This window comes from Spermophilus citellus (assembly GCF_964194105.1).
Source record: "Spermophilus citellus genome assembly, chromosome: 12".
NCBI lineage: Eukaryota > Metazoa > Chordata > Mammalia > Rodentia > Sciuridae > Spermophilus > Spermophilus citellus.
The window spans coordinates 25,697,698-25,841,876 of NC_138198.1; positions in this window are offsets into that span (position 1 = coordinate 25,697,698).

Here is a 144,179-nt window from a genome sequence, read left to right on the forward strand (position 1 = left end):
GAAACAAACCATGGATATAGAACGTGAAACTACTTTACTGTGTCAAGTTTCAAGAAGCTAGCACAAACCGTGTTGGATTTAGAGTTCCAAATACATGTATCAATATAGGAGAAAACAGAGTGAAACCTAAAAATTCAAACTCTTACTGGAAATGAACGCTTCAACATAGAAGAACGAAATTTAGGGAACCAAGTCGCCTTAGTGTACTGATCATTACCTGAAAGTATCATCCAGTTTGGGTGAAAAAATATTTGCTGAGATTTCTGGAGATTCGTAATTTTTGGAAGCGTGGCAACCCCTTTCCATGAAAGTGTTTCTCGCCAGTCAGTGCTTTGTTCTACATCAAGAGGAAACAAACCATAGAGAGAGAACGTGAAACTACTTTACTGTGTCAAGTTTTAAGAAGCTAGCACAAACCGTGTTGGATTTAGAGTTCCAAATACATGTATCAATATAGGAGAAAACAGACTGAAACCTAAAATTTCAAACTGTTACTGGAAATGAACGCTTCAACATAGAAGAACGAAATTTGGGGAACCAAGTCACCTTAGTGTACTGATCATTACCTGAAAGTATCATCCAGTTTGGGTGAAAAAATATTTGCTGAGATTTCTGGAGTTTCGTAATATTTGGAAGCTTGGCAACCCCTTTCCATGAAAGTCTTTCTCACCAGTCACTGCTTAGGGCTACACCAAGAAGAAACAGAACATAGAGAGAGAACGTGAAACTACTTTACTGTGTCAAGTTTCAAGAAGCTAGCACAAACCGTGTTGGATTTAGAGTTCCAAATACATGTATCAATATAGGAGAAAACAGAGTGATACCTAAAAATTCAAACTGTTACTGGAAATGAACGCGTCAACATAGAAGAATGAAATTTGGGGAACCAAGTCGCCTTAGTGTACTGATCATTACCTGAAAGTATCATCCAGTTTGGGTGAAAAAATATTGGCTTAGATTTCTGGAGATTCGTAATTTTTGGAAGCTTGGCAACCCCTTTCCATGAAAGTGTTTCTCGCCAGTCAGTGCTTAGGGCGACATCAATAGGAAACAAACCATAGAGAGAGAACGTGAAACTACTTTACTGTGTCAAGTTTCAGGAAGCTAGCACAAACCGTGTTGGATTTAGAGTTCCAAATACATGTATCAATATAGGAGAAAACAGAGTGATACCTAAAAATTCAAACTGTTACTGGAAATGAACGCTTCAACATAGAAGAACGAAATTTGGGGAACCAAGTCGCCTTAGTGTACTGATCATTACCTGAAAGTATCATCCAGTTTGGGTGAAAAAATATATGCTGAGATTTCTGGAGATTCGTAATTTTTGGAAGCTTGGCAACCCCTTTCCATGAAAGTGTTTCTCGCCAGTCAGTGCTTAGGGCTACATCAAGAGGAAACAAACCATAGAGATAGAACGTGAAACTACTTTACTGTGTCAAGTTTCAAGAAGCTAGCACAAACCGTGTTGGATTTAGAGTTCCAAATACATGTATCAATATAGGAGAAAACAGAGTGAAACCTAAAATTTCAAACTGTTACTGGAAATGAACGCTTCAACATAGAAGAACGAAATTTGGGGAACCAAGTTGCCTTAGTGTACTGATCATTACCTGAAAGTATCATCCAGTTTGGGTGAAAAAATATTGGCTGAGATTTCTGGAGTTTCGTAATATTTGGAAGCTTGGCAACCCCTTTCCATGAAAGTCTTTCTCACCAGTCACTGCTTAGGGCTACACCAAGTAGAAACAGAACATAGAGATAGAACGTGAAACTACTTTACTGTGTCAAGTTTCAAGAAGCTAGCACAAACCGTGTTGGATTTAGAGTTCCAAATACATGTATCAATATAGGAGAAAACAGAGTGATACCTAAAAATTCAAACTGTTACTGGAAATGAACGCTTCAACATAGAAGAATGAAATTTGGGGAACCAAGTCGCCTTAGTGTACTGATCATTACCTGAAAGTATCATCCAGTTTGGGTGAAAAAATATTGGCTGAGATTTCTGGAGATTCGTAATTTTTGGAAGCTTGGCAACCGCTTTCCATGAAAGTGTTTCTCGCCAGTCAGTGCTTAGGGCTACATCAAGAGGAAACAAACCATAGAGAGAGAACGTGAAACTACTTTACTGTGTCAAGTTTTAAGAAGCTAGCACAAACCGTGTTGGATTTAGAGTTCCAAATACATGTATCAATATAGGAGAAAACAGAGTGATACCTAAAAATTCAAACTGTTACTGGAAATGAACGCTTCAACATAGAAGAACGAAATTTGGGGAACCAAGTTGCCTTAGTGTACTGATCATTACCTGAAAGTATCATCCAGTTTGGGTGAAAAAATATTTGCTGAGATTTCTGGAGATTCGTAATTTTTGGAAGCTTGGCAACCCCTGTCCATGAAAGTGTTTCTCGCTAGTCAGTGCTTAGGGCTACATCAAGTGGAAACAAACCATAGAGAGAGAACGTGAAACTACTTTACTGTGTCAAGTTTCAAGAAGCTAGCACAAACCGTGTTGGATTTAGAGTTCCAAATACATGTATCAATATAGGAGAAAACAGAGTGATACCTAAAAATTCAAACTGTTACTGGAAATGAACGCTTCAACATAGAAGAACGAAATTTGGGGAACCAAGTCGCCTTAGTGTACTGATCATTACCTGAAAGTATCATCCAGTTTGGGTGAAAAAATATTTGCTGAGATTTCTGGAGATTCGTAATTTTTGGAAGCTTGGCAACCCCTTTCCATGAAGCGTTTCTCGCCAGTCCGTGCTTAGGGCTACATCAAGAGGAAACAAACCATGGATATAGAACGTGAAACTACTTTACTGTGTCAAGTTTCAAGAAGCTAGCACAAACCGTGTTGGATTTAGAGTTCCAAATACATGTATCAATATAGGAGAAAACAGAGTGAAACCTAAAAATTCAAACTCTTACTGGAAATGAACGCTTCAACATAGAAGAACGAAATTTGGGGAACCAAGTCGCCTTTGTGTACTGATCATTACCTGAAAGTATCATCCAGTTTGGGTGAAAAAATATTTGCTGAGATTTCTGGAGATTCGTAATTTTTGGAAGCTTGGCAACCCCTGTCCATGAAAGTGTTTCTCGCCAGTCAGTGCTTAGTTCTACATCAAGAGGAAACAAACCATAGAGAGAGAACGTGAAACTATTTTACTGTGTCAAGTTTCAAGAAGCTAGCACAAACCGTGTTGGATTTAGAGATCCAAATACATGTATCAATATAGGAGAAAACAGAGTGAAACCTAAAAATTCAAACTGTTACTGGAAATGAACGCTTCAACATAGAAGAACGAAATTTGGGGAACCAAGTCGCCTTAGTGTACTGATCATTACCTGAAAGTATCATCCAGTTTGGGTGAAAAAATATTTGCTGAGATTTCTGGAGATTCGTAATTTTTGGAAGCTTGGCAACCCCTTTCCATGAAAGTGTTTCTCGCCAGTCAGTGCTTAGGGCTACTTCAAGAGGAAACAAACCATAGAGAGAGAACGTGAAACTACTTTACTGTGTCAAGTTTTAAGAAGCTAGCACAAACCGTGTTGGATTTAGAGTTCCAAATACATGTATCAATATAGGAGAAAACAGACTGAAACCCAAAATTTCAAACTGTTACTGGAAATGAACGCTTCAACATAGAAGAATGAAATTTGGGGAACCAAGTCGCCTTAGTGTACTGATCATTACCTGAAAGTATCATCCAGTTTGGGTGAAAAAATATTTGCTGAGATTTCTGGAGATTCGTAATTTTTGGAAGCTTGGCAACCCCTTTCCATGAAGCGTTTCTCGCCAGTCAGTGCTTAGGGCTACATCAAGAGGAAACAAACCATGGATATAGAACGTGAAACTACTTTACTGTGTCAAGTTTCAAGAAGCTAGCACAAACCGTGTTGGATTTAGAGTTCCAAATACATGTATCAATATAGGAGAAAACAGAGTGAAACCTAAAAATTCAAACTCTTACTGGAAATGAACGCTTCAACATCGAAGAACGAAATTTGGGGAACCAATTCGCCTTAGTGTACTGATCATTACCTGAAAGTATCATCCAGTTTGGGTGAAAAAATATTTGCTGAGATTTCTGGAGATTCGTAATTTTTGGAAGCGTGGCAACCCCTTGCCATGAAAGTGTTTCTCGCCAGTCAGTGCTTAGTTCTACATCAAGAGGAAACAAACCATAGAGAGAGAACGTGAAACTATTTTACTGTGTCAAGTTTCAAGAAGCTAGCACAAACCGTGTTGGATTTAGAGATCCAAATACATGTATCAATATAGGAGAAAACAGAGTGAAACCTAAAAATTCAAACTGTTACTGGAAATGAACGCTTCAACATAGAAGAACGAAATTTGGGGAACCAAGTCGCCTTACTGTACTGATCATTACCTGAAAGTATCATCCAGTTTGGGTGAAAAAATATTTGCTGAGATTTCTGGAGATTCGTAATTTTTGGAAGCTTGGCAACCCCTTTCCATGAAAGTGTTTCTCGCCAGTCAGTGCTTAGGGCTACTTCAAGAGGAAACAAACCATAGAGAGAGAACGTGAAACTACTTTACTGTGTCAAGTTTTAAGAAGCTAGCACAAACCGTGTTGGATTTAGAGTTCCAAATACATGTATCAATATAGGAGAAAACAGACTGAAACCTAAAATTTCAAACTGTTACTGGAAATGAACGCTTCAACATAGAAGAACGAAATTTGGGGAACCAAGTCGCCTTAGTGTACTGATCATTACCTGAAAGTATCATCCAGTTTGGGTGAAAAAATATTTGCTGAGATTTCTGGAGTTTCGTAATATTTGGAAGCTTGGCAACTCCTTTCCATGAAAGTCTTTCTCACCAGTCACTGCTTAGGGCTACACCAAGAAGAAACAGAACATAGAGAGAGAACGTGAAACTACTTTACTGTGTCAAGTTTCAAGAAGCTAGCACAAACCGTGTTGGATTTAGAGTTCCAAATACATGTATCAATATAGGAGAAAACAGAGTGATACCTAAAAATTCAAACTGTTACTGGAAATGAACGCTTCAACATAGAAGAATGAAATTTGGGGAACCAAGTCGCCTTAGTGTACTGATCATTACCTGAAAGTATCATCCAGTTTGGGTGAAAAAATATTGGCTTAGATTTCTGGAGATTCGTAATTTTTGGAAGCTTGGCAACCCCTTTCCATGAAAGTGTTTCTCGCCAGTCAGTGCTTAGGGCGACATCAAGAGGAAACAAACCATAGAGAGAGAACGTGAAACTACTTTACTGTGTCAAGTTTCAGGAAGCTAGCACAAACCGTGTTGGATTTAGAGTTCCAAATACATGTATCAATATAGGAGAAAACAGAGTGATACCTAAAAATTCAAACTGTTACTGGAAATGAACGCTTCAACATAGAAGAACGAAATTTAAGGAACCAAGTCGCCTTAGTGTACTGATCATTACCTGAAAGTATCATCCAGTTTGGGTGAAAAAATATTGGCTGAGATTTCTGGAGATTCGTAATTTTTGGAAGCTTGGCAAAACCTGTCCATGAAAGTGTTTCTCGCCAGTCAGTGCTTAGGGCTACATCAAGAGGAAACAAACAATAGAGAGAGAACGTGAAACTACTTTACTGTGTCAAGTTTCAAGAAGCTAGCACAAACCGTGTTGGATTTAGAGTTCCAAATACATGTATCAATATAGGAGAAAACAGAGTGATACCTAAAAATTCAAACTGTTACTGGAAATGAACGCTTCAACATAGAAGAACGAAATTTGGGGAACCAAGTCGCCTTAGTGTACTGATCATTACCTGAAAGTATCATCCAGTTTGGGTGAAAAAATATTTGCTGAGATTTCTGGAGATTCGTAATTTTTGGAAGCTTGGCAACCCCTTTCCATGAAAGCGTTTCTCGCCAGTCAGTGCTTAGGGCTACATCAAGAGGAAACAAACCATGGATATAGAACGTGAAACTACTTTACTGTGACAAGTTTCAAGAAGCTAGCACAAACCGTGTTGGATTTAGAGTTCCAAATACATGTATCAATATAGGAGAAAACAGAGTGAAACCTAAAAATTCAAACTGTTACTGGAAATGAACGCTTCAACATAGAAGAACGAAATTTGGGGAACCAAGTCGCCTTAGTGTACTGATCATTACCTGAAAGTATCATCCAGTTTGGGTGAAAAAATATTTGCTGAGATTTCTGGAGATTCGTAATTTTTGGAAGCTTGGCAACCCCTTGCCATGAAAGTGTTTCTCGCCAGTCAGTGCTTAGGGCTACATCAAGAGGAAACAAACCATAGAGAGAGAACGTGAAACTATTTTACTGTGTCAAGTTTCAAGAAGCTAGCACAAACCGTGTTGGATTTAGAGATCCAAATACATGTATCAATATAGGAGAAAACAGAGTGATACCTAAAAATTCAAACTGTTACTGGAAATGAACGCTTCAACATAGAAGAACGAAATTTGGGGAACCAAGTCGCCTTAGTGTACTGATCATTACCTGAAAGTATCATCCAGTTTGGGTGAAAAAATATTTGCTGAGATTTCTGGAGATTCGTAATTTTTGGAAGCTTGGCAACCCCTTTCCATGAAAGTGTTTCTCGCCAGTCAGTGCTTAGGGCTACATCAAGAGGAAACAAACCATAGAGATAGAACGTGAAACTACTTTACTGTGTCAAGTTTCAAGAAGCTAGCACAAACCGTGTTGGATTTAGAGTTCCAAATACATGTATCAATATAGGAGAAAACAGAGTGAAACCTAAAATTTCAAACTGTTACTGGAAATGAACGCTTCAACATAGAAGAGCGAAATTTGGGGAACCAAGTCGCCTTAGTGTACTGATCATTACCTGAAAGTATCATCCAGTTTGGGTGAAAAAATATTGGCTGAGATTTCTGGAGTTTCGTAATATTTGGAAGCTTGGCAACCCCTTTCCATGAAAGTCTTTCTCACCAGTCACTGCTTAGGGCTACACCAAGAAGAAATATAACATAGAGATAGAACGTGAAACTACTTTACTGTGTCAAGTTTCAAGAAGCTAGCACAAACCGTGTTGGATTTAGAGTTCCAAATACATGTATCAATATAGGAGAAAACAGAGTGATACCTAAAAATTCAAACTGTTACTGGAAATGAACGCTTCAACATAGAAGAACGAAATTTGGGGAACCAAGTCGCCTTAGTGTACTGATCATTACCTGAAAGTATCATCCAGTTTGGGTGAAAAAATATTTGCTGAGATTTCTGGAGATTCGTAATTTTTGGAAGCTTGGCAACCCCTTGCCATGAAAGTGTTTCTCGCCAGTCAGTGCTTAGGGCTACATCAAGAGGAAACAAACCATAGAGAGAGAACGTGAAACTATTTTACTGTGTCAAGTTTCAAGAAGCTAGCACAAACCGTGTTGGATTTAGAGATCCAAATACATGTATCAATATAGGAGAAAACAGAGTGATACCTAAAAATTCAAACTGTTACTGGAAATGAACGCTTCAACATTGAAGAACGAAATTTGGGGAACCAAGTCGCCTTAGTGTACTGATCATTACCTGAAAGTATCATCCAGTTTGGGTGAAAAAATATTTGCTGAGATTTCTGGAGATTCGTAATTTTTGGAAGCTTGGCAACCCCTTTCCATGAAAGTGTTTCTCGCCAGTCAGTGCTTAGGGCTACATCAAGAGGAAACAAACCATAGAGATAGAACGTGAAACTACTTTACTGTGTCAAGTTTCAAGAAGCTAGCACAAACCGTGTTGGATTTAGAGTTCCAAATACATGTATCAATATAGGAGAAAACAGAGTGAAACCTAAAATTTCAAACTGTTACTGGAAATGAACGCTTCAACATAGAAGAACGAAATTTGGGGAACCAAGTCGCCTTAGGGTACTGATCATTACCTGAAAGTATCATCCAGTTTGGGTGAAAAAATATTGGCTGAGATTTCTGTAGTTTCGTAATATTTGGAAGCTTGGCAACCCCTTTCCATGAAAGTCTTTCTCACCAGTCACTGCTTAGGGCTACACCAAGAAGAAATATAACATAGAGATAGAACGTGAAACTACTTTACTGTGTCAAGTTTCAAGAAGCTAGCACAAACCGTGTTGGATTTAGAGTTCCAAATACATGTATCAATATAGGAGAAAACAGAGTGATACCTAAAAATTCAAACTGTTACTGGAAATGAACGCTTCAACATAGAAGAATGAAATTTGGGGAACCAAGTCGCCTTAGTGTACTGATCATTACCTGAAAGTATCATCCAGTTTGGGTGAAAAAATATTGGCTGAGATTTCTGGAGATTCGTAATTTTTTTGAAGCTTGGCAACCCCTTTCCATGAAAGTGTTTCTCGCCAGTCAGTGCTTAGGGCGACATCAAGAGGAAACAAACCATAGAGAGAGAACTTGAAACTACTTTACTGTGTCAAGTTTCAAGAAGCTAGCACAAACCGTGTTGGATTTAGAGTTCCAAATACATGTATCAATATAGGAGAAAACAGAGTGAAACCTAAAAATTCAAACTGTTACTGGAAATGAACGCTTCAACATAGAAGAACGAAATTTGGGGAACCAAGTCGCCTTAGTGTACTGATCATTACCTGAAAGTATCATCCAGTTTGGGTGAAAAAATATTTGCTGAGATTTCTGGAGATTCGTAATTTTTGGAAGCTTGGCAACCCCTTTCCATGAAAGTGTTTCTCGCCAGTCAGTGCTTAGGGCTACTTCAAGAGGAAACAAACCATAGAGAGAGAACGTGAAACTACTTTACTGTGTCAAGTTTTAAGAAGCTAGCACAAACCGTGTTGGATTTAGAGTTCCAAATACATGTATCAATATAGGAGAAAACAGACTGAAACCCAAAATTTCAAACTGTTACTGGAAATGAACGCTTCAACATAGAAGAATGAAATTTGGGGAACCAAGTCGCCTTAGTGTACTGATCATTACCTGAAAGTATCATCCAGTTTGGGTGAAAAAATATTTGCTGAGATTTCTGGAGATTCGTAATTTTTGGAAGCTTGGCAACCCCTTTCCATGAAGCGTTTCTCGCCAGTCAGTGCTTAGGGCTACATCAAGAGGAAACAAACCATGGATATAGAACGTGAAACTACTTTACTGTGTCAAGTTTCAAGAAGCTAGCACAAACCGTGTTGGATTTAGAGTTCCAAATACATGTATCAATATAGGAGAAAACAGAGTGAAACCTAAAAATTCAAACTCTTACTGGAAATGAACGCTTCAACATCGAAGAACGAAATTTGGGGAACCAATTCGCCTTAGTGTACTGATCATTACCTGAAAGTATCATCCAGTTTGGGTGAAAAAATATTTGCTGAGATTTCTGGAGATTCGTAATTTTTGGAAGCGTGGCAACCCCTTGCCATGAAAGTGTTTCTCGCCAGTCAGTGCTTAGTTCTACATCAAGAGGAAACAAACCATAGAGAGAGAACGTGAAACTATTTTACTGTGTCAAGTTTCAAGAAGCTAGCACAAACCGTGTTGGATTTAGAGATCCAAATACATGTATCAATATAGGAGAAAACAGAGTGAAACCTAAAAATTCAAACTGTTACTGGAAATGAACGCTTCAACATAGAAGAACGAAATTTGGGGAACCAAGTCGCCTTACTGTACTGATCATTACCTGAAAGTATCATCCAGTTTGGGTGAAAAAATATTTGCTGAGATTTCTGGAGATTCGTAATTTTTGGAAGCTTGGCAACCCCTTTCCATGAAAGTGTTTCTCGCCAGTCAGTGCTTAGGGCTACTTCAAGAGGAAACAAACCATAGAGAGAGAACGTGAAACTACTTTACTGTGTCAAGTTTTAAGAAGCTAGCACAAACCGTGTTGGATTTAGAGTTCCAAATACATGTATCAATATAGGAGAAAACAGACTGAAACCTAAAATTTCAAACTGTTACTGGAAATGAACGCTTCAACATAGAAGAACGAAATTTGGGGAACCAAGTCGCCTTAGTGTACTGATCATTACCTGAAAGTATCATCCAGTTTGGGTGAAAAAATATTTGCTGAGATTTCTGGAGTTTCGTAATATTTGGAAGCTTGGCAACTCCTTTCCATGAAAGTCTTTCTCACCAGTCACTGCTTAGGGCTACACCAAGAAGAAACAGAACATAGAGAGAGAACGTGAAACTACTTTACTGTGTCAAGTTTCAAGAAGCTAGCACAAACCGTGTTGGATTTAGAGTTCCAAATACATGTATCAATATAGGAGAAAACAGAGTGATACCTAAAAATTCAAACTGTTACTGGAAATGAACGCTTCAACATAGAAGAATGAAATTTGGGGAACCAAGTCGCCTTAGTGTACTGATCATTACCTGAAAGTATCATCCAGTTTGGGTGAAAAAATATTGGCTTAGATTTCTGGAGATTCGTAATTTTTGGAAGCTTGGCAACCCCTTTCCATGAAAGTGTTTCTCGCCAGTCAGTGCTTAGGGCGACATCAAGAGGAAACAAACCATAGAGAGAGAACGTGAAACTACTTTACTGTGTCAAGTTTCAGGAAGCTAGCACAAACCGTGTTGGATTTAGAGTTCCAAATACATGTATCAATATAGGAGAAAACAGAGTGATACCTAAAAATTCAAACTGTTACTGGAAATGAACGCTTCAACATAGAAGAACGAAATTTAAGGAACCAAGTCGCCTTAGTGTACTGATCATTACCTGAAAGTATCATCCAGTTTGGGTGAAAAAATATTGGCTGAGATTTCTGGAGATTCGTAATTTTTGGAAGCTTGGCAAAACCTGTCCATGAAAGTGTTTCTCGCCAGTCAGTGCTTAGGGCTACATCAAGAGGAAACAAACAATAGAGAGAGAACGTGAAACTACTTTACTGTGTCAAGTTTCAAGAAGCTAGCACAAACCGTGTTGGATTTAGAGTTCCAAATACATGTATCAATATAGGAGAAAACAGAGTGATACCTAAAAATTCAAACTGTTACTGGAAATGAACGCTTCAACATAGAAGAACGAAATTTGGGGAACCAAGTCGCCTTAGTGTACTGATCATTACCTGAAAGTATCATCCAGTTTGGGTGAAAAAATATTTGCTGAGATTTCTGGAGATTCGTAATTTTTGGAAGCTTGGCAACCCCTTTCCATGAAAGCGTTTCTCGCCAGTCAGTGCTTAGGGCTACATCAAGAGGAAACAAACCATGGATATAGAACGTGAAACTACTTTACTGTGACAAGTTTCAAGAAGCTAGCACAAACCGTGTTGGATTTAGAGTTCCAAATACATGTATCAATATAGGAGAAAACAGAGTGAAACCTAAAAATTCAAACTGTTACTGGAAATGAACGCTTCAACATAGAAGAACGAAATTTGGGGAACCAAGTCGCCTTAGTGTACTGATCATTACCTGAAAGTATCATCCAGTTTGGGTGAAAAAATATTTGCTGAGATTTCTGGAGATTCGTAATTTTTGGAAGCTTGGCAACCCCTTGCCATGAAAGTGTTTCTCGCCAGTCAGTGCTTAGGGCTACATCAAGAGGAAACAAACCATAGAGAGAGAACGTGAAACTATTTTACTGTGTCAAGTTTCAAGAAGCTAGCACAAACCGTGTTGGATTTAGAGATCCAAATACATGTATCAATATAGGAGAAAACAGAGTGATACCTAAAAATTCAAACTGTTACTGGAAATGAACGCTTCAACATAGAAGAACGAAATTTGGGGAACCAAGTCGCCTTAGTGTACTGATCATTACCTGAAAGTATCATCCAGTTTGGGTGAAAAAATATTTGCTGAGATTTCTGGAGATTCGTAATTTTTGGAAGCTTGGCAACCCCTTTCCATGAAAGTGTTTCTCGCCAGTCAGTGCTTAGGGCTACATCAAGAGGAAACAAACCATAGAGATAGAACGTGAAACTACTTTACTGTGTCAAGTTTCAAGAAGCTAGCACAAACCGTGTTGGATTTAGAGTTCCAAATACATGTATCAATATAGGAGAAAACAGAGTGAAACCTAAAATTTCAAACTGTTACTGGAAATGAACGCTTCAACATAGAAGAGCGAAATTTGGGGAACCAAGTCGCCTTAGTGTACTGATCATTACCTGAAAGTATCATCCAGTTTGGGTGAAAAAATATTGGCTGAGATTTCTGGAGTTTCGTAATATTTGGAAGCTTGGCAACCCCTTTCCATGAAAGTCTTTCTCACCAGTCACTGCTTAGGGCTACACCAAGAAGAAATATAACATAGAGATAGAACGTGAAACTACTTTACTGTGTCAAGTTTCAAGAAGCTAGCACAAACCGTGTTGGATTTAGAGTTCCAAATACATGTATCAATATAGGAGAAAACAGAGTGATACCTAAAAATTCAAACTGTTACTGGAAATGAACGCTTCAACATAGAAGAACGAAATTTGGGGAACCAAGTCGCCTTAGTGTACTGATCATTACCTGAAAGTATCATCCAGTTTGGGTGAAAAAATATTTGCTGAGATTTCTGGAGATTCGTAATTTTTGGAAGCTTGGCAACCCCTTGCCATGAAAGTGTTTCTCGCCAGTCAGTGCTTAGGGCTACATCAAGAGGAAACAAACCATAGAGAGAGAACGTGAAACTATTTTACTGTGTCAAGTTTCAAGAAGCTAGCACAAACCGTGTTGGATTTAGAGATCCAAATACATGTATCAATATAGGAGAAAACAGAGTGATACCTAAAAATTCAAACTGTTACTGGAAATGAACGCTTCAACATTGAAGAACGAAATTTGGGGAACCAAGTCGCCTTAGTGTACTGATCATTACCTGAAAGTATCATCCAGTTTGGGTGAAAAAATATTTGCTGAGATTTCTGGAGATTCGTAATTTTTGGAAGCTTGGCAACCCCTTTCCATGAAAGTGTTTCTCGCCAGTCAGTGCTTAGGGCTACATCAAGAGGAAACAAACCATAGAGATAGAACGTGAAACTACTTTACTGTGTCAAGTTTCAAGAAGCTAGCACAAACCGTGTTGGATTTAGAGTTCCAAATACATGTATCAATATAGGAGAAAACAGAGTGAAACCTAAAATTTCAAACTGTTACTGGAAATGAACGCTTCAACATAGAAGAACGAAATTTGGGGAACCAAGTCGCCTTAGTGTACTGATCATTACCTGAAAGTATCATCCAGTTTGGGTGAAAAAATATTGGCTGAGATTTCTGTAGTTTCGTAATATTTGGAAGCTTGGCAACCCCTTTCCATGAAAGTCTTTCTCACCAGTCACTGCTTAGGGCTACACCAAGAAGAAATATAACATAGAGATAGAACGTGAAACTACTTTACTGTGTCAAGTTTCAAGAAGCTAGCACAAACCGTGTTGGATTTAGAGTTCCAAATACATGTATCAATATAGGAGAAAACAGAGTGATACCTAAAAATTCAAACTGTTACTGGAAATGAACGCTTCAACATAGAAGAATGAAATTTGGGGAACCAAGTCGCCTTAGTGTACTGATCATTACCTGAAAGTATCATCCAGTTTGGGTGAAAAAATATTGGCTGAGATTTCTGGAGATTCGTAATTTTTTTGAAGCTTGGCAACCCCTTTCCATGAAAGTGTTTCTCGCCAGTCAGTGCTTAGGGCGACATCAAGAGGAAACAAACCATAGAGAGAGAACTTGAAACTACTTTACTGTGTCAAGTTTCAAGAAGCTAGCACAAACCGTGTTGGATTTAGAGTTCCAAATACATGTATCAATATAGGAGAAAACAGAGTGAAACCTAAAAATTCAAACTGTTACTGGAAATGAACGCTTCAACATAGAAGAACGAAATTTGGGGAACCAAGTCGCCTTAGTGTACTGATCATTACCTGAAAGTATCATCCAGTTTGGGCAAAAAAATATATGCTGAGATTTCTGGAGATTCGTAATTTTTGGAAGCTTGGCAACCCCTTTCCATGAAAGTGTTTCTCGCCAGTCACTGCTTAGGGCTACATCAAGAGGAAACAAAACATAGAGATAGAACGTGAAACTACTTTACTGTGTCAAGTTTCAAGAAGCTTGCACAAACCGTGTTGGATTTAGAGTTCCAAATACATGTATCAATATAGGAGAAAACAGAGTGAAACCTAAAAATTCAAACTGTTACTGGAAATGAACGCTTCAACATAGAAGAACGAAATTTGGGGAACCAAGTCGCCTTAGTGTACTGATCATTACCTGAAAGTATCATCCAGTTTGGGTGAAAAAATATTTGCTGAGATTTCTGGAGATTCGTAATTTTTGGAAGCTTGGCAACCCCTTGCCATGAAAGTGTTTCTCGCCAGTCAGTGCTTAGGGCTACATCAAGAGGAAACAAACAATAGAGAGAGAACGTGAAACTATTTTACTGTGTCAAGTTTCAAGAAGCTAGCACAAACCGTGTTGGATTTAGAGATCCAAATACATGTATCAATATAGGAGAAAACAGAGTGATACCTAAAAATTCAAACTGTTACTGGAAATGAACGCTTCAACATAGAAGAACGAAATTTGGGGAACCAAGTCGCCTTAGTGTACTGATCATTACCTGAAAGTATCATCCAGTTTGGGTGAAAAAAATATTGGCTGAGATTTCTGGAGTTTCGTAATATTTGGAAGCTTGGCAACCCCTTTCCATGAAAGTCTTTCTCACCAGTCACTGCTTAGGGCTACACCAAGAAGAAACAGAACATAGAGAGAGAACGTGAAACTACTTTACTGTGTCAAGTTTCAAGAAGCTAGCACAAACCGTGTTGGATTTAGAGTTCCAAATACATGTATCAATATAGGAGAAAACAGAGTGATACCTAAAAATTCAAACTGTTACTGGAAATGAACGCTTCAACATAGAAGAACGAAATTTGGGGAACCAAGTCGCCTTAGTGTACTGATCATTACCTGAAAGTATCATCCAGTTTGGGTGAAAAAATATTTGCTGAGATTTCTGGAGATTCGTAATTTTTGGAAGCTTGGCAACCCCTGTCCATGAAAGTGTTTCTCGCCAGTCAGTGCTTAGGGCTACATCAAGAGGAAACAAACCATAGAGAGAGAATGTGAAACTACTTTACTGTGTCAAGTTTCAAGAAGCTAGCACCAACCGTGTTGGATTTAGAGATCCAAATACATGTATCAATATAGGAGAAAACAGAGTGATACCTAAAAATTCAAACTGTTACTGGAAATGAACGCTTCAACATAGAAGAACGAAATTTGGGGAACCAAGTCGCCTTAGTGTACTGATCATTACCTGAAAGTATCATCCAGTTTGGGTGAAAAAATATTTGCTGAGATTTCTGGAGATTCGTAATTTTTGGAAGCTTGGCAACCCCTTTCCATGAAAGTGTTTCTCGCCAGTCAGTGCTTAGGGCTACATCAAGAGGAAACAAACCATAGAGATAGAACGTGAAACTACTTTACTGTGTCAAGTTTCAAGAAGCTAGCACAAACCGTGTTGGATTTAGAGTTCCAAATACATGTATCAATATAGGAGAAAACAGAGTGAAACCTAAAATTTCAAACTGTTACTGGAAATGAACGCTTCAACATAGAAGAACGAAATTTGGGGAACCAAGTCGCCTTAGTGTACTGATCATTACCTGAAAGTATCATCCAGTTTGGGTGAAAAAATATTGGCTGAGATTTCTGGAGTTTCGTAATATTTGGAAGCTTGGCAACCCCTTTCCATGAAAGTCTTTCTCACCAGTCACTGCTTAGGGCTACACCAAGAAGAAACAGAACATAGAGAGAGAACGTGAAACTACTTTACTGTGTCAAGTTTCAAGAAGCTAGCACAAACCGTGTTGGATTTAGAGTTCCAAATACATGTATCAATATAGGAGAAAACAGAGTGATACCTAAAAATTCAAACTGTTACTGGAAATGAACGCTTCAACATAGAAGAACGAAATTTGGGGAACCAAGTCGCCTTAGTGTACTGATCATTACCTGAAAGTATCATCCAGTTTGGGTGAAAAAATATTTGCTGAGATTTCTGGAGATTCGTAATTTTTGGAAGCTTGGCAACCCCTTGCCATGAAAGTGTTTCTCGCCAGTCAGTGCTTAGGGCTACATCAAGAGGAAACAAACCATAGAGAGAGAACGTGAAACTATTTTACTGTGTCAAGTTTCAAGAAGCTAGCACAAACCGTGTTGGATTTAGAGATCCAAATACATGTATCAATATAGGAGAAAACAGAGTGATACCTAAAAATTCAAACTGTTACTGGAAATGAACGCTTCAACATTGAAGAACGAAATTTGGGGAACCAAGTCGCCTTAGTGTACTGATCATTACCTGAAAGTATCATCCAGTTTGGGTGAAAAAATATTTGCTGAGATTTCTGGAGATTCGTAATTTTTGGAAGCTTGGCAACCCCTTTCCATGAAAGTGTTTCTCGCCAGTCAGTGCTTAGGGCTACATCAAGAGGAAACAAACCATAGAGATAGAACGTGAAACTACTTTACTGTGTCAAGTTTCAAGAAGCTAGCACAAACCGTGTTGGATTTAGAGTTCCAAATACATGTATCAATATAGGAGAAAACAGAGTGAAACCTAAAATTTCAAACTGTTACTGGAAATGAACGCTTCAACATAGAAGAACGAAATTTGGGGAACCAAGTCGCCTTAGTGTACTGATCATTACCTGAAAGTATCATCCAGTTTGGGTGAAAAAATATTGGCTGAGATTTCTGGAGTTTCGTAATATTTGGAAGCTTGGCAACCCCTTTCCATGAAAGTCTTTCTCACCAGTCACTGCTTAGGGCTACACCAAGAAGAAATATAACATAGAGATAGAACGTGAAACTACTTTACTGTGTCAAGTTTCAAGAAGCTAGCACAAACCGTGTTGGATTTAGAGTTCCAAATACATGTATCAATATAGGAGAAAACAGAGTGATACCTAAAAATTCAAACTGTTACTGGAAATGAACGCTTCAACATAGAAGAATGAAATTTGGGGAACCAAGTCGCCTTAGTGTACTGATCATTACCTGAAAGTATCATCCAGTTTGGGTGAAAAAATATTGGCTGAGATTTCTGGAGATTCGTAATTTTTTTGAAGCTTGGCAACCCCTTTCCATGAAAGTGTTTCTCGCCAGTCAGTGCTTAGGGCGACATCAAGAGGAAACAAACCAAGAGAGAGAACTTGAAACTACTTTACTGTGTCAAGTTTCAAGAAGCTAGCACAAACCGTGTTGGATTTAGAGTTCCAAATACATGTATCAATATAGGAGAAAACAGAGTGAAACCTAAAAATTCAAACTGTTACTGGAAATGAACGCTTCAACATAGAAGAACGAAATTTGGGGAACCAAGTCGCCTTAGTGTACTGATCATTACCTGAAAGTATCATCCAGTTTGGGTGAAAAAATATATGCTGAGATTTCTGGAGATTCGTAATTTTTGGAAGCTTGGCAACCCCTTTCCATGAAAGTGTTTCTCGCCAGTCACTGCTTAGGGCTACATCAAGAGGAAACAAAACATAGAGATAGAACGTGAAACTACTTTACTGTGTCAAGTTTCAAGAAGCTTGCACAAACCGTGTTGGATTTAGAGTTCCAAATACATGTATCAATATAGGAGAAAACAGAGTGAAACCTAAAAATTCAAACTGTTACTGGAAATGAACGCTTCAACATAGAAGAACGAAATTTGGGGAACCAAGTCGCCTTAGTGTACTGATCATTACCTGAAAGTATCATCCAGTTTGGGTGAAAAAATATTTGCTGAGATTTCTGGAGATTGGTAATTTTTGGAAGCTTGGCAACCCCTTGCCATGAAAGTGTTTCTCGCCAGTCAGTGCTTAGGGCTACATCAAGAGGAAACAAACAATAGAGAGAGAACGTGAAACTATTTTACTGTGTCAAGTTTCAAGAAGCTAGCACAAACCGTGTTGGATTTAGAGATCCAAATACATGTATCAATATAGGAGAAAACAGAGTGATACCTAAAAATTCAAACTGTTACTGGAAATGAACGCTTCAACATAGAAGAACGAAATTTGGGGAACCAAGTCGCCTTAGTGTACTGATCATTACCTGAAAGTATCATCCAGTTTGGGTGAAAAAAATATTGTCTGAGATTTCTGGAGTTTCGTAATATTTGGAAGCTTGGCAACCCCTTTCCATGAAAGTGTTTCTCGCCAGTCACTGCTTAGGGCTACACCAAGAAGAAACAGAACATAGAGAGAGAACGTGAAACTACTTTACTGTGTCAAGTTTCAAGAAGCTAGCACAAACCGTGTTGGATTTAGAGTTCCAAATACATGTATCAATATAGGAGAAAACAGAGTGATACCTAAAAATTCAAACTGTTACTGGAAATGAACGCTTCAACATAGAAGAACGAAATTTGGGGAACCAAGTCGCCTTAGTGTACTGATCATTACCTGAAAGTATCATCCAGTTTGGGTGAAAAAATATTTGCTGAGATTTCTGGAGATTCGTAATTTTTGGAAGCTTGGCAACCCCTGTCCATGAAAGTGTTTCTCGCCAGTCAGTGCTTAGGGCTACATCAAGAGGAAACAAACCATAGAGAGAGAATGTGAAACTACTTTACTGTGTCAAGTTTCAAGAAGCTAGCACCAACCGTGTTGGATTTAGAGTTCCAAATACATGTATCAATATAGGAGAAAACAGAGTGATACCTAAAAATTCAAACTGTTACTGGAAATGAACGCTTCAACATAGAAGAACGAAATTTGGGGAACCAAGTCGCCTTAGTGTACTGATCATTACCTGAAAGTATCATCCAGTTTGGGTGAAAAAATATTTGCTGAGATTTCTGGAGATTCGTAATTTTTGGAAGCTTGGCAACCCCTTTCCATGAAAGCGTTTCTCGCCAGTCAGTGCTTAGGGCTACATCAAGAGGAAACAAACCATGCATATAGAACGTGAAACTTCTTTACTGTGTCAAGTTTCAAGAAGCTAGCACAAACCGTGTTGGATTTAGAGTTAAAAATACATGTATCAATATAGGAGAAAACAGAGTGAAACCTAAAAATTCAAACTGTTACTGGAAATGAACGCTTCAACATAGAAGAACAAAATTTGGGGAACCAAGTCGCCTTAGTGTACTGATCATTACCTGAAAGTATCATCCAGTTTGGGTGAAAAAATATTTGCTGAGATTTCTGGAGATTCGTAATTTTTGGAAGCTTGGCAACCCCTCTCCATGAAAGTGTTTCTCGCCAGTCAGTGCTTAGGGCTACTTCAAGAGGAAACAAACCATAGAGAGAGAACGTGAAACTACTTTACTGTGTCAAGTTTCAAGAAGCTAGCACAAACCGTGTTGGATTTAGAGTTCCAAATACATGTATCAATATAGGAGAAAACACACTGATACCTAAAAATTCAAACTGTTACTGGAAATGAACGCTTCAACATAGAAGAACGAAATTTGGGGAACCAAGTCGCCTTAGTGTACTGATCATTACCTGAAAGTATCATCCAGTTTGGGTGAAAAAATATTTGCTGAGATTTCTGGAGATTCGTAATTTTTGGAAGCTTGGCAACCCCTCTCCATGAAAGTGTTTCTCGCCAGTCAGTGCTTAGGGCTACATCAAGAGGAAACAAACCGTAGAGAGAGAATGTGAAACTCTTTTACTGTGTCAAGTTTCAAGAAGCTAGCACAAACCGTGTTGGATTTAGAGTTCCAAATACATGTATCAATATAGGAGAAAACCGAGTGAAACCTAAAAATTCAAACTGTTACTGGAAATGAACGCTTCAACATAGAAGAATGAAATTTGGGGAACCAAGTCGCCTTAGTGTACTGATCATTACCTGAAAGTATCATCCAGTTTGAGTGAAAAAATATTGGCTGAGATTTCTGGAGTTTCGTAATATTTGGAAGCTTGGCAACCCCTTTCCATGAAAGTCTTTCTCACCAGTCACTGCTTAGGGCTACACCAAGTAGAAACAGAACATAGAGATAGAACGTGAAACTACTTTACTGTGTCAAGTTTCAAGAAGCTAGCACAAACCGTGTTGGATTTAGAGTTCCAAATACATGTATCAATATAGGAGAAAACAGAGTGATACCTAAAAATTCAAACTGTTACTGGAAATGAACGCTTCAACATAGAAGAATGAAATTTGGGGAACCAAGTCGCCTTAGTGTACTGATCATTACCTGAAAGTATCATCCAGTTTGGGTGAAAAAATATTGGCTGAGATTTCTGGAGATTCGTAATTTTTGGAAGCTTGGCATCCGCTTTCCATGAAAGTGTTTCTCGCCAGTCAGTGCTTAGGGCTACATCAAGAGGAAACAAACCATAGAGAGAGAACGTGAAACTACTTTACTGTGTCAAGTTTTAAGAAGCTAGCACAAACCGTGTTGGATTTAGAGTTCCAAATACATGTATCAATATAGGAGAAAACAGAGTGATACCTAAAAATTCAAACTGTTACTGGAAATGAACGCTTCAACATAGAAGAACGAAATTTGGGGAACCAAGTTGCCTTAGTGTACTGATCATTACCTGAAAGTATCATCCAGTTTGGGTGAAAAAATATTTGCTGAGATTTCTGGAGATTCGTAATTTTTGGAAGCTTGGCAACCCCTGTCCATGAAAGTGTTTCTCGCTAGTCAGGGCTTAGGGCTACATCAAGAGGAAACAAACCATAGAGAGAGAACGTGAAACTACTTTACTGTGTCAAGTTTCAAGAAGCTAGCACAAACCGTGTTGGATTTAGAGTTCCAAATACATGTATCAATATAGGAGAAAACCGAGTGATACCTAAAAATTCAAACTGTTACTGGAAATGAACGCTTCAACATAGAAGAACGAAATTTGGGGAACCAAGTCGCCTTAGTGTACTGATCATTACCTGAAAGTATCATCCAGTTTGGGTGAAAAAATATTTGCTGAGATTTCTGGAGATTCGTAATTTTTGGAAGCTTGGCAACCCCTTTCCATGAAAGTGTTTCTCGCCAGTCAGTGCTTAGGGCGACATCAAGAGGAAACAAACCATAGAGAGAGAACGTGAAACTACTTTACTGTGTCAAGTTTCAAGAAGCTAGCACAAACCGTGTTGGATTTAGAGTTCCAAATACATGTATCAATATAGGAGAAAACACAGTGATACCTAAAAATTCAAACTGTTACTGGAAATGAACGCTTCAACATAGAAGAACGAAATTTGGGGAACCAAGTCGCCTTAGTGTACTGATCATTACCTGAAAGTATCTTCCAGTTTGGGTGAAAAAATATTGGCTGAGATTTCTGGAGATTCGTAATTTTTGGAAGCTTGGCAACCCCTTTCCATGAAAGTGTTTCTCGCCAGTCAGTGCTTAGGGCTACATCAAGAGGAAACAAACCGTAGAGAGAGAACGTGAAAATATTTTACTGTGTCAAGTTTCAAGAAGCTAGCACAAACCGTGTTGGATTTAGAGTTCCAAATACATGTATCAATATAGGAGAAAACAGAGTGAAACCTAAAAATTCAAACTGTTACTGGAAATGAACGCTTCAACATAGAAGAACGAAATTTGGGGAACCAAGTCGCCTTAGTGTCCTGATCATTACCTGAAAGTATCATCCAGTTTGGGTGAAAAAATATTGGCTGAGATTTCTGGAGATTCGTAATTTTTGGAAGCTGGGCAACCCCTTTCCATGAAAGTGTTTCTCGCCAGTCAGTGCTTAGGGCGACATCAAGAGGAAACAAACCATAGAGAGAGATCGTGAAACTACTTTACTGTGTCAAGTTTCAAGAAGCTAGCACAAACCGTGTTGGATTTAGAGTTCCAAATACATGTATCAATATAGGAGAAAACAGAGTGATACCTAAAAATTCAAACTGTTACTGGAAATGAATGCTTCAACATAGAAGAACGAAATTTGGGGAACCAAGTCGCCTTAGTGTACTGATCATTACCTGAAAGTATCATCCAGTTTGGGTGAAAAAATATTTGCTGAGATTTCTGGAGATTCGTAATTTTTGGAAGCTTGGCAACCCCTTTCCATGAAAGTGTTTCTCGCCAGTCAGTGCTTAGGGCTACATCAAGAGGAAACAAACCATAGAGATAGAACGTGAAACTACTTTACTGTGTCAAGTTTCAAGAAGCTAGCACAAACCGTGTTGGATTTAGAGTTCCAAATACATGTATCAATATAGGAGAAAACAGAGTGAAACCTAAAATTTCAAACTGTTACTGGAAATGAACGCTTCAACATAGAAGAACGAAATTTGGGGAACCAAGTCGCCTTAGTGTACTGATCATTACCTGAAAGTATCATCCAGTTTGGGTGAAAAAATATTGGCTGAGATTTCTGGAGTTTCGTAATATTTGGAAGCTTGGCAACCCCTTTCCATGAAAGTCTTTCTCACCAGTCACTGCTTAGGGCTACACCAAGAAGAAACAGAACATAGAGATAGAACGTGAAACTACTTTACTGTGTCAAGTTTCAAGAAGCTAGCACAAACCGTGTTGGATTTAGAGTTCCAAATACATGTATCAATATAGGAGAAAACAGAGTGATACCTAAAAATTCAAACTGTTACTGGAAATGAACGCTTCAACATAGAAGAACGAAATTTGGGGAACCAAGTCGCCTTAGTGTACTGATCATTACCTGAAAGTATCATCCAGTTTGGGTGAAAAAATATTTGCTGAGATTTCTGGAGATTCGTAATTTTTGGAAGCTTGGCAACCCCTTTCCATTAAGCGTTTCTCGCCAGTCAGTGCTTAGGGCTACATCAAGAGGAAACAAACCATGGAGATAGAACGTGAAACTACTTTAGTGTGTCAAGTTTCAAGAAGCTAGCACAAACCGTGTTGGATTTAGAGTTCCAAATACATGTATCAATATAGGAGAAAACAGAGTGAAACCTAAAAATTCAAACTCTTATTGGAAATGAACGCTTCAACATAGAAGAACGAAATATGGTGAACCAAGTCGCCTTAGTGTACTGATCATTACCTGAAAGTATCATCCAGTTTGGGTGAAAAAATATTTGCTGAGATTTCTGGAGATTCGTAATTTTTGGAAGCTTGGCAACCCCTGTCCATGAAAGTGTTTCTCGCCAGTCAGTGCTTAGGGCTACATCAAGAGGAAACAAACCATAGAGAGAGAACGTGAAACTATTTTACTGTGTCAAGTTTCAAGAAGCTAGCACAAACCGTGTTGGATTTAGAGATCCAAATACATGTATCAATATAGGAGAAAACAGAGTGAAACCTAAAAATTCAAACTGTTACTGGAAATGAACGCTTCAACATAGAAGAACGAAATTTGGGGAACCAAGTCGCCTTAGTGTACTGATCATTACCTGAAAGTATCATCCAGTTTGGGTGAAAAAATATTTGCTGAGATTTCTGGAGATTCGTAATTTTTGGAAGCTTGGCAACCCCTTTCCATGAAAGTGTTTCTCGCCAGTCAGTGCTTAGGGCTACTTCAAGTGGAAACAAACCATAGAGAGAGAACGTGAAACTATTTTACTCTGTCAAGTTTCAAGAATCTAGCACAAACCGTGTTGGATTTAGAGTTCCAAATACATGTATCAATATAGGAGAAAACAGAGTGAAACCTAAAATTTCAAACTGTTACTGGAAATGAACGCTTCAACATAGAAGAACGAAATTTGGGGAACCAAGTCGCCTTAGTGTACTGATCATTACCTGAAAGTATCATCCAGTTTGGGTGAAAAAATATTTGCTGAGATTTCTGGAGTTTCGTAATATTTGGAAGCTTGGCAACCCCTTTCCATGAAAGTCTTTCTCACCAGTCACTGCTTAGGGCTACACCAAGAAGAAACAGAACATAGAGAGAGAACATGAAACTACTTTACTGTGTCAAGTTTCAAGAAGCTAGCACAAACCGTGTTGGATTTAGAGTTCCAAATACATGTATCAATATAGGAGAAAACAGAGTGATACCTAAAAATTCAAACTGTTACTGGAAATGAACGCTTCAACATAGAAGAACGAAATTTGGGGAACCAAGTCGCCTTAGTGTACTGATCATTACCTGAAAGTATCATCCAGTTTGGGTGAAAAAATATTTGCTGAGATTTCTGGAGATTCGTAATTTTTGGAAGCTTGGCAACCCCTGTCCATGAAAGTGTTTCTCGCCAGTCAGTGCTTAGGGCTACATCAAGAGGAAACAAACCATAGAGAGAGAATGTGAAACTACTTTACTGTGTCAAGTTTCAAGAAGCTAGCACAAACCGTGTTGGATTTAGAGTTCCAAATACATGTATCAATATAGGAGAAAACAGAGTGATACCTAAAAATTCAAACTGTTACTGGAAATGAACGCTTCAACATAGAAGAACGAAATTTGGGGAACCAAGTCACCTTAGTGTACTGATCATTACCTGAAAGTATCATCCAGTTTGGGTGAAAAAATATTTGCTGAGATTTCTGGAGATTCGTAATTGTTGGAAGCTTGGCAACCCCTTTCCATGAAAGCGTTTCTCGCCAGTCAGTGCTTAGGGCTACATCAAGAGGAAACAAACCATGCATATAGAACGTGAAACTACTTTACTGTGTCAAGTTTCAAGAAGCTAGCACAAACCGTGTTGGATTTAGAGTTAAAAATACATGTATCAACATAGGAGAAAACAGAGTGAAACCTAAAAATTCAAACTGTTACTGGAAATGAACGCTTCAACATAGAAGAACAAAATTTGGGGAACCAAGTCGCCTTAGTGTACTGATCATTACCTGAAAGTATCATCCAGTTTGGGTGAAAAAATATTTGCTGAGATTTCTGGAGATTCGTAATTTTTGGAAGCTTGGCAACCCCTCTCCATGAAAGTGTTTCTCGCCAGTCAGTGCTTAGGGCTACTTCAAGAGGAAACAAACCATAGAGAGAGAACGTGAAACTACTTTACTGTGTCAAGTTTCAAGAAGCTAGCACAAACCGTGTTGGATTTAGAGTTCCAAATACATGTATCAATATAGGAGAAAACACAGTGATACCTAAAAATTCAAACTGTTACTGGAAATGAACGCTTCAACATAGAAGAACGAAATTTGGGGAACCAAGTCGCCTTAGTGTACTGATCATTACCTGAATGTATCATGAAGTTTGGGTGAAAAAATATTTGCTGAGATTTCTGGAGATTCGTAATTTTTGGAAGCTTGGCAACCCCTTTCCATGAAAGTGTTTCTCGCCAGTCAGTGCTTAGGGCTACATCAAGAGGAAACAAACCGTAGAGTGAGAATGTGAAACTCTTTTACTGTGTCAAGTTTCAAGAAGCTAGCACAAACCGTGTTGGATTTAGAGTTCCAAATACATGTATCAATATAGGAGAAAACAGAGTGAAACCTAAAAATTCAAACTGTTACTGGAAATGAACGCTTCAACATAGAAGAACGAAATTTGGGGAACCAAGTCGCCTTAGTGTACTGATCATTACCTGAAAGTATCATCCAGTTTGGGTGAAAAAATATTTGCTGAGATTTCTGGAGTTTCGTAATATTTGGAAGCTTGGCAACCCCTTTCCATGAAAGTCTTTCTCACCAGTCACTGCTTAGGGCTACACCAAGAAGAAACAGAACATAGAGAGAGAACATGAAACTACTTTACTGTGTCAAGTTTCAAGAAGCTAGCACAAACCGTGTTGGATTTAGAGTTCCAAATACATGTATCAATATAGGAGAAAACAGAGTGATACCTAAAAATTCAAACTGTTACTGGAAATGAACGCTTCAACATAGAAGAACGAAATTTGGGGAACCAAGTCGCCTTAGTGTACTGATCATTACCTGAAAGTATCATCCAGTTTGGGTGAAAAAATATTTGCTGAGATTTCTGGAGATTCGTAATTTTTGGAAGCTTGGCAACCCCTGTCCATGAAAGTGTTTCTCGCCAGTCAGTGCTTAGGGCTACATCAAGAGGAAACAAACCATAGAGAGAGAATGTGAAACTACTTTACTGTGTCAAGTTTCAAGAAGCTAGCACAAACCGTGTTGGATTTAGAGTTCCAAATACATGTATCAATATAGGAGAAAACAGAGTGATACCTAAAAATTCAAACTGTTACTGGAAATGAACGCTTCAACATAGAAGAACGAAATTTGGGGAACCAAGTCACCTTAGTGTACTGATCATTACCTGAAAGTATCATCCAGTTTGGGTGAAAAAATATTTGCTGAGATTTCTGGAGATTCGTAATTGTTGGAAGCTTGGCAACCCCTTTCCATGAAAGCGTTTCTCGCCAGTCAGTGCTTAGGGCTACATCAAGAGGAAACAAACCATGCATATAGAACGTGAAACTACTTTACTGTGTCAAGTTTCAAGAAGCTAGCACAAACCGTGTTGGATTTAGAGTTAAAAATACATGTATCAACATAGGAGAAAACAGAGTGAAACCTAAAAATTCAAACTGTTACTGGAAATGAACGCTTCAACATAGAAGAACAAAATTTGGGGAACCAAGTCGCCTTAGTGTACTGATCATTACCTGAAAGTATCATCCAGTTTGGGTGAAAAAATATTTGCTGAGATTTCTGGAGATTCGTAATTTTTGGAAGCTTGGCAACCCCTCTCCATGAAAGTGTTTCTCGCCAGTCAGTGCTTAGGGCTACTTCAAGAGGAAACAAACCATAGAGAGAGAACGTGAAACTACTTTACTGTGTCAAGTTTCAAGAAGCTAGCACAAACCGTGTTGGATTTAGAGTTCCAAATACATGTATCAATATAGGAGAAAACACAGTGATACCTAAAAATTCAAACTGTTACTGGAAATGAACGCTTCAACATAGAAGAACGAAATTTGGGGAACCAAGTCGCCTTAGTGTACTGATCATTACCTGAATGTATCATGAAGTTTGGGTGAAAAAATATTTGCTGAGATTTCTGGAGATTCGTAATTTTTGGAAGCTTGGCAACCCCTTTCCATGAAAGTGTTTCTCGCCAGTCAGTGCTTAGGGCTACATCAAGAGGAAACAAACCGTAGAGTGAGAATGTGAAACTCTTTTACTGTGTCAAGTTTCAAGAAGCTAGCACAAACCGTGTTGGATTTAGAGTTCCAAATACATGTATCAATATAGGAGAAAACAGAGTGAAACCTAAAAATTCAAACTGTTACTGGAAATGAACGCTTCAACATAGAAGAACGAAATTTGGGGAACCAAGTCGCCTTAGTGTACTGATCATTACCTGAAAGTATCATCCAGTTTGGGTGAAAAAATATTTGCTGAGATTTCTGGAGATTCATAATTTTTGGAAGCTTGGCAACCCCTTTCCATGAAAGTGTTTCTCGCCAGTCAGTGCTTAGGGCTACATCAAGAGGAAACAAACCATAGAGAGAGAACGTGAAACTACTTTACTCTGTCAAGTTTCAAGAAGCTAGCACAAACCGTGTTGGATTTAGAGTTCCAAATACATGTATCAATATAGGAGAAAACAGAGTGAAACCTAAAAATTCAAACTGTTACTGGAAATGAACGCTTCAACATAGAAGAATGAAATTTGGGGAACCAAGTCGCCTTAGTGTACTGATCATTACCTGAAAGTATCATCCAGTTTGGGTGAAAAAATATTGGCTGAGATTTCTGGAGTTTCGTAATATTTGGAAGCTTCGCAACCCCTTTCCATGAAAGTCTTTCTCACCAGTCACTGCTTAGGGCTACACCAAGAAGAAACAGAACACAGAGATAGAACGAGAAACTACTTTACTGTGTCAAGTTTCAAGAAGCTAGCACAAACCGTGTTGGATTTAGAGTTCCAAATACATGTATCAATATAGGAGAAAACAGAGTGATACCTAAAAATTCAAACTGTTACTGGAAATTAACGCTTCAACATAGAAGAATGAAATTTGGGGAACCAAGTCGCCTTTGTGTACTGATCATTACCTGAAAGTATCATCCAGTTTGGGTGAAAAAATATTGGCTGAGATTTCTGGAGATTCGTAATTTTTGGAAGCTTGGCAACCCCTTTCCATGAAAGTGTTTCTCGCCAGTCAGTGCTTAGGGCGACATCAAGAGGAAACAAACGATAGAGAGAGAACGTGAAACTACTTTACTGTGTCAAGTTTCAAGAAGCTAGCACAAACCGTGTTGGATTTAGAGATCCAAATACATGTATCAATATAGGAGAAAACAGAGTGAAACCTAAAAATTCAAACTGTTACTGGAAATGAACGCTTCAACATAGAAGAACGAAATTTGGGGAACCAAGTCGCCTTAGTGTACTGATCATTACCTGAAAGTATCATCCAGTTTGGGTGAAAAAATATTTGCTGAGATTTCTGGAGATTCGTAATTTTTGGAAGCTTGGCAACCCCTTTCCATGAAAGTGTTTCTCGCCAGTCAGTGCTTAGGGCTACTTCAAGAGGAAACAAACCATAGAGAGAGAACGTGAAACTATTTTACTCTGTCAAGTTTCAAGAATCTAGCACAAACCGTGTTGGATTTAGAGTTCCAAATACATGTATCAATATAGGAGAAAACAGAGTGAAACCTAAAATTTCAAACTGTTACTGGAAATGAACGCTTCAACATAGAAGAACGAAATTTGGGGAACCAAGTCGCCTTAGTGTACTGATCATTACCTGAAAGTATCATCCAGTTTGGGTGAAAAAATATTTGCTGAGATTTCTGGAGTTTCGTAATATTTGGAAGCTTGGCAACCCCTTTCCATGAAAGTCTTTCTCACCAGTCACTGCTTAGGGCTACACCAAGAAGAAACAGAACATAGAGAGAGAACATGAAACTACTTTACTGTGTCAAGTTTCAAGAAGCTAGCACAAACCGTGTTGGATTTAGAGTTCCAAATACATGTATCAATATAGGAGAAAACAGAGTGATACCTAAAAATTCAAACTGTTACTGGAAATGAACGCTTCAACATAGAAGAACGAAATTTGGGGAACCAAGTCGCCTTAGTGTACTGATCATTACCTGAAAGTATCATCCAGTTTGGGTGAAAAAATATTTGCTGAGATTTCTGGAGATTCGTAATTTTTGGAAGCTTGGCAACCCCTGTCCATGAAAGTGTTTCTCGCCAGTCAGTGCTTAGGGCTACATCAAGAGGAAACAAACCATAGAGAGAGAATGTGAAACTACTTTACTGTGTCAAGTTTCAAGAAGCTAGCACAAACCGTGTTGGATTTAGAGTTCCAAATACATGTATCAATATAGGAGAAAACAGAGTGATACCTAAAAATTCAAACTGTTACTGGAAATGAACGCTTCAACATAGAAGAACGAAATTTGGGGAACCAAGTCGCCTTAGTGTACTGATCATTACCTGAAAGTATCATCCAGTTTGGGTGAAAAAATATTTGCTGAGATTTCTGGAGATTCGTAATTGTTGGAAGCTTGGCAACCACTTTCCATGAAAGCGTTTCTCGCCAGTCAGTGCTTAGGGCTACATCAAGAGGAAACAAACCATGCATATAGAACGTGAAACTACTTTACTGTGTCAAGTTTCAAGAAGCTAGCACAAACCGTGTTGGATTTAGAGTTAAAAATACATGTATCAACATAGGAGAAAACAGAGTGAAACCTAAAAATTCAAACTGTTACTGGAAATGAACGCTTCAACATAGAAGAACAAAATTTGGGGAACCAAGTCGCCTTAGTGTACTGATCATTACCTGAAAGTATCATCCAGTTTGGGTGAAAAAATATTTGCTGAGATTTCTGGAGATTCGTAATTTTTGGAAGCTTGGCAACCCCTCTCCATGAAAGTGTTTCTCGCCAGTCAGTGCTTAGGGCTACTTCAAGAGGAAACAAACCATAGAGAGAGAACGTGAAACTACTTTACTGTGTCAAGTTTCAAGAAGCTAGCACAAACCGTGTTGGATTTAGAGTTCCAAATACATGTATCAATATAGGAGAAAACACAGTGATACCTAAAAATTCAAACTGTTACTGGAAATGAACGCTTCAACATAGAAGAACGAAATTTGGGGAACCAAGTCGCCTTAGTGTACTGATCATTACCTGAATGTATCATGAAGTTTGGGTGAAAAAATATTTGCTGAGATTTCTGGAGATTCGTAATTTTTGGAAGCTTGGCAACCCCTTTCCATGAAAGTGTTTCTCGCCAGTCAGTGCTTAGGGCTACATCAAGAGGAAACAAACCGTAGAGTGAGAATGTGAAACTCTTTTACTGTGTCAAGTTTCAAGAAGCTAGCACAAACCGTGTTGGATTTAGAGTTCCAAATACATGTATCAATATAGGAGAAAACAGAGTGAAACCTAAAAATTCAAACTGTTACTGGAAATGAACGCTTCAACATAGAAGAACGAAATTTGGGGAACCAAGTCGCCTTAGTGTACTGATCATTACCTGAAAGTATCATCCAGTTTGGGTGAAAAAATATTGGCTGAGATTTCTGGAGATTCGTAATTTTTGGAAGCTTGGCAACCCCTTTCCATGAAAGTGTTTCTCGCCAGTCAGTGCTTAGGGCGACATCAAGAGGAAACAAACGATAGAGAGAGAACGTGAAACTACTTTACTGTGTCAAGTTTCAAGAAGCTAGCACAAACCGTGTTGGATTTAGAGTTCCAAATACATGTATCAATATAGGAGAAAACAGAGTGATACCTAAAAATTCAAACTGTTACTGGAAATGAACGCTTCAACATAGAAGAACGAAATTTGGGGAACCAAGTCGCCTTAGTGTACTGATCATTACCTGAAAGTATCATCCAGTTTGGGTGAAAAAATATTGGCTGAGATTTCTGGAGATTCGTAATTTTTGGAAGCTGGGCAACCCCTTTCCATGAAAGTGTTTCTCGCCAGTCAGTGCTTAGGGCGACATCAAGAGGAAACAAACCATAGAGAGAGAACGTGAAACTACTTTACTGTGTCAAGTTTCAAGAAGCTAGCACAAACCGTGTTGGATTTAGAGTTCCAAATACATGTATCAATATAGGAGAAAACAGAGTGATACCTAAAAATTCAAACTGTTACTGGAAATGAACGCTTCAACATACAAGAACGAAATTTGGGGAACCAAGTCGCCTTAGTGTACTGATCATTACCTGAAAGTATCATCCAGTTTGGGTAAAAAAATATTTGCTGAGATTTCTGGAGATTCGTAATTTTTGGAAGCTTGGCAACCCCTTTCCATGAAAGTGTTTCTCGCCAGTCAGTGCTTAGGGCTACATCAAGAGGAAACAAACCATAGAGATAGAACGTGAAACTACTGTACAGTGTCAAGATTCAAGAAGCTAGCACAAACCGTGTTGGATTTAGAGTTCCAAATACATGTATCAATATAGGAGAAAACAGAGTGAAACCTAAAATTTCAAACTGTTACTGGAAATGAACGCTTCAACATAGAAGAACGAAATTTGGGGAACCAAGTCGCCTTAGTGTACTGATCATTACCTGAAAGTATCATCCAGTTTGGGTGAAAAAATATTTGCTGAGATTTCTGGAGTTTCGTAATATTTGGAAGCTTGGCAACCCCTTTCCATGAAAGTCTTTCTAACCAGTCACTGCTTAGGGCTACACCAAGTAGAAACAGAACATAGAGATAGAACGTGAAACTACTTTACTGTGTCAAGTTTCAAGAAGCTAGCACAAACCGTGTTGGATTTAGAGTTCCAAATACATGTATCAATATAGGAGAAAACAGAGTGATACCTAAAAATTCAAACTGTTACTGGAAATGAACGCTTCAACATAGAAGAATGAAATTTGGGGAACCAAGTCGCCTTAGTGTACTGATCATTACCTGAAAGTATCATCCAGTTTGGGTGAAAAAATATTGGCTGAGATTTCTGGAGATTCGTAATTTTTGGAAGCTTGGCAACCCCTTTCCATGAAAGTGTTTCTCGCCAGTCAGTGCTTAGGGCGACATCAAGAGGAAACAAACCATAGAGAGAGAACGTGAAACTACTTTACTGTGTCAAGTTTTAAGAAGCTAGCACAAACCGTGTTGGATTTAGAGTTCCAAATACATGTATCAATATAGGAGAAAACAGAGTGATACCTAAAAATTCAAACTGTTACTGGAAATGAACGCTTCAACATAGAAGAACGAAATTCGGGGAACCAAGTCGCCTTAGTGTACTGATCATTACCTGAAAGTATCATCCAGTTTGGGTGAAAAAATATTTGCTGAGATTTCTGGAGATTCGTAATTTTTGGAAGCTTGGCAACCCCTGTCCATGAAAGTGTTTCTCGCTAGTCAGTGCTTAGGGCTACATCAAGAGGAAACAAACCATAGAGAGAGAACGTGAAACTACTTTACTGTGTCAAGTTTCAAGAAGCTAGCACAAACCGTGTTGGATTTAGAGTTCCAAATACATGTATCAATATAGGAGAAAACAGAGTGATACCTAAAAATTCAAACTGTTACTGGAAATGAACGCTTCAACATAGAAGAATGAAATTTGGGGAACCAAGTCGCCTTAGTGTACTGATCATTACCTGAAAGTATCATCCAGTTTGGGTGAAAAAATATTTGCTGAGATTTCTGGAGATTCGTAATTTTTGGAAGCTTGGCAACCCCTTGCCATGAAAGTGTTTCTCGCCAGTCAGTGCTTAGGGCTACATCAAGAGGAAACAAACCATAGAGATAGAACGTGAAACTACTTTACTGTGTCAAGTTTCAAGAAGCTAGCACAAACCGTGTTGGATTTAGAGTTCCAAATACATGTATCAATATAGGAGAAAACAGAGTGAAACCTAAAATTTCAAACTTTTACTGGAAATGAACGCTTCAACATAGAAGAACGAAATTTGGGGAACCAAGTCGCCTTAGTGTACTGATCATTACCTGAAAGTATCATCCAGTTTGGGTGAAAAAATATTGGCTGAGATTTCTGGAGTTTCGTAATATTTGGAAGCTTGGCAACCCCTTTCCATGAAAGTCTTTCTCACCAGTCACTGCTTAGGGCTACACCAAGTAGAAACAGAACATAGAGATAGAACGTGAAACTACTTTACTGTGTCAAGTTTCAAGAAGCTAGCACAAACCGTGTTGGATTTAGAGTTCCAAATACATGTATCAATATAGGAGAAAACAGAGTGATACCTAAAAATTCAAACTGTTACTGGAAATGAACGCTTCAACATAGAAGAACAAAATTTGGGTAACCAAGTCGCCTTAGTGTACTGATCATTACCTGAAAGTATCATCCAGTTTGGGTGAAAAAATATTGGCTGAGATTTCTGGAGATTCGTAATTTTTGGAAGCTGGGCAACCCCTTACCATGAAAGTGTTTCTCGCCAGTCAGTGCTTAGGGCGACATCAAGAGGAAACAAACCATAGAGAGAGAACGTGAAACTACTTTACTGTGTCAAGTTTCAAGAAGCTAGCACAAACCATGTTGGATTTAGAGTTCCAAATACATGTATCAATATAGGAGAAAACACAGTGATACCTAAAAATTCAAACTGTTACTGGAAATGAACGCTTCAACATAGAAGAACGAAATTTGGGGAACCAAGTCGCCTTAGTGTACTGATCATTACCTGAAAGTATCATCCAGTTTGGGTGAAAAAATATTTGCTGAGATTTCTGGAGATTCGTAATTTTTGGAAGCTTGGCAACCCCTTTCCATGAAAGTGTTTCTCGCCAGTCAGTGCTTAGGGCTACATCAAGAGGAAACAAAACGTAGAGAGAGAACGTGAAACTATTTTACTGTGTCAAGTTTCAAGAAGCTAGCACAAAAAGTGTTGGATTTAGAGTTCCAAATACATGTATCAATATAGGAGAAAACAGAGTGAAACCTAAAAATTCAAACTGTTACTGGAAATGAACGCTTCAACATAGAAGAACGAAATTTGGGGAACCAAGTCGCCTTAGTGTCCTGATCATTACCTGAAAGTATCATCCAGTTTGGGTGAAAAAATATTGGCTGAGATTTCTGGAGATTCGTAATTTTTGGAAGCTGGGCAACCCCTTTCCATGAAAGTGTTTCTCGCCAGTCAGTGCTTAGGGTGACATCAAGAGGAAACAAACCATAGAGAGAGAACGTGAAACTACTTTACTGTGTCAAGTTTCAAGAAGCTAGCACAAACCGTGTTGGATTTAGAGTTCCAAATACATGTATCAATATAGGAGAAAACAGAGTGATACCTAAAAATTCAAACTGTTACTGGAAATGAATGCTTCAACATAGAAGAACGAAATTTGGGGAACCAAGTCGCCTTAGTGTACTGATCATTACCTGAAAGTATCATCCAGTTTGGGTGAAAAAATATTTGCTGAGATTTCTGGAGATTCGTAATTTTTGGAAGCTTGGCAACCCCTTTCCATGAAAGTGTTTCTCGCCAGTCAGTGCTTAGGGCTACATCAAGAGGAAACAAACCATAGAGATAGAACGTGAAACTACTTTACTGTGTCAAGTTTCAAGAAGCTAGCACAAACCGTGTTGGATTTAGAGTTCCAAATACATGTATCAATATAGGAGAAAACAGAGTGAAAACTAAAACTTCAAACTGTTACTGGAAATGAACGCTTCAACATAGAAGAATGAAATTTGGGGAACCAAGTCACCTTAGTGTACTGATCATTACCTGAAAGTATCATCCAGTTTGGGTGAAAAAATATTGGCTGAGATTTCTGGAGATTCGTAATTTTTGGAAGCTTGGCAACCCCTTTCCATGAAAGTGTTTCTCGCCAGTCAGTGCTTAGGGCGACATCAAGAGGAAACAAACCATAGAGAGAGAACGTGAAACTACTTTACTGTGTCAAGTTTTAAGAAGCTAGCACAAACCGTGTTGGATTTAGAGTTCCAAATACATGTATCAATATAGGAGAAAACAGAGTGATACATAAAAATTCAAACTGTTACTGGAAATGAACGCTTCAACATAGAAGAACGAAATTTGGGGAACCAAGTTGTCTTAGTGTACTGATCATTACCTGAAAGTATCATCCAATTTGGGTGAAAAAATATTTGCTGAGATTTCTGGAGATTCGTAATTTTTGGAAGCTTGGCAACCCCTGTCCATGAAAGTGTTTCTCGCCAGTCAGTGCTTAGGGCTACATCAAGAGGAAACAAACCATAGAGAGAGAACGTGAAACTACTTTACTGTGTCAAGTTTCAAGAAGCTAGCACAAACCGTGTTGGATTTAGAGTTCCAAATACATGTATCAATATAGGAGAAAACAGAGTGATACCTAAAAATTCAAACTGTTACTGGAAATGAACGCTTCAACATAGAAGAACGAAATTTGGGGAACCAAGTCGCCTTAGTGTACTGATCATTACCTGAAAGTATCATCCAGTTTGGGTGAAAAAATATTTGCTGAGATTTCTGGAGATTCGTAATTTTTGGAAGCTTGGCAACCCCTTTCCATTAAGCGTTTCTCGCCAGTCAGTGCTTAGGGCTACATCAAGAGGAAACAAACCATGGAGATAGAACGTGAAACTACTTTAGTGTGTCAAGTTTCAAGAAGCTAGCACAAACCGTGTTGGATTTAGAGTTCCAAATACATGTATCAATATAGGAGAAAACAGAGTGAAACCTAAAAATTCAAACTCTTATTGGAAATGAACGCTTCAACATAGAAGAACGAAATTTGGGGAACCAAGTCGCCTTAGTGTACTGATCATTACCTGAAAGTATCATCCAGTTTGGGTGAAAAAATATTTGCTGAGATTTCTGGAGATTCGTAATTTTTGGAAGCTTGGCAACCCCTGTCCATGAAAGTGTTTCTCGCCAGTCAGTGCTTAGGGCTACATCAAGAGGAAACAAACCATAGAGAGAGAACGTGAAACTATTTTACTGTGTCAAGTTTCAAGAAGCTAGCACAAACCGTGTTGGATTTAGAGATCCAAATACATGTATCAATATAGGAGAAAACAGAGTGAAACCTAAAAATTCAAACTGTTACTGGAAATGAACGCTTCAACATAGAAGAACGAAATTTGGGGAACCAAGTCGCCTTAGTGTACTGATCATTACCTGAAAGTATCATCCAGTTTGGGTGAAAAAATATTTGCTGAGATTTCTGGAGTTTCGTAATATTTGGAAGCTTGGCAACCCCTTTCCATGAAAGTCTTTCTCACCAGTCACTGCTTAGGGCTACACAAAGAAGAAACAGAACATAGAGAGAGAACATGAAACTACTTTACTGTGTCAAGTTTCAAGAAGCTAGCACAAACCGTGTTGGATTTAGAGTTCCAAATACATGTATCAATATAGGAGAAAACAGAGTGATACCTAAAAATTCAAACTGTTACTGGAAATGAACGCTTCAACATAGAAGAACGAAATTTGGGGAACCAAGTCGCCTTAGTGTACTGATCATTACCTGAAAGTATCATCCAGTTTGGGTGAAAAAATATTTGCTGAGATTTCTGGAGATTCGTAATTTTTGGAAGCTTGGCAACCCCTGTCCATGAAAGTGTTTCTCGCCAGTCATGCTTAGGGCTACATCAAGAGGAAACAAACCATAGAGAGAGAATGTGAAACTACTTTACTGTGTCAAGTTTCAAGAAGCTAGCACAAACCGTGTTGGATTTAGAGTTCCAAATACATGTATCAATATAGGAGAAAACAGAGTGATACCTAAAAATTCAAACTGTTACTGGAAATGAACGCTTCAACATAGAAGAACGAAATTTGGGGAACCAAGTCGCCTTAGTGTACTGATCATTACCTGAAAGTATCATCCAGTTTGGGTGAAAAAATATTTGCTGAGATTTCTGGAGATTCGTAATTTTTGGAAGCTTGGCAACACCTTTCCATGAAAGCGTTTCTCGCCAGTCAGTGCTTAGGGCTACATCAAGAGGAAACAAACCATGCATATAGAACGTGAAACTACTTTACTGTGTCAAGTTTCAAGAAGCTAGCACAAACCGTGTTGGATTTAGAGTTAAAAATACATGTATCAACATAGGAGAAAACAGAGTGAAACCTAAAAATTCAAACTGTTACTGGAAATGAACGCTTCAACATAGAAGAACAAAATTTGGGGAACCAAGTCGCCTTAGTGTACTGATCATTACCTGAAAGTATCATCCAGTTTGGGTGAAAAAATATTTGCTGAGATTTCTGGAGATTCGTAATTTTTGGAAGCTTGGCAACCCCTCTCCATGAAAGTGTTTCTCGCCAGTCAGTGCTTAGGGCTACTTCAAGAGGAAACAAACCATAGAGAGAGAACGTGAAACTACTTTACTGTGTCAAGTTTCAAGAAGCTAGCACAAACCGTGTTGGATTTAGAGTTCCAAATACATGTATCAATATAGGAGAAAACACAGTGATACCTAAAAATTCAAACTGTTACTGGAAATGAATGCTTCAACATAGAAGAACGAAATTTGGGGAACCAAGTCGCCTTAGTGTACTGATCATACCTGAATGTATCATGAAGTTTGGGTGAAAAAATATTTGCTGAGATTTCTGGAGATTCGTAATTTTTGGAAGCTTGGCAACCCCTTTCCATGAAAGTGTTTCTCGCCAGTCAGTGCTTAGGGCTACATCAAGAGGAAACAAACCGTAGAGTGAGAATGTGAAACTCTTTTACTGTGTCAAGTTTCAAGAAGCTAGCACAAACCGTGTTGGATTTAGAGTTCCAAATACATGTATCAATATAGGAGAAAACAGAGTGAAACCTAAAAATTCAAACTGTTACTGGAAATGAACGCTTCAACATAGAAGAATGAAATTTGGGGAACCAAGTCGCCTTAGTGTACTGATCATTACCTGAAAGTATCATCCAGTTTGGGTGAAAAAATATTGGCTGAGATTTCTGGAGTTTCGTAATATTTGGAAGCTTCGCAACCCCTTTCCATGAAAGTCTTTCTCACCAGTCACTGCTTAGGGCTACACCAAGAAGAAACAGAACACAGAGATAGAACGTGAAACTACTTTACTGTGTCAAGTTTCAAGAAGCTAGCACAAACCGTGTTGGATTTAGAGTTCCAAATACATGTATCAATATAGGAGAAAACAGAGTGATACCTAAAAATTCAAACTGTTACTGGAAATGAACGCTTCAACATAGAAGAATGAAATTTGGGGAACCAAGTCGCCTTTGTGTACTGATCATTACCTGAAAGTATCATCCAGTTTGGGTGAAAAAATATTGGCTGAGATTTCTGGAGATTCGTAATTTTTGGAAGCTTGGCAACCCCTTTCCATGAAAGTGTTTCTCGCCAGTCAGTGCTTAGGGCGACATCAAGAGGAAACAAACGATAGAGAGAGAACGTGAAACTACTTTACTGTGTCAAGTTTCAAGAAGCTAGCACAAACCGTGTTGGATTTAGAGTTCCAAATACATGTATCAATATAGGAGAAAACAGAGTGATACCTAAAAATTCAAACTGTTACTGGAAATGAACGCTTCAACATAGAAGAACGAAATTTGGGGAACCAAGTCGCCTTAGTGTACTGATCATTACCTGAAAGTATCATCCAGTTTGGGTGAAAAAATATTGGCTGAGATTTCTGGAGATTCGTAATTTTTGGAAGCTGGGCAACCCCTTTCCATGAAAGTGTTTCTCGCCAGTCAGTGCTTAGGGCGACATCAAGAGGAAACAAACCATAGAGAGAGAACGTGAAACTACTTTACTGTGTCAAGTTTCAAGAAGCTAGCACAAACCGTGTTGGATTTAGAGTTCCAAATACATGTATCAATATAGGAGAAAACAGAGTGATACCTAAAAATTCAAACTGTTACTGGAAATGAACGCTTCAACATACAAGAACGAAATTTGGGGAACCAAGTCGCCTTAGTGTACTGATCATTACCTGAAAGTATCATCCAGTTTGGGTGAAAAAATATTTGCTGAGATTTCTGGAGATTCGTAATTTTTGGAAGCTTGGCAACCCCTTTCCATGAAAGTGTTTCTCGCCAGTCAGTGCTTAGGGCTACATCAAGAGGAAACAAACCATAGAGATAGAACGTGAAACTACTGTACAGTGTCAAGATTCAAGAAGCTAGCACAAACCGTGTTGGATTTAGAGTTCCAAATACATGTATCAATATAGGAGAAAACAGAGTGAAACCTAAAATTTCAAACTGTTACTGGAAATGAACGCTTCAACATAGAAGAACGAAATTTGGGGAACCAAGTCGCCTTAGTGTACTGATCATTACCTGAAAGTATCATCCAGTTTGGGTGAAAAAATATTTGCTGAGATTTCTGGAGTTTCGTAATATTTGGAAGCTTGGCAACCCCTTTCCATGAAAGTCTTTCTCACCAGTCACTGCTTAGGGCTACACCAAGTAGAAACAGAACATAGAGATAGAACGTGAAACTACTTTACTGTGTCAAGTTTCAAGAAGCTAGCACAAACCGTGTTGGATTTAGAGTTCCAAATACATGTATCAATATAGGAGAAAACAGAGTGATACCTAAAAATTCAAACTGTTACTGGAAATGAACGCTTCAACATAGAAGAATGAAATTTGGGGAACCAAGTCGCCTTAGTGTACTGATCATTACCTGAAAGTATCATCCAGTTTGGGTGAAAAAATATTGGCTGAGATTTCTGGAGATTCGTAATTTTTGGAAGCTTGGCAACCCCTTTCCATGAAAGTGTTTCTCGCCAGTCAGTGCTTAGGGCGACATCAAGAGGAAACAAACCATAGAGAGAGAACGTGAAACTACTTTACTGTGTCAAGTTTTAAGAAGCTAGCACAAACCGTGTTGGATTTAGAGTTCCAAATACATGTATCAATATAGGAGAAAACAGAGTGATACCTAAAAATTCAAACTGTTACTGGAAATGAACGCTTCAACATAGAAGAACGAAATTTGGGGAACCAAGTCGCCTTAGTGTACTGATCATTACCTGAAAGTATCATCCAGTTTGGGTGAAAAAATATTTGCTGAGATTTCTGGAGATTCGTAATTTTTGGAAGCTTGGCAACCCCTGTCCATGAAAGTGTTTCTCGCTAGTCAGTGCTTAGGGCTACATCAAGAGGAAACAAACCATAGAGAGAGAACGTGAAACTACTTTACTGTGTCAAGTTTCAAGAAGCTAGCACAAACCGTGTTGGATTTAGAGTTCCAAATACATGTATCAATATAGGAGAAAACAGAGTGATACCTAAAAATTCAAACTGTTACTGGAAATGAACGCTTCAACATAGAAGAACGAAATTTGGGGAACCAAGTCGCCTTAGTGTACTGATCATTACCTGAAAGTATCATCCAGTTTGGGTGAAAAAATATTTGCTGAGATTTCTGGAGATTCGTAATTTTTGGAAGCTTGGCAACCCCTTGCCATGAAAGTGTTTCTCGCCAGTCAGTGCTTAGGGCTACATCAAGAGGAAACAAACCATAGAGATAGAACGTGAAACTACTTTACTGTGTCAAGTTTCAAGAAGCTAGCACAAACCGTGTTGGATTTAGATTTCCAAATACATGTATCAATATAGGAGAAAACAGAGTGAAACCTAAAATTTCAAACTTTTACTGGAAATGAACGCTTCAACATAGAAGAACGAAATTTGGGGAACCAAGTCGCCTTAGTGTACTGATCATTACCTGAAAGTATCATCCAGTTTGGGTGAAAAAATATTGGCTGAGATTTCTGGAGTTTCGTAATATTTGGAAGCTTGGCAACCCCTTTCCATGAAAGTCTTTCTCACCAGTCACTGCTTAGGGCTACACCAAGTAGAAACAGAACATAGAGATAGAACGTGAAACTACTTTACTGTGTCAAGTTTCAAGAAGCTAGCACAAACCGTGTTGGATTTAGAGTTCCAAATACATGTATCAATATAGGAGAAAACAGAGTGATACCTAAAAATTCAAACTGTTACTGGAAATGAACGCTTCAACATAGAAGAACAAAATTTGGGTAACCAAGTCGCCTTAGTGTACTGATCATTACCTGAAAGTATCATCCAGTTTGGGTGAAAAAATATTGGCTGAGATTTCTGGAGATTCGTAATTTTTGGAAGCTTGGCAACCCCTTTCCATGAAAGTGTTTCTCGCCAGTCAGTGCTTAGGGCGACATCAAGAGGAAACAAACCATAGAGAGAGAACGTGAAACTACTTTACTGTGTCAAGTTTCAAGAAGCTAGCACAAACCATTTTGGATTTAGAGTTCCAAATACATGTATCAATATAGGAGAAAACACAGTGATACCTAAAAATTCAAACTGTTACTGGAAATGAACGCTTCAACATAGAAGAACGAAATTTGGGGAACCAAGTCGCCTTAGTGTACTGATCATTACCTGAAAGTATCATCCAGTTTGGGTGAAAAAATATTTGCTGAGATTTCTGGAGATTCGTAATTTTTGGAAGCTTGGCAACCCCTTTCCATGAAAGTGTTTCTCGCCAGTCAGTGCTTAGGGCTACATCAAGAGGAAACAAACCGTAGAGAGAGAACGTGAAACTATTTTACTGTGTCAAGTTTCAAGAAGCTAGCACAAAAAGTGTTGGATTTAGAGTTCCAAATACATGTATCAATATAGGAGAAAACAGAGTGAAACCTAAAAATTCAAACTGTTACTGGAAATGAACGCTTCAACATAGAAGAACGAAATTTGGGGAACCAAGTCGCCTTAGTGTCCTGATCATTACCTGAAAGTATCATCCAGTTTGGGTGAAAAAATATTGGCTGAGATTTCTGGAGATTCGTAATTTTTGGAAGCTGGGCAACCCCTTTCCATGAAAGTGTTTCTCGCCAGTCAGTGCTTAGGGCGACATCAAGAGGAAACAAACCATAGAGAGAGAACGTGAAACTACTTTACTGTGTCAAGTTTCAAGAAGCTAGCACAAACCGTGTTGGATTTAGAGTTCCAAATACATGTATCAATATAGGAGAAAACAGAGTGATACCTAAAAATTCAAACTGTTACTGGAAATGAATGCTTCAACAAAGAAGAACGAAATTTGGGGAACCAAGTCGCCTTAGTGTACTGATCATTACCTGAAAGTATCATCCAGTTTGGGTGAAAAAATATTTGCTGAGATTTCTGGAGATTCGTAATTTTTGGAAGCTTGGCAACCCCTTTCCATGAAAGTGTTTCTCGCCAGTCAGTGCTTAGGGCTACATCAAGAGGAAACAAACCATAGAGATAGAACGTGAAACTACTTTACTGTGTCAAGTTTCAAGAAGCTAGCACAAACCGTGTTGGATTTAGAGTTCCAAATACATGTATCAATATAGGAGAAAACAGAGTGAAACCTAAAATTTCAAACTGTTACTGGAAATGAACGCTTCAACATAGAAGAACGAAATTTGGGGAACCAAGTCGCCTTAGTGTACTGATCATTACCTGAAAGTATCATCCAGTTTGGGTGAAAAAATATTGGCTGAGATTTCTGGAGTTTCGTAATATTTGGAAGCTTGGCAACCCCTTTCCATGAAAGTCTTTCTCACCAGTCACTGCTTAGGGCTACACCAAGAAGAAACAGAACATAGAGATAGAACGTGAAACTACTTTACTGTGTCAAGTTTCAAGAAGCTAGCACAAACCGTGTTGGATTTAGAGTTCCAAATACATGTATCAATATAGGAGAAAACAGAGTGATACCTAAAAATTCAAACTGTTACTGGAAATGAACGCTTCAACATAGAAGAATGAAATTTGGGGAACCAAGTCGCCTTAGTGTACTGATCATTACCTGAAAGTATCATCCAGTTTGGGTGAAAAAATATTGGCTGAGATTTCTGGAGATTCGTAATTTTTGGAAGCTTGGCAACCCCTGTCCATGAAAGTGTTTCTCGCCAGTCAGTGCTTAGGGCTACATCAAGAGGAAACAAACCATAGAGAGAGAACTTGAAACTACTTTACTGTGTCAAGTTTCAAGAAGCTAGCACAAACCGTGTTGGATTTAGAGTTCCAAATACATGTATCAATATAGGAGAAAACAGAGTGATACCTAAAAATTCAAACTGTTACTGGAAATGAACGCTTCAACATAGAAGAACGAAATTTGGGGAACCAAGTCGCCTTAGTGTACTGATCATTACCTGAAAGTATCATCCAGTTTGGGTGAAAAAATATTTGCTGAGATTTCTGGAGATTCGTAATTTTTGGAAGCTTGGCAACCCCTTTCCATTAAGTGTTTCTCGCCAGTCAGTGCTTAGGGCTACATCAAGAGGAAACAAACCATGGATATAGAACGTGAAACTACTTTACTGTGTCAAGTTTCAAGAAGCTAGCACAAACCGTGTTGGATTTAGAGTTCCAAATACATGTATCAATATAGGAGAAAACAGAGTGAAACCTAAAAATTCAAACTCTTATTGGAAATGAACGCTTCAACATAGAAGAACGAAATTTGGGGAACCAAGTCGCCTTAGTGTACTGATCATTACCTGAAAGTATCATCCAGTTTGGGTGAAAAAATATTTGCTGAGATTTCTGGAGATTCGTAATTTTGGGAAGCTTGGCAACCCCTTGCCATGAAAGTGTTTCTCGCCAGTCAGTGCTTAGGGCTACATCAAGAGGAAACAAACCATACAGAGAGAACGTGAAACTATTTTACTGTGTCAAGTTTCAAGAAGCTAGCACAAACCGTGTTGGATTTAGAGATCCAAATACATGTATCAATATAGGAGAAAACAGAGTGAAACCTAAAAATTCAAACTGTTACTGGAAATGAACGCTTCAACATAGAAGAACGAAATTTGGGGAACCAAGTCGCCTTAGTGTACTGATCATTACCTGAAAGTATCATCCAGTTTGGGTGAAAAAATATTTGCTGAGATTTCTGGAGATTCGTAATTTTTGGAAGCTTGGCAACCCCTTTCCATGAAAGTGTTTCTCGCCAGTCAGTGCTTAGGGCTACTTCAAGAGGAAACAAACCATAGAGAGAGAACGTGAAACTATTTTACTCTGTCAAGTTTCAAGAAGCTAGCACAAACCGTGTTGGATTTAGAGTTCCAAATACATGTATCAATATAGGTGAAAACAGAGTGAAACCTAAAATTTCAAACTGTTACTGGAAATGAACGCTTCAACATAGAAGAACGAAATTTGGGGAACCAAGTCGCCTTAGTGTACTGATCATTACCTGAAAGTATCATCCAGTTTGGGTGAAAAAATATTTGCTGAGATTTCTGGAGATTCGTAATTTTTGGAAGCTTGGCAACCCCTTTCCATGAAAGTCTTTCTCACCAGTCACTGCTTAGGGCTACACCAAGAAGAAACAGAACATAGAGAGAGAACATGAAACTACTTTACTGTGTCAAGTTTCAAGAAGCTAGCACAAACCGTGTTGGATTTAGAGTTCCAAATACATGTATCAATATAGGAGAAAACAGAGTGATACCTAAAAATTCAAACTGTTACTGGAAATGAACGCTTCAACATAGAAGAATGAAATTTGGGGAACCAAGTCGCCTTAGTGTACTGATCATTACCTGAAAGTATCATCCAGTTTGGGTGAAAAAATATTGGCTTAGATTTCTGGAGATTCGTAATTTTTGGAAGCTTGGCAACCCCTTTCCATGAAAGTGTTTCTCGCCAGTCAGTGCTTAGGGCGACATCAAGAGGAAACAAACCATAGAGAGAGAACGTGAAACTACTTTACTGTGTCAAGTTTCAGGAAGCTAGCACAAACCGTGTTGGATTTAGAGTTCCAAATACATGTATCAATATAGGAGAAAACAGAGTGATACCTAAAAATTCAAACTGTTACTGGAAAAGAACGCTTCAACATAGAAGAACGAAATTTAAGGAACCAAGTCGCCTTAGTGTACTGATCATTACCTGAAAGTATCATCCAGTTTGGGTGAAAAAATATATGCTGAGATTTCTGGAGATTCGTAATTTTTGGAAGCTTGGCAAAACCTGTCCATGAAAGTGTTTCTCGCCAGTCAGTGCTTAGGGCTACATCAAGAGGAAACAAACCATAGAGAGAGAACGTGAAACTACTTTACTGTGTCAAGTTTCAAGAAGCTAGCACAAACCGTGTTGGATTTAGAGTTCCAAATACACGTATCAATATAGGAGAAAACAGAGTGATACCTAAAAATTCAAACTGTTACTGGAAATGAACGCTTCAACATAGAAGAACGAAATTTGGGGAACCAAGTCGCCTTAGTGTACTGATCATTACCTGAAAGTATCATCCAGTTTGGGTGAAAAAATATTTGCTGAGATTTCTGGAGATTCGTAATTTTTGGAAGCTTGGCAACCCCTTTCCATGAAAGCGTTTCTCGCCAGTCAGTGCTTAGGGCTACATCAAGAGGAAACAAACCATGGATATAGAACGTGAAACTACTTTACTGTGTCAAGTTTCAAGAAGCTAGCACAAACCGTGTTGGATTTAGAGTTCCAAATACATGTATCAATATAGGAGAAAACAGAGTGATACCTAAAAATTCAAACTGTTACTGGAAATGAACGCGTCAACATAGAAGAACGAAATTTGGGGAACCAAGTCGCCTTAGTGTACTGATCATTACCTGAAAGTATCATCCAGTTTGGGTGAAAAAATATTTGCTGAGATTTCTGGAGATTCGTAATTTTTGGAAGCTTGGCAACCTCTTTCCATGAATGCGTTTCTCGCCAGTCAGTGCTTAGGGCTACATCAAGAGGAAACAAACCATGGATATAGAACGTGAAACTACTTTACTGTGTCAAGTTTCAAGAAGCTAGCACAAACCGTGTTGGATTTAGTGTTCCAAATACAAGTATCAATATAGGAGAAAACAGAGTGATACCTAAAAATTCAAACTGTTACTGGAAATGAACGCTTCAACATAGAAGAACGAAATTTGGGGAAGCAAGTCGCCTTAGTGTACTGATCATTACCTGAAAGTATCATCCAGTTTGGGTGAAAAAATATTTGCTGAGATTTCTGGAGATTCGTAATTTTTGGAAGCTTGGCAACCCCTTTCCATGAAAGTGTTTCTCGCCAGTCAGTGCTTAGGGCGACATCAAGAGGAAACAAACCATAGAGATAGAACGTGAAACTACTTTACTGTGTCAAGTTTCAAGAAGCTAGCACAAACCGTGTTGGATTTAGAGTTCCAAATACATGTATCAATATAGGAGAAAACAGAGTGAAACCTAAAATTTCAAACTGTTACTGGAAATGAACGCTTCAACATAGAAGAACAAAATTTGGGGAACCAAGTCGCCTTAGTGTACTGATCATTACCTGAAAGTATCATCCAGTTTGGGTGAAAAAATATTGGCTGAGATTTCTGGAGTTTCGTAATATTTGGAAGCTTGGCAACCCCTTTCCATGAAAGTCTTTCTCACCAGTCACTGCTTAGGGCTACACCAAGAAGAAACAGAACATAGAGATAGAACGTGAAACTACTTTACTGTGTCAAGTTTCAAGAAGCTAGCACAAACCGTGTTGGATTTAGAGTTCCAAATACATGTATCAATATAGGAGAAAACAGAGTGATACCTAAAAATTCAAACTGTTACAAGAAATGAACGCTTCAACATAGAAGAACGAAATTTGGGGAACCAAGTCGCCTTAGTGTACTGATCATTACCTGAAAGTATCATCCAGTTTGGGTGAAAAAATATTTGCTGAGATTTCTGGAGATTCGTAATTTTGGGAAGCTTGGCAACCCCTTTCCATGAAAGCGTTTCTCGCCAGTCAGTGCTTAGGGCTACATCAAGAGGAAACAAACCATGGATATAGAACGTGAAACTACTTTACTGTGTCAAGTTTCAAGAAGCTAGCACAAACCGTGTTGGATTTAGAGTTCCAAATACATGTATCAATATAGGAGAAAACAGAGTGATACCTAAAAATTCAAACTGTTACTGGAAATGAACGCGTCAACATAGAAGAACGAAATTTGGGGAACCAAGTCGCCTTAGTGTACTGATCATTACCTGAAAGTATCATCCAGTTTGGGTGAAAAAATATTTGCTGAGATTTCTGGAGATTCGTAATTTTTGGAAGCTTGGCAACCCCTTTCCATGAAAGCGTTTCTCGCCAGTCAGTGCTTAGGGCTACATCAAGAGGAAACAAACCATGGATATAGAATGTGAAACTACTTTACTGTGTCAAGTTTCAAGAAGCTAGCACAAACCGTGTTGGATTTAGTGTTCCAAATACAAGTATCAATATAGGAGAAAACAGAGTGATACCTAAAAATTCAAACTGTTACTGGAAATGAACGCTTCAACATAGAAGAACGAAATTTGGGGAAGCAAGTCGCCTTAGTGTACTGATCATTACCTGAAAGTATCATCCAGTTTGGGTGAAAAAATATTTGCTGAGATTTCTGGAGATTCGTAATTTTTGGAAGCTTGGCAACCCCTTTCCATGAAAGTGTTTCTCGCCAGTCAGTGCTTAGGGCGACATCAAGAGGAAACAAACCATAGAGATAGAACGTGAAACTACTTTACTGTGTCAAGTTTCAAGAAGCTAGCACAAACCGTGTTGGATTTAGAGTTCCAAATACATGTATCAATATAGGAGAAAACAGAGTGATACCTAAAAATTCAAACTGTTACAAGAAATGAACGCTTCAACATAGAAGAACGAAATTTGGGGAACCAAGTCGCCTTAGTGTACTGATCATTACCTGAAAGTATCATCCAGTTTGGGTGAAAAAATATTTGCTGAGATTTCTGGAGATTCGTAATTTTTGGAAGCTTGGCAACCCCTTTCCATGAAAGCGTTTCTCGCCAGTCAGTGCTTAGGGCTACATCAAGAGGAAACAAACCATGGATATAGAACGTGAAACTACTTTACTGTGTCAAGTTTCAAGAAGCTAGCACAAACCGTGTTGGATTTAGAGTTCCAAATACATGTATCAATATAGGAGAAAACAGAGTGATACCTAAAAATTCAAACTGTTACTGGAAATGAACGCGTCAACATAGAATAACGAAATTTGGGGAACCAAGTCGCCTTAGTGTACTGATCATTACCTGAAAGTATCATCCAGTTTGGGTGAAAAAATATTTGCTGAGATTTCTGGAGATTCGTAATTTTTGGAAGCTTGGCAACCCCTTTCCATGAAAGCGTTTCTCGCCAGTCAGTGCTTAGGGCTACATCAAGAGGAAACAAACCATGGATATAGAACGTGAAACTACTTTACTGTGTCAAGTTTCAAGAAGCTAGCACAAACCGTGTTGGATTTAGTGTTCCAAATACAAGTATCAATATAGGAGAAAACAGAGTGATACCTAAAAATTCAAACTGTTACTGGAAATGAACGCTTCAACATAGAAGAACGAAATTTGGGGAAGCAAGTCGCCTTAGTGTACTGATCATTACCTGAAAGTATCATCCAGTTTGGGTGAAAAAATATTTGCTGAGATTTCTGGAGATTCGTAATTTTTGGAAGCTTGGCAACCCCTTTCCATGAAAGTGTTTCTCGCCAGTCAGTGCTTAGGGCGACATCAAGAGGAAACAAACCATAGAGATAGAACGTGAAACTACTTTACTGTGTCAAGTTTCAAGAAGCTAGCACAAACCGTGTTGGATTTAGAGTTCCAAATACATGTATCAATATAGGAGAAAACAGAGTGAAACCTAAAATTTCAAACTGTTACTGGAAATGAACGCTTCAACATAGAAGAACGAAATTTGGGGAACCAAGTCGCCTTAGTGTACTGATCATTACCTGAAAGTATCATCCAGTTTGGGTGAAAAAATATTGGCTGAGATTTCTGGAGTTTCGTAATATTTGGAAGCTTGGCAACCCCTTTCCATGAAAGTCTTTCTCACCAGTCACTGCTTAGGGCTACACCAAGAAGAAACAGAATATAGAGATAGAACGTGAAACTACTTTACTGTGTCAAGTTTCAAGAAGCTAGCACAAACCGTGTTGGATTTAGAGTTCCAAATACATGTATCAATATAGGAGAAAACAGAGTGATACCTAAAAATTCAAACTGTTACTGGAAATGAACGCTTCAACATAGAAGAATGAAATTTGGGGAACCAAGTCGCCTTAGTGTACTGATCATTACCTGAAAGTATCATCCAGTTTGGGTGAAAAAATATTGGCTGAGATTTCTGGAGATTCGTAATTTTTGGAAGCTTGGCAACCCCTGTCCATGAAAGTGTTTCTCGCCAGTCAGTGCTTAGGGCTACATCAAGAGGAAACAAACCATAGAGAGAGAACGTGAAACTACTTTACTGTGTCAAGTTTCAAGAAGCTAGCACAAACTGTGTTGGATTTAGAGTTCCAAATACATGTATCAATATAGGAGAAAACAGAGTGATACCTAAAAATTCAAACTGTTACTGGAAATGAACGCTTCAACATAGAAGAACGAAATTTGGGGAACCAAGTCGCCTTAGTGTACTGATCATTACCTGAAAGTATCATCCAGTTTGGGTGAAAAAATATTTGCTGAGATTTCTGGAGATTCGTAATTTTTGGAAGCTTGGCAACCCCTTTCCATTAAGCGTTTCTCGCCAGTCAGTGCTTAGGGCTACATCAAGAGGAAACAAACCATGGATATAGAACGTGAAACTACTTTACTGTGTCAAGTTTCAAGAAGCTAGCACAAACCGTGTTGGATTTAGAGTTCCAAATACATGTATCAATATAGGAGAAAACAGAGTGAAACCTAAAAATTCAAACTCTTATTGGAAATGAACGCTTCAACATAGAAGAACGAAATTTGGGGAACCAAGTCGCCTTAGTGTACTGATCATTACCTGAAAGTATCATCCAGTTTGGGTGAAAAAATATTTGCTGAGATTTCTGGAGATTCGTAATTTTGGGAAGCTTGGCAACCGCTTTCCATGAAAGTGTTTCTCGCCAGTCAGTGCTTAGGGCTACTTCAAGAGGAAACAAACCATAGAGAGAGAAAGTGAAACTATTTTACTCTGTCAAGTTTCAAGAAGCTAGCACAAACCGTGTTGGATTTAGAGTTCCAAATACATGTATCAATATAGGTGAAAACAGAGTGAAACCTAAAATTTCAAACTGTTACTGGAAATGAACGCTTCAACATAGAAGAACGAAATTTGGGGAACCAAGTCGCCTTAGTGTACTGATCATTACCTGAAAGTATCATCCAGTTTGGGTGAAAAAATATTTGCTGAGATTTCTGGAGATTCATAATTTTTGGAAGCTTGGCAACCCCTTTCCATGAAAGTCTTTCTCACCAGTCACTGCTTAGGGCTACACCAAGAAGAAACAGAACATAGAGAGAGAACATGAAACTACTTTACTGTGTCAAGTTTCAAGAAGCTAGCACAAACCGTGTTGGATTTAGAGTTCCAAATACATGTATCAATATAGGAGAAAACAGAGTGATACCTAAAAATTCAAACTGTTACTGGAAATGAACGCTTCAACATAGAAGAATGAAATTTGGGGAACCAAGTCGCCTTAGTGTACTGATCATTACCTGAAAGTATCATCCAGTTTGGGTGAAAAAATATTGGCTTAGATTTCTGGAGATTCGTAATTTTTGGAAGCTTGGCAACCCCTTTCCATGAAAGTGTTTCTCGCCAGTCAGTGCTTAGGGCTACATCAAGAGGAAACAAACCATAGAGAGAGAACGTGAAACTACTTTACTGTGTCAAGTTTCAGGAAGCTAGCACAAACCGTGTTGGATTTAGAGTTCCAAATACATGTATCAATATAGGAGAAAACAGAGTGATACCTAAAAATTCAAACTGTTACTGGAAATGAACGCTTCAACATAGAAGAACGAAATTTGGGGAACCAAGTCGCCTTAGTGTACTGATCATTACCTGAAAGTATCATCCAGTTTGGGTGAAAAAATATTTGCTGAGATTTCTGGAGATTCGTAATTTTTGGAAGCTTGGCAACCCCTTTCCATGAAAGCGTTTCTCGCCAGTCAGTGCTTAGGGCTACATCAAGAGGAAACAAACCATGGATATAGAACGTGAAACTACTTTACTGTGTCAAGTTTCAAGAAGCTAGCACAAACCGTGTTGGATTTAGAGTTCCAAATACATGTATCAATATAGGAGAAAACAGAGTGAAACCTAAAAATTCAAACTGTTACTGGAAATCAACGCTTCAACATAGAAGAACGAAATTTGGCGAACCAAGTCGCCTTAGTGTACTGATCATTACCTGACAGTATCATCCAGTTTGGGTGAAAAAATATTTGCTGAGATTTCTGGAGATTCGTAATTTTTGGAAGCATGGCAACCCCTTGCCATGAAAGTGTTTCTCGCCAGTCAGTGCTTAGGGCTACATCAAGAGGAAACAAACCATAGAGAGAGAACGTGAAACTATTTTACGGTGTCAAGTTTCAAGAAGCTAGCACAAATCGTGTTGGATTTAGAGATCCAAATACATGTATCAATATAGGAGAAAACAGAGTGAAACCTAAAAATTCAAACTGTTACTGGAAATGAACGCTTCAACATAGAAGAACGAAATTTGGGGAACCAAGTCGCCTTAGTGTACTGATCATTACCTGAAAGTATCATCCAGTTTGGGTGAAAAAATATTTGCTGAGATTTCTGGAGATTCGTAATTTTTGGAAGCTTGGCAACCCCTTTCCATGAAAGTGTTTCTCGCCAGTCAGTGCTTAGGGCTACTTCAAGAGGAAACAAACCATAGAGAGAGAACGTGAAACTACTTTACTGTGTCAAGTTTCAAGAAGCTAGCAGAAACCGTGTTGGATTTATTGTTCCAAATACATGTATCAATATAGGAGAAAACAGAGTGAAACCTAAAATTTCAAACTGTTACTGGAAATGAACGCTTCAACATAGAAGAACGAAATTTGGGGAACCAAGTCGCCTTAGTGTACTGATCATTACCTGAAAGTATCATCCAGTTTGGGTGAAAAAATAATTGCTGAGATTTCTGGAGTTTCGTAATATTTGGAAGCTTGGCAACCCCTTTCCATGAAAGTCTTTCTCACCAGTCACTGCTTAGGGCTACACCAAGAAGAAACAGAACATAGAGATAGAACGTGAAACTACTTTACTGTGTCAAGTTTCAAGAAGCTAGCACAAACCGTGTTGGATTTAGAGTTCCAAATACATGTATCAATATAGGAGAAAACAGAGTGATACCTAAAAAGTCAAACTGTTACTGGAAATGAACGCTTCAACATAGAAGAATGAAATTTGGGGAACCAAGTCGCCTTAGTGTACTGATCATTACCTGAAAGTATCATCCAGTTTGGGTGAAAAAATATTGGCTGAGATTTCTGGAGATTCGTAATTTTTGGAAGCTTGGCAACCCCTGTCCATGAAAGTGTTTCTCGCCAGTCAGTGCTTAGGGCTACATCAAGAGGAAACAAACCATAGAGAGAGAACGTGAAACTACTTTACTGTGTCAAGTTTCAAGAAGCTAGCACAAACCGTGTTGGATTTAGAGTTCCAAATACATGTATCAATATAGGAGAAAACAGAGTGATACCTAAAAATTCAAACTGTTACTGGAAATGAACGCTTCAACATAGAAGAACGAAATTTAAGGAACCAAGTCACCTTAGTGTACTGATCATTACCTGAAAGTATCATCCAGTTTGAGTGAAAAAATATATGCTGAGATTTCTGGAGATTCGTAATTTTTGGAAGCTTGGCAAAACCTGTCCATGAAAGTGTTTCTCGCCAGTCAGTGCTTAGGGCTACATCAAGAGGAAACAAACCATAGAGAGAGAACGTGAAACTACTTTACTGTGTCAAGTTTCAAGAAGCTAGCACAAACCGTGTTGGATTTAGAGTTCCAAATACATGTATCAATATAGGAGAAAACAGAGTGATACCTAAAAATTCAAACTGTTACTGGAAATGAAGGCTTCAACATAGAAGAACGAAATTTGGGGAACCAAGTCGCCTTAGTGTACTGATCATTACCTGAAAGTATCATCCAGTTTGGGTGAAAAAATATTTGCTGAGATTTCTGGAGATTCGTAATTTTTGGAAGCTTGGCAACCCCTTTCCATGAAAGCGTTTCTCGCCAGTCAGTGCTTAGGGCTACATCAAGAGGAAACAAACCATGGATATAGAACGTGAAACTACTTTACTGTGTCAAGTTTCAAGAAGCTAGCACAAACCGTGTTGGATTTAGAGTTCCAAATACATGTATCAATATAGGAGAAAACAGAGTGAAACCTAAAAATTCAAACTGTTACTGGAAATCAACGCTTCAACATAGAAGAACGAAATTTGGCGAACCAAGTCGCCTTAGTGTACTGATCATTACCTGACAGTATCATCCAGTTTCGGTGAAAAAATATTTGCTGAGATTTCTGGAGATTCGTAATTTTTGGAAGCATGGCAACCCCTTGCCATGAAAGTGTTTCTCGCCAGTCAGTGCTTAGGGCTACATCAAGAGGAAACAAACCATAGAGAGAGAACGTGAAACTATTTTACGGTGTCAAGTTTCAAGAAGCTAGCACAAACCGTGTTGGATTTAGAGATCCAAATACATGTATCAATATAGGAGAAAACAGAGTGAAACCTAAAAATTCAAACTGTTACTGGAAATGAACGCTTCAACATAGAAGAACGACATTTGGGGAACCAACTCGCCTTAGTGTACTGATCATTACCTGAAAGTATCATCCAGTTTGGGTGAAAAAATATTTGCTGAGATTTCTGGAGATTCGTAATTTTTGGAAGCTTGGCAACCCCTTTCCATGAAAGTGTTTCTCGCCAGTCAGTGCTTAGGGCTACTTCAAGAGGAAACAAACCATAGAGAGAGAACGTGAAACTACTTTACTGTGTCAAGTTTCAAGAAGCTAGCAGAAACCGTGTTGGATTTATTGTTCCAAATACATGTATCAATATAGGAGAAAACAGAGTGAAACCTAAAATTTCAAACTGTTACTGGAAATGAACGCTTCAACATAGAAGAACGAAATTTGGGGAACCAAGTCGCCTTAGTGTACTGATCATTACCTGAAAGTATCATCCAGTTTGGGTGAAAAAATAATTGCTGAGATTTCTGGAGTTTCGTAATATTTGGAAGCTTGGCAACCCCTTTCCATGAAAGTCTTTCTCACCAGTCACTGCTTAGGGCTACATCAAGAGGAAACAAACCATAGAGAGAGAACATGAAGCTACTTTACTGTGTCAAGTATCAAGAAGCTAGCACAAACCGTGTTGGATTTAGTGTTCCAAATACATGTATCAATATAGGAGAAAACAGAGTGATACCTAAAAATTCAAACTGTTACTGGAAATGAACGCTTCAACATAGAAGAACAAAATTTGGGGAACCAAGTCGCCTTAGTGTACTGATCATTACCTGAAAGTATCATCCAGTTTGGGTGAAAAAATATTTGCTGAGATTTCTGGAGATTCGTAATTTTTGGAAGCTTGGCAACCCCTTTCCATGAAAGTGTTTCTCGCCAGTCAGTGCTTAGGGCTACATCAAGAGGAAACAAACCATAGAGAGAGAACGTGACACTATTTTACTGTGTCAAGTTTCAAGAAGCTAGCACAAACCGTGTTGGATTTAGAGTTCCAAATACATGTATCAATATAGGAGAAAACAGAGTGAAACCTAAAAATTCAAACTGTTACTGGAAATGAACGCTTCAACATAGAAGAACGAAATTTGGGGAACCAAGTCGCCTTAGTGTACTGATCATTACCTGAAAGTATCATCCAGTTTTGGTGAAAAAATATTTGCTGAGATTTCTGGAGATTCGTAATTTTTGGAAGCTTGGCAACCCCTTTCCATGAAAGTGTTTCTCGCCAGTCAGTGCTTAGGGCTACTTCAAGAGGAAACAAACCATAGAGATAGAACGTGAAACTACTTTACTGTGTCAAGTTTCAAGAAGCTAGCACAAACCGTGTTGGATTTAGAGTTCCAAATACATGTATCAATATAGGAGAAAACAGAGTGATACCTAAAAATTCAAACTGTTACTGGAAATGAACGCGTCAACATAGAAGAACGAAATTTGGGGAACCAAGTCGCCTTAGTGTACTGATCATTACCTGAAAGTATCATCCAGTTTGGGTGAAAAAATATTTGCTGAGATTTCTGGAGATTCGTAATTTTTGGAAGCTTGGCAACCCCTTTCCATGAAAGTGTTTCTCGCCAGTCACTGCTTAAGGCTACATCAAGAGGAAACAAACCATAGAGAGAGAACGTGAAACTACTTTACTGTGTCAAGTTTCAAGAAGCTAGCACAAACCGTGTTGGATTTAGTGTTCCAAATACATGTATCAATATAGGAGAAAACAGAGTGATACCTAAAAATTCAAACTGTTACTTGAAATGAACGCTTCAACATAGAAGAACGAAATTTGGGGAACCAAGTCGCCTTAGTGTACTGATCATTACATGAAAGTATCATCCAGTTTGGGTGAAAAAATATTTGCTGAGATTTCTGGAGTTTCGTAATTTTTGGAAGCTTGGCAACCCCTTTCCATGAAAGCGTTTCTCGCCAGTCAGTGCTTAGGGCTACAACAAGAGGAAACAAACCATGGATATAGAACGTGAAACTACTTTACTGTGTCAAGTTTCAAGAAGCTAGCACAAACCGTGTTGGATTTAGAGTTCCAAATACATGTATCAATATAGGAGAAAACAGAGTGATACCTAAAAATTCAAACTGTTACTGGAAATGAACGCTTCAACATAGAAGAACGAAATTTGGGGAACCAAGTCGCCTTAGTGTACTGATCATTACCTGAAAGTATCATCCAGTTTGGGTGAAAAAATATTTGCTGAGATTTCTGGAGATTCGTAATTTTTGGAAGCTTGGCAACCCCTTTCCATGAAAGTGTTTCTCGCCAGTCAGTGCTTAGGGCTACATCAAGAGGAAAGAAACCATAGAGATAGAACGTGAAACTACTTTACTGTGTCAAGTTTCAAGAAGCTAGCACAAACCGTGTTGGATTTAGAGTTCCAAATACATGTATCAATATAGGAGAAAACAGAGTGAAACCTAAAAATTCAAACTGTTACTGGAAATGAACGCTTCAACATAGAAGAACGAAATTTGGGGAACCAAGTCGCCTTAGTGTACTGATCATTACCTGAAAGTATCATCCAGTTTGGGTGAAAAAATATTTGCTGAGATTTCTGGAGATTCGTAATTTTTGGAAGCTTGGCAACCCCTTTCCATGAAAGTATTTCTCGCCAGTCAGTGCTTAGGGCTACATCAAGAGGAAACAAACCATAGAGAGAGAACGTGAAACTATTTTACTGTGTCAAGTTTCAAGAAGCTAGCACAAACCGTGTTGGATTTAGAGATCCAAATACATGTATCAATATAGGAGAAAACAGAGTGAAACCTAAAAATTCAAACTGTTACTGGAAATGAACGCTTCAACATAGAAGAACGAAATTTGGGGAACCAAGTCGCCTTAGTGTACTGATCATTACCTGAAAGTATCATCCAGTTTGGGTGAAAAAATATTGGCTGAGATTTCTGGAGATTCGTAATTTTTGGAAGCTTGGCAACCCCTTTCCATGAAAGTGTTTCTCGCCAGTCAGTGCTTAGGGCTACTTCAAGAGGAAACAAACCATAGAGAGAGAGAGTGAAACTACTTTACTATGTCAAGTTTCAAGAAGCTAGCACAAACCGTGTTGGATTTAGAGTTCCAAATACATGTATCAATATAGGAGAAAACAGAGTGATACCTAAAAATTCAAACTGTTACTGGAAATGAACGCTTCAACATAGAAGAACGAAATTTGGGGAACCAAGTCGCCTTAGTGTACTGATCATTACCTGAAAGTATCATCCAGTTTGGGTGAAAAAATATTTGCTGAGATTTCTGGAGATTCGTAATTTTTGGAAGCTTGGCAACCCCTTTCCATGAAAGTGTTTCTCGCCAGTCAGTGCTTAGGGCGACATCAAGAGGAAACAAACCATAGAGATAGAACGTGAAACTACTTTACTGTGTCAAGTTTCAAGAAGCTAGCACAAACCGTGTTGGATTTAGAGTTCCAAATACATGTATCAATATAGGAGAAAACAGAGTGAAACCTAAAAATTCAAACTCTTATTGGAAATGAACGCTTCAACATAGAAGAACGAAATTTGGGGAACCAAGTCGCCTTAGTGTACTGATCATTACCTGAAAGTATCATCCAGTTTGGGTGAAAAAATATTTGCTGAGATTTCTGGAGATTCGTAATTTTGGGAAGCTTGGCAACCCCTTGCCATGAAAGTGTTTCTCGCCAGTCAGTGCTTAGGGCTACATCAAGAGGAAACAAACCATACAGAGAGAACGTGAAACTATTTTACTGTGTCAAGTTTCAAGAAGCTAGCACAAACCGTGTTGGATTTAGAGATCCAAATACATGTATCAATATAGGAGAAAACAGAGTGAAACCTAAAAATTCAAACTGTTACTGGAAATGAACGCTTCAACATAGAAGAACGAAATTTGGGGAACCAAGTCGCCTTAGTGTACTGATCATTACCTGAAAGTATCATCCAGTTTGGGTGAAAAAATATTTGCTGAGATTTCTGGAGATTCGTAATTTTTGGAAGCTTGGCAACCCCTTTCCATGAAAGTGTTTCTCGCCAGTCAGTGCTTAGGGCTACTTCAAGAGGAAACAAACCATAGAGAGAGAACGTGAAACTATTTTACTCTGTCAAGTTTCAAGAAGCTAGCACAAACCGTGTTGGATTTAGAGTTCCAAATACATGTATCAATATAGGTGAAAACAGAGTGAAACCTAAAATTTCAAACTGTTACTGGAAATGAACGCTTCAACATAGAAGAACGAAATTTGGGGAACCAAGTCGCCTTAGTGTACTGATCATTACCTGAAAGTATCATCCAGTTTGGGTGAAAAAATATTTGCTGAGATTTCTGGAGATTCGTAATTTTTGGAAGCTTGGCAACCCCTTTCCATGAAAGTCTTTCTCACCAGTCACTGCTTAGGGCTACACCAAGAAGAAACAGAACATAGAGAGAGAACATGAAACTACTTTACTGTGTCAAGTTTCAAGAAGCTAGCACAAACCGTGTTGGATTTAGAGTTCCAAATACATGTATCAATATAGGAGAAAACAGAGTGATACCTAAAAATTCAAACTGTTACTGGAAATGAACGCTTCAACATAGAAGAATGAAATTTGGGGAACCAAGTCGCCTTAGTGTTCTGATCATTACCTGAAAGTATCATCCAGTTTGGGTGAAAAAATATTGGCTTAGATTTCTGGAGATTCGTAATTTTTGGAAGCTTGGCAACCCCTTTCCATGAAAGTGTTTCTCGCCAGTCAGTGCTTAGGGCTACATCAAGAGGAAACAAACCATAGAGAGAGAACGTGAAACTACTTTACTGTGTCAAGTTTCAGGAAGCTAGCACAAACCGTGTTGGATTTAGAGTTCCAAATACATGTATCAATATAGGTGAAAACAGAGTGAAACCTAAAATTTCAAACTGTTACTGGAAATGAACGCTTCAACATAGAAGAACGAAATTTGGGGAACCAAGTCGCCTTAGTGTACTGATCATTACCTGAAAGTATCATCCAGTTTGGGTGAAAAAATATTTGCTGAGATTTCTGGAGATTCGTAATTTTTGGAAGCTTGGCAACCCCTTGCCATGAAAGCGTTTCTCGCCAGTCAGTGCTTAGGGCTACATCAAGAGGAAACAAACCATGGATATAGAACGTGAAACTACTTTACTGTGTCAAGTTTCAAGAAGCTAGCACAAACCGTGTTGGATTTAGAGTTCCAAATACATGTATCAATATAGGAGAAAACAGAGTGAAACCTAAAAATTCAAACTGTTACTGGAAATCAACGCTTCAACATAGAAGAACGAAATTTGGCGAACCAAGTCGCCTTAGTGTACTGATCATTACCTGACAGTATCATCCAGTTTGGGTGAAAAAATATTTGCTGAGATTTCTGGAGATTCGTAATTTTTGGAAGCATGGCAACCCCTTGCCATGAAAGTGTTTCTCGCCAGTCAGTGCTTAGGGCTACATCAAGAGGAAACAAACCATAGAGAGAGAACGTGAAACTATTTTACGGTGTCAAGTTTCAAGAAGCTAGCACAAACCGTGTTGGATTTAGAGATCCAAATACATGTATCAATATAGGAGAAAACAGAGTGAAACCTAAAAATTCAAACTGTTACTGGAAATGAACGCTTCAACATAGAAGAACGAAATTTGGGGAACCAAGTCGCCTTAGTGTACTGATCATTACCTGAAAGTATCATCCAGTTTGGGTGAAAAAATATTTGCTGAGATTTCTGGAGATTCGTAATTTTTGGAAGCTTGGCAACCCCTTTCCATGAAAGTGTTTCTCGCCAGTCAGTGCTTAGGGCTACTTCAAGAGGAAACAAACCATAGAGAGAGAACGTGAAACTACTTTACTGTGTCAAGTTTCAAGAAGCTAGCAGAAACCGTGTTGGATTTATTGTTCCAAATACATGTATCAATATAGGAGAAAACAGAGTGAAACCTAAAATTTCAAACTGTTACTGGAAATGAACGCTTCAACATAGAAGAACGAAATTTGGGGAACCAAGTCGCCTTAGTGTACTGATCATTACCTGAAAGTATCATCCAGTTTGGGTGAAAAAATAATTGCTGAGATTTCTGGAGTTTCGTAATATTTGGAAGCTTGGCAACCCCTTTCCATGAAAGTCTTTCTCACGAGTCACTGCTTAGGGCTACATCAAGAGGAAACAAACCATAGAGAGAGAACATGAAGCTACTTTACTGTGTCAAGTATCAAGAAGCTAGCACAAACCGTGTTGGATTTAGTGTTCCAAATACATGTATCAATATAGGAGAAAACAGAGTGATACCTAAAAATTCAAACTGTTACTGGAAATGAACGCTTCAACATAGAAGAACAAAATTTGGGGAACCAAGTCGCCTTAGTGTACTTATCATTACCTGAAAGTATCATCCAGTTTGGGTGAAAAAATATTTGCTGAGATTTCTGGAGATTCGTAATTTTTGGAAGCTTGGCAACCCCTTTCCATGAAAGTGTTTCTCGCCAGTCAGTGCTTAGGTCTACATCAAGAGGAAACAAACCATAGAGAGAGAACGTGAAACTATTTTACTGTGTCAAGTTTCAAGAAGCTAGCACAAACCGTGTTGGATTTAGAGTTCCAAATACATGTATCAATATAGGAGAAAACAGAGTGATACCTAAAAATTCAAACTGTTACTGGAAATGAACGCTTCAACATAGAAGAACGAAATTTGGGGAACCAAGTCGCCTTAGTGTACTGATCATTACCTGAAAGTATCATGCAGTTTGGGTGAAAAAATATTTGCTGAGATTTCTGGAGATTCGTAATTTTTGGAAGCTTGGCAACCCCTTTCCATGAAAGTGTTTCTCGCCAGTCAGTGCTTAGGGCTACATCAAGAGGAAACAAACCATAGAGATAGAACATGAAACTACTTTACTGTGTCAAGTTTCAAGAAGCTAGCACAAACCGTGTTGGATTTAGAGTTCCAAATACATGTATCAATATAGGAGAAAACAGAGTGATACCTAAAAATTCAAACTGTTACTGGAAATGAACGCTTCAACATAGAAGAACGAAATTTGGGGAACCAAGTCGCCTTAGTGTACTGATCATTACCTGAAAGTATCATCCAGTTTGGGTGAAAAAATATTTGCTGAGATTTCTGGAGATTCGTAATTTTTGGAAGCTTGGCAACCCCTTTCCATGAAAGTGTTTCTCGCCAGTCACTGCTTAGGGCTACATCAAGAGGAAACAAACCATAGAGATAGAACGTGAAACTACTTTACTGTGTCAAGTTTCAAGAAGCTAGCACAAACCGTGTTGGATTTAGAGTTCCAAATACATGTATCAATATAGGAGAAATCAGAGTGAAACCTAAAATTTCAAACTGTTACTGGAAATGAACGCTTCAACAAAGAAGAACGAAATTTGGGGAACCAAGTCGCCTTAGTGTACTGATCATTACCTGAAAGTATCATCCAGTTTGGGTGAAAAAATATTGGCTGAGATTTCTGGAGATTCGTAATTTTTGGAAGCTTGGCAACCCGTTTCAATGAAAGTGTTTCTCGCCAGTCACTGCTTAGGGCTACATCAAGAGGAAACAAAACATAGAGATAGAACGTGAAACTACTTTACTGTGTCAAGTTTCAAGAAGCTAGCACAAACCGTGTTGGATTTAGAGTTCCAAATACATGTATCAATATAGGAGAAAACAGAGTGATACCTAAAAATTCAAACTGTTACTGGAAATGAACGCTTCAACATAGAAGAACGAAATTTGGGGAACCAAGTCGCCTTAGTGTACTGATCATTACCTGAAAGTATCATCCAGTTTGGGTGAAAAAATATTTGCTGAGATTTCTGGAGATTCGTAATTTTGGAAGCTTGGCAACCCCTTTCCATGAAAGTGTTTCTCGCCAGTCAGTGCTTAGGGCTACATCAAGAGGAAACAAACCATAGAGATACAACGTGAAACTACTTTACTGTGTCAAGTTTCAAGAAGCTAGCACAAACCGTGTTGGATTTAGAGTTCCAAATACATGTATCAATATAGGAGAAAACAGAGTGATACCTAAAAATTCAAACTGTTACTGGAAATGAACGCTTCAACATAGAAGAACGAAATTTGGGGAACCAAGTCGCCTTAGTGTACTGATCATTACCTGAAAGTATCATGCAGTTTGGGTGAAAAAATATTTGCTGAGATTTCTGGAGATTCGTAATTTTTGGAAGCTTGGCAACCCCTTTCCATGAAAGTGTTTCTCGCCAGTCAGTGCTTAGGGCTACTTCAAGAGGAAACAAACCATAGAGAGAGAACGTGAAACTATTTTACTGTGTCAAGTTTCAAGAAGCTAGCACAAACCGTGTTGGATTTAGAGTTCCAAATACATGTATCAATATAGGAGAAAACAGAGTGAAACCTAAAAATTCAAACTGTTACTGGAAATGAACGCTTCAACATAGAAGAACGAAATTTGGGGAACCAAGTCGCCTTAGTGTACTGATCATTACCTGAAAGTATCATCCAGTTTGGGTGAAAAAATATTTGCTGAGATTTCTGGAGATTCGTAATTTTTGGAAGCTTGGCAACCCCTTTCCATGAAAGCGTTTCTCGCCAGTCAGTGCTTAGGGCTACATCAAGAGGAAACAAACCATGGATATAGAACGTGAAACTACTTTACTGTGTCAAGTTTCAAGAAGCTAGCACAAACCGTGTTGGATTTAGAGTTCCAAATACATGTATCAATATAGGAGAAAACAGAGTGAAACCTAAAAATTCAAACTGTTACTGGAAATCAACGCTTCAACATAGAAGAACGAAATTTGGCGAACCAAGTCGCCTTAGTGTACTGATCATTACCTGACAGTATCATCCAGTTTGGGTGAAAAAATATTTGCTGAGATTTCTGGAGATTCGTAATTTTTGGAAGCATGGCAACCCCTTGCCATGAAAGTGTTTCTCGCCAGTCAGTGCTTAGGGCTACATCAAGAGGAAACAAACCATAGAGAGAGAACGTGAAACTCTTTTACGGTGTCAAGTTTCAAGAAGCTAGCACAAACCGTGTTGGATTTAGAGATCCAAATACATGTATCAATATAGGAGAAAACAGAGTGAAACCTAAAAATTCAAACTGTTACTGGAAATGAACGCTTCAACATAGAAGAACGAAATTTGGGGAACCAAGTCGCCTTAGTGTACTGATCATTACCTGAAAGTATCATCCAGTTTGGGTGAAAAAATATTTGCTGAGATTTCTGGAGATTCGTAATTTTTGGAAGCTTGGCAACCCCTTTCCATGAAAGTGTTTCTCGCCAGTCAGTGCTTAGGGCTACTTCAAGAGGAAACAAACCATAGAGAGAGAACGTGAAACTACTTTACTGTGTCAAGTTTCAAGAAGCTAGCAGAAACCGTGTTGGATTTATTGTTCCAAATACATGTATCAATATAGGAGAAAACAGAGTGAAACCTAAAATTTCAAACTGTTACTGGAAATGAACGCTTCAACATAGAAGAACGAAATTTGGGGAACCAAGTCGCCTTAGTGTACTGATCATTACCTGAAAGTATCATCCAGTTTGGGTGAAAAAATAATTGCTGAGATTTCTGGAGTTTCGTAATATTTGGAAGCTTGGCAACCCCTTTCCATGAAAGTCTTTCTCACCAGTCACTGCTTAGGGCTACATCAAGAGGAAACAAACCATAGAGAGAGAACATGAAGCTACTTTACTGTGTCAAGTATCAAGAAGCTAGCACAAACCGTGTTGGATTTAGTGTTCCAAATACATGTATCAATATAGGAGAAAACAGAGTGATACCTAAAAATTCAAACTGTTACTGGAAATGAACGCTTCAACATAGAAGAACAAAATTTGGGGAACCAAGCCGCCTTAGTGTACTGATCATTACCTGAAAGTATCATCCAGTTTGGGTGAAAAAATATTTGCTGAGATTTCTGGAGATTCGTAATTTTTGGAAGCTTGGCAACCCCTTTCCATGAAAGTGTTTCTCGCCAGTCAGTGCTTAGGGCTACATCAAGAGGAAACAAACCATAGAGAGAGAACGTGAAACTATTTTACTGTGTCAAGTTTCAAGAAGCTAGCAAAAACCGTGTTGGATTTAGAGTTCCAAATACATGTATCAATATAGGAGAAAACAGAGTGAAACCTAAAAATTCAAACTGTTACTGGAAATGAACGCTTCAACATAGAAGAACGAAATTTGGGGAACCAAGTCGCCTTAGTGTACTGATCATTACCTGAAAGTATCATCCAGTTTTGGTGAAAAAGTATTTGCTGAGATTTCTGGAGATTCGTAATTTTTGGAAGCTTGGCAACCCCTTTCCATGAAAGTGTTTCTCGCCAGTCAGTGCTTAGGGCTACTTCAAGAGGAAACAAACCATAGAGATAGAACGTGAAACTACTTTACTGTGTCAAGTTTCAAGAAGCTAGCACAAACCGTGTTGGATTTAGAGTTCCAAATACATGTATCAATATAGGAGAAAACAGAGTGATACCTAAAAATTCAAACTGTTACTGGAAATGAACGCGTCAACATAGAAGAACGAAATTTGGGGAACCAAGTCGCCTTCGTGTACTGATCATTACCTGAAAGTATCATCCAGTTTGGGTGAAAAAATATTTGCTGAGATTTCTGGAGATTCGTAATTTTTGGAAGCTTGGCAACCCCTTTCCATGAAAGTGTTTCTCGCCAGTCACTGCTTAGGGCTACATCAAGAGGAAACAAACCATAGAGAGAGAACGTGAAACTACTTTACTGTGTCAAGTTTCAAGAAGCTAGCACAAACCGTGTTGGATTTAGTGTTCCAAATACATGTATCAATATAGGAGAAAACAGAGTGATACCTAAAAATTCAAACTGTTACTTGAAATGAACGCTTCAACATAGAAGAACGAAATTTGGGGAACCAAGTCGCCTTAGTGTACTGATCATTACATGAAAGTATCATCCAGTTTGGGTGAAAAAATATTTGCTGAGATTTCTGGAGTTTCGTAATTTTTGGAAGCTTGGCAACCCCTTTCCATGAAAGCGTTTCTCGCCAGTCAGTGCTTAGGGCTACATCAAGAGGAAACAAACCATGGATATAGAACGTGAAACTACTTTACTGTGTCAAGTTTCAAGAAGCTAGCACAAACCGTGTTGGATTTAGAGTTCCAAATACATGTATCAATATAGGAGAAAACAGAGTGATACCTAAAAATTCAAACTGTTACTGGAAATGAACGCTTCAACATAGTAGAACGAAATTTGGGGAACCAAGTCGCCTTAGTGTACTGATCATTACCTGAAAGTATCATCCAGTTTGGGTGAAAAAATATTTGCTGAGATTTCTGGAGATTCGTAATTTTTGGAAGCTTGGCAACCCCTTTCCATGAAAGTGTTTCTCGCCAGTCAGTGCTTAGGGCTACATCAAGAGGAAAGAAACCATAGAGATAGAACGTGAAACTACTTTACTGTGTCAAGTTTCAAGAAGCTAGCACAAACCGTGTTGGATTTAGAGTTCCAAATACATGTATCAATATAGGAGAAAACAGAGTGAAACCTAAAAATTCAAACTGTTACTGGAAATGAACGCTTCAACATAGAAGAACGAAATTTGGGGAACCAAGTCGCCTTAGTGTACTGATCATTACCTGAAAGTATCATCCAGTTTGGGTGAAAAAATATTTGCTGAGATTTCTGGAGATTCGTAATTTTTGGAAGCTTGGCAACCCCTTTCCATGAAAGTATTTCTCGCCAGTCAGTGCTTAGGGCTACATCAAGAGGAAACAAACCATAGAGAGAGAACGTGAAACTATTTTACTGTGTCAAGTTTCAAGAAGCTAGCACAAACCGTGTTGGATTTAGAGATCCAAATACATGTATCAATATAGGAGAAAACAGAGTGAAACCTAAAAATTCAAACTGTTACTGGAAATGAACGCTTCAACATAGAAGAACGAAATTTGGGGAACCAAGTCGCCTTAGTGTACTGATCATTACCTGAAAGTATCATCCAGTTTGGGTGAAAAAATATTTGCTGAGATTTCTGGAGATTCGTAATTTTTGGAAGCTTGGCAACCCCTTTCCATGAAAGTGTTTCTCGCCAGTCAGTGCTTAGGGCTACTTCAAGAGGAAACAAACCATAGAGAGAGAACATGAAACTACTTTACTGTGTCAAGTTTCAAGAAGCTAGCACAAACCGTGTTGGATTTAGAGTTCCAAATACATGTATCAATATAGGAGAAAACAGAGTGATACCTAAAAATTCAAACTGTTACTGGAAATGAACGCTTCAACATAGAAGAACGAAATTTGGGGAACCAAGTCGCCTTAGTGTACTGATCATTACCTGAAAGTATCATGCAGTTTGGGTGAAAAAATATTTGCTGAGATTTATGGAGATTCGTAATTTTTGGAAGCTTGGCAACCCCTTTCCATGAAAGTGTTTCTCGCCAGTCAGTGCTTAGGGCTACATCAAGAGGAAACAAACCATAGAGATAGAACGTGAAACTACTTTACTGTGTCAAGTTTCAAGAAGCTAGCACAAACCGTGTTGGATTTAGAGTTCCAAATACATGTATCAATATAGGAGAAAACAGAGTGATACCTAAAAATTCAAACTGTTACTGGAAATGAACGCTTCAACATAGAAGAACGAAATTTGGGGAACCAAGTCGCCTTAGTGTACTGATCATTACCTGAAAGTATCATCCAGTTTGGGTGAAAAAATATTGGCTGAGATTTCTGGAGATTCGTAATTTTTGGAAGCTTGGCAACCCCTTTCCATGAAAGTGTTTCTCGCCAGTCAGTGCTTAGGGCTACATCAAGAGGAAACAAACCATAGAGATAGAACGTGAAACTACTTTACTGTGTCAAGTTTCAAGAAGCTAGCACAAACCGTGTTGGATTTAGAGTTCCAAATACATGTATCAATATAGGAGAAATCAGAGTGAAACCTAAAATTTCAAACTGTTACTGGAAATGAACGCTTCAACAAAGAAGAACGAAATTTGGGGAACCAAGTCGCCTTAGTGTACTGATCATTACCTGAAAGTATCATCCAGTTTGGGTGAAAAAATATTGGCTGAGATTTCTGGAGATTCGTAATTTTTGGAAGCTTGGCAACCCGTTTCAATGAAAGTGTTTCTCGCCAGTCACTGCTTAGGGCTACATCAAGAGGAAACAAAACATAGAGATAGAACGTGAAACTACTTTACTGTGTCAAGTTTCAAGAAGCTAGCACAAACCGTGTTGGATTTAGAGTTCCAAATACATGTATCAATATAGGAGAAAACAGAGTGATACCTAAAAATTCAAACTGTTACTGGAAATGAACGCTTCAACATAGAAGAACGAAATTTGGGGAACCAAGTCGCCTTAGTGTACTGATCATTACCTGAAAGTATCATCCAGTTTGGGTGAAAAAATATTTGCTGAGATTTCTGGAGATTCGTAATTTTGGAAGCTTGGCAACCCCTTTCCATGAAAGTGTTTCTCGCCAGTCAGTGCTTAGGGCTACATCAAGAGGAAACAAACCATAGAGATAGAACGTGAAACTTCTTTACTGTGTCAAGTTTCAAGAAGCTAGCACAAACCGTGTTGGATTTAGAGTTCCAAATACATGTATCAATATAGGAGAAAACAGAGTGATACCTAAAAATTCAAACTGTTACTGGAAATGAACGCTTCAACATAGAAGAACGAAATTTGGGGAACCAACTCGCCTTAGTGTACTGATCATTACCTGAAAGTATCATCCAGTTTGGGTGAAAAAATATTTGCTGAGATTTCTGGAGATTCGTAATTTTTGGAAGCTTGGCAACCCCTTTCCATGAAAGTGTTTCTCGCCAGTCAGTGCTTAGGGCTACATCAAGAGGAAACAAACCAAGGAGATAGAACGTGAAACTACTTTACTGTGTCAAGTTTCAAGAAGCTAGCGCAAACCGTGTTGGATTTAGAGTTCCAAATACATGTATCAATATAGGAGAAAACAGAGTGAAACCTAAAAATTCAAACTGTTACTGGAAATGAACGCTTCAACATAGAAGAACGAAATTTGGGGACCAAGTCGCCTTAGTGTACTGATCATTACCTGAAAGTATCATCCAGTTTGGGTGAAAAAATATTTGCTGAGATTTCTGGAGATTCGTCATTTTTGGAAGCTTGGCAACCCCTTTCCATGAAAGTGTTTCTCGCCAGTCACTGCTTAGGGCTATATCAAGAGGAAACAAAACATAGAGATAGAACGTGAAACTACTTTACTGTGTCAAGTTTCAAGAAGCTAGCACAAACCGTGTTCGATTTAGAGTTCCAAATACATGTATCTATATAGGAGAAAACAGAGTGATACCTAAAAATTCAAACTGTTACTGGAAATGAACGCTTCAACCTAGAAGCACGAAATTTGGGGAACCAAGTCGTCTTAGTGTACTGATCATTACCTGAAAGTATCATCCAGTTTGGGTGAAAAAATATTTGCTGAGATTTCTGGAGATTCGTAATTTTTGGAAGCTTGGCAACCCCTTTCCATGAAAGTGTTTCTCGCCAGTCAGTGCTTAGGGCTACATCAAAAGGAAACAAACCATAGAGATAGAACGTGAAACTACTTTACTGTGTCAAGTTTCAAGAAGCTAGCACAAACCGTGTTGGATTTAGTGTTCCAAATACATGTATCAATATAGGAGAAAACAGAGTGATACCTAAAAATTCAAACTGTTACTGGAAATGAACACTTCAACATAGAAGAACGAAATTTGGGGAACCAAGTCGCCTTAGTGTACTGATCATTACCTGAAAGTATCATGCAGTTTGGGTGAAAAAATATTTGCTGAGATTTCTGGAGATTCGTAATTTTTGGAAGCTTGGCAACCCCTTTCCATGAAAGTGTTTCTCGCCAGTCAGTGCTTAGGGCTACTTCAAGAGGAAACAAACCATAGAGAGAGAACGTGAAACTATTTTACTGTGTCAAGTTTCAAGAAGCTAGCACAAACCGTGTTGGATTTAGAGTTCCAAATACATGTATCAATATAGGAGAAAACAGAGTGAAACCTAAAAATTCAAACTGTTACTGGAAATGAACGCTTCAACATAGAAGAACAAAATTTGGGGAACCAAGTCGCCTTAGTGTACTGATCATTACCTGAAAGTATCATCCAGTTTGGGTGAAAAAATATTTGCTGAGATTTCCGGAGATTCGTAATTTTTGTAAGCTGGGCAACCCCTTTCCATGAAAGTGTTTCTCGCCAGTCACTGCTTAGGGATACATCAAGAGGAAACAAAACATAGAGAGAGAACATGAAACTACATTACTGTGTCAAGTTTCAAGAAGCTAGCACAAACCGTGTTGGATTTAGAGTTCCAAATACATGTATCAATATAGGAGAAAACAGAGTGATACCTAAAAATTCAAACTGTTACTGGAAATGAACGCTTCAACATAGAAGAACGAAATTTGGGGAACCAAGTCGCCTTAGTGTACTGATCATTACCTGAAAGTATCATCCAGTTTGGGTGAAAAAACATTGGCTGAGATTTCTGGAGATTCGTAATTTTTGGAAGCTGGGCAACCCCTTTCCATGAAAGTGTTTCTCGCCAGTCACTGCTTAGGGCTACATCAAGAGGAAACAAAACATAGAGATAGAATGTGAAACTACTTTACTCTGTGAAGTTTCAAGAAGCTAGCACAAACCGTGTTGGATTTAGAGTTCCAAATACATGTATCAATATAGGAGAAAACAGAGTGAAACCTAAAAATTCAAACTGTTACTGGAAATGAACGCTTCAACATAGAAGAACGAAATTTGGGGAACCAAGTCGCCTTAGTGTACTGATCATTACCTGAAAGTATCATCCAGTTTGGGTGAAAAAATATTTGCTGAGATTTCTGGAGATTCGTAATTTTTGGAAGCTTGGCAACCCCTTTCCATGAAAGTGTTTCTCGCCAGTCAGTGCTTAGGGCTTCTTCAAGAGGAAACAAACCATAGAGAGAGAACGTGAAACTACTTTACTGTGTCAAGTTTCAAGAAGCTAGCACAAACCGTGTTGGATTTAGAGTTCCAAATACATGTATCAATATAGGAGAAAACAGAGTGATACCTAAAAATTCAAACAGTTACTGGAAATGAACGCTTCAACATAGAAGAACGAAATTTGGGGAACCAAGTTGCCTTAGTGTACTGATCATTACCTGAAAGTATCATCCAGTTTGGGTGAAAAAATATTTGCTGAGATTTCTGGAGATTCGTAATTTTTGGAAGCTTGGTAACCCCTTGCCATGAAAGTGTTTCTCGCCAGTCAGTGCTTAGGGCTACATCAAGAGGAAACAAACCATGGAGATAGAACGTGAAACTACTTTACTGTGTCAAGTTTCAAGAAGCTAGCACAAACCGTGTTGGATTTAGAGTTCCAAATACATGTATCAATATAGGAGAAAACAGAGTGATACCTAAAAATTCAAACTGTTACTGGAAATGAACGCTTCAACATAGAAGAACGAAATTTGGGGAACCAAGTCGCCTTAGTGTACTGATCATTACCTGAAAGTATCATCCAGTTTGGGTGAAAAAATATTGGCTGAGATTTCTGGAGATTCGTAATTTTTGGAAGCTTGGCAACCCCTTTCCATGAAAGTGTTTCTCGCCAGTCAGTGCTTAGGGCTACTTCAAGAGGAAACAAACCATAGAGAGAGAACGTGAAACTACTTTACTGTGTCAAGTTTCAAGAAGCTAGCACAAACCGTGTTGGATTTAGAGTTCCAAATACATGTATCAATATAGGAGAAAACAGAGTGATACCTAAAAATTCAAACTGTTACTGGAAATGAACGCGTCAACATAGAAGAACGAAATTTGGGGAACCAAGTCGCCTTAGTGTACTGATCATTACCTGAAAGTATCATCCAGTTTGGGTGAAAAAACATTGGCTGAGATTTCTGGAGATTCGTAATTTTTGGAAGCTGGGCAACCCCTTTCCATGAAAGTGTTTCTCGCCAGTCACTGCTTAGGGCTACATCAAGAGGAAACAAAACATAGAGATAGAATGTGAAACTACTTTACTCTGTCAAGTTTCAAGAAGCTAGCACAAACCGTGTTGGATTAAGAGTTCCAAATACATGTATCAATATAGGAGAAAACAGAGTGAAACCTAAAAATTCAAACTGTTACTGGAAATGAACGCTTCAACATAGAAGAACGAAATTTGGGGAACCAAGTCGCCTTAGTGTACTGATCATTACCTGAAAGTATCATCCAGTTTGGGTGAAAAAATATTTGCTGAGATTTCTGGAGATTCGTAATTTTTGGAAGCTTGGCAACCCCTTTCCATGAAAGTGTTTCTCGCCAGTCAGTGCTTAGGGCTTCTTCAAGAGGAAACAAACCATAGAGAGAGAACGTGAAACTACTTTACTGTGTCAAGTTTCAAGAAGCTAGCACAAACCGTGTTGGATTTAGAGTTCCAAATACATGTATCAATATAGGAGAAAACAGAGTGATACCTAAAAATTCAAACAGTTACTGGAAATGAACGCTTCAACATAGAAGAACGAAATTTGGGGAACCAAGTTGCCTTAGTGTACTGATCATTACCTGAAAGTATCATCCAGTTTGGGTGAAAAAATATTTGCTGAGATTTCTGGAGATTCGTAATTTTTGGAAGCTTGGCAACCCCTTGCCATGAAAGTGTTTCTCGCCAGTCAGTGCTTAGGGCTACATCAAGAGGAAACAAACCATGGAGATAGAACGTGAAACTACTTTACTGTGTCAAGTTTCAAGAAGCTAGCACAAACCGTGTTGGATTTAGAGTTCCAAATACATGTATCAATATAGGAGAAAACAGAGTGATACCTATAAATTCAAACTGTTACTGGAAATGAACGCTTCAACATAGAAGAACGAAATTTGGGGAACCAAGTCGCCTTAGTGTACTGATCATTACCTGAAAGTATCATCCAGTTTGGGTGAAAAAATATTTGCTGAGATTTCTGGAGATTCGTAATTTTTGGAAGCTTGGCAAGCCCTGTCCATGAAAGTGTTTCTCGCCAGTCAGTGCTTAGGGCTACATCAAGAGGAAACAAACCATGGAGATAGAACGTGAAACTACTTTACTGTGTCAAGTTTCAAGAAGCTAGCACAAACCGTGTTGGATTTAGAGTTCCAAATACATGTATCAATATAGGAGAAAACAGAGTGATACCTAAAAATTCAAACTGTTACTGGAAATGAACGCTTCAACATAGAAGAACGAAATTTGGGGAACCAAGTCGCCTTAGTGTACTGATCATTACCTGAAAGTATCATCCAGTTTGGGTGAAAAAATATTTGCTGAGATTTCTGGAGATTCGTAATTTTTGGAAGCTTGGCAAGCCCTGTCCATGAAAGTGTTTCTCACCAGTCAGTGCTTAGGGCTACATCAAGAGGAAACAAACCATGGAGATAGAACGTGAAACTACTTTACTGTGTCAAGTTTCAAGAAGCTAGCACAAACCGTGTTGGATTTAGAGTTCCAAATACATGTATCAATATAGGAGAAAACAGAGTGATACCTAAAAATTCAAACTGTTACTGGAAATGAACGCTTCAACATAGAAGAACGAAATTTGGGGAACCAAGTCGCCTTAGTGTACTGATCATTACCTGAAAGTATCATCCAGTTTGGGTGAAAAAATATTGGCTGAGATTTCTGGAGATTCGTAATTTTTGGAAGCTGGGCAACCCCTTTCCATGAAAGTGTTTCTCGCCAGTCACTGCTTAGGGCTACATCAAGAGGAAACAAAACATAGAGATAGAACGAGAAACTACTTTACTCTGTCAAGTTTCAAGAAGCTAGCACAAACCGTGTTGGATTTAGAGTTCCAAATACATGTATCAATATAGGAGAAAACAGAGTGAAACCTAAAAATTCAAACTGTTACTGGAAATGAACGCTTCAACATAGAAGAACGAAATTTGGGGAACCAAGTCGCCTTAGTGTACTGATCATTACCTGAAAGTATCATCCAGTTTGGGTGAAAAAATATTGGCTGAGATTTCTGGAGATTCGTAATTTTTGGAAGCTTGGCAACCCCTTTCCATGAAAGTGTTTCTCGCCAGTCAGTGCTTAGGGCTACTTCAAGAGGAAACAAACCATAGAGAGAGAACGTGAAACTACTTTACTGTGTCAAGTTTCAAGAAGCTAGCACAAACCGTGTTGGATTTAGAGTTCCAAATACATGTATCAATATAGGAGAAAACAGAGTGATACCTAAAAATTCAAACTGTTACTGGAAATGAACGCTTCAACATAGAAGAACGAAATTTGGGGAACCAAGTCGCCTTAGTGTACTGATCATTACCTGAAAGTATCATCCAGTTTGGGTGAAAAAATATTTGCTGAGATTTCTGGAGATTCGTAATTTTTGGAAGCTTGGCAACCCCTTTCCATGAAAGTGTTTCTCGCCAGTCAATGCTTAGGGCTACATCAAGAGGAAACAAAACATAGAGAGAGAACATGAAACTACATTACTGTGTCAAGTTTCAAGAAGCTAGCACAAACCGTGTTGGATTTAGAGTTCCAAATACATGTGTCAATATAGGAGAAAACAGAGTGATACCTAAAAAATTCAAACTGTTACTGGAAATGCACGCTTCAACATAGAAGAACGAAATTTGGGGAACCAAGTCGCCTTAGTGTACTGATCATTACCTGAAAGTATCATCCAGTTTGGGTGAAAAAATATTGGCTGAGATTTCTGGAGATTCGTAATTTTTGGAAGCTGGGCAACCCCTTTCCATGAAAGTGTTTCTCGCCAGTCACTGCTTAGGGCTACATCAAGAGGAAACAAAACATAGAGATAGAACGTGAAACTACTTTACTCTGTCAAGTTTCAAGAAGCTAGCACAAACCGTGTTGGATTTAGAGTTCCAAATACATGTATCAATATAGGAGAAAACAGAGTGAAACCTAAAAATTCAAACTGTTACTGGAAATGAACGCTTCAACATAGAAGAACGAAATTTGGGGAACCAAGTCGCCTTAGTGTACTGATCATTACCTGAAAGTATCATCCAGTTTGGGTGAAAAAATATTGGCTGAGATTTCTGGAGATTCGTAATTTTTGGAAGCTTGGCAACCCCTTTCCATGAAAGTGTTTCTCGCCAGTCAGTGCTTAGGGCTACTTCAAGAGGAAACAAACCATAGAGATAGAACGTGAAACTACTTTACTGTGTCAAGTTTCAAGAAGCTAGCACAAACCGTGTTGGATTTAGAGTTCCAAATACATGTATCAATATAGGAGAAAACAGAGTGATACCTAAAAATTCAAACTGTTACTGGAAATGAACGCTTCAACATAGAAGAACGAAATTTGGGGAACCAAGTCGCCTTAGTGTACTGATCATTACCTGAAAGTATCATCCAGTTTGGGTGAAAAAATATTTGCTGAGATTTCTGGAGATTCGTAATTTTTGGAAGCTTGGCAACCCCTTTCCATGAAAGTGTTTCTCGCCAGTCAGTGCTTAGGGCTACATCAAGAGGAAACAAACCATAGAGATAGAACGTGAAACTACTTTACTGTGTCAAGTTTCAAGAAGCTAGCACAAACTGTGTTGGATTTAGAGTTCCAAATACATGTATCAATATAGGAGAAAACAGAGTGATACCTAAAAATTCAAACTGTTACTGGAAATGAACGCTTCAACATAGAAGAACGAAATTTGGGGAACCAAGTCGCCTTAGTGTACTGATCATTACCTGAAAGTATCATCCAGTTTGGGTGAAAAAATATTGGCTGAGATTTCTGGAGATTCGTAATTTTTGGAAGCTGGGCAACCACTTTCCATGAAAGTGTTTCTCGCCAGTCACTGCTTAGGGCTACATCAAGAGGAAACAAAACATAGAGATAGAACGTGAAACTACTTTACTCTGTCAAGTTTCAAGAAGCTAGCACAAACCGTGTTGGATTTAGAGTTCCAAATACATGTATCAATATAGGAGAAAACAGAGTGAAACCTAAAAATTCAAACTGTTACTGGAAATGAACGCTTCAACATAGAAGAACGAAATTTGGGGAACCAAGTCGACTTACTGTACTGATCATTACCTGAAAGTATCATCCAGTTTGGGTGAAAAAATATTTGCTGAGATTTCTGGAGATTCGTAATTTTTGGAAGCTTGGCAACCCCTTTCCATGAAAGTGTTTCTCGCCAGTCAGTGCTTAGGGCTACTTCAAGAGGAAACAAACCATAGAGAGAGAACGTGAAACTACTTTACTGTGTCAAGTTTCAAGAAGCTAGCACAAACCGTGTTGGATTTAGAGTTCCAAATACATGTATCAATATAGGAGAAAACAGAGTGATACCTAAAAATTCAAACTGTTACTGGAAATGAACGCTTCAACATAGAAGAACGAAATTTGGGGAACCAAGTCGCCTTAGTGTACTGATCATTACCTGAAAGTATCATCCAGTTTGGGTGAAAAAATATTTGCTGAGATTTCTGGAGATTCGTAATTTTTGGAAGCTTGGCAACCCCTTTCCATGAAAGTGTTTCTCGCCAGTCAGTGCTTAGGGCTACATCAATAGGAAACAAACCATGGAGATAGAACGTGAAACTACTTTACTGTGTCAAGTTTCAAGAAGCTAGCACAAACCGTGTTGGATTTAGAGTTCCAAATACATGTATCAATATAGGAGAAAACAGAGTGATACCTAAAAATTCAAACTGTTACTGGAAATGAACGCTTCAACATAGAAGAACGAAATTTGGGGAACCAAGTCGCCTTAGTGTACTGATCATTACCTGAAAGTATCATCCAGTTTGGGTGAAAAAATATTTGCTGAGATTTCTGGAGATTCGTAATTTTTGGAAGCTTGGCAACCCCTTTCCATGAAAGTGTTTCTCGCCAGTCAGTGCTTAGGGCTACTTCAAGAGGAAACAAACCATAGAGATAGAACGTGAAACTACTTTACTGTGTCAAGTTTCAAGAAGCTAGCACAAACCGTGTTGGATTTAGAGTTCCAAATACATGTATCAATATAGGAGAAAACAGAGTGATACCTAAAAATTCAAACTGTTACTGGAAATGAACGCTTCAACATAGAAGAACGAAATTTGGGGAACCAAGTCGCCTTAGTGTACTGATCATTACCTGAAAGTATCATCCAGTTTGGGTGAAAAAATATTTGCTGAGATTTCTGGAGATTCGTAATTTTTGGAAGCTTGGCAACCCCTTTCCATGAAAGTGTTTCTCTCCAGTCAGTGCTTAGGGCTACATCAAGAGGAAACAAACCATAGAGATAGAACGTGAAACTACTTTACTGTGTCAAGTTTCAAGAAGCTAGCACAAACCGTGTTGGATTTAGTGTTCCAAATACATGTATCAATATAGGAGAAAACAGAGTGATACCTAAAAATTCAAACTGTTACTGGAAATGAATGCTTCAACATAGAAGAACGAAATTTGGGGAAACAAGTCGCCTTAGTGTACTGATCATTACCTGAAAGTATCATGCAGTTTGGGTGAAAAAATATTTGCTGAGATTTCTGGAGATTCGTAATTTTTGGAAGCTTGGCAACCCCTTTCCATGAAAGTGTTTCTCGCCAGTCAGTGCTTAGGGCTACTTCAAGAGGAAACAAACCATAGAGAGAGAACGTGAAACTACTTTACTGTGTCAAGTTTTAAGAAGCTAGCACAAACCGTGTTGGATTTAGAGTTCCAAATACATGTATCAATATAGGAGAAAACAGAGTGATACCTAAAAATTCAAACTGTTACTGGAAATGAACGCTTCAACTTAGAAGAACGAAATTTGGGGAACCAAGTCGACTTGCCTTAGTGTACTGATCATTACCTGAAAGTATCATCCAGTTTGGGTGAAAAAATATTTGCTGAGATTTCTGGAGATTCGTAATTTTTGGAAGCTTGGCAACCCCTTTCCATGAAAGTGTTTCTTGCCAGTCAGTGCTTAGGGCTACTTCAAGAGGAAACAAACCATAGAGAGAGAACGTGAAACTACTTTACTGTGTCAAGTTTCAAGAAGCTAGCACAAACCGTGTTGGATTTAGAGTTCCAAATACATGTATCAATATAGGAGAAAACAGAGTGATACCTAAAAATTCAAACTGTTACTGGAAATGAACGCTTCAACATAGAAGAACGAAATTTGGGGAACCAAGTCGCCTTAGTGTACTGATCATTACCTGAAAGTATCATCCAGTTTGGGTGAAAAAATATTTGCTGAGATTTCTGGAGATTCGTAATTTTTGGAAGCTTGGCAACCCCTTTCCATGAAAGTGTTTCTCGCCAGTCAGTGCTTAGGGCTACATCAAGAGGAAAGAAATCATAGAGATAGAACGTGAAACTACTTTACTGTGTCAAGTTTCAAGAAGCTAGCACAAACCGTGTTGGATTTAGTGTTCCAAATACATGTATCAATATAGGAGAAAACAGAGTGATACCTAAAAATTCAAACTGTTACTGGAAATGAACGCTTCAACATAGAAGAACGAATTTTGGGGAACCAAGTCGCCTTAGTGTACTGATCATTACCTGAAAGTATCATCCAGTTTGGGTGAAAAAATATTTGCTGAGATTTCTGGAGATTCGTAATTTTTGGAAGCTTGGCAACCCCTTTTCATGAAAGTGTTTCTCGCCAGTCAGTGCTTAGGGCTACATCAAGAGGAAACAAACCATTGAGATAGAACGTGAAACTACTTTACTGTGTCAAGTTTCAAGAAGCTAGCACAAACCGTGATGGATTTAGTGTTCCAAATACATGTATCAATAGAGGAGAAAACAGAGTGATACCTAAAAATTCAAACTGTTACTTGAAATGAACGCTTCAACATAGAAGAACGAAATTTGGGGAACCAAGTCGCCTTAGTGTACTGATCATTAGCTGAAAGTATCATCCAGTTTGGGTGAAAAAATATTGGCTGAGATTTCTGGAGATTCGTAATTTTTGGAAGCTTGGCAACCCCTTTCCATGAAAGTGTTTCTCGCCAGTCAGTGCTTAGGGCTACATCAAGAGGAAACAAAACATAGAGATAGAACGTGAAACTATTTACTGTGTCAAGTTTCAAGAAGCTAGCACAAACCGTGTTGGATTTACAGTTCCAAATACATGTATCAATATAGGAGAAAACAGAGTGATACCTAAAAATTCAAACTGTTACTGGAAATGAACGCTGCAACATAGAAGAACGAAATTTGGGGAACCAAGTCGCCTTAGTGTACTGATCATTACCTGAAAGTATCATCCAGTTTGGGTGAAAAAATATTTGCTGAGATTTCTGGAGATTCGTAATTTTTGGAAGCTTGGCAACCCCTTGCCATGAAAGTGTTTCTCGCCAGTCAGTGCTTAGGGCTACATCAAGAGGAAACAAACCATAGAGATAGAACGTGAAATAACTTTAATGTGTCAAGTTTCAAGAAGCTAGCACAAACCGTGTTGGATTTAGAGTTCCAAATACATGTATCAATATAGGAGAAAACAGAGTGATACCTAAAAATTCAAACTGTTACTGGAAATGAACGCTTCAATATAGAAGCACGAAATTTGGGGAACCAAGTCTCCTTAGTGTACTGATCATTACCTGAAAGTATCATCCAGTTTGGGTGAAAAAATATTTGCTGAGATTTCTGGAGATTCGTAATTTTTGGAAGCTTGGCAACCCCTTTCCATGAAAGTGTTTCTCGCCAGTCAGTGCTTAGGGCTACTTCAAGAGGAAACAAACCATAGAGAGAGAACGTGAAACTACTTTACTGTGTCAAGTTTTAAGAAGCTAGCACAAACCGTGTTGGATTTAGAGTTCCAAATACATGTATCAATATAGGAGAAAACAGAGTGATACCTAAAAATTCAAACTGTTACTGGAAATGAACGCTTCAACATAGAAGAACGAAATTTGGGGAACCAAGTCAACTTGCCTTAGTGTACTGATCATTACCTGAAAGTATCATCCAGTTTGGGTGAAAAAATATTTGCTGAGATTTCTGGAGATTCGTAATTTTTGGAAGCTTGGCAACCCCTTTCCATGAAAGTGTTTCTCGCCAGTCAGTGCTTAGGGCTACATCAAGAGGAAACAAACCATGGAGATAGAACGTGAAACTACTTTACTGTGTCAAGTTTCAAGAAGCTAGCACAAACCGTGTTGGATTTAGAGTTCCAAATACATGTATCAATATAGGAGAAAACAGAGTGATACCTAAAAATTCAAACTGTTACTGGAAATGAACGCTTCAACATAGAAGAACGAAATTTGGGGAACCAAGTCGCCTTAGTGTACTGATCATTACCTGAAAGTATCATCCAGTTTGGGTGAAAAAATATTTGCTGAGATTTCTGGAGATTCGTAATTTTTGAAAGCTTGGCAACCCCTTTCCATGAAAGTGTTTCTCGCCAGTCAGTGCTTAGGGCTACATCAAGAGGAAACAAACCATAGAGATAGAACGTGAAACTACTTTACTGTGTCAAGTTTCAAGAAGCTAGCACAAACCGTGTTGGATTTAGTGTTCCAAATACATGTATCAATATAGGAGAAAACAGAGTGATACCTAAAAATTCAAACTGTTACTGGAAATGAACGCTTCAACATAGAAGAACGAAATTTGGGGAACCAAGTCGCCTTAGTGTACTGATCATTACCTGAAAGTATCATCCAGTTTGGGTGAAAAAATATTTGCTGAGATTTCTGGAGATTCGTAATTTTTGGAAGCTTGGCAACCCCTTTCCATGAAAGTGTTTCTCGCCAGTCAGTGCTTAGGGCTACATCAAGAGGAAACAAACCATTGAGATAGAACGTGAAACTACTTTACTGTGTCAAGTTTCAAGAAGCTAGCACAAACCGTGTTGGATTTAGTGTTCCAAATACATGTATCAATATAAGAGAAAACAGAGTGATACCTAAAAATTCAAACTGTTACTTGAAATGAACGCTTCAACATAGAAGAACGAAATTTGGGGAACCAAGTCGCCTTAGTGTACTGATCATTAGCTGAAAGTATCATCCAGTTTGGGTGAAAAAATATTGGCTGAGATTTCTGGAGATTCGTAATTTTTGGAAGCTTGGCAACCCCTTTCCATGAAAGTGCTTCTCGCCAGTCAGTGCTTAGGGCTACATCAAGAGGAAACAAACCATAGAGATAGAACGTGAAACTATTTACTGTGTCAAGTTTCAAGAAGCTAGCACAAACCGTGTTGGATTTAGTGTTCCAAATACATGTATCAATATAGGAGAAAGCAGAGTGATACCTAAAAATTCAAACTGTTACTGGAAATGAACGCTTCAACATAGAAGAACGAATTTTGGGGAACCAAGTCGCCTTAGTGTACTGATCATTACCTGAAAGTATCATCCAGTTTGGGTGAAAAAATATTTGCTGAGATTTCTGGAGATTCGTAATTTTTGGAAGCTTGGCAACCCCTTTTCATGAAAGTGTTTCTCGCCAGTCAGTGCTTAGGGCTACATCAAGAGGAAACAAACCATTGAGATAGAACGTGAAACTACTTTACTGTGTCAAGTTTCAAGAAGCTAGCACAAACCGTGTTGGATTTAGTGTTCCAAATACATGTATCAATAGAGGAGAAAACAGAGTGATACCTAAAAATTCAAACTGTTACTTGAAATGAACGCTTCAACATAGAAGAACGAAATTTGGGGAACCAAGTCGCCTTAGTGTACTGATCATTAGCTGAAAGTATCATCCAGTTTGGGTGAAAAAATATTGGCTGAGATTTCTGGAGATTCGTAATTTTTGGAAGCTTGGCAACCCCTTTCCATGAAAGTGTTTCTCGCCAGTCAGTGCTTAGGGCTACATCAAGAGGAAACAAAACATAGAGATAGAACGTGAAACTATTTACTGTGTCAAGTTTCAAGAAGCTAGCACAAACCGTGTTGGATTTACAGTTCCAAATACATGTATCAATATAGGAGAAAACAGAGTGATACCTAAAAATTCAAAGTGTTACTGGAAATGAACGCTGCAACATAGAAGAACGAAATTTGGGGAAGCAAGTCGCCTTAGTGTACTGATCATTACCTGAAAGTATCATCCAGTTTGGGTGAAAAAATATTTGCTGAGATTTCTGGAGATTCGTAATTTTTGGAAGCTTGGCAACCCCTTTCCATGAAAGTGTTTCTCGCCAGTCAGTGCTTAGGGCTACATCAAGAGGAAACAAACCATAGAGATAGAACGTGAAATAACTTTAATGTGTCAAGTTTCAAGAAGCTAGCACAAACCGTGTTGGATTTAGAGTTCCAAATACATGTATCAATATAGGAGAAAACAGAGTGATACCTAAAAATTCAAACTGTTACTGGAAATGAACGCTTCAATATAGAAGCACGAAATTTGGGGAACCAAGTCGCCTTAGTGTACTGATCATTACCTGAAAGTATCATCCAGTTTGGGTGAAAAAATATTTGCTGAGATTTCTGGAGATTCGTAATTTTTGGAAGCTTGGCAACCCCTTTCCATGAAAGTGTTTCTCGCCAGTCAGTGCTTAGGGCTACTTCAAGAGGAAACAAACCATAGAGAGAGAACGTGAAACTACTTTACTGTGTCAAGTTTTAAGAAGCTAGCACAAACCGTGTTGGATTTAGAGTTCCAAATACATGTATCAATATAGGAGAAAACAGAGTGATACCTAAAAATTCAAACTGTTACTGGAAATGAACGCTTCAACATAGAAGAACGAAATTTGGGGAACCAAGTCAACTTGCCTTAGTGTACTGATCATTACCTGAAAGTATCATCCAGTTTGGGTGAAAAAATATTTGCTGAGATTTCTGGAGATTCGTAATTTTTGGAAGCTTGGCAACCCCTTTCCATGAAAGTGTTTCTCGCCAGTCAGTGCTTAGGGCTACATCAAGAGGAAACAAACCATGGAGATAGAACGTGAAACTACTTTACTGTGTCAAGTTTCAAGAAGCTAGCACAAACCGTGTTGGATTTAGAGTTCCAAATACATGTATCAATATAGGAGAAAACAGAGTGATACCTAAAAATTCAAACTGTTACTGGAAATGAACGCTTCAACATAGAAGAACAAAATTTGGGGAACCAAGTCGCCTTAGTGTACTGATCATTACCTGAAAGTATCATCCAGTTTGGGTGAAAAAATATTTGCTGAGATTTCTGGAGATTCGTAATTTTTGAAAGCTTGGCAACCCCTTTCCATGAAAGTGTTTCTCGCCAGTCAGTGCTTAGGGCTACATCAAGAGGAAACAAACCATAGAGATAGAACGTGAAACTACTTTACTGTGTCAAGTTTCAAGAAGCTAGCACAAACCGTGTTGGATTTAGTGTTCCAAATACATGTATCAATATAGGAGAAAACAGAGTGATACCTAAAAATTCAAACTGTTACTGGAAATGAACGCTTCAACATAGAAGAACGAAATTTGGGGAACCAAGTCGCCTTAGTGTACTGATCATTACCTGAAAGTATCATCCAGTTTGGGTGAAAAAATATTTGCTGAGATTTCTGGAGATTCGTAATTTTTGGAAGCTTGGCAACCCCTTTCCATGAAAGTGTTTCTCGCCAGTCAGTGCTTAGGGCTACATCAAGAGGAAACAAACCATTGAGATAGAACGTGAAACTACTTTACTGTGTCAAGTTTCAAGAAGCTAGCACAAACCGTGTTGGATTTAGTGTTCCAAATACATGTATCAATAGAGGAGAAAACAGAGTGATACCTAAAAATTCAAACTGTTACTTGAAATGAACGCTTCAACATAGAAGAACGAAATTTGGGGAACCAAGTCGCCTTAGTGTACTGATCATTAGCTGAAAGTATCATCCAGTTTGGGTGAAAAAATATTGGCTGAGATTTCTGGAGATTCGTAATTTTTGGAAGCTTGGCAACCCCTTTCCATGAAAGTGTTTCTCGCCAGTCAGTGCTTAGGGCTACATCAAGAGGAAACAAAACATAGAGATAGAACGTGAAACTATTTACTGTGTCAAGTTTCAAGAAGCTAGCACAAACCGTGTTGGATTTACAGTTCCAAATACATGTATCAATATAGGAGAAAACAGAGTGATACCTAAAAATTCAAACTGTTACTGGAAATGAACGCTGCAACATAGAAGAACGAAATTTGGGGAACCAAGTCGCCTTAGTGTACTGATCATTACCTGAAAGTATCATCCAGTTTTGGTGAAAAAATATTTGCTGAGATTTCTGGAGATTCGTAATTTTTGGAAGCTTGGCAACCCCTTTCCATGAAAGTGTTTCTCGCCAGTCAGTGCTTAGGGCTACATCAAGAGGAAACAAACCATAGAGATAGAACGTGAAATAACTTTAATGTGTCAAGTTTCAAGAAGCTAGCACAAACCGTGTTGGATTTAGAGTTCCAAATACATGTATCAATATAGGAGAAAACAGAGTGATACCTAAAAATTCAAACTGTTACTGGAAATGAACGCTTCAATATAGAAGCACGAAATTTGGGGAACCAAGTCGCCTTAGTGTACTGATCATTACCTGAAAGTATCATCCAGTTTGGGTGAAAAAATATTTGCTGAGATTTCTGGAGATTCGTAATTTTTGGAAGCTTGGCAACCCCTTTCCATGAAAGTGTTTCTCGCCAGTCAGTGCTTAGGGCTACTTCAAGAGGAAACAAACCATAGAGAGAGAACGTGAAACTACTTTACTGTGTCAAGTTTTAAGAAGCTAGCACAAACCGTGTTGGATTTAGAGTTCCAAATACATGTATCAATATAGGAGAAAACAGAGTGATACCTAAAAATTCAAACTGTTACTGGAAATGAACGCTTCAACATAGAAGAACGAAATTTGGGGAACCAAGTCAACTTGCCTTAGTGTACTGATCATTACCTGAAAGTATCATCCAGTTTGGGTGAAAAAATATTTGCTGAGATTTCTGGAGATTCGTAATTTTTGGAAGCTTGGCAACCCCTTTCCATGAAAGTGTTTCTCGCCAGTCAGTGCTTAGGGCTACATCAAGAGGAAACAAACCATGGAGATAGAACGTGAAACTACTTTACTGTGTCAAGTTTCAAGAAGCTAGCACAAACCGTGTTGGATTTAGAGTTCCAAATACATGTATCAATATAGGAGAAAACAGAGTGATACCTAAAAATTCAAACTGTTACTGGAAATGAACGCTTCAACATAGAAGAACGAAATTTGGGGAACCAAGTCGCCTTAGTGTACTGATCATTACCTGAAAGTATCATCCAGTTTGGGTGAAAAAATATTTGCTGAGATTTCTGGAGATTCGTAATTTTTGAAAGCTTGGCAACCCCTTTCCATGAAAGTGTTTCTCGCCAGTCAGTGCTTAGGGCTACATCAAGAGGAAACAAACCATAGAGATAGAACGTGAAACTACTTTACTGTGTCAAGTTTCAAGAAGCTAGCACAAACCGTGTTGGATTTAGTGTTCCAAATACATGTATCAATATAGGAGAAAACAGAGTGATACCTAAAAATTCAAACTGTTACTGGAAATGAACGCTTCAACATAGAAGAACGAAATTTGGGGAACCAAGTCGCCTTAGTGTACTGATCATTACCTGAAAGTATCATCCAGTTTGGGTGAAAAAATATTTGCTGAGATTTCTGGAGATTCGTAATTTTTGGAAGCTTGGCAACCCCTTTCCATGAAAGTGTTTCTCGCCAGTCAGTGCTTAGGGCTACATCAAGAGGAAACAAACCATTGAGATAGAACGTGAAACTACTTTACTGTGTCAAGTTTCAAGAAGCTAGCACAAACCGTGTTGGATTTAGTGTTCCAAATACATGTATCAATATAGGAGAAAACAGAGTGATACCTAAAAATTCAAACTGTTACTTGAAATGAACGCTTCAACATAGAAGAACGAAATTTGGGGAACCAAGTCGCCTTAGTGTACTGATCATTAGCTGAAAGTATCATCCAGTTTGGGTGAAAAAATATTGGCTGAGATTTCTGGAGATTCGTAATTTTTGGAAGCTTGGCAACCCCTTTCCATGAAAGTGCTTCTCGCCAGTCAGTGCATAGGGCTACATCAAGAGGAAACAAACCATAGAGATAGAACGTGAAACTATTTACTGTGTCAAGTTTCAAGAAGCTAGCACAAACCGTGTTGGATTTAGAGTTCCAAATACATGTATCAATATAGGAGAAAACAGAGTGATACCTAAAAATTCAAACTGTTACTGGAAATGAACGCTTCAACATAGAAGAACGAAATTTGGGGAACCAAGTTGCCTTAGTGTACTGATCATTACCTGAAAGTATCATCCAGTTTTGGTGAAAAAATATTTGCTGAGATTTCTGGAGATTCGTAATTTTTGGAAGCTTGGCAACCCCTTTCCATGAAAGTGTTTCTCGCCAGTCAGTGCTTAGGGCTACATCAAGAGGAAACAAACCATAGAGATAGAACGTGAAACTATTTACTGTGTCAAGTTTCAAGAAGCTAGCACAAACCGTGTTGGATTTAGAGTTCCAAATACATGTATCAATATAGGAGAAAACAGAGTGATACCTAAAAATTCAAACTGTTACTGGAAATGAACGCTTCAACATAGAAGAACGAAATTTGGGGAACCAAGTCGCCTTAGTGTACTGATCATTACCTGAAAGTATCATCCAGTTTGGGTGAAAAAATATTGGCTGAGATTTCTGGAGATTCGTAATTTTTGGAAGCTGGGCAACCCCTTTCCATGAAAGTGTTTCTCGCCAGTCACTGCTTAGGGCTACATCAAGAGGAAACAAAACATAGAGATAGAACGTGAAACTACTTTACTCTGTCAAGTTTCAAGAAGCTAGCACAAACCGTGTTGGATTTAGAGTTCCAAATACATGTATCAATATAGGAGAAAACAGAGTGAAACCTAAAAATTCAAACTGTTACTGGAAATGAACGCTTCAACATAGAAGAACGAAATTTGGGGAACCAAGTCGCCTTAGTGTACTGATCATTACCTGAAAGTATCATCCAGTTTGGGTGAAAAAATATTGGCTGAGATTTCTGGAGATTCGTAATTTTTGGAAGCTTGGCAACCCCTTTCCATGAAAGTGTTTCTCGCCAGTCAGTGCTTAGGGCTACTTCAAGAGGAAACAAACCATAGAGAGAGAACGTGAAACTACTTTACTGTGTCAAGTTTCAAGAAGCTAGCACAAACCGTGTTGGATTTAGAGTTCCAAATACATGTATCAATATAGGAGAAAACAGAGTGATACCTAAAAATTCAAACTGTTACTGGAAATGAACGCTTCAACATAGAAGAACGAAATTTGGGGAACCAAGTCGCCTTAGTGTACTGATCATTACCTGAAAGTATCATCCAGTTTTGGTGAAAAAATATTTGCTGAGATTTCTGGAGATTCGTAATTTTTGGAAGCTTGGCAACCCCTTTCCATGAAAGTGTTTCTCGCCAGTCAGTGCTTAGGGCTACATCAAGAGGAAACAAACCATAGAGATAGAACGTGAAACTACTTTACTGTGTCAAGTTTCAAGAAGCTAGCACAAACCGTGTTGGATTTAGAGTTCCAAATACATGTATCAATATAGGAGAAAACAGAGTGATACCTAAAAATTCAAACTGTTACTGGAAATGAACGCTTCAACATAGAAGAACGAAATTTGGGGAACCAAGTCGCCTTAGTGTACTGATCATTACCTGAAAATATCATCCAGTTTTGGTGAAAAAATATTTGCTGAGATTTCTGGAGATTCGTAATTTTTGGAAGCTTGGCAACCCCTTTCCATGAAAGTGTTTCTCGCCAGTCAGTGCTTAGGGCTACATCAAGAGGAAACAAACCATAGAGATAGAACGTGAAACTACTTTACTGTGTCAAGTTTCAAGAAGCTAGCACAAACTGTGTTGGATTTAGATTTCCAAATACATGTATCAATATAGGAGAAAACAGACTGATACCTAAACATTCAAACTGTTACTGGAAATGAACGCTTCAACATAGAAGAACGAAATTTGGGGAACCAAGTCGCCTTAGTGTACTGATCATTACCTGAAAGTATCATCCAGTTTGGGTGAAAAAATATTTGCTGAGATTTCTGGAGATTCGTAATTTTTGGAAGCTTGGCAACCCCTTTCCATGAAAGTGTTTCTCGCCAGTCAGTGCTTAGGGCTACTTCAAGAGGAAACAAACCATAGAGAGAGAACGTGAAACTACTTTACTGTGTCAAGTTTTAAGAAGCTAGCACAAACCGTGTTGGATTTAGAGTTCCAAATACATGTATCAATATAAGAGAAAACAGAGTGATACCTAAAAATTCAAACTGTTACTGGAAATGAACGCTTCAACATAGAAGAACGAAATTTGGGGAACCAAGTCAACTTGCCTTAGTGTACTGATCATTACCTGAAAGTATCATCCAGTTTGGGTGAAAAAATATTTGCTGAGATTTCTGGAGATTCGTAATTTTTGGAAGCTTGGCAACCCCTTTCCATGAAAGTGTTTCTCGCCAGTCAGTGCTTAGGGCTACTTCAAGAGGAAACAAACCATAGAGAGAGAACGTGAAACTACTTTACTGTGTCAAGTTTCAAGAAGCTAGCACAAACCGTGTTGGATTTAGAGTTCCAAATACATGTATCAATATAGGAGAAAACAGAGTGATACCTAAAAATTCAAACTGTTACTGGAAATGAACGCTTCAACATAGAAGAACGAAATTTGGGGAACCAAGTCGCCTTAGTGTACTGATCATTACCTGAAAGTATCATCCAGTTTGGGTGAAAAAATATTTGCTGAGATTTCTGGAGATTCGTAATTTTTGGAAGCTTGGCAACCCCTTGCCATGAAAGTGTTTCTCGCCAGTCAGTGCTTAGGGCTACATCAAGAGGAAACAAACCATAGAGATAGAACGTGAAACTATTTACTGTGTCAAGTTTCAAGAAGCTAGCACAAACCGTGTTGGATTTAGAGTTCCAAATACATGTATCAATATAGGAGAAAACAGAGTGAAACCTAAAAATTCAAACTGTTACTGGAAATGAACGCTTCAACATAGAAGAACGAAATTTGGGGAACCAAGTCGCCTTAGTGTACTGATCATTACCTGAAAGTATCATCCAGTTTTGGTGAAAAAATATTTGCTGAGATTTCTGGAGATTCGTAATTTTTGGAAGCTTGGCAACCCCTTTCCATGAAAGTGTTTCTCGCCAGTCAGTGCTTAGGGCTACATCAAGAGGAAACAAACCATAGAGATACAACGTGAAACTACTTTACTGTGTCAAGTTTCAAGAAGCTAGCACAAACCGTGTTGGATTTAGAGTTCCAAATACATGTATCAATATAGGAGAAAACAGAGTGATACCTAAAAATTCAAACTGTTACTGGAAATGAACGCTTCAACATAGAAGAACGAAATTTGGGGAACCAAGTCGCCTTATTGTACTGATCATTACCTGAAAGTATCATCCAGTTTGGGTGAAAAAATATTGGCTGAGATTTCTGGAGATTCGTAATTTTTGGAAGCTGGGCAACCCCTTTCCATGAAAGTGTTTCTCGCCAGTCACTGCTTAGGGCTACATCAAGAGAAAACAAACCATTGAGATAGAACGTGAAACTACTTTACTGTGTCAAGTTTCAAGAAGCTAGCACAAACCGTGTTGGATTTAGTGTTCCAAATACATGTATCAATAGAGGAGAAAACAGCGTGATACCTAAAAATTCAAACTGTTACTTGAAATGAACGCTTCAACATAGAAGAACGAAATTTGGGGAACCAAGTCGCCTTAGTGTACTGATCATTAGCTGAAAGTATCATCCAGTTTGGGTGAAAAAATATTTGCTGAGATTTCTGGAGATTCGTAATTTTTGGAAGCTTGGCAACCCCTTTCCATGAAAGTGTTTCTCGCCAGTCAGTGCTTAGGGCTACATCAAGAGGAAACAAACCATAGAGATAGAACGTGAAACTACTTTACTGTGTCAAGTTTCAAGAAGCTAGCACAAACCGTGTTGGATTTAGAGTTCCAAATACATGTATCAATATAGGAGAAAACAGAGTGATACCTAAAAATTCAAACTGTTACTGGAAATGAACGCTTCAACATAGAAGAACGAAATTTGGGGAACCAAGTCGCCTTAGTGTACTGATCATTACCTGAAAGTATCATCCAGTTTGGGTGAAAAAATATTGGCTGAGATTTCTGGAGATTCGTAATTTTTGGAAGCTGGGCAACCCCTTTCCATGAAAGTGTTTCTCGCCAGTCACTGCTTAGGGCTACATCAAGAGGAAACAAAACATAGAGATAGAACGTGAAACTACTTTACTCTGTCAAGTTTCAAGAAGCTAGCACAAACTGTGTTGGATTTAGAGTTCCAAATACATGTATCAATATAGGAGAAAACAGAGTGAAACCTAAAAATTCAAACTGTTTCTGGAAATGAACGCTTCAACATAGAAGAACGAAATTTGGGGAACCAAGTCGCCTTAGTGTACTGATCATTACCTGAAAGTATCATCCAGTTTGGGTGAAAAAATATTGGCTGAGATTTCTGGAGATTCGTAATTTTTGGAAGCTTGGCAACCCCTTTCCATGAAAGTGTTTCTCGCCAGTCAGTGCTTAGGGCTACTTCAAGAGGAAACAAACCATAGAGAGAGAACGTGAAACTACTTTACTGTGTCAAGTTTCAAGAAGCTAGCACAAACCGTGTTGGATTTAGTGTTCCAAATACATGTATCAATAGAGGAGAAAACAGAGTGATACCTAAAAATTCAAACTGTTACTTGAAATGAACGCTTCAACATAGAAGAACGAAATTTGGGGAACCAAGTCGCCTTAGTGTACTGATCATTAGCTGAAAGTATCATCCAGTTTGGGTGAAAAAATATTGGCTGAGATTTCTGGAGATTCGTAATTTTTGGAAGCTTGGCAACCCCTTTCCATGAAAGTGCTTCTCGCCAGTCAGTGCTTAGGGCTACATCAAGAGGAAACAAACCATAGAGATAGAACGTGAAACTATTTACTGTGTCAAGTTTCAAGAAGCTAGCACAAACCGTGTTGGATTTAGAGTTCCAAATACATGTATCAATATAGGAGAAAACAGAGTGATACCTAAAAATTCAAACTGTTACTGGAAATGAACGCTTCAACATAGAAGAACGAAATTTGGGGAACCAAGTCGCCTTAGTGTACTGATCATTACCTGAAAGTATCATCCAGTTTTGGTGAAAAAATATTTGCTGAGATTTCTGGAGATTCGTAATTTTTGGAAGCTTGGCAACCCCTTTCCATGAAAGTGTTTCTCGCCAGTCAGTGCTTAGGGCTACATCAAGAGGAAACAAACCATAGAGATACAACGTGAAACTACTTTACTGTGTCAAGTTTCAAGAAGCTAGCACAAACCGTGTTGGATTTAGAGTTCCAAATACATGTATCAATATAGGAGAAAACAGAGTGATACCTAAAAATTCAAACTGTTACTGGAAATGAACGCTTCAACATAGAAGAACGAAATTTGGGGAACCAAGTCGCCTTAGTGTACTGATCATTACCTGAAAGTATCATCCAGTTTGGGTGAAAAAATATTTGCGGAGATTTCTGGAGATTCGTAATTTTTGGAAGCTTGGCAACCCCTTGCCATGAAAGTGTTTCTTGCCAGTCAGTGCTTAGGGCTACATCAAGAGGAAACAAACCATAGAGATAGAACGTGAAACTACTTTACTGTGTCAAGTTTCAAGAAGCTAGCACAAACCGTGTTGGATTTAGAGTTCCAAATACATGTATCAATATAGGAGAAAACAGAGTGATACCTAAAAATTCAAACTGTTACTGGAAATGAACGCTTCAACATAGAAGAACGAAATTTGGGGAACCAAGTCGCCTTAGTGTACTGATCATTACCTGAAAGTATCATCCAGTTTGGGTGAAAAAATATTGGCTGAGATTTCTGGAGATTCGTAATTTTTGGAAGCTGGGCAACCCCTTTCCATGAAAGTGTTTCTCGCCAGTCACTGCTTAGGGCTACATCAAGAGGAAACAAAACATAGAGATAGAACGTGAAACTACTTTACTCTGTCAAGTTTCAAGAAGCTAGCACAAACCGTGTTGGATTTAGAGTTCCAAATACATGTATCAATATAGGAGAAAACAGAGTGAAACCTAAAAATTCAAACTGTTACTGGAAATGAACGCTTCAACATAGAAGAACGAAATTTGGGGAACCAAGTCGCCTTAGTGTACTGATCATTACCTGAAAGTATCATCCAGTTTGGGTGAAAAAATATTTGCTGAGATTTCTGGAGATTCGTAATTTTTGGAAGCTTGGCAACCCCTTTCCATGAAAGTGTTTCTCGCCAGTCAGTGCTTAGGGCTACATCAAGAGGAAACAAACCATAGAGATAGAACGTGAAACTACTTTACTGTGTCAAGTTTCAAGAAGCTAGCACAAACTGTGTTGGATTTAGATTTCCAAATACATGTATCAATATAGGAGAAAACAGACTGATACCTAAAAATTCAAACTGTTACTGGAAATGAACGCTTCAACATAGAAGAACGAAATTTGGGGAACCAAGTCGCCTTAGTGTACTGATCATTACCTGAAAGTATCATCCAGTTTGGGTGAAAAAATATTTGCTGAGATTTCTGGAGATTCGTAATTTTTGGAAGCTTGGCAACCCCTTTCCATGAAAGTGTTTCTCGCCAGTCAGTGCTTAGGGCTACTTCAAGAGGAAACAAACCATAGAGAGAGAACGTGAAACTACTTTACTGTGTCAAGTTTCAAGAAGCTAGCACAAACCGTGTTGGATTTAGAGTTCCAAATACATGTATCAATATAGGAGAAAACAGAGTGATACCTAAAAATTCAAACTGTTACTGGAAATGAACGCTTCAACATAGAAGAACGAAATTTGGGGAACCAAGTCAACTTGCCTTAGTGTACTGATCATTACCTGAAAGTATCATCCAGTTTGGGTGAAAAAATATTGGCTGAGATTTCTGGAGATTCGTAATTTTTGGAAGCTTGGCAACCCCTTTCCATGAAAGTGTTTCTCGCCAGTCAGTGCTTAGGGCTACTTCAAGAGGAAACAAACCATAGAGAGAGAACGTGAAACTACTTTACTGTGTCAAGTTTCAAGAAGCTAGCACAAACCGTGTTGGATTTAGAGTTCCAAATACATGTATCAATATAGGAGAAAACAGAGTGATACCTAAAAATTCAAACTGTTACTGGAAATGAACGCTTCAACATAGAAGAACGAAATTTGGGGAACCAAGTCACCTTAGTGTACTGATCATTACCTGAAAGTATCATCCAGTTTGGGTGAAAAAATATTTGCTGAGATTTCTGGAGATTCGTAATTTTTGGAAGCTTGGCAACCCCTTTCCATGAAAGTGTTTCTCGCCAGTCAGTGCTTAGGGCTACTTCAAGAGGAAACAAACCATAGAGATAGAACGTGAAACTATTTACTGTGTCAAGTTTCAAGAAGCTAGCACAAACCGTGTTGGATTTAGAGTTCCAAATACATGTATCAATATAGGAGAAAACAGAGTGATACCTAAAAATTCAAACTGTTACTGGAAATGAACGCTTCAACATAGAAGAACGAAATTTGGGGAACCAAGTCGCCTTAGTGTACTGATCATTACCTGAAAGTATCATCCAGTTTGGGTGAAAAAATATTTGCTGAGATTTCTGGAGATTCGTAATTTTTGGAAGCTTGGCAACCCCTTTCCATGAAAGTGTTTCTCGCCAGTCAGTGCTTAGGGCTACATCAAGAGGAAACAAACCATAGAGATACAACGTGAAACTACTTTACTGTGTCAAGTTTCAAGAAGCTAGCACAAACCGTGTTGGATTTAGAGTTCCAAATACATGTATCAATATAGGAGAAAACAGAGTGATACCTAAAAATTCAAACTGTTACTGGAAATGAACGCTTCAACATAGAAGAACGAAATTTGGGGAACCAAGTCGCCTTATTGTACTGATCATTATCTGAAAGTATCATCCAGTTTGGGTGAAAAAATATTGGCTGAGATTTCTGGAGATTCGTAATTTTTGGAAGCTGGGCAACCCCTTTCCATGAAAGTGTTTCTCGCCAGTCACTGCTTAGGGCTACATCAAGAGGAAACAAAACATAGAGATAGAACGTGAAACTACTTTACTCTGTCAAGTTTCAAGAAGCTAGCACAAACCGTGTTGGATTTAGAGTTCCAAATACATGTATCAATATAGGAGAAAACAGAGTGAAACCTAAAAATTCAAACTGTTACTGGAAATGAACGCTTCAACATAGAAGAACGAAATTTGGGGAACCAAGTCGCCTTAGTGTACTGATCATTACCTGAAAGTATCATCCAGTTTGGGTGAAAAAATATTTGCTGAGATTTCTGGAGATTCGTAATTTTTGGAAGCTTGGCAACCCCTTTCCATGAAAGTGTTTCTCGCCAGTCAGTGCTTAGGGCTACTTCAAGAGGAAACAAACCATAGAGAGAGAACGTGAAACTACTTTACTGTGTCAAGTTTCAAGAAGCTAGCACAAACCGTGTTGGATTTAGAGTTCCAAATACATGTATCAATATAGGAGAAAACAGAGTGATACCTAAAAATTCAAACTGTTACTGGAAATGAACGCTTCAACATAGAAGAACGAAATTTGGGGAACCAAGTCGCCTTAGTGTACTGATCATTACCTGAAAGTATCATCCAGTTTGGGTGAAAAAATATTTGCTGAGATTTCTGGAGCTTCGTAATTTTTGGAAGCTTGGCAACCCCTTTCCATGAAAGTGTTTCTCGCCAGTCAGTGCTTAGGGCTACATCAAGAGGAAAAAAAACATGGAGATAGAACGTGAAACTACTTTACTGTGTCAAGTTTCAAGAAGCTAGCACAAACCGTGTTGGATTTAGAGTTCCAAATACATGTATCAATATAGGAGAAAACAGAGTGATACCTAAAAATTCAAACTGTTACTGGAAATGAACGCTTCAACATAGAAGAACGAAATTTGGGGAACCAAGTCGCCTTAGTGTACTGATCATTACCTGAAAGTATCATCCAGTTTGGGTGAAAAAATATTTGCTGAGATTTCTGGAGATTCGTAATTTTTGGAAGCTTGGCAACCCCTTTCCATGAAAGTGTTTCTCGCCAGTCAGTGCTTAGGGCTACATCAAGAGGAAACAAACCATGGAGATAGAACTTGAAACTACTTTACTGTGTCAAGTTTCAAGAAGCTAGCACAAACCGTGTTGGATTTAGAGTTCCAAATACATGTATCAATATAGGAGAAAACAGAGTGATACCTAAAAATTCAAACTGTTACTGGAAATGAACGCTTCAAAATAGAAGAACGAAATTTGGGGAACCAAGTCGCCTTAGTGTACTGATCATTACCTGAAAGTATCATCCAGTTTGGGTGAAAAAATATTTGCTGAGATTTCTGGAGATTCGTAATTTTTGGAAGCTTGGCAACCCCTTTCCATGAAAGTGTTTCTCGCCAGTCAGTGCTTAGGGCTACATCAAGAGGAAACAAACCATTGAGATAGAACGTGAAACTACTTTACTGTGTCAAGTTTCAAGAAGCTAGCACAAACCGTGTTGGATTTAGTGTTCCAAATACATGTATCAATAGAGGAGAAAACAGAGTGATACCTAAAAATTCAAACTGTTACTTGAAATGAACGCTTCAACATAGAAGAACGAAATTTGGGGAACCAAGTCGCCTTAGTGTACTGATCATTAGCTGAAAGTATCATCCAGTTTGGGTGAAAAAATATTGGCTGAGATTTCTGGAGATTCATAATTTTTGGAAGCTTGGCAACCCCTTTCCATGAAAGTGTTTCTCGCCAGTCAGTGCTTAGGGCTACATCAAGAGGAAACAAACCATAGAGATAGAACGTGAAACTACTTTACTGTGTCAAGTTTCAAGAAGCTAGCACAAACCTTGTTGGATTTAGAGTTCCAAATACATGTATCAATATAGGAGAAAACAGAGTGATACCTAAAAATTCAAACTGTTACTGGAAATGAACGCTTCAACATAGAAGAACGAAATTTGGGGAACCAAGTCGCCTTAGTGTACTGATCATTACCTGAAAGTATCATCCAGTTTGGGTGAAAAAATATTGGCTGAGATTTCTGGAGATTCGTAATTTTTGGAAGCTGGGCAACCCCTTTCCATGAAAGTGTTTCTCGCCAGTCACTGCTTAGGGCTACATCAAGAGGAAACAAAACATAGAGATAAAACGTGAAACTACTTTACTCTGTCAAGTTTCAAGAAGCTAGCACAAACTGTGTTGGATTTAGAGTTCCAAATACATGTATCAATATAGGAGAAAACAGAGTGAAACCTAAAAATTCAAACTGTTTCTGGAAATGAACGCTTCAACATAGAAGAACGAAATTTGGGGAACCAAGTCGCCTTAGTGTACTGATCATTACCTGAAAGTATCATCCAGTTTGGGTGAAAAAATATTTGCTGAGATTTCTGGAGATTCGTAATTTTTGGAAGCTTGGCAACCCCTTTCCATGAAAGTGTTTCTCGCCAGTCAGTGCTTAGGGCTACATCAAGAGGAAACAAACCATAGAGAGAGAACGTGAAACTACTTTACTGTGTCAAGTTTCAAGAAGCTAGCACAAACCGTGTTGGATTTAGAGTTCCAAATACATGTATCAATATAGGAGAAAACAGAGTGATACCTAAAAATTCAAACTGTTACTGGAAATGAACGCTTCAACATAGAAGAACGAAATTTGGGGAACCAAGTCGCCTTAGTGTACTGATCATTACCTGAAAGTATCATCCAGTTTGGGTGAAAAAATATTTGCTGAGATTTCTGGAGATTCGTAATTTTTGGAAGCTTGGCAACCCCTTTCCATGAAAGTGTTTCTCGCCAGTCAGTGCTTAGGGCTACATCAAGAGGAAACAAACCATTGAGATAGAACGTGAAACTACTTTACTGTGTCAAGTTTCAAGAAGCTAGCACAAACCGTGTTGGATTTAGTGTTCCAAATACATGTATCAATAGAGGAGAAAACAGAGTGATACCTAAAAATTCAAACTGTTACTTGCAATGAACGCTTCAACATAGAAGAACGAAATTTGGGGAACCAAGTCGCCTTAGTGTACTGATCATTAGCTGAAAGTATCATCCAGTTTGGGTGAAAAAATATTGGCTGAGATTTCTGGAGATTCGTAATTTTTGGAAGCTTGGCAACCCCTTTCCATGAAAGTGCTTCTCGCCAGTCAGTGCTTAGGGCTACATCAAGAGGAAACAAACCATAGAGATAGAACGTGAAACTATTTACTGTGTCAAGTTTCAAGAAGCTAGCACAAACCGTGTTGGATTTAGAGTTCCAAATACATGTATCAATATAGGAGAAAACAGAGTGATACCTAAAAATTCAAACTGTTACTGGAAATGAACGCTTCAACATAGAAGAACGAAATTTGGGGAACCAAGTCGCCTTAGTGTACTGATCATTACCTGAAAGTATCATCCAGTGTTGGTGAAAAAATATTTGCTGAGATTTCTGGAGATTCGTAATTTTTGGAAGCTGGGCAACCCCTTTCCATGAAAGTGTTTCTCGCCAGTCAGTGCTTAGGGCTACATCAAGAGGAAACAAACCATAGAGATACAACGTGAAACTACTTTACTGTGTCAAGTTTCAAGAAGCTAGCACAAACCGTGTTGGATTTAGAGTTCCAAATACATGTATCAATAGAGGAGAAAACAGAGTGATACCTAAAAATTCAAACTGTTACTGGAAATGAACGCTTCAACATAGAAGAACGAAATTTGGGGAACCAAGACGCCTTAGTGTACTGATCATTACCTGAAAGTATCATCCAGTTTGGGTGAAAAAATATTTGCTGAGATTTCTGGAGATTCGTAATTTTTGGAAGCTTGGCAACCCCTTTCCATGAAAGTGTTTCTCGCCAGTCAGTGCTTAGGGCTACATCAAGAGGAAACAAACCATAGTGATAGAACGTGAAACTATTTACTGTGTCAAGTTTCAAGAACCTAGCACAAACCGTGTTGGATTTAGAGTTCCAAATACATGTATCAATATAGGAGAAAACAGAGTGATACCTAAAATTTCAAACTGTTACTGGAAATGAACGCTTCAACATAGAAGAACGAAATTTGGGGAACCAAGTCGCCTTAGTGTACTGATCATTACCTGAAAGTATTATCCAGTTTGGGTGAAAAAATATTTGCTGAGATTTCTGGAGATTCGTAATTTTTGGAAGCTTGGCAACCCCTTTCCATGAAAGTGTTTCTCGCCAGTCAGTGCTTAGGGCTACATCAAGAGGAAACAAACCATAGAGATAGAACGTGAAACTACTTTACTGTGTCAAGTTTCAAGAAGCTAGCACAAACCGTGTTGGATTTAGTGTTCCAAATACATGTATCAATATAGGAGAAAACAGAGTGATACCTAAAAATTCAAACTGTTACTGGAAATGAACGCTTCAACATAGAAGAACGAAATTTTGGGAACCAAGTCGCCTTAGTGTACTGATCATTACCTGAAAGTATTATCCAGTTTGGGTGAAAAAATATTTGCTGATATTTCTGGAGATTCGTAATTTTTGGAAGCTTGGCAACCCCTTTCCATGAAAGTGTTTCTCGCCAGTCAGTGCTTAGGGCTACATCAAGAGGAAACAAACCATTGAGATAGAACGTGAAACTACTTTACTGTGTCAAGTTTCAAGAAGCTAGCACAAACCGTGTTGGATTTAGAGTTCCAAATACATGTATCAATATAGGAGAAAACAGAGTGATACCTAAAAATTCAAACTGTTACTGGAAATGAACGCTTCAACATAGAAGAACGAAATTTGGGGAACCAAGTCGCCTTAGTGTACTGATCATTACCTGAAAGTATCATCCAGTTTGGGTGAAAAAATATTGGCTGAGATTTCTGGAGATTCGTAATTTTTGGAAGCTGGGCAACCCCTTTCCATGAAAGTGTTTCTCGCCAGTCACTGCTTAGGGCTACATCAAGAGGAAACAAAACATAGAGATAGAACGTGAAACTACTTTACTCTGTCAAGTTTCAAGAAGCTAGCACAAACTGTGTTGGATTTAGAGTTCCAAATACATGTATCAATATAGGAGAAAACAGAGTGAAACCTAAAAATTCAAACTGTTTCTGGAAATGAACGCTTCAACATAGAAGAACGAAATTTGGGGAACCAAGTCGCCTTAGTGTACTGATCATTACCTGAAAGTATCATCCAGTTTGGGTGAAAAAATATTTGCTGAGATTTCTGGAGATTCGTAATTTTTGGAAGCTTGGCAACCCCTTTCCATGAAAGTGTTTCTCGCCAGTCAGTGCTTAGGGCTACTTCAAGAGGAAACAAACCATAGAGAGAGAACGTGAAACTACTTTACTGTGTCAAGTTTCAAGAAGCTAGCACAAACCGTGTTGGATTTAGAGTTCCAAATACATGTATCAATATAGGAGAAAACAGAGTGATACCTAAAAATTCAAACTGTTACTGGAAATGAACGCTTCAACATAGAAGAACGAAATTTGGGGAACCAAGTCGCCTTAGTGTACTGATCATTACCTGAAAGTATCATCCAGTTTGGGTGAAAAAATATTTGCTGAGATTTCTGGAGATTCGTAATTTTTGGAAGCTTGGCAACCCCTTTCCATGAAAGTGTTTCTCGCCAGTCAGTGCTTAGGGCTACATCAAGAGGAAACAAACCATTGAGATAGAACGTGAAACTACTTTACTGTGTCAAGTTTCAAGAAGCTAGCACAAACCGTGTTGGATTTAGTGTTCCAAATACATGTATCAATAGAGGAGAAAACAGAGTGATACCTAAAAATTCAAACTGTTACTTGAAATGAACGCTTCAACATAGAAGAACGAAATTTGGGGAACCAAGTCGCCTTAGTGTACTGATCATTAGCTGAAAGTATCATCCAGTTTGGGTGAAAAAATATTGCCTGAGATTTCTGGAGATTCGTAATTTTTGGAAGCTGGGCAACCCCTTTCCATGAAAGTGTTTCTCGCCAGTCACTGCTTAGGGCTACATCAAGAGGAAACAAAACATAGAGATAGAACGTGAAACTACTTTACTCTGTCAAGTTTCAAGAAGCTAGCACAAACTGTGTTGGATTTAGAGTTCCAAATACATGTATCAATATAGGAGAAAACAGAGTGAAACCTAAAAATTCAAACTGTTTCTGGAAATGAACGCTTCAACATAGAAGAACGAAATTTGGGGAACCAAGTCGCCTTAGTGTACTGATCATTACCTGAAAGTATCATCCAGTTTGGGTGAAAAAATATTTGCTGAGATTTCTGGAGATTCGTAATTTTTGGAAGCTTGGCAACCCCTTTCCATGAAAGTGTTTCTCGCCAGTCAGTGCTTAGGGCTACTTCAAGAGGAAACAAACCATAGAGAGAGAACGTGAAACTACTTTACTGTGTCAAGTTTCAAGAAGCTAGCACAAACCGTGTTGGATTTAGAGTTCCAAATACATGTATCAATATAGGAGAAAACAGAGTGATACCTAAAAATTCAAACTGTTACTGGAAATGAACGCTTCAACATAGAAGAACGAAATTTGGGGAACCAAGTCGCCTTAGTGTACTGATCATTACCTGAAAGTATCATCCAGTTTGGGTGAAAAAATATTTGCTGAGATTTCTGGAGATTCGTAATTTTTGGAAGCTTGGCAACCCCTTTCCATGAAAGTGTTTCTCGCCAGTCAGTGCTTAGGGCTACATCAAGAGGAAACAAACCATAGAGATAGAACGTGAAACTACTTTACTGTGTCAAGTTTCAAGAAGCTAGCACAAACCGTGTTGGATTTAGTGTTCCAAATACATGTATCAATATAGGAGAAAACAGAGTGAAACCTAAAAATTCAAACTGTTACTGGAAATGAACGCTTCAACATAGAAGAACGAAATTTGGGGAACCAAGTCGCCTTAGTGTACTGATCATTACCTGAAAGTATCATCCAGTTTGGGTGAAAAAATTTTGGCTGATATTTCTGGAGATTCGTAATTTTTGGAAGCTTGGCAACCCCTTTCCATGAAAGTGTTTCTCGCCAGTCAGTGCTTAGGGCTACTTCAAGAGGAAACAAACCATAGAGAGAGAACGTGAAACTACTTTACTGTGTCAAGTTTCAAGAAGCTAGCACAAACCGTGTTGGATTTAGAGTTCCAAATACATGTATCAATATAGGAGAAAACAGAGTGATACCTAAAAATTCAAACTGTTACTGGAAATGAACGCTTCAACATAGAAGAACGAAATTTGGGGAACCAAGTCGCCTTAGTGTACTGATCATTACCTGAAAGTATCATCCAGTTTGGGTGAAAAAATATTTGCTGAGATTTCTGGAGATTCGTAATTTTTGGAAGCTTGGCAACCCCTTTCCATGAAAGTGTTTCTCGCCAGTCAGTGCTTAGGGCTACTTCAAGAGGAAACAAACCGTAGAGATAGAACGTGAAACTACTTTACTGTGTCAAGTTTCAAGAATCTAGCACAAACCGTGTTGGATTTAGAGTTCCAAATACATGTATCAATATAGGAGAAAACAGAGTGATACCTAAAAATTCAAACTGTTACTGGAAATGAACGCTTCAACATAGAAGAACGAAATTTGGGGAACCAAGTCGCCTTAGTGTACTGATCATTACCTGAAAGTATCATCCAGTTTGGGTGAAAAAATATTTGCTGAGATTTCTGGAGATTCGTAATTTTTGGAAGCTTGGCAACCCCTTTCCATGAAAGTGTTTCTCGCCAGTCAGTGCTTAGGGCTACATCAAGAGGAAACAAACCATAGAGATAGAACGTGAAACTACTTTACTGTGTCAAGTTTCAAGAAGCTAGCACAAACCGTGTTGGATTTAGTGTTCCAAATACATGTATCAATATAGGAGAAAACAGAGTGATACCTAAAAATTCAAACTGTTACTGGAAATGAACGCTTCAACATAGAAGAACGAAATTTGGGGAACCAAGTCGCCTTAGTGTACTGATCATTACCTGAAAGTATCATCCAGTGTGGGTGAAAAAATATTTGCTGATATTTCTGGAGATTCGTAATTTTTGGAAGCTTGGCAACCCCTTTCCATGAAAGTGTTTCTCGCCAGTCAGTGCTTAGGGCTACATCAAGAGGAAACAAACCATTGAGATAGAACGTGAAACTACTTTACTGTGTCAAGTTTCAAGAAGCTAGCACAAACCGTGTTGGATTTAGAGTTCCAAATACATGTATCAATATAGGAGAAAACAGAGTGATACCTAAAAATTCAAACTGTTACTGGAAATGAACGCTTCAACATAGAAGAACGAAATTTGGGGAACCAAGTCGCCTTAGTGTACTGATCATTACCTGAAAGTATCATCCAGTTTGGGTGAAAAAATATTGGCTGAGATTTCTGGAGATTCGTAATTTTTGGAAGCTGGGCAACCCCTTTCCATGAAAGTGTTTCTCGCCAGTCACTGCTTAGGGCTACATCAAGAGGAAACAAAACATAGAGATAGAACGTGAAACTACTTTACTCTGTCAAGTTTCAAGAAGCTAGCACAAACTGTGTTGTATTTAGAGTTCCAAATACATGTATCAATATAGGAGAAAACAGAGTGAAACCTAAAAATTCAAACTGTTTCTGGAAATGAACGCTTCAACATAGAAGAACAAAATTTGGGGAACCAAGTCGCCTTAGTGTACTGATCATTACCTGAAAGTATCATCCAGTTTGGGTGAAAAAATATTTGCTGAGATTTCTGGAGATTCGTAATTTTTGGAAGCTTGGCAACCCCTTTCCATGAAAGTGTTTCTCGCCAGTCAGTGCTTAGGGCTACTTCAAGAGGAAACAAACCATAGAGAGAGAAGGTGAAACTACTTTACTGTGTCATGTTTCAAGAAGCTAGCACAAACCGTGTTGGATTTAGAGTTCCAAATACATGTATCAATATAGGAGAAAACAGAGTGATACCTAAAAATTCAAACTGTTACTGGAAATGAACGCTTCAACATAGAAGAACGAAATTTGGGGAACCAAGTCGCCTTAGTGTACTGATCATTACCTGAAAGTATCATCCAGTTTGGGTGAAAAAATATTGGCTGTGATTTCTGGAGATTCGTAATTTTTGGAAGCTGGGCAACCCCTTTCCATGAAAGTATTTCTCGCCAGTCACTGCTTAGGGCTACATCAAGAGGAAACAAAACATAGAGATAGAACGTGAAACTACTTTACTCTGTCAAGTTTCAAGAAGCTAGCACAAACTGTGTTGGATTTAGAGTTCCAAATACATGTATCAATATAGGAGAAAACAGAGTGAAACCTAAAAATTCAAACTGTTTCTGGAAATGAACGCTTCAACATAGAAGAACGAAATTTGGGGAACCAAGTCGCCTTAGTGTACTGATCATTACCTGAAAGTATCATCCAGTTTGGGTGAAAAAATATTTGCTGAGATTTCTGGAGATTCGTAATTTTTGGAAGCTTGGCAACCCCTTTCCATTAAAGTGTTTCTCGCCAGTCTGTGCTTAGGGCTACTTCAAGAGGAAACAAACCATAGAGAGAGAACGTGAAACTACTTTACTGTGTCAAGTTTCAAGAAGCTAGCACAATACGTGTTGGATTTAGAGTTCCAAATACATGTATCAATATAGGAGAAAACAGAGTGATACCTAAAAATTCAAACTGTTACTGGAAATGAACGCTTCAACATAGAAGAATGAAATTTGGGGAACCAAGTCGCCTTAGTGTACTGATCATTACCTGAAAGTATCATCCAGTTTGGGTGAAAAAATATTTGCTGAGATTTCTGGAGATTCGTAATTTTTGGAAGCTTGGCAACCCCTTTCCATGAAAGTGTTTCTCGCCAGTCAGTGCTTAGGGCTACATCAAGAGGAAACAAACCATGGAGATAGAACGTGAAACTACTTTACTGTGTCAAGTTTCAAGAAGCTAGCACAAACCGTGTTGGATTTAGAGTTCCAAATACATGTATCAATATAGGAGAAAACAGAGTGATACCTAAAAATTCAAACTGTTACTGGAAATGAACGCTTCAACATAGAAGCACGAAATTTGGGGAACCAAGTCGCCTTAGTGTACTGATCATTACCTGAAAGTATCATCCAGTTTGGGTGAAAAAATATTGGCTGAGATTTCTGGAGATTCGTAATTTTTGGAAGCTGGGCAACCCCTTTCCATGAAAGTATTTCTCGCCAGTCACTGCTTAGGGCTACATCAAGAGGAAACAAAACATAGAGATAGAACGTGAAACTACTTTACTCTGTCAAGTTTCAAGAAGCTAGCACAAACTGTGTTGGATTTAGAGTTCCAAATACATGTATCAATATAGGAGAAAACAGAGTGAAACCTAAAAATTCAAACTGTTTCTGGAAATGAACGCTTCAACATAGAAGAACGAAATTTGGGGAACCAAGTCGCCTTAGTGTACTGATCATTACCTGAAAGTATCATCCAGTTTGGGTGAAAAAATATTTGCTGAGATTTCTGGAGATTCGTAATTTTTGGAAGCTTGGCAACCCCTTTCCATGAAAGTGTTTCTCGCCAGTCAGTGCTTAGGGCTACATCAAGAGGAAACAAACCATAGAGATAGAACGTGAAACTACTTTACTGTGTCAAGTTTCAAGAAGCTAGCACAAACCGTGTTGGATTTAGAGTTCCAAATACATGTATCAATATAGGAGAAAACAGAGTGATACCTAAAAATTCAAACTGTTACTGGAAATGAACGCTTCAACATAGAAGAACGAAATTTGGGGAACCAAGTCGCCTTAGTGTACTGATCATTACCTGAAAGTATCATCCAGTTTGGGTGAAAAAATATTGGCTGTGATTTCTGGAGATTCGTAATTTTTGGAAGCTGGGCAACCCCTTTCCATGAAAGTATTTCTCGCCAGTCACTGCTTAGGGCTACATCAAGAGGAAACAAAACATAGAGATAGAACGTGAACCTACTTTACTCTGTCAAGTTTCAAGAAGCTAGCACAAACTGTGCTGGATTTAGAGTTCCAAATACATGTATCAATATAGGAGAAAACAGAGTGAAACCTAAAAATTCAAACTGTTTCTGGAAATGAACGCTTCAACATAGAAGAACGAAATTTGGGGAACCAAGTCGCCTTAGTGTACTGATCATTACCTGAAAGTATCATCCAGTTTGGGTGAAAAAATATTTGCTGAGATTTCTGGAGATTCGTAATTTTTGGAAGCTTGGCAACCCCTTTCCATGAAAGTGTTTCTCGCCAGTCAGTGCTTAGGGCTTCTTCAAGAGGAAACAAACCATAGAGAGAGAACGTGAAACTACTTTACTGTGTCAAGTTTCAAGAAGCTAGCACAAACCGTGTTGGATTTAGAGTTCCAAATACATGTATCAATATAGGAGAAAACAGAGTGATACCTAAAAATTCAAACAGTTACTGGAAATGAACGCTTCAACATAGAAGAACGAAATTTGGGGAACCAAGTCGCCTTAGTGTACTGATCATTACCTGAAAGTATCATCCAGTTTGGGTGAAAAAATATTTGCTGAGATTTCTGGAGATTCGTAATTTTTGGAAGCTTGGCAACCCCTTGCCATGAAAGTGTTTCTCGCCAGTCAGTGCTTAGGGCTACATCAAGAGGAAACAAACCATGGAGATAGAACGTGAAACTACTTTACTGTGTCAAGTTTCAAGAAGCTAGCACAAACCGTGTTGGATTTAGAGTTCCAAATACATGTATCAATATAGGAGAAAACAGAGTGATACCTAAAAATTCAAACTGTTACTGGAAATGAACGCTTCAACATAGAAGAACGAAATTTGGGGAACCAAGTCGCCTTAGTGTACTGATCATTACCTGAAAGTATCATCCAGTTTGGGTGAAAAAATATTGGCTGAGATTTCTGGAGATTCGTAATTTTTGGAAGCTTGGCAAGCCCTGTCCATGAAAGTGTTTCTCGCCAGTCAGTGCTTAGGGCTACATCAAGAGGAAACAAACCATGGAGATAGAACGTGAAACTACTTTACTGTGTCAAGTTTCAAGAAGCTAGCACAAACCGTGTTGGATTTAGAGTTCCAAATACATGTATCAATATAGGAGAAAACAGAGTGATACCTAAAAATTCAAACTGTTACTGGAAATGAACGCTTCAACATAGAAGAACGAAATTTGGGGAACCAAGTCGCCTTAGTGTACTGATCATTACCTGAAAGTATCATCCAGTTTGGGTGAAAAAATATTGGCTGAGATTTCTGGAGATTCGTAATTTTTGGAAGCTGGGCAACCCCTTTCCATGAAAGTGTTTCTCGCCAGTCACTGCTTAGGGCTACATCAAGAGGAAACAAAACATAGAGATAGAACGAGAAACTACTTTACTCTGTCAAGTTTCAAGAAGCTAGCACAAACCGTGTTGGATTTAGAGTTCCAAATACATGTATCAATATAGGAGAAAACAGAGTGAAACCTAAAAATTCAAACTGTTACTGGAAATGAACGCTTCAACATAGAAGAACGAAATTTGGGGAACAAAGTCGCCTTAGTGTACTGATCATTACCTGAAAGTATCATCCAGTTTGGGTGAAAAAATATTGGCTGAGATTTCTGGAGATTCGTAATTTTTGGAAGCTTGGCAACCCCTTTCCATGAAAGTGTTTCTCGCCAGTCAGTGCTTAGGGCTACTTCAAGAGGAAACAAACCATAGAGAGAGAACGTGAAACTACTTTACTGTGTCAAGTTTCAAGAAGCTAGCACAAACCGTGTTGGATTTAGAGTTCCAAATACATGTATCAATATAGGAGAAAACAGAGTGATACCTAAAAATTCAAACTGTTACTGGAAATGAACGCGTCAACATAGAAGAACGAAATTTGGGGAACCAAGTCGCCTTAGTGTACTGATCATTACCTGAAAGTATCATCCAGTTTGGGTGAAAAAACATTGGCTGAGATTTCTGGAGATTCGTAATTTTTGGAAGCTGGGCAACCCCTTTCCATGAAAGTGTTTCTCGCCAGTCACTGCTTAGGGCTACATCAAGAGGAAACAAAACATAGAGATAGAATGTGAAACTACTTTACTCTGTCAAGTTTCAAGAAGCTAGCACAAACCGTGTTGGATTAAGAGTTCCAAATACATGTATCAATATAGGAGAAAACAGAGTGAAACCTAAAAATTCAAACTGTTACTGGAAATGAACGCTTCAACATAGAAGAACGAAATTTGGGGAACCAAGTCGCCTTAGTGTACTGATCATTACCTGAAAGTATCATCCAGTTTGGGTGAAAAAATATTTGCTGAGATTTCTGGAGATTCGTAATTTTTGGAAGCTTGGCAACCCCTTTCCATGAAAGTGTTTCTCGCCAGTCAGTGCTTAGGGCTTCTTCAAGAGGAAACAAACCATAGAGAGAGAACGTGAAACTACTTTACTGTGTCAAGTTTCAAGAAGCTAGCACAAACCGTGTTGGATTTAGAGTTCCAAATACATGTATCAATATAGGAGAAAACAGAGTGATACCTAAAAATTCAAACAGTTACTGGAAATGAACGCTTCAACATAGAAGAACGAAATTTGGGGAACCAAGTTGCCTTAGTGTACTGATCATTACCTGAAAGTATCATCCAGTTTGGGTGAAAAAATATTTGCTGAGATTTCTGGAGATTCGTAATTTTTGGAAGCTTGGCAACCCCTTGCCATGAAAGTGTTTCTCGCCAGTCAGTGCTTAGGGCTACATCAAGAGGAAACAAACCATGGAGATAGAACGTGAAACTACTTTACTGTGTCAAGTTTCAAGAAGCTAGCACAAACCGTGTTGGATTTAGAGTTCCAAATACATGTATCAATATAGGAGAAAACAGAGTGATACCTATAAATTCAAACTGTTACTGGAAATGAACGCTTCAACATAGAAGAACGAAATTTGGGGAACCAAGTCGCCTTAGTGTACTGATCATTACCTGAAAGTATCATCCAGTTTGGGTGAAAAAATATTTGCTGAGATTTCTGGAGATTCGTAATTTTTGGAAGCTTGGCAAGCCCTGTCCATGAAAGTGTTTCTCGCCAGTCAGTGCTTAGGGCTACATCAAGAGGAAACAAACCATGGAGATAGAACGTGAAACTACTTTACTGTGTCAAGTTTCAAGAAGCTAGCACAAACCGTGTTGGATTTAGAGTTCCAAATACATGTATCAATATAGGAGAAAACAGAGTGATACCTAAAAATTCAAACTGTTACTGGAAATGAACGCTTCAACATAGAAGAACGAAATTTGGGGAACCAAGTCGCCTTAGTGTACTGATCATTACCTGAAAGTATCATCCAGTTTGGGTGAAAAAATATTGGCTGAGATTTCTGGAGATTCGTAATTTTTGGAAGCTGGGCAACCCCTTTCCATGAAAGTGTTTCTCGCCAGTCACTGCTTAGGGCTACATCAAGAGGAAACAAAACATAGAGATAGAACGAGAAACTACTTTACTCTGTCAAGTTTCAAGAAGCTAGCACAAACCGTGTTGGATTTAGAGTTCCAAATACATGTATCAATATAGGAGAAAACAGAGTGAAACCTAAAAATTCAAACTGTTACTGGAAATGAACGCTTCAACATAGAAGAACGAAATTTGGGGAACCAAGTCGCCTTAGTGTACTGATCATTACCTGAAAGTATCATCCAGTTTGGGTGAAAAAATATTGGCTGAGATTTCTGGAGATTCGTAATTTTTGGAAGCTTGGCAACCCCTTTCCATGAAAGTGTTTCTCGCCAGTCAGTGCTTAGGGCTACTTCAAGAGGAAACAAACCATAGAGAGAGAACGTGAAACTACTTTACTGTGTCAAGTTTCAAGAAGCTAGCACAAACCGTGTTGGATTTAGAGTTCCAAATACATGTATCAATATAGGAGAAAACAGAGTGATACCTAAAAATTCAAACTGTTACTGGAAATGAACGCTTCAACATAGAAGAACGAAATTTGGGGAACCAAGTCGCCTTAGTGTACTGATCATTACCTGAAAGTATCATCCAGTTTGGGTGAAAAAATATTTGCTGAGATTTCTGGAGATTCGTAATTTTTGGAAGCTTGGCAACCCCTTTCCATGAAAGTGTTTCTCGCCAGTCAATGCTTAGGGCTACATCAAGAGGAAACAAAACATAGAGAGAGAACATGAAACTACATTACTGTGTCAAGTTTCAAGAAGCTAGCACAAACCGTGTTGGATTTAGAGTTCCAAATACATGTGTCAATATAGGAGAAAACAGAGTGATACCTAAAAAATTCAAACTGTTACTGGAAATGCACGCTTCAACATAGAAGAACGAAATTTGGGGAACCAAGTCGCCTTAGTGTACTGATCATTACCTGAAAGTATCATCCAGTTTGGGTGAAAAAATATTGGCTGAGATTTCTGGAGATTCGTAATTTTTGGAAGCTGGGCAACCCCTTTCCATGAAAGTGTTTCTCGCCAGTCACTGCTTAGGGCTACATCAAGAGGAAACAAAACATAGAGATAGAACGTGAAACTACTTTACTCTGTCAAGTTTCAAGAAGCTAGCACAAACCGTGTTGGATTTAGAGTTCCAAATACATGTATCAATATAGGAGAAAACAGAGTGAAACCTAAAAATTCAAACTGTTACTGGAAATGAACGCTTCAACATAGAAGAACGAAATTTGGGGAACCAAGTCGCCTTAGTGTACTGATCATTACCTGAAAGTATCATCCAGTTTGGGTGAAAAAATATTGGCTGAGATTTCTGGAGATTCGTAATTTTTGGAAGCTTGGCAACCCCTTTCCATGAAAGTGTTTCTCGCCAGTCAGTGCTTAGGGCTACTTCAAGAGGAAACAAACCATAGAGATAGAACGTGAAACTACTTTACTGTGTCAAGTTTCAAGAAGCTAGCACAAACCGTGTTGGATTTAGAGTTCCAAATACATGTATCAATATAGGAGAAAACAGAGTGATACCTAAAAATTCAAACTGTTACTGGAAATGAACGCTTCAACATAGAAGCACGAAATTTGGGGAACCAAGTCGCCTTAGTGTACTGATCATTACCTGAAAGTATCATCCAGTTTGGGTGAAAAAATATTTGCTGAGATTTCTGGAGATTCGTAATTTTTGGAAGCTTGGCAACCCCTTTCCATGAAAGTGTTTCTCGCCAGTCAGTGCTTAGGGCTACATCAAGAGGAAACAAACCATAGAGATAGAACGTGAAACTACTTTACTGTGTCAAGTTTCAAGAAGCTAGCACAAACTGTGTTGGATTTAGAGTTCCAAATACATGTATCAATATAGGAGAAAACAGAGTGATACCTAAAAATTCAAACTGTTACTGGAAATGAACGCTTCAACATAGAAGAACGAAATTTGGGGAACCAAGTCGCCTTAGTGTACTGATCATTACCTGAAAGTATCATCCAGTTTGGGTGAAAAAATATTGGCTGAGATTTCTGGAGATTCGTAATTTTTGGAAGCTGGGCAACCCCTTTCCATGAAAGTGTTTCTCGCCAGTCACTGCTTAGGGCTACATCAAGAGGAAACAAAACATAGAGATAGAACGTGAAACTACTTTACTCTGTCAAGTTTCAAGAAGCTAGCACAAACCGTGTTGGATTTAGAGTTCCAAATACATGTATCAATATAGGAGAAAACAGAGTGAAACCTAAAAATTCAAACTGTTACTGGAAATGAACGCTTCAACATAGAAGAACGAAATTTGGGGAACCAAGTCGCCTTAGTGTACTGATCATTACCTGAAAGTATCATCCAGTTTGGGTGAAAAAATATTTGCTGAGATTTCTGGAGATTCGTAATTTTTGGAAGCTTGGCAACCCCTTTCCATGAAAGTGTTTCTCGCCAGTCAGTGCTTAGGGCTACTTCAAGAGGAAACAAACCATAGAGAGAGAACGTGAAACTATTTTACTGTGTCAAGTTTCAAGAAGCTAGCACAAACCGTGTTGGATTTAGAGTTCCAAATACATGTATCAATATAGGAGAAAACAGAGTGATACCTAAAAATTCAAACTGTTACTGGAAATGAACGCTTCAACATAGAAGAACGAAATTTGGGGAACCAAGTCGCCTTAGTGTACTGATCATTACCTGAAAGTATCATCCAGTTTGGGTGAAAAAATATTTGCTGAGATTTCTGGAGATTCGTAATTTTTGGAAGCTTGGCAACCCCTTTCCATGAAAGTGTTTCTCGCCAGTCAGTGCTTAGGGCTACATCAATAGGAAACAAACCATGGAGATAGAACGTGAAACTACTTTACTGTGTCAAGTTTCAAGAAGCTAGCACAAACCGTGTTGGATTTAGAGTTCCAAATACATGTATCAATATAGGAGAAAACAGAGTGATACCTAAAAATTCAAACTGTTACTGGAAATGAACGCTTCAACATAGAAGAACGAAATTTGGGGAACCAAGTCGCCTTAGTGTACTGATCATTACCTGAAAGTATCATCCAGTTTGGGTGAAAAAATATTTGCTGAGATTTCTGGAGATTCGTAATTTTTGGAAGCTTGGCAACCCCTTTCCATGAAAGTGTTTCTCGCCAGTCAGTGCTTAGGGCTACTTCAAGAGGAAACAAACCATAGAGATAGAACGTGAAACTACTTTACTGTGTCAAGTTTCAAGAAGCTAGCACAAACCGTGTTGGATTTAGAGTTCCAAATACATGTATCAATATAGGAGAAAACAGAGTGATACCTAAAAATTCAAACTGTTACTGGAAATGAACGCTTCAACATAGAAGAACGAAATTTGGGGAACCAAGTCGCCTTAGTGTACTGATCATTACCTGAAAGTATCATCCAGTTTGGGTGAAAAAATATTTGCTGAGATTTCTGGAGATTCGTAATTTTTGGAAGCTTGGCAACCCCTTTCCATGAAAGTGTTTCTCTCCAGTCAGTGCTTAGGGCTACATCAAGAGGAAACAAACCATAGAGATAGAACGTGAAACTACTTTACTGTGTCAAGTTTCAAGAAGCTAGCACAAACCGTGTTGGATTTAGTGTTCCAAATACATGTATCAATATAGGAGAAAACAGAGTGATACCTAAAAATTCAAACTGTTACTGGAAATGAATGCTTCAACATAGAAGAACGAAATTTGGGGAACCAAGTCGCCTTAGTGTACTGATCATTACCTGAAAGTATCATGCAGTTTGGGTGAAAAAATATTTGCTGAGATTTCTGGAGATTCGTAATTTTTGGAAGCTTGGCAACCCCTTTCCATGAAAGTGTTTCTCGCCAGTCAGTGCTTAGGGCTACTTCAAGAGGAAACAAACCATAGAGAGAGAACGTGAAACTACTTTACTGTGTCAAGTTTTAAGAAGCTAGCACAAACCGTGTTGGATTTAGAGTTCCAAATACATGTATCAATATAGGAGAAAACAGAGTGATACCTAAAAATTCAAACTGTTACTGGAAATGAACGCTTCAACTTAGAAGAACGAAATTTGGGGAACCAAGTCGACTTGCCTTAGTGTACTGATCATTACCTGAAAGTATCATCCAGTTTGGGTGAAAAAATATTTGCTGAGATTTCTGGAGATTCGTAATTTTTGGAAGCTTGGCAACCCCTTTCCATGAAAGTGTTTCTTGCCAGTCAGTGCTTAGGGCTACTTCAAGAGGAAACAAACCATAGAGAGAGAACGTGAAACTACTTTACTGTGTCAAGTTTCAAGAAGCTAGCACAAACCGTGTTGGATTTAGAGTTCCAAATACATGTATCAATATAGGAGAAAACAGAGTGATACCTAAAAATTCAAACTGTTACTGGAAATGAACGCTTCAACATAGAAGAACGAAATTTGGGGAACCAAGTCGCCTTAGTGTACTGATCATTACCTGAAAGTATCATCCAGTTTGGGTGAAAAAATATTTGCTGAGATTTCTGGAGATTCGTAATTTTTGGAAGCTTGGCAACCCCTTTCCATGAAAGTGTTTCTCGCCAGTCAGTGCTTAGGGCTACATCAAGAGGAAAGAAACCATAGAGATAGAACGTGAAACTACTTTACTGTGTCAAGTTTCAAGAAGCTAGCACAAACCGTGTTGGATTTAGTGTTCCAAATACATGTATCAATATAGGAGAAAACAGAGTGATACCTAAAAATTCAAACTGTTACTGGAAATGAACGCTTCAACATAGAAGAACGAATTTTGGGGAACCAAGTCGCCTTAGTGTACTGATCATTACCTGAAAGTATCATCCAGTTTGGGTGAAAAAATATTTGCTGAGATTTCTGGAGATTCGTAATTTTTGGAAGCTTGGCAACCCCTTTTCATGAAAGTGTTTCTCGCCAGTCAGTGCTTAGGGCTACATCAAGAGGAAACAAACCATTGAGATAGAACGTGAAACTACTTTACTGTGTCAAGTTTCAAGAAGCTAGCACAAACCGTGTTGGATTTAGTGTTCCAAATACATGTATCAATAGAGGAGAAAACAGAGTGATACCTAAAAATTCAAACTGTTACTTGGAATGAACGCTTCAACATAGAAGAACGAAATTTGGGGAACCAAGTCGCCTTAGTGTACTGATCATTAGCTGAAAGTATCATCCAGTTTGGGTGAAAAAATATTGGCTGAGATTTCTGGAGATTCGTAATTTTTGGAAGCTTGGCAACCCCTTTCCATGAAAGTGTTTCTCGCCAGTCAGTGCTTAGGGCTACATCAAGAGGAAACAAAACATAGAGATAGAACGTGAAACTATTTACTGTGTCAAGTTTCAAGAAGCTAGCACAAACCGTGTTGGATTTACAGTTCCAAATACATGTATCAATATAGGAGAAAACAGAGTGATACCTAAAAATTCAAACTGTTACTGGAAATGAACGCTGCAACATAGAAGAACGAAATTTGGGGAACCAAGTCGCCTTAGTGTACTGATCATTACCTGAAAGTATCATCCAGTTTTGGTGAAAAAATATTTGCTGAGATTCCTGGAGATTCGTAATTTTTGGAAGCTTGGCAACCCCTTTCCATGAAAGTGTTTCTCGCCAGTCAGTGCTTAGGGCTACATCAAGAGGAAACAAACCATAGAGATAGAACGTGAAATAACTTTAATGTGTCAAGTTTCAAGAAGCTAGCACAAACCGTGTTGGATTTAGAGTTCCAAATACATGTATCAATATAGGAGAAAACAGAGTGATACCTAAAAATTCAAACTGTTACTGGAAATGAACGCTTCAATATAGAAGCACGAAATTTGGGGAACCAAGTCGCCTTAGTGTACTGATCATTACCTGAAAGTATCATCCAGTTTGGGTGAAAAAATATTTGCTGAGATTTCTGGAGATTCGTAATTTTTGGAAGCTTGGCAACCCCTTTCCATGAAAGTGTTTCTCGCCAGTCAGTGCTTAGGGCTACTTCAAGAGGAAACAAACCATAGAGAGAGAACGTGAAACTACTTTACTGTGTCAAGTTTTAAGAAGCTAGCACAAACCGTGTTGGATTTAGAGTTCCAAATACATGTATCAATATAGGAGAAAACAGAGTGATACCTAAAAATTCAAACTGTTACTGGAAATGAACGCTTCAACATAGAAGAACGAAATTTGGGGAACCAAGTCAACTTGCCTTAGTGTACTGATCATTACCTGAAAGTATCATCCAGTTTGGGTGAAAAAATATTTGCTGAGATTTCTGGAGATTCGTAATTTTTGGAAGCTTGGCAACCCCTTTCCATGAAAGTGTTTCTCGCCAGTCAGTGCTTAGGGCTACATCAAGAGGAAACAAACCATGGAGATAGAACGTGAAACTACTTTACTGTGTCAAGTTTCAAGAAGCTAGCACAAACCGTGTTGGATTTAGAGTTCCAAATACATGTATCAATATAGGAGAAAACAGAGTGATACCTAAAAATTCAAACTGTTACTGGAAATGAACACTTCAACATAGAAGAACAAAATTTGGGGAACCAAGTCGCCTTAGTGTACTGATCATTACCTGAAAGTATCATCCAGTTTGGGTGAAAAAATATTTGCTGAGATTTCTGGAGATTCGTAATTTTTGAAAGCTTGGCAACCCCTTTCCATGAAAGTGTTTCTCGCCAGTCAGTGCTTAGGGCTACATCAAGAGGAAACAAACCATAGAGATAGAACGTGAAACTACTTTACTGTGTCAAGTTTCAAGAAGCTAGCACAAACCGTGTTGGATTTAGTGTTCCAAATACATGTATCAATATAGGAGAAAACAGAGTGATACCTAAAAATTCAAACTGTTACTGGAAATGAACGCTTCAACATAGAAGAACGAAATTTGGGGAACCAAGTCGCCTTAGTGTACTGATCATTACCTGAAAGTATCATCCAGTTTGGGTGAAAAAATATTTGCTGAGATTTCTGGAGATTCGTAATTTTTGGAAGCTTGGCAACCCCTTTCCATGAAAGTGTTTCTCGCCAGTCAGTGCTTAGGGCTACATCAAGAGGAAACAAACCATTGAGATAGAACGTGAAACTACTTTACTGTGTCAAGTTTCAAGAAGCTAGCACAAACCGTGTTGGATTTAGTGTTCCAAATACATGTATCAATATAAGAGAAAACAGAGTGATACCTAAAAATTCAAACTGTTACTTGAAATGAACGCTTCAACATAGAAGAACGAAATTTGGGGAACCAAGTCGCCTTAGTGTACTGATCATTAGCTGAAAGTATCATCCAGTTTGGGTGAAAAAATATTGGCTGAGATTCCTGGAGATTCGTAATTTTTGGAAGCTTGGCAACCCCTTTCCATGAAAGTGCTTCTCGCCAGTCAGTGCTTAGGGCTACATCAAGAGGAAACAAACCATAGAGATAGAACGTGAAACTATTTACTGTGTCAAGTTTCAAGAAGCTAGCACAAACCGTGTTGGATTTAGTGTTCCAAATACATGTATCAATATAGGAGAAAACAGAGTGATACCTAAAAATTCAAACTGTTACTGGAAATGAACGCTTCAACATAGATGAACGAATTTTGGGGAACCAAGTCGCCTTAGTGTACTGATCATTACCTGAAAGTATCATCCAGTTTGGGTGAAAAAATATTTGCTGAGATTTCTGGAGATTCGTAATTTTTGGAAGCTTGGCAACCCCTTTTCATGAAAGTGTTTCTCGCCAGTCAGTGCTTAGGGCTACATCAAGAGGAAACAAACCATTGAGATAGAACGTGAAACTACTTTACTGTGTCAAGTTTCAAGAAGCTAGCACAAACCGTGTTGGATTTAGTGTTCCAAATACATGTATCAATAGAGGAGAAAACAGAGTGATACCTAAAAATTCAAACTGTTACTTGAAATGAACGCTTCAACATAGAAGAACGAAATTTGGGGAACCAAGTCGCCTTAGTGTACTGATCATTAGCTGAAAGTATCATCCAGTTTGGGTGAAAAAATATTGGCTGAGATTTCTGGAGATTCGTAATTTTTGGAAGCTTGGCAACCCCTTTCCATGAAAGTGTTTCTCGCCAGTCAGTGCTTAGGGCTACATCAAGAGGAAACAAAACATAGAGATAGAACGTGAAACTATTTACTGTGTCAAGTTTCAAGAAGCTAGCACAAACCGTGTTGGATTTACAGTTCCAAATACATGTATCAATATAGGAGAAAACAGAGTGATACCTAAAAATTCAAACTGTTACTGGAAATGAACGCTGCAACATAGAAGAACGAAATTTGGGGAACCAAGTCGCCTTAGTGTACTGATCATTACCTGAAAGTATCATCCAGTTTTGGTGAAAAAATATTTGCTGAGATTTCTGGAGATTCGTAATTTTTGGAAGCTTGGCAACCCCTTTCCATGAAAGTGTTTCTCGCCAGTCAGTGCTTAGGGCTACATCAAGAGGAAACAAACCATAGAGATAGAACGTGAAATAACTTTAATGTGTCAAGTTTCAAGAAGCTAGCACAAACCGTGTTGGATTTAGAGTTCCAAATACATGTATCAATATAGGAGAAAACAGAGTGATACCTAAAAATTCAAACTGTTACTGGAAATGAACGCTTCAATATAGAAGCACGAAATTTGGGGAACCAAGTCGCCTTAGTGTACTGATCATTACCTGAAAGTATCATCCAGTTTGGGTGAAAAAATATTTGCTGAGATTTCTGGAGATTCGTAATTTTTGGAAGCTTGGCAACCCCTTTCCATGAAAGTGTTTCTCGCCAGTCAGTGCTTAGGGATACTTCAAGAGGAAACAAACCATAGAGAGAGAACGTGAAACTACTTTACTGTGTCAAGTTTTAAGAAGCTAGCACAAACCGTGTTGGATTTAGAGTTCCAAATACATGTATCAATATAGGAGAAAACAGAGTGATACCTAAAAATTCAAACTGTTACTGGAAATGAACGCTTCAACATAGAAGAACGAAATTTGGGGAACCAAGTCAACTTGCCTTAGTGTACTGATCATTACCTGAAAGTATCATCCAGTTTGGGTGAAAAAATATTTGCTGAGATTTCTGGAGATTCGTAATTTTTGGAAGCTTGGCAACCCCTTTCCATGAAAGTGTTTCTCGCCAGTCAGTGCTTAGGGCTACATCAAGAGGAAACAAACCATGGAGATAGAACGTGAAACTACTTTACTGTGTCAAGTTTCAAGAAGCTAGCACAAACCGTGTTGGATTTAGAGTTCCAAATACATGTATCAATATAGGAGAAAACAGAGTGATACCTAAAAATTCAAACTGTTACTGGAAATGAACGCTTCAACATAGAAGAACGAAATTTGGGGAACCAAGTCGCCTTAGTGTACTGATCATTAGCTGAAAGTATCATCCAGTTTGGGTGAAAAAATATTTGCTGAGATTTCTGGAGATTCGTAATTTTTGAAAGCTTGGCAACCCCTTTCCATGAAAGTGTTTCTCGCCAGTCAGTGCTTAGGGCTACATCAAGAGGAAACAAACCATAGAGATAGAACGTGAAACTACTTTACTGTGTCAAGTTTCAAGAAGCTAGCACAAACCGTGTTGGATTTAGTGTTCCAAATACATGTATCAATATAGGAGAAAACAGAGTGATACCTAAAAATTCAAACTGTTACTGGAAATGAACGCTTCAACATAGAAGAACGAAATTTGGGGAAGCAAGTCGCCTTAGTGTACTGATCATTACCTGAAAGTATCATCCAGTTTGGGTGAAAAAATATTTGCTGAGATTTCTGGAGATTCGTAATTTTTGGAAGCTTGGCAACCCCTTTCCATGAAAGTGTTTCTCGCCAGTCAGTGCTTAGGGCTACATCAAGAGGAAACAAACCATTGAGATAGAACGTGAAACTACTTTACTGTGTCAAGTTTCAAGAAGCTAGCACAAACCGTGTTGGATTTAGTGTTCCAAATACATGTATCAATATAGGAGAAAACAGAGTGATACCTAAAAATTCAAACTGTTACTTGAAATGAACGCTTCAACATAGAAGAACGAAATTTGGGGAACCAAGTCGCCTTAGTGTACTGATCATTAGCTGAAAGTATCATCCAGTTTGGGTGAAAAAATATTGGCTGAGATTTCTGGAGATTCGTAATTTTTGGAAGCTTGGCAACCCCTTTCCATGAAAGTGCTTCTCGCCAGTCAGTGCTTAGGGCTACATCAAGAGGAAACAAACCATAGAGATAGAACGTGAAACTATTTACTGTGTCAAGTTTCAAGAAGCTAGCACAAACCGTGTTGGATTTAGAGTTCCAAATACATGTATCAATATAGGAGAAAACAGAGTGATACCTAAAAATTCAAACTGTTACTGGAAATGAACGCTTCAACATAGAAGAACGAAATTTGGGGAACCAAGTCGCCTTAGTGTACTGATCATTACCTGAAAGTATCATCCAGTTTTGGTGAAAAAATATTTGCTGAGATTTCTGGAGATTCGTAATTTTTGGAAGCTTGGCAACCCCTTTCCATGAAAGTGTTTCTCGCCAGTCAGTGCTTAGGGCTACATCAAGAGGAAACAAACCATAGAGATAGAACGTGAAACTATTTACTGTGTCAAGTTTCAAGAAGCTAGCACAAACCGTGTTGGATTTAGAGTTCCAAATACATGTATCAATATAGGAGAAAACAGAGTGATACCTAAAAATTCAAACTGTTACTGGAAATGAACGCTTCAACATAGAAGAACGAAATTTGGGGAACCAAGTCGCCTTAGTGTACTGATCATTACCTGAAAGTATCATCCAGTTTGGGTGAAAAAATATTGGCTGAGATTTCTGGAGATTCGTAATTTTTGGAAGCTGGGCAACCCCTTTCCATGAAAGTGTTTCTCGCCAGTCACTGCTTAGGGCTACATCAAGAGGAAACAAAACATAGAGATAGAACGTGAAACTACTTTACTCTGTCAAGTTTCAAGAAGCTAGCACAAACCGTGTTGGATTTAGAGTTCCAAATACATGTATCAATATGGGAGAAAACAGAGTGAAACCTAAAAATTCAAACTGTTACTGGAAATGAACGCTTCAACATAGAAGAACGAAATTTGGGGAACCAAGTCGCCTTAGTGTACTGATCATTACCTGAAAGTATCATCAAGTTTGGGTGAAAAAATATTGGCTGAGATTTCTGGAGATTCGTAATTTTTGGAAGCTTGGCAACCCCTTTCCATGAAAGTGTTTCTCGCCAGTCAGTGCTTAGGGCTACTTCAAGAGGAAACAAACCATAGAGAGAGAACGTGAAACTACTTTACTGTGTCAAGTTTCAAGAAGCTAGCACAAACCGTGTTGGATTTAGAGTTCCAAATACATGTATCAATATAGGAGAAAACAGAGTGATACCTAAAAATTCAAACTGTTACTGGAAATGAACGCTTCAACATAGAAGAACGAAATTTGGGGAACCAAGTCGCCTTAGTGTACTGATCATTACCTGAAAGTATCATCCAGTTTTGGTGAAAAAATATTTGCTGAGATTTCTGGAGATTCGTAATTTTTGGAAGCTTGGCAACCCCTTTCCATGAAAGTGTTTCTCGCCAGTCAGTGCTTAGGGCTACATCAAGAGGAAACAAACCATAGAGATAGAACGTGAAACTACTTTACTGTGTCAAGTTTCAAGAAGCTAGCACAAACCGTGTTGGATTTAGAGTTCCAAATACATGTATCAATATAGGAGAAAACAGAGTGATACCTAAAAATTCAAACTGTTACTGGAAATGAACGCTTCAACATAGAAGAACGAAATTTGGGGAACCAAGTCGCCTTAGTGTACTGATCATTACCTGAAAATATCATCCAGTTTTGGTGAAAAAATATTTGCTGAGATTTCTGGAGATTCGTAATTTTTGGAAGCTTGGCAACCCCTTTCCATGAAAGTGTTTCTCGCCAGTCAGTGCTTAGGGCTACATCAAGAGGAAACAAACCATAGAGATAGAACGTGAAACTACTTTACTGTGTCAAGTTTCAAGAAGCTAGCACAAACCGTGTTGGATTTAGAGTTCCAAATACATGTATCAATATAGGAGAAAACAGACTGATACCTAAACATTCAAACTGTTACTGGAAATGAACGCTTCAACATAGAAGAACGAAATTTGGGGAACCAAGTCGCCTTAGTGTACTGATCATTACCTGAAAATATCATCCAGTTTGGGTGAAAAAATATTTGCTGAGATTTCTGGAGATTCGTAATTTTTGGAAGCTTGGCAACCCCTTTCCATGAAAGTGTTTCTCGCCAGTCAGTGCTTAGGGCTACTTCAAGAGGAAACAAACCATAGAGAGAGAACGTGAAACTACTTTACTGTGTCAAGTTTTAAGAAGCTAGCACAAACCGTGTTGGATTTAGATTTCCAAATACATGTATCAATATAGGAGAAAACAGAGTGATAACTAAAAATTCAAACTGTTACTGGAAATGAACGCTTCAACATAGAAGAACGAAATTTGGGGAACCAAGTCGCCTTAGTGTACTGATCATTACCTGAAAGTATCATCCAGTTTTGGTGAAAAAATATTTGCTGAGATTTCTGGAGATTCGTAATTTTTGGAAGCTTGGCAACCCCTTTCCATGAAAGTGTTTCTCGCCAGTCAGTGCTTAGGGCTACTTCAAGAGGAAACAAACCATAGAGAGAGAACGTGAAACTACTTTACTGTGTCAAGTTTTAAGAAGCTAGCACAAACCGTGTTGGATTTAGAGTTCCAAATACATGTATCAATATAGGATAAAACAGAGTGATACCTAAAAATTCAAACTGTTACTGGAAATGAACGCTTCAACATAGAAGAACGAAATTTGGGGAACCAAGTCAACTTGCCTTAGTGTACTGATCATTACCTGAAAGTATCATCCAGTTTGGGTGAAAAAATATTTGCTGAGATTTCTGGAGATTCGTAATTTTTGGAAGCTTGGCAACCCCTTTCCATGAAAGTGTTTCTCGCCAGTCAGTGCTTAGGGCTACATCAAGAGGAAACAAACCATAGAGATACAACGTGAAACTACTTTACTGTGTCAAGTTTCAAGAAGCTAGCACAAACCGTGTTGGATTTAGAGTTCCAAATACATGTATCAATATAGGAGAAAACAGAGTGATACCTAAAAATTCAAACTGTTACTGGAAATGAACGCTTCAACATAGAAGAACGAAATTTGGGGAACCAAGTCGCCTTAGTGTACTGATCATTACCTGAAAGTATCATCCAGTTTTGGTGAAAAAATATTTGCTGAGATTTCTGGAGATTCGTAATTTTTGGAAGCTTGGCAACCCCTTTCCATGAAAGTGTTTCTCGCCAGTCAGTGCTTAGGGCTACATCAAGAGAAAACAAACCATAGAGATACAACGTGAAACTACTTTACTGTGTCAAATTTCAAGAAGCTAGCACAAACCGTGTTGGATTTAGAGTTCCAAATACATGTATCAATATAGGAGAAAACAGAGTGATACCTAAAAATTCAAACTGTTACTGGAAATGAACGCTTCAACATAGAAGAACGAAATTTGGGGAACCAAGTCGCCTTATTGTACTGATCATTACCTGAAAGTATCATCCAGTTTGGGTGAAAAAATATTGGCTGAGATTTCTGGAGATTCGTAATTTTTGGAAGCTGGGCAACCCCTTTCCATGAAAGTGTTTCTCGCCAGTCACTGCTTAGGGCTACATCAAGAGGAAACAAACCATAGAGATAGAACGTGAAACTACTTTACTGTGTCAAATTTCAAGAAGCTAGCACAAACCGTGTTGGATTTAGTGTTCCAAATACATGTATCAATATAGGAGAAAACAGCGTGATACCTAAAAATTCAAACTGTTACTGGAAATGAACGCTTCAACATAGAAGAACGAAATTTGGGGAACCAAGTCGCCTTAGTGTACTGATCATTACCTGAAAGTATCATCCAGTTTGGGTGAAAAAATATTGGCTGAGATTTCTGGAGATTCGTAATTTTTGGAAGCTGGGCAACCCCTTTCCATGAAAGTGTTTCTCGCCAGTCACTGCTTAGGGCTACATCAAGAGGAAACAAACCATAGAGATAGAACGTGAAACTACTTTACTCTGTCAAGTTTCAAGAAGCTAGCACAAACTGTGTTGGATTTAGAGTTCCAAATACATGTATCAATATAGGAGAAAACAGAGTGAAACCTAAAAATTCAAACTGTTTCTGGAAATGAACGCTTCAACATAGAAGAACGAAATTTGGGGAACCAAGTCGCCTTAGTGTACTGATCATTACCTGAAAGTATCATCCAGTTTGGGTGAAAAAATATTGGCTGAGATTTCTGGAGATTCGTAATTTTTGGAAGCTTGGCAACCCCTTTCCATGAAAGTGTTTCTCGCCAGTCAGTGCTTAGGGCTACTTCAAGAGGAAACAAACCATAGAGAGAGAACGTGAAACTACTTTACTGTGTCAAGTTTCAAGAAGCTAGCACAAACCGTGTTGGATTTAGTGTTCCAAATACATGTATCAATAGAGGAGAAAACAGAGTGATACCTAAAAATTCAAACTGTTACTTGAAATGAACGCTTCAACATAGAAGAACGAAATTTGGGGAACCAAGTCGCCTTAGTGTACTGATCATTAGCTGAAAGTATCATCCAGTTTGGGTGAAAAAATATTGGCTGAGATTTCTGGAGATTCGTAATTTTTGGAAGCTTGGCAACCCCTTTCCATGAAAGTGCTTCTCGCCAGTCAGTGCTTAGGGCTACATCAAGAGGAAACAAACCATAGAGATAGAACGTGAAACTATTTACTGTGTCAAGTTTCAAGAAGCTAGCACAAACCGTGTTGGATTTAGAGTTCCAAATACATGTATCAATATAGGAGAAAACAGAGTGATACCTAAAAATTCAAACTGTTACTGGAAATGAACGCTTCAACATAGAAGAACGAAATTTGGGGAACCAAGTCGCCTTAGTGTACTGATCATTACCTGAAAGTATCATCCAGTTTTGGTGAAAAAATATTTGCTGAGATTTCTGGAGATTCGTAATTTTTGGAAGCTTGGCAACCCCTTTCCATGAAAGTGTTTCTCGCCAGTCAGTGCTTAGGGCTACATCAAGAGGAAACAAACCATAGAGATACAACGTGAAACTACTTTACTGTGTCAAGTTTCAAGAAGCTAGCACAAACCGTGTTGGATTTAGAGTTCCAAATACATGTATCAATATAGGAGAAAACAGAGTGATACCTAAAAATTCAAACTGTTACTGGAAATGAACGCTTCAACATAGAAGAACGAAATTTGGGGAACCAAGTCGCCTTAGTGTACTGATCATTACCTGAAAGTATCATCCAGTTTGGGTGAAAAAATATTTGCGGAGATTTCTGGAGATTCGTAATTTTTGGAAGCTTGGCAACCCCTTGCCATGAAAGTGTTTCTTGCCAGTCAGTGCTTAGGGCTACATCAAGAGGAAACAAACCATAGAGATAGAACGTGAAACTACTTTACTGTGTCAAGTTTCAAGAAGCTAGCACAAACCGTGTTGGATTTAGAGTTCCAAATACATGTATCAATATAGGAGAAAACAGAGTGATACCTAAAAATTCAAACTGTTACTGGAAATGAACGCTTCAACATAGAACAACGAAATTTGGGGAACCAAGTCGCCTTAGTGTACTGATCATTACCTGAAAGTATCATCCAGTTTGGGTGAAAAAATATTGGCTGAGATTTCTGGAGATTCGTAATTTTTGGAAGCTGGGCAACCCCTTTCCATGAAAGTGTTTCTCGCCAGTCACTGCTTAGGGCTACATCAAGAGGAAACAAAACATAGAGATAGAACGTGAAACTACTTTACTCTGTCAAGTTTCAAGAAGCTAGCACAAACCGTGTTGGATTTAGAGTTCCAAATACATGTATCAATATAGGAGAAAACAGAGTGAAACCTAAAAATTCAAACTGTTACTGGAAATGAACGCTTCAACATAGAAGAACGAAATTTGGGGAACCAAGTCGCCTTAGTGTACTGATCATTACCTGAAAGTATCATCCAGTTTGGGTGAAAAAATATTTGCTGAGATTTCTGGAGATTCGTAATTTTTGGAAGCTTGGCAACCCCTTTCCATGAAAGTGTTTCTCGCCAGTCAGTGCTTAGGGCTACATCAAGAGGAAACAAACCATAGAGATAGAACGTGAAACTACTTTACTGTGTCAAGTTTCAAGAAGCTAGCACAAACTGTGTTGGATTTAGATTTCCAAATACATGTATCAATATAGGAGAAAACAGAGTGATACCTAAAAATTCAAACTGTTACTGGAAATGAACGCTTCAACATAGAAGAACGAAATTTGGGGAACCAAGTCGCCTTAGTGTACTGATCATTACCTGAAAGTATCATCCAGTTTGGGTGAAAAAATATTGGCTGAGATTTCTGGAGATTCGTAATTTTTGGAAGCTTGGCAACCCCTTTCCATGAAAGTGTTTCTCGCCAGTCAGTGCTTAGGGCTACTTCAAGAGGAAACAAACCATAGAGAGAGAACGTGAAACTACTTTACTGTGTCAAGTTTCAAGAAGCTAGCACAAACCGTGTTGGATTTAGAGTTCCAAATACATGTATCAATATAGGAGAAAACAGAGTGATACCTAAAAATTCAAACTGTTACTGGAAATGAACGCTTCAACATAGAAGAACGAAATTTGGGGAACCAAGTCAACTTGCCTTAGTGTACTGATCATTACCTGAAAGTATCATCCAGTTTGGGTGAAAAAATATTGGCTGAGATTTCTGGAGATTCGTAATTTTTGGAAGCTTGGCAACCCCTTTCCATGAAAGTGTTTCTCGCCAGTCAGTGCTTAGGGCTACTTCAAGAGGAAACAAACCATAGAGATAGAACGTGAAACTACTTTACTGTGTCAAGTTTCAAGAAGCTAGCACAAACCGTGTTGGATTTAGAGTTCCAAATACATGTATCAATATAGGAGAAAACAGAGTGATACCTAAAAATTCAAACTGTTACTGGAAATGAACGCTTCAACATAGAAGAACGAAATTTGGGGAACCAAGTCGCCTTAGTGTACTGATCATTACCTGAAAGTATCATCCAGTTTGGGTGAAAAAATATTTGCTGAGATTTCTGGAGATTCGTAATTTTTGGAAGCTTGGCAACCCCTTGCCATGAAAGTGTTTCTCGCCAGTCAGTGCTTAGGGCTACATCAAGAGGAAACAAACCATAGAGATAGAACGTGAAACTATTTACTGTGTCAAGTTTCAAGAAGCTAGCACAAACCGTGTTGGATTAAGAGTTCCAAATACATGTATCAATATAGGAGAAAACAGAGTGATACCTAAAAATTCAAACTGTTACTGGAAATGAACGCTTCAACATAGAAGAACGAAATTTGGGGAACCAAGTCGCCTTAGTGTACTGATCATTACCTGAAAGTATCATCCAGTTTGGGTGAAAAAATATTTGCTGAGATTTCTGGAGATTCGTAATTTTTGGAAGCTTGGCAACCCCTTTCCATGAAAGTGTTTCTCGCCAGTCAGTGCTTAGGGCTACATCAAGAGGAAACAAACCATAGAGATACAACGTGAAACTACTTTACTGTGTCAAGTTTCAAGAAGCTAGCACAAACCGTGTTGGATTTAGAGTTCCAAATACATGTATCAATATAGGAGAAAACAGAGTGATACCTAAAAATTCAAACTGTTACTGGAAATGAACGCTTCAACATAGAAGAACGAAATTTGGGGAACCAAGTCGCCTTATTGTACTGATCATTATCTGAAAGTATCATCCAGTTTGGGTGAAAAAATATTGGCTGAGATTTCTGGAGATTCGTAATTTTTGGAAGCTGGGCAACCCCTTTCCATGAAAGTGTTTCTCGCCAGTCACTGCTTAGGGCTACATCAAGAGGAAACAAAACATAGAGATAGAACGTGAAACTACTTTACTCTGTCAAGTTTCAAGAAGCTAGCACAAACCGTGTTGGATTTAGAGTTCCAAATACATGTATCAATATAGGAGAAAACAGAGTGAAACCTAAAAATTCAAACTGTTACTGGAAATGAACGCTTCAACATAGAAGAACGAAATTTGGGGAACCAAGTCGCCTTAGTGTACTGATCATTACCTGAAAGTATCATCCAGTTTGGGTGAAAAAATATTTGCTGAGATTTCTGGAGATTCGTAATTTTTGGAAGCTTGGCAACCCCTTTCCATGAAAGTGTTTCTCGCCAGTCAGTGCTTAGGGCTACTTCAAGAGGAAACAAACCATAGAGAGAGAACGTGAAACTACTTTACTGTGTCAAGTTTCAAGAAGCTAGCACAAACCGTGTTGGATTTAGAGTTCCAAATACATGTATCAATATAGGAGAAAACAGAGTGATACCTAAAAATTCAAACTGTTACTGGAAATGAACGCTTCAACATAGAAGAACGAAATTTGGGGAACCAAGTCGCCTTAGTGTACTGATCATTACCTGAAAGTATCATCCAGTTTGGGTGAAAAAATATTTGCTGAGATTTCTGGAGCTTCGTAATTTTTGGAAGCTTGGCAACCCCTTTCCATGAAAGTGTTTCTCGCCAGTCAGTGCTTAGGGCTACATCAAGAGGAAAAAAAACATGGAGATAGAACGTGAAACTACTTTACTGTGTCAAGTTTCAAGAAGCTAGCACAAACCGTGTTGGATTTAGAGTTCCAAATACATGTATCAATATAGGAGAAAACAGAGTGATACCTAAAAATTCAAACTGTTACTGGAAATGAACGCTTCAACATAGAAGAACGAAATTTGGGGAACCAAGTCGCCTTAGTGTACTGATCATTACCTGAAAGTATCATCCAGTTTGGGTGAAAAAATATTTGCGGAGATTTCTGGAGATTCGTAATTTTTGGAAGCTTGGCAACCCCTTTCCATGAAAGTGTTTCTCGCCAGTCAGTGCTTAGGGCTACATCAAGAGGAAACAAACCATTGAGATAGAACGTGAAACTACTTTACTGTGTCAAGTTTCAAGAAGCTAGCACAAACCGTGTTGGATTTAGTGTTCCAAATACATGTATCAATAGAGGAGAAAACAGAGTGATACCTAAAAATTCAAACTGTTACTTGAAATGAACGCTTCAACATAGAAGAACGAAATTTGGGGAACCAAGTCGCCTTAGTGTACTGATCATTAGCTGAAAGTATCATCCAGTTTGGGTGAAAAAATATTGGCTGAGATTTCTGGAGATTCGTAATTTTTGGAAGCTTGGCAACCCCTTTCCATGAAAGTGCTTCTCGCCAGTCAGTGCTTAGGGCTACATCAAGAGGAAACAAACCATAGAGATAGAACGTGAAACTATTTACTGTGTCAAGTTTCAAGAAGCTAGCACAAACCGTGTTGGATTTAGAGTTCCAAATACATGTATCAATATAGGAGAAAACAGAGTGATACCTAAAAATTCAAACTGTTACTGGAAATGAACGCTTCAACATAGAAGAACGAAATTTGGGGAACCAAGTCGCCTTAGTGTACTGATCATTACCTGAAAGTATCATCCAGTGTTGGTGAAAAAATATTTGCTGAGATTTCTGGAGATTCGTAATTTTTGGAAGCTGGGCAACCCCTTTCCATGAAAGTGTTTCTCGCCAGTCAGTGCTTAGGGCTACATCAAGAGGAAACAAACCATAGAGATACAACGTGAAACTACTTTACTGTGTCAAGTTTCAAGAAGCTAGCACAAACCGTGTTGGATTTAGAGTTCCAAATACATGTATCAATAGATAGAAAACAGAGTGATACCTAAAAATTCAAACTGTTACTGGAAATGAACGCTTCAACATAGAAGAACGAAATTTGGGGAACCAAGTCGCCTTAGTGTACTGATCATTACCTGAAAGTATCATCCAGTTTGGGTGAAAAAATATTTGCTGAGATTTCTGGAGATTCGTAATTTTTGGAAGCTTGGCAACCCCTTTCCATGAAAGTGTTTCTCGCCAGTCAGTGCTTAGGGCTACATCAAGAGGAAACAAACCATAGTGATAGAACGTGAAACTATTTACTGTGTCAAGTTTCAAGAACCTAGCACAAACCGTGTTGGATTTAGAGTTCCAAATACATGTATCAATATAGGAGAAAACAGAGTGATACCTAAAATTTCAAACTGTTACTGGAAATGAACGCTTCAACATAGAAGAACGAAATTTGGGGAACCAAGTCGCCTTAGTGTACTGATCATTACCTGAAAGTATTATCCAGTTTGGGTGAAAAAATATTTGCTGAGATTTCTGGAGATTCGTAATTTTTGGAAGCTTGGCAACCCCTTTCCATGAAAGTGTTTCTCGCCAGTCAGTGCTTAGGGCTACATCAAGAGGAAACAAACCATAGAGATAGAACGTGAAACTACTTTACTGTGTCAAGTTTCAAGAAGCTAGCACAAACCGTGTTGGATTTAGTGTTCCAAATACATGTATCAATATAGGAGAAAACAGAGTGATACCTAAAAATTCAAACTGTTACTGGAAATGAACGCTTCAACATAGAAGAACGAAATTTTGGGAACCAAGTCGCCTTAGTGTACTGATCATTACCTGAAAGTATCATCCAGTGTGGGTGAAAAAATATTTGCTGAGATTTCTGGAGATTCGTAATTTTTGGAAGCTTGGCAACCCCTTTCCATGAAAGTGTTTCTCGCCAGTCAGTGCTTAGGGCTACATCAAGAGGAAACAAACCATTGAGATAGAACGTGAAACTACTTTACTGTGTCAAGTTTCAAGAAGCTAGCACAAACCGTGTTGGATTTAGAGTTCCAAATACATGTATCAATATAGGAGAAAACAGAGTGATACCTAAAAATTCAAACTGTTACTGGAAATGAACGCTTCAACATAGAAGAACGAAATTTGGGGAACCAAGTCGCCTTAGTGTACTGATCATTACCTGAAAGTATCATCCAGTTTGGGTGAAAAAATATTGGCTGAGATTTCTGGAGATTCGTAATTTTTGGAAGCTGGGCAACCCCTTTCCATGAAAGTGTTTCTCGCCAGTCACTGCTTAGGGCTACATCAAGAGGAAACAAAACATAGAGATAGAACGTGAAACTACTTTACTCTGTCAAGTTTCAAGAAGCTAGCACAAACTGTGTTGGATTTAGAGTTCCAAATACATGTATCAATATAGGAGAAAACAGAGTGAAACCTAAAAATTCAAACTGTTTCTGGAAATGAACGCTTCAACATAGAAGAACAAAATTTGGGGAACCAAGTCGCCTTAGTGTACTGATCATTACCTGAAAGTATCATCCAGTTTGGGTGAAAAAATATTTGCTGAGATTTCTGGAGATTCGTAATTTTTGGAAGCTTGGCAACCCCTTTCCATGAAAGTGTTTCTCGCCAGTCAGTGCTTAGGGCTACTTCAAGAGGAAACAAACCATAGAGAGAGAACGTGAAACTACTTTACTGTGTCAAGTTTCAAGAAGCTAGCACAAACCGTGTTGGATTTAGAGTTCCAAATACATGTATCAATATAGGAGAAAACAGAGTGATACCTAAAAATTCAAACTGTTACTGGAAATGAACGCTTCAACATAGAAGAACGAAATTTGGGGAACCAAGTCGCCTTAGTGTACTGATCATTACCTGAAAGTATCATCCAGTTTGGGTGAAAAAATATTTGCTGAGATTTCTGGAGATTCGTAATTTTTGGAAGCTTGGCAACCCCTTTCCATGAAAGTGTTTCTCGCCAGTCAGTGCTTAGGGCTACATCAAGAGGAAACAAACCATTGAGATAGAACGTGAAACTACTTTACTGTGTCAAGTTTCAAGAAGCTAGCACAAACCGTGTTGGATTTAGTGTTCCAAATACATGTATCAATAGAGGAGAAAACAGAGTGATACCTAAAAATTCAAACTGTTACTTGAAATGAACGCTTCAACATAGAAGAACGAAATTTGGGGAACCAAGTCGCCTTAGTGTACTGATCATTAGCTGAAAGTATCATCCAGTTTGGGTGAAAAAATATTGCCTGAGATTTCTGGAGATTCGTAATTTTTGGAAGCTTGGCAACCCCTTTCCATGAAAGTGTTTCTCGCCAGTCAGTGCTTAGGGCTACATCAAGAGGAAACAAACCATAGAGATAGAACGTGAAACTACTTTACTGTGTCAAGTTTCAAGAAGCTAGCACAAACCGTGTTGGATTTAGAGTTCCAAATACATGTATCAATATAGGAGAAAACAGAGTGATACCTAAAAATTCAAACTGTTACTGGAAATGAACGCTTCAACATAGAAGAACGAAATTTGGGGAACCAAGTCGCCTTAGTGTACTGATCATTAGCTGAAAGTATCATCCAGTTTGGGTGAAAAAATATTGGCTGAGATTTCTGGAGATTCGTAATTTTTGGAAGCTGGGCAACCCCTTTCCATGAAAGTGTTTCTCGCCAGTCACTGCTTAGGGCTACATCAAGAGGAAACAAAACATAGAGATAGAACGTGAAACTGCTTTACTCTGTCAAGTTTCAAGAAGCTAGCACAAACTGTGTTGGATTTAGAGTTCCAAATACATGTATCAATATAGGAGAAAACAGAGTGAAACCTAAAAATTCAAACTGTTTCTGGAAATGAACGCTTCAACATAGAAGAACAAAATTTGGGGAACCAAGTCGCCTTAGTGTACTGATCATTACCTGAAAGTATCATCCAGTTTGGGTGAAAAAATATTTGCTGAGATTTCTGGAGATTCGTAATTTTTGGAAGCTTGGCAACCCCTTTCCATGAAAGTGTTTCTCGCCAGTCAGTGCTTAGGGCTACTTCAAGAGGAAACAAACCATAGAGAGAGAACGTGAAACTACTTTACTGTGTCAAGTTTCAAGAAGCTAGCACAAACCGTGTTGGATTTAGAGTTCCAAATACATGTATCAATATAGGAGAAAACAGAGTGATACCTAAAAATTCAAACTGTTACTGGAAATGAACGCTTCAACATAGAAGAACGAAATTTGGGGAACCAAGTCGCCTTAGTGTACTGATCATTACCTGAAAGTATCATCCAGTTTGGGTGAAAAAATATTTGCTGAGATTTCTGGAGATTCGTAATTTTTGGAAGATTGGCAACCCCTTTCCATGAAAGTGTTTCTCGCCAGTCAGTGCTTAGGGCTACATCAAGAGGAAACAAACCATAGAGATAGAACGTGAAACTACTTTACTGTGTCAAGTTTCAAGAAGCTAGCACAAACCGTGTTGGATTTAGTGTTCCAAATACATGTATCAATATAGGAGAAAACAGAGTGAAACCTAAAAATTCAAACTGTTACTGGAAATGAACGCTTCAACATAGAAGAACGAAATTTGGGGAACCAAGTCGCCTTAGTGTACTGATCATTACCTGAAAGTATCATCCAGTTTGGGTGAAAAAATTTTGGCTGATATTTCTGGAGATTCGTAATTTTTGGAAGCTTGGCAACCCCTTTCCATGAAAGTGTTTCTCGCCAGTCAGTGCTTAGGGCTACTTCAAGAGGAAACAAACCATAGAGAGAGAACGTGAAACTACTTTACTGTGTCAAGTTTCAAGAAGCTAGCACAAACCGTGTTGGATTTAGAGTTCCAAATACATGTATCAATATAGGAGAAAACAGAGTGATACCTAAAAATTCAAACTGTTACTGGAAATGAACGCTTCAACATAGAAGAACGAAATTTGGGGAACCAAGTCGCCTTAGTGTACTGATCATTACCTGAAAGTATCATCCAGTTTGGGTGAAAAAATATTTGCTGAGATTTCTGGAGATTCGTAATTTTTGGAAGCTTGGCAACCCCTTTCAATGAAAGTGTTTCTCGCCAGTCAGTGCTTAGGGCTACTTCAAGAGGAAACAAACCGTAGAGATAGAACGTGAAACTACTTTACTGTGTCAAGTTTCAAGAATCTAGCACAAACCGTGTTGGATTTAGAGTTCCAAATACATGTATCAATATAGGAGAAAACAGAGTGATACCTAAAAATTCAAACTGTTACTGGAAATGAACGCTTCAACATAGAAGAACGAAATTTGGGGAACCAAGTCGCCTTAGTGTACTGATCATTACCTGAAAGTATCATCCAGTTTGGGTGAAAAAATATTTGCTGAGATTTCTGGAGATTCGTAATTTTTGGAAGCTTGGCAACCCCTTTCCATGAAAGTGTTTCTCGCCAGTCAGTGCTTAGGGCTACATCAAGAGGAAACAAACCATAGAGATAGAACGTGAAACTACTTTACTGTGTCAAGTTTCAAGAAGCTAGCACAAACCGTGTTGGATTTAGTGTTCCAAATACATGTATCAATATAGGAGAAAACAGAGTGATACCTAAAAATTCAAACTGTTACTGGAAATGAACGCTTCAACATAGAAGAACGAAATTTGGGGAACCAAGTCGCCTTAGTGTACTGATCATTACCTGAAAGTATCATCCAGTGTGGGTGAAAAAATATTTGCTGATATTTCTGGAGATTCGTAATTTTTGGAAGCTTGGCAACCCCTTTCCATGAAAGTGTTTCTCGCCAGTCAGTGCTTAGGGCTACATCAAGAGGAAACAAACCATTGAGATAGAACGTGAAACTACTTTACTGTGTCAAGTTTCAAGAAGCTAGCACAAACCGTGTTGGATTTAGAGTTCCAAATACATGTATCAATATAGGAGAAAACAGAGTGATACCTAAAAATTCAAACTGTTACTGGAAATGAACGCTTCAACATAGAAGAACGAAATTTGGGGAACCAAGTCGCCTTAGTGTACTGATCATTACCTGAAAGTATCATCCAGTTTGGGTGAAAAAATATTGGCTGAGATTTCTGGAGATTCGTAATTTTTGGAAGCTGGGCAACCCCTTTCCATGAAAGTGTTTCTCGCCAGTCACTGCTTAGGGCTACATCAAGAGGAAACAAAACATAGAGATAGAACGTGAAACTACTTTACTCTGTCAAGTTTCAAGAAGCTAGCACAAACTGTGTTGGATTTAGAGTTCCAAATACATGTATCAATATAGGAGAAAACAGAGTGAAACCTAAAAATTCAAACTGTTTCTGGAAATGAACGCTTCAACATAGAAGAACGAAATTTGGGGAACCAAGTCGCCTTAGTGTACTGATCATTACCTGAAAGTATCATCCAGTTTGGGTGAAAAAATATTTGCTGAGATTTCTGGAGATTCGTAATTTTTGGAAGCTTGGCAACCCCTTTCCATGAAAGTGTTTCTCGCCAGTCAGTGCTTAGGGCTACTTCAAGAGGAAACAAACCATAGAGAGAGAACGTGAAACTACTTTACTGTGTCAAGTTTCAAGAAGCTAGCACAAACCGTGTTGGATTTAGAGTTCCAAATACATGTATCAATATAGGAGAAAACAGAGTGATACCTAAAAATTCAAACTGTTACTGGAAATGAACGCTTCAACATAGAAGAACGAAATTTGGGGAACCAAGTCGCCTTAGTGTACTGATCATTACCTGAAAGTATCATCCAGTTTGGGTGAAAAAATATTTGCTGAGATTTCTGGAGATTCGTAATTTTTGGAAGCTTGGCAACCCCTTTCCATGAAAGTGTTTCTCGCCAGTCAGTGCTTAGGGCTACATCAAGAGGAAACAAACCATTGAGATAGAACGTGAAACTACTTTACTGTGTCAAGTTTCAAGAAGCTAGCACAAACCGTGTTGGATTTAGTGTTCCAAATACATGTATCAATAGAGGAGAAAACAGAGTGATACCTAAAAATTCAAACTGTTACTTGAAATGAACGCTTCAACATAGAAGAACGAAATTTGGGGAACCAAGTCGCCTTAGTGTACTGATCATTAGCTGAAAGTATCATCCAGTTTGGGTGAAAAAATATTGCCTGAGATTTCTGGAGATTCGTAATTTTTGGAAGCTTGGCAACCCCTTTCCATGAAAGTGTTTCTCGCCAGTCAGTGCTTAGGGCTACATCAAGAGGAAACAAACCATAGAGATAGAACGTGAAACTACTTTACTGTGTCAAGTTTCAAGAAGCTAGCACAAACCGTGTTGGATTTAGAGTTCCAAATACATGTATCAATATAGGAGAAAACAGAGTGATACCTAAAAATTCAAACTGTTACTGGAAATGAACGCTTCAACATAGAAGAACGAAATTTGGGGAACCAAGTCGCCTTAGTGTACTGATCATTAGCTGAAAGTATCATCCAGTTTGGGTGAAAAAATATTGGCTGAGATTTCTGGAGATTCGTAATTTTTGGAAGCTGGGCAACCCCTTTCCATGAAAGTGTTTCTCGCCAGTCACTGCTTAGGGCTACATCAAGAGGAAACAAAACATAGAGATAGAACGTGAAACTGCTTTACTCTGTCAAGTTTCAAGAAGCTAGCACAAACTGTGTTGGATTTAGAGTTCCAAATACATGTATCAATATAGGAGAAAACAGAGTGAAACCTAAAAATTCAAACTGTTTCTGGAAATGAACGCTTCAACATAGAAGAACGAAATTTGGGGAACCAAGTCGCCTTAGTGTACTGATCATTACCTGAAAGTATCATCCAGTTTGGGTGAAAAAATATTTGCTGAGATTTCTGGAGATTCGTAATTTTTGGAAGCTTGGCAACCCCTTTCCATGAAAGTGTTTCTCGCCAGTCAGTGCTTAGGGCTACTTCAAGAGGAAACAAACCATAGAGAGAGAACGTGAAACTACTTTACTGTGTCAAGTTTCAAGAAGCTAGCACAAACCGTGTTGGATTTAGAGTTCCAAATACATGTATCAATATAGGAGAAAACAGAGTGATACCTAAAAATTCAAACTGTTACTGGAAATGAACGCTTCAACATAGAAGAACGAAATTTGGGGAACCAAGTCGCCTTAGTGTACTGATCATTACCTGAAAGTATCATCCAGTTTGGGTGAAAAAATATTTGCTGAGATTTCTGGAGATTCGTAATTTTTGGAAGCTTGGCAACCCCTTTCCATGAAAGTGTTTCTCGCCAGTCAGTGCTTAGGGCTACATCAAGAGGAAACAAACCATAGAGATAGAACGTGAAACTACTTTACTGTGTCAAGTTTCAAGAAGCTAGCACAAACCGTGTTGGATTTAGTGTTCCAAATACATGTATCAATATAGGAGAAAACAGAGTGAAACCTAAAAATTCAAACTGTTACTGGAAATGAACGCTTCAACATAGAAGAACGAAATTTGGGGAACCAAGTCGCCTTAGTGTACTGATCATTACCTGAAAGTATCATCCAGTTTGGGTGAAAAAATTTTGGCTGATATTTCTGGAGATTCGTAATTTTTGGAAGCTTGGCAACCCCTTTCCATGAAAGTGTTTCTCGCCAGTCAGTGCTTAGGGCTACTTCAAGAGGAAACAAACCATAGAGAGAGAACGTGAAACTACTTTACTGTGTCAAGTTTCAAGAAGCTAGCACAAACCGTGTTGGATTTAGAGTTCCAAATACATGTATCAATATAGGAGAAAACAGAGTGATACCTAAAAATTCAAACTGTTACTGGAAATGAACGCTTCAACATAGAAGAACGAAATTTGGGGAACCAAGTCGCCTTAGTGTACTGATCATTACCTGAAAGTATCATCCAGTTTGGGTGAAAAAATATTTGCTGAGATTTCTGGAGATTCGTAATTTTTGGAAGCTTGGCAACCCCTTTCAATGAAAGTGTTTCTCGCCAGTCAGTGCTTAGGGCTACTTCAAGAGGAAACAAACCGTAGAGATAGAACGTGAAACTACTTTACTGTGTCAAGTTTCAAGAATCTAGCACAAACCGTGTTGGATTTAGAGTTCCAAATACATGTATCAATATAGGAGAAAACACAGTGATACCTAAAAATTCAAACTGTTACTGGAAATGAACGCTTCAACATAGAAGAACGAAATTTGGGGAACCAAGTCGCCTTAGTGTACTGATCATTACCTGAAAGTATCATCCAGTTTGGGTGAAAAAATATTTGCTGAGATTTCTGGAGATTCGTAATTTTTGGAAGCTTGGCAACCCCTTTCCATGAAAGTGTTTCTCGCCAGTCAGTGCTTAGGGCTACATCAAGAGGAAACAAACCATAGAGATAGAACGTGAAACTACTTTACTGTGTCAAGTTTCAAGAAGCTAGCACAAACCGTGTTGGATTTAGTGTTCCAAATACATGTATCAATATAGGAGAAAACAGAGTGATACCTAAAAATTCAAACTGTTACTGGAAATGAACGCTTCAACATAGAAGAACGAAATTTGGGGAACCAAGTCGCCTTAGTGTACTGATCATTACCTGAAAGTATCATCCAGTGTGGGTGAAAAAATATTTGCTGATATTTCTGGAGATTCGTAATTTTTGGAAGCTTGGCAACCCCTTTCCATGAAAGTGTTTCTCGCCAGTCAGTGCTTAGGGCTACATCAAGAGGAAACAAACCATTGAGATAGAACGTGAAACTACTTTACTGTGTCAAGTTTCAAGAAGCTAGCACAAACCGTGTTGGATTTAGAGTTCCAAATACATGTATCAATATAGGAGAAAACAGAGTGATACCTAAAAATTCAAACTGTTACTGGAAATGAACGCTTCAACATAGAAGAACGAAATTTGGGGAACCAAGTCGCCTTAGTGTACTGATCATTACCTGAAAGTATCATCCAGTTTGGGTGAAAAAATATTGGCTGAGATTTCTGGAGATTCGTAATTTTTGGAAGCTGGGCAACCCCTTTCCATGAAAGTGTTTCTCGCCAGTCACTGCTTAGGGCTACATCAAGAGGAAACAAAACATAGAGATAGAACGTGAAACTACTTTACTCTGTCAAGTTTCAAGAAGCTAGCACAAACTGTGTTGGATTTAGAGTTCCAAATACATGTATCAATATAGGAGAAAACAGAGTGAAACCTAAAAATTCAAACTGTTTCTGGAAATGAACGCTTCAACATAGAAGAACAAAATTTGGGGAACCAAGTCGCCTTAGTGTACTGATCATTACCTGAAAGTATCATCCAGTTTGGGTGAAAAAATATTTGCTGAGATTTCTGGAGATTCGTAATTTTTGGAAGCTTGGCAACCCCTTTCCATGAAAGTGTTTCTCGCCAGTCAGTGCTTAGGGCTACTTCAAGAGGAAACAAACCATAGAGAGAGAACGTGAAACTACTTTACTGTGTCAAGTTTCAAGAAGCTAGCACAAACCGTGTTGGATTTAGAGTTCCAAATACATGTATCAATATAGGAGAAAACAGAGTGATACCTAAAAATTCAAACTGTTACTGGAAATGAACGCTTCAACATAGAAGAACGAAATTTGGGGAACCAAGTCGCCTTAGTGTACTGATCATTACCTGAAAGTATCATCCAGTTTGGGTGAAAAAATATTGGCTGTGATTTCTGGAGATTCGTAATTTTTGGAAGCTGGGCAACCCCTTTCCATGAAAGTATTTCTCGCCAGTCACTGCTTAGGGCTACATCAAGAGGAAACAAAACATAGAGATAGAACGTGAAACTACTTTACTCTGTCAAGTTTCAAGAAGCTAGCACAAACTGTGTTGGATTTAGAGTTCCAAATACATGTATCAATATAGGAGAAAACAGAGTGAAACCTAAAAATTCAAACTGTTTCTGGAAATGAACGCTTCAACATAGAAGAACGAAATTTGGGGAACCAAGTCGCCTTAGTGTACTGATCATTACCTGAAAGTATCATCCAGTTTGGGTGAAAAAATATTTGCTGAGATTTCTGGAGATTCGTAATTTTTGGAAGCTTGGCAACCCCTTTCCATTAAAGTGTTTCTCGCCAGTCTGTGCTTAGGGCTACTTCAAGAGGAAACAAACCATAGAGAGAGAACGTGAAACTACTTTACTGTGTCAAGTTTCAAGAAGCTAGCACAATACGTGTTGGATTTAGAGTTCCAAATACATGTATCAATATAGGAGAAAACAGAGTGATACCTAAAAATTCAAACTGTTACTGGAAATGAACGCTTCAACATAGAAGAATGAAATTTGGGGAACCAAGTCGCCTTAGTGTACTGATCATTACCTGAAAGTATCATCCAGTTTGGGTGAAAAAATATTTGCTGAGATTTCTGGAGATTCGTAATTTTTGGAAGCTTGGCAACCCCTTTCCATGAAAGTGTTTCTCGCCAGTCAGTGCTTAGGGCTACATCAAGAGGAAACAAACCATGGAGATAGAACGTGAAACTACTTTACTGTGTCAAGTTTCAAGAAGCTAGCACAAACCGTGTTGGATTTAGAGTTCCAAATACATGTATCAATATAGGAGAAAACAGAGTGATACCTAAAAATTCAAACTGTTACTGGAAATGAACGCTTCAACATAGAAGCACGAAATTTGGGGAACCAAGTCGCCTTAGTGTACTGATCATTACCTGAAAGTATCATCCAGTTTGGGTGAAAAAATATTGGCTGAGATTTCTGGAGATTCGTAATTTTTGGAAGCTGGGCAACCCCTTTCCATGAAAGTATTTCTCGCCAGTCACTGCTTAGGGCTACATCAAGAGGAAACAAAACATAGAGATAGAACGTGAAACTACTTTACTCTGTCAAGTTTCAAGAAGCTAGCACAAACTGTGTTGGATTTAGAGTTCCAAATACATGTATCAATATAGGAGAAAACAGAGTGAAACCTAAAAATTCAAACTGTTTCTGGAAATGAACGCTTCAACATAGAAGAACGAAATTTGGGGAACCAAGTCGCCTTAGTGTACTGATCATTACCTGAAAGTATCATCCAGTTTGGGTGAAAAAATATTTGCTGAGATTTCTGGAGATTCGTAATTTTTGGAAGCTTGGCAACCCCTTTCCATGAAAGTGTTTCTCGCCAGTCAGTGCTTAGGGCTACATCAAGAGGAAACAAACCATAGAGATAGAACGTGAAACTACTTTACTGTGTCAAGTTTCAAGAAGCTAGCACAAACCGTGTTGGATTTAGAGTTCCAAATACATGTATCAATATAGGAGAAAACAGAGTGATACCTAAAAATTCAAACTGTTACTGGAAATGAACGCTTCAACATAGAAGAACGAAATTTGGGGAACCAAGTCGCCTTAGTGTACTGATCATTACCTGAAAGTATCATCCAGTTTGGGTGAAAAAATATTGGCTGTGATTTCTGGAGATTCGTAATTTTTGGAAGCTGGGCAACCCCTTTCCATGAAAGTATTTCTCGCCAGTCACTGCTTAGGGCTACATCAAGAGGAAACAAAACATAGAGATAGAACGTGAAACTACTTTACTCTGTCAAGTTTCAAGAAGCTAGCACAAACTGTGCTGGATTTAGAGTTCCAAATACATGTATCAATATAGGAGAAAACAGAGTGAAACCTAAAAATTCAAACTGTTTCTGGAAATGAACGCTTCAACATAGAAGAACGAAATTTGGGGAACCAAGTCGCCTTAGTGTACTGATCATTACCTGAAAGTATCATCCAGTTTGGGTGAAAAAATATTTGCTGAGATTTCTGGAGATTCGTAATTTTTGGAAGCTTGGCAACCCCTTTCCATGAAAGTGTTTCTCGCCAGTCAGTGCTTAGGGCTACATCAAGAGGAAACAAACCATAGAGATAGAACGTGAAACTACTTTACTGTGTCAAGTTTCAAGAAGCTAGCACAAACCGTGTTGGATTTAGAGTTCCAAATACATGTATCAATATAGGAGAAAACAGAGTGATACCTAAAAATTCAAACTGTTACTGGAAATGAACGCTTCAACATAGAAGAACGAAATTTGGGGAACCAAGTCGCCTTAGTGTACTGATCATTACCTGAAAGTATCATCCAGTTTGGGTGAAAAAATATTGGCTGTGATTTCTGGAGATTCGTAATTTTTGGAAGCTGGGCAACCCCTTTCCATGAAAGTATTTCTCGCCAGTCACTGCTTAGGGCTACATCAAGAGGAAACAAAACATAGAGATAGAACGTGAAACTACTTTACTCTGTCAAGTTTCAAGAAGCTAGCACAAACTGTGTTGGATTTAGAGTTCCAAATACATGTATCAATATAGGAGAAAACAGAGTGAAACCTAAAAATTCAAACTGTTTCTGGAAATGAACGCTTCAACATAGAAGAACGAAATTTGGGGAACCAAGTCGCCTTAGTGTACTGATCATTACCTGAAAGTATCATCCAGTTTGGGTGAAAAAATATTTGCTGAGATTTCTGGAGATTCGTAATTTTTGGAAGCTTGGCAACCCCTTTCCATTAAAGTGTTTCTCGCCAGTCAGTGCTTAGGGCTACTTCAAGAGGAAACAAACCATAGAGAGAGAACGTGAAACTACTTTACTGTGTCAAGTTTCAAGAAGCTAGCACAATACGTGTTGGATTTAGACTTCCAAATACATGTATCAATATAGGAGAAAACAGAGTGATACCTAAAAATTCAAACTGTTACTGGAAATGAACGCTTCAACATAGAAGAATGAAATTTGGGGAACCAAGTCGCCTTAGTGTACTGATCATTACCTGAAAGTATCATCCAGTTTGGGTGAAAAAATATTTGCTGAGATTTCTGGAGATTCGTAATTTTTGGAAGCTTGGCAACCCCTTTCCATGAAAGTGTTTCTCGCCAGTCAGTGCTTAGGGCTACATCAAGAGGAAACAAACCATGGAGATAGAACGTGAAACTACTTTACTGTGTCAAGTTTCAAGAAGCTAGCACAAACCGTGTTGGATTTAGAGTTCCAAATACATGTATCAATATAGGAGAAAACAGAGTGATACCTAAAAATTCAAACTGTTACTGGAAATGAACGCTTCAACATAGAAGAACGAAATTTGGGGAACCAAGTCGCCTTAGTGTACTGATCATTACCTGAAAGTATCATCCAGTTTGGGTGAAAAAATATTGGCTGTGATTTCTGGAGATTCGTAATTTTTGGAAGCTGGGCAACCCCTTTCCATGAAAGTATTTCTCGCCAGTCACTGCTTAGGGCTACATCAAGAGGAAACAAACCATAGAGATAGAACGTGAAACTACTTTACTCTGTCAAGTTTCAAGAAGCTAGCACAAACTGTGTTGGATTTAGAGTTCCAAATACATGTATCAATATAGGAGAAAACAGAGTGAAACCTAAAAATTCAAACTGTTTCTGGAAATGAACGCTTCAACATAGAAGAACGAAATTTGGGGAACCAAGTCGCCTTAGTGTACTGATCATTACCTGAAAGTATCATCCAGTTTGGGTGAAAAAATATTTGCTGAGATTTCTGGAGATTCGTAATTTTTGGAAGCTTGGCAACCCCTTTCCATGAAAGTGTTTCTCGCCAGTCAGTGCTTAGGGCTACTTCAAGAGGAAACAAACCATAGAGAGAGAACGTGAAACTACTTTACTGTGTCAAGTTTCAAGAAGCTAGCACAAACCGTGTTGGATTTAGAGTTCCAAATACATGTATCAATATAGGAGAAAACAGAGTGATACCTAAAAATTCAAACTGTTACTGGAAATGAACGCTTCAACATAGAAGCACGAAATTTGGGGAACCAAGTCGCCTTAGTGTACTGATCATTACCTGAAAATATCATCCAGTTTGGGTGAAAAAATATTTGCTGAGATTTCTGGAGATTCGTAATTTTTGGAAGCTTGGCAACCCCTTTCCATGAAAGTGTTTCTCGCCAGTCAGTGCTTAGGGCTACATCAAGAGGAAACAAACCATAGAGATAGAACGTGAAACTACTTTACTGTGTCAAGTTTCAAGAAGCTAGCACAAACCGTGTTGGAATTAGAGTTCCAAATACATGTATCAATATAGGAGAAAACAGAGTGATACCTAAAAATTCAAACTGTTACTGGAAATGAACGCTTCAACATAGAAGAACGAAATTTGGGGAACCAAGTCGCCTTATTGTACTGATCATTACCTGAAAGTATCATCCAGTTTGGGTGAAAAAATATTGGCTGAGATTTCTGGAGATTCGTAATTTTTGGAAGCTGGGCAACCCCTTTCCATGAAAGTATTTCTCGCCAGTCACTGCTTAGGGCTACATCAAGAGGAAACAAAACATAGAGATAGAACGTGAAACTACTTTACTCTGTCAAGTTTCAAGAAGCTAGCACAAACTGTGTTGGATTTAGAGTTCCAAATACATGTATCAATATAGGAGAAAACAGAGTGAAACCTAAAAATTCAAACTGTTTCTGGAAATGAACGCTTCAACATAGAAGAACGAAATTTGGGGAACCAAGTCGCCTTAGTGTACTGATCATTACCTGAAAGTATCATCCAGTTTGGGTGAAAAAATATTTGCTGAGATTTCTGGAGATTCGTAATTTTTGGAAGCTTGGCAACCCCTTTCCATGAAAGTGTTTCTCGCCAGTCAGTGCTTAGGGCTACATCAAGAGGAAACAAACCATGGAGATAGAACGTGAAACTACTTTACTGTGTCAAGTTTCAAGAAGCTAGCACAAACCGTGTTGGATTTAGAGTTCCAAATACATGTATCAATATAGGAGAAAACAGAGTGATACCTAAAAATTCAAACTGTTACTGGAAATGAACGCTTCAACATAGAAGAATGAAATTTGGGGAACCAAGTCGCCTTAGTGTACTGATCATTACCTGAAAGTATCATCCAGTTTGGGTGAAAAAATATTTGCTGAGATTTCTGGAGATTCGTAATTTTTGGAAGCTTGGCAACCCCTTTCCATGAAAGTGTTTCTCGCCAGTCAGTGCTTAGGGCTACATCAAGAGGAAACAAACCATGGAGATAGAACGTGAAACTACTTTACTGTGTCAAGTTTCAAGAAGCTAGCACAAACCGTGTTGGATTTAGTGTTCCAAATACATGTATCAATATAGGAGAAAACAGAGTGATACCTAAAAATTCAAACTGTTACTGGAAATGAACGCTTCAACATAGAAGAACGAAATTTGGGGAACCAAGTCGCCTTAGTGTACTGATCATTACCTGAAAGTATCATCCAGTTTGGGTGAAAAAATATTTGCTGAGATTTCTGGAGATTCGTAATTTTTGGAAGCTTGGCAACCCCTTTCCATGAAAGTGTTTCTCGCCAGTCAGTGCTTAGGGCTACATCAAGAGGAAACAAACCATAGAGATAGAACGTGAAACTACTTTACTGTGTCAAGTTTCAAGAAGCTAGCACAAACCGTGTTGGATTTAGAGTTCCAAATACATGTATCAATATAGGAGAAAACAGAGTGATACCTAAAAATTCAAACTGTTACTGGAAATGAACGCTTCAACATAGAAGAACGAAATTTGGGGAACCAAGTCGCCTTAGTGTACTGATCATTACCTGAAAGTATCATCCAGTTTGGGTGAAAAAATATTGGCTGAGATTTCTGGAGATTCGTAATTTTTGGAAGCTGGGCAACCCCTTTCCATGAAAGTATTTCTCGCCAGTCAGTGCTTAGGGCTACTTCAAGAGGAAACAAAACATAGAGATAGAACGTGAAACTACTTTACTCTGTCAAGTTTCAAGAAGCTAGCACAAACCGTGTTGGATTTAGAGTTCCAAATACATGTATCAATATAGGAGAAAACAGAGTGAAACCTAAAAATTCAAACTGTTTCTGGAAATGAACGCTTCAACATAGAAGAACGAAATTTGGGGAACCAAGTCGCCTTAGTGTACTGATCATTACCTGAAAGTATCATCCAGTTTGGGTGAAAAAATATTTGCTGAGATTTCTGGAGATTCGTAATTTTTGGAAGCTTGGCAACCCCTTTCCATGAAAGTGTTTCTCGCCAGTCAGTGCTTAGGGCTACTTCAAGAGGAAACAAACCATGGAGATAGAACGTGAAACTACTTTACTGTGTCAAGTTTCAAGAAGCTAGCACAAACCGTGTTGGATGTAGAGTTCCAAATACATGTATCAATATAGGAGAAAACAGAGTGATACCTAAAAATTCAAACTGTTACTGGAAATGAACGCTTCAACATAGAAGAACGAAATTTGGGGAACCAAGTCGCCTTAGTGTACTGATCATTACCTGAAAGTATCATCCAGTTTGGGTGAAAAAATATTTGCTGAGATTTCTGGAGATTCGTAATTTTTGGAAGCTTGGCAACCCCTTTCCATGAAAGTGTTTCTCGCTAGTCAGTGCTTAGGGCTACATCAAGAGGAAACAAACCATAGAGATAGAACGTGAAACTATTTTACTGTGCCAAGTTTCAAGAAGCTAGCACAAACCGTGTTGGATTTAGTGTTCCAAGTACATGTATCAATATAGGAGAAAACAGAGTGAAACCTAAAAATTCAAACTGTTACTGGAAATGAACGCTTCAACATAGAAGAACGAAATTTGGGGAACCAAGTCGCCTTAGTGTACTGATCATTACCTGAATGTATCATCCAGTTTGGGTGAAAAAATATTTGCTGAGATTTCTGGAGATTCGTAATTTTTGGAAGCTTGGCAACCCCTTTCCATGAAAGTATTTCTCGCCAGTCAGTGCTTAGGGCTACATCAAGAGGAAACAAACCATAGAGAGAGAACGTGAAACTACTTTACTGTGTCAAGTTTCAAGAAGCTAGCACAAACCGTGTTGGATTTAGAGTTCCAAATACATGTATCAATATAGGAGAAAACAGAGTGATACCTAAAAATTCAAACTGTTACTGGAAATGAACGCTTCAACATAGAAGAACGAAATTTGGGGAACCAAGTCGCCTTAGTGCACTGATCATTACCTGAAAGTATCATCCAGTTTGGGTGAAAAAATATTTGCTGAGATTTCTGAAGATTCGTAATTTTTGGAAGCTTGGCAACCCCTTTCCATGAAAGTGTTTCTCGCCAGTCAGTGCTTAGGGCTACATCAAGAGGAAACAAACCATAGAGATAGAACGTGAAACTACTTTACTGTGTCAAGTTTCAAGAAGCTAGCACAAACCGTGTTGGATTTAGAGTTCCAAATACATGTATCAATATAGGAGAAAATAGAGTGATACCTAAAAATTCAAACTGTTACTGGAAATGAACGCTTCAACATAGAAGAACGAAATTTGGGGAACCAAGTCGCCTTAGTGTACTGATCATTACCTGAAAGTATCATCCAGTTTGGGTGAAAAAATATTTGCTGAGATTTCTGGAGATTCGTAATTTTTGGAAGCTTGGCAACCCCTTTCCATGAAAGTGTTTCTCGCCAGTCAGTGCTTAGGGCTACATCAAGAGGAAACAAACCATAGAGATAGAACGTGAAACTATTTACTGTGTCAAGTTTCAAGAAGCTAGCACAAACCGTGTTGGATTTAGAGTTCCAAATACATGTATCAATATAGGAGAAAACAGAGTGATACCTAAAATTTCAAACTGTTACTGGAAATGAACGCTACAACATAGAAGAACGAAATTTGGGGAACCAAGTCGCCTTAGTGTACTGATCATTACCTGAAAGTATCATCCAGTTTGGGTGAAAAAATATTTGCTGAGATTTCTGGAGATTCGTAATTTTTGGAAGCTTGGCAATCCCTTTCCATGAAAGTGTTTCTCGCCAGTCAGTGCTTAGGCTACTTTAAGAGGAAACAAACCATAGAGATAGAACGTGAAACTACTTTACTGTGTCAAGTTTCAAGAAGCTAGCACAAACCGTGTTGGATTTAGTGTTCCAAATACATGTATCAATATAGGAGAAAACAGAGTGATACCTAAAAATTCAAACTGTTACTGGAAATCAACGCTTCAACATAGAAGAACGAAATTTGAGGAACCAAGTCGCCTTCGTGTACTGATCATTACCTGAAAGTATCATCCAGTGTGGGTGAAAAAATATTTGCTGATATTTCTGGAGATTCGTAATTTTTGGAAGCTTGGCAACCCCTTTCCATGAAAGTGTTTCTCGCCAGTCACTTCTTAGGACTACATCAAGAGGAAATAAAACATAGAG